This window comes from Leuciscus leuciscus (assembly GCF_965113295.1).
Source record: "Leuciscus leuciscus genome assembly, chromosome: 18".
NCBI lineage: Eukaryota > Metazoa > Chordata > Actinopteri > Cypriniformes > Leuciscidae > Leuciscus > Leuciscus leuciscus.
The window spans coordinates 11753146-11894619 of record NC_138742.1 but is presented as its reverse complement, the minus strand read 5'-3'; the positions used below and the strand labels follow the sequence as shown (position 1 = coordinate 11894619).

Genomic DNA, 141474 nt, shown 5'->3' with positions numbered 1-141474 from the left:
TCACCGGACATCACCAGCTTGAAAATCTCTAAATATCACTCAGTTACACTATATTAATTTATTCAGTCTCTTCATCTTTACAGTGATGCAACAGAATTCTGTGAAATGAAAGTGAAAGTTGGTCTGTGAATGACAGGGCGGGTTGGTCACAAGTCTTTCCGGTTTCTCCTCTTCACTGGTGTTCACTTCATGAACACTGAATTTTCCACAGAAATGTCCTTTTGTAGTACGGGTCATTTCAAACACAGTCACGCTAATATTTTAATATAGGAACATTTCAACATGCGGGTTTGACTCCGGCTGCCACGAATGTGACGTAAACATGATGGCAGTCATTCATGAAAGCAGAATGAATTTCTGTGAATCATTCCTAAAAACACTCTTTCATAAATGTTATATGAATATTTGTCAATTGTAGAACCGTAAAAACTATATAACAATAATTGACAATTTACATCAGAAGTAAAGCTTTTTACATACACTACAATTCAAATGTTTGGCGTCGGTACGTTTTTTTAAAATGTACTTTTTTTATTCACTTAGGACACATCAAAGTGGTTAAAAAAAGTTACAGTAAAATTTCTATTTCAAATAAAAATTGATTAATTAAAGAATCTTGATCAAAGAAATGTATTACAATTTCTACAAAAAGTATTAGGCAGCAACTGTTTTCAATATTGATAATAATAAGACATTTAATTTGAGCATCAAATGAGCATATTAGAATGATTTCTGAAGGATCATGTGACAATTTTTGATGCCAGAAAGTTTTTCTTTATTATTTCCACAAAAAAACATCTATCATCTGTCCGTGTTGCATGAATGAGGCCCAACAAGTATAGTATAAAGTCTATTTAAAAGTCTAACAAAGTTGTTTGAGGGATTGTGCTGCAGGGGTGTGGAATGTGTGTGGTTGTGTGTGTGTGTGTGTGTGTGTGTGTGTGTGTGTGTGTGTGTGTGGTGGTGGGGGGGGGGGGGGGGGGGGACCACATTTTTTGGTCCTCAAGAGGAAACCAGCTTATAAATCATCCTAATTATGTTTAAATGTCATGAATATGGATATGTAAAAAGGTAAAAAAAAGTTTTCTGTGATTAGGCTTAGGGTAGAATATAGAATATACAGTTCGTACAGTATAAAAATCATTATGTCTATGGAATGTTCCCTTAAAACATGAAAACCCAATGTGTGTGTGTGTGTGTGTGTGTGTGTGTGTGTACATGTTTTTCTATCCTGGTGGGGTCTTCAACCTGAATGCTCACTGACTCATGGGGACTCTTGTCACCGTGGGGACCTAAATTGAGGTTATAAATCATACAGAATGAGTTTTTTTGAAAATGTAAAAATGCAGAAAGTTTTTTGTAATGGGAAGGTTTAGTGGTAGGGTTAGAGTAAGGGTATAGAATGTACAGTTTGTACAGTATAAAAATCATTACGTCTATGGAGAGTCCCCACAAAGATAGCGAACCAGACGTGTGTGTGTGTGTGTGTGTTTTATTGTGTAGGACAATGCAGTCGGGGATTCCACAACACCTGTTCAAGTGTTATCACTTATTTTATAGTGGTACATTAAATGACAGCGCTGCTTCTATAAATATAGACACATACAAAAACAAACAGTCAACTCACACACATTCGTATGCATGCTATCAGGGAATATTCATGATATTAGACACAATAGCCCTTCATGAGGGGGTTTCCAGGTTATGTGTGTGTAGTTATAAGTATATGCTTTGAACTCACTATCCTTTTAACTAAGTTCTGCAAAGCATATATTAGAAATATGAGTGTATTTTTAGTACATTTTGTACTGTGAATGTGTTAAATACACTTAAATAAGGAATGGCTAAATGTTGCATGCACATACACAAACACGAGTACATCATACAAAAGAAAAGAAAAAAAGGAGAAGTAGTGTATATGTGTGCGATTTGTTAGTGGTTAGCGTAAGAGAGCTGGAGTACGAAATGAAAACAACTCGACAAGTCACTTCCCTATAGCTAAACACACACACACCTTCCACAATACCTCATTAATGTCATAGAAATATCCTCTTAGGACAGTTAGGGGAGGGATTTGGAAGTTTTTTCGTTTGGTGTTTTTGTGATTGGGTCAATACTGTGAAGGAGAGGCAGTCAGTGGTGGACAGTGCATGAAGATGGGTGGATGTGTGAAAAAGAGCGACAGGAGATGATTGGTGTTAAAAAATAATGCTGATGATGTTTAGAAGAAATGGAGAAGAGAAGCATGAGAGAGAGAGAGAGAGAGAGAAAAAGAGAGAAATTATGCTAACTGTAAAAATTAGAGGTTACTTCTTAAGATATTTGCACTGTGCCGAAACTACGATAAATATGTGATGGATGTGAAAAAAACAAGCAGACAGTTTAAATAAGTTTCTTTTTATTTAAGACATTTTTAGCACATCAATTCAAGAGGAGTATATTTATACTATCAGAATATGAAATAGTCAGAAATTAAATGTTCGTTATAATATACATATAAAATGATATTTAACTAATTAAAATATATGTATTATATATATTTTATCCTCAGAAATTAGATGCATGTATATGCAGAAGTAAAATTATATTTAACACATTATATATATATATATACACAAACACACATACATACAGTATATATACAGTATATATAGCCAATATCATATATAGACAGTATATGAAGAGTTCAGATGCGAAAGCCTCTAAGTGCCATCTGAAATTTGCTTCTAGAATGATCATTTTTATCAAGCTCGTATATTTAAGTTCAATAATTTCACTTAAATGGCAATGCAAATGACCTATTAATTGTCATTTAAGTGAAATTACTTAACTTCTACTCATTCTAGAAGAAAATTTCAGATGGCACTTAGAGGCTTTTGCATCTGAACTCTTCATATATACACATTATAAACAGCTAATATCATAGTTATATGCATGCTAATAAGCAACTAGTTAATAGTGAGAATTGCATACACATACATTTGATCAGTTGTTCTAAATTACAGAAAATAAACTTTAGTACGTGAAACAGAACAGCTGAACTCAGCACACTATCACATAACACATTTATGCAAATACACGCAACTCTGCAAGACAAAAGGTGGAAAATACGTTCCGAGTTCTTTCATATCCACCCTAAACCACATCGCTATTAAACTGGGAAGCCACCACTCTGTGTTCCCCTTCACACACAAATGTGTGCACACGCACACGCACACACACAAACACACACACATGGAGAGAGAGAGAGAGAGAGAAAGAGAGAGAGAGAGAGAGAGAGAGAGAGTGCGCTATAGGCATTATCAGAGCACAGCACTTGGGTAATGTGTCATCAGAAGCACTAGGGTTTCAGACAGACCTAAGCAAAGATAACAGTGACAGAAACCACAGACACACACACAGAGAGAAAGAGAGAGAAAGTGGATAGGATTGAAAAAAAGTAGAAGCACAGAAGGTCAGAAAGATAAGAAATGTTTGTTGTTTGTTGTTTGATGAATAGAAAGTGCAACACATCATTGAGAACTTTCTCCAAACTTGATACATACTTAACCCAACATATATAAACCCCAAATATCATATGGGTAATTAAAAATGATAACCCATTTGACTTTCTCCTGCAGAACAATAAATGAGTTTGTTTAACTTCAATTAAGTTCCCTGGTTGCCTTAACATTTTTAGTTCATTGAAATTAAAATTTTTAGTTTATTGGTTTAATAAATAGAAACTCAAAATATTATGTTATCTGAAACACATTAATAATCTAAGTTGATTTAACAAAAGATAAAAAGTTGTGATAACAAATCATGAATATTGAGTATGAATACAACCACAATGAATTTTCAAGCTTCAATAAGGTGTAAAAAATGTGGCCCATATGTCTTTTGCTGTATTCCAAATAATAAAATAGTTTAGCCTGAATGTTTGACAAAATGTTATTTTACTGTAAATCCCCTGCTGTGAACTATTGACTGTTGTGACCGATCATTGAGTCATTGAGCTAAACTTCACAAGTTGGACATAGTGAATTTGAATTTCATGAATTTGCAAAGAAGAGCGGTCATATGGGACACATTTATGCTACTTTTTTGGTTTGCTTTTGTGTCCTATTTGATGCTTAAAAGCTTCAGTCTCCATGCAACTATTTACCAGATGATTCTTCAAAAAATGTCCCTAAATAAATAAATAAATGGGAATAGAACATTTTTGGGTGAACGAATCGATCTAAAATGAAGACCAAAGTAAGCGTGTGATTCTTTCAACAGAATATATACATTTTTATTGCAGGATTATTCCTCTAAGTGGAATTGGAGGAGATTTTGGGTTACACTTTATTTTAAGGTGTGCGTGCTACAGTGTAATTATACATTTAAGTACCGGGTAATAATAATTAACTACATGTACTTACTATATGGTTAGGGTTAGGATTAGCATCATTTATAGTTATTACAGCAACTACATGTAACGTGTGGACACTGTAAAATAAGTGTTACCAAATTTTGTTGTAAATATACTATGTGGCCTTGCTAACTTCATAATCCTTTTATTGAATCTGTAGCATCGACTAATCCAAAAATCATCTTATCTTAAATTCAGTCTGTCTGTAAAGTTAAGTTCTGCTTTATACCATTTTTTATTAGGATCTTTGACAGCGAAACTGAAAAAATGTCATAATAAAAGTAAATAACATTAACAAATCAAATGTCACAATGGCTTTTCACTTTCCTTTCACACTTTCTTGCCATAGCAACCGGCAAGATCATAGGAAAGCTGAGACAGTTATGTTGAGCATATTTGAAGAATTGTCTCATTTTTCTAAAAACCGAGTCGTTACTAAAATACCTTACAAGCCGATAAGAAAGCAATAGAGGACGAAGAATGAGAGAAAATTACCCATGTCATCTTTAGCCGAGTCCATTACTGCGGCGATTTACCTTCATGTTTCATCCTTCAACATCCTCTCATACAAAGTCAGTAATCCATCTGAAAAACCACACTAACACACATTAAATCACATACAAGTGCTCAAATGATATTTGCTTCATACTCACTTTTTCCTTTGAAATTTCAACAAATTGCCTAAATACAATGCACACGCAAAGCTAAGTAAGAATGAGTAGATTGAGCCGACTCACAGTGTGATCGTTTGATCGGAATGGGGAAGAGGGAGCGAGGAGTTATGCAAAACACACATAGATTCACTGCCACTTTGCACAGCTGACTCATTACACTGCTTTCGGACACACGTTTGGTGCAAAGGTTACAGTTATGATGTTTAAGGGCAAAACAATTTTAAAAAGCACAACAATCCTTCGTATAAACACGTAAACCAATCCAGTCGCCTGCTTTTCAAAGTCAAGTCACAGTATTGGGAATCCACCGCAAATCCCACAACAAACTAATCTACTTCCTAAATTCTCCCCTAGCCTACATTTCATTAAAGGACTAATGGAAAGCCTCACAATATGCTTAATAAAATAGCTAAACAAGCCTACTGTACATTAAATAATCATCTAACATTTAAGTGACCAATCATGAGCTTGTAAACTTTTGAAAAAAAGTTTTAAAAGGTGCATTAAAAGCCCATGAGGCCAACACTAAAGTCATTGTAAGTCATTGCAAAGTGTGACCTTTGACATGGTGTTGTAGTGCAGTGCGATGATTATTATTATTTAATAATAATAAGTTATTTAAGCTGCGCAAATGGTTTACTCTTGCATGTAAAGCGAATCAGAATATTTTTTCCAAATAATATCACAACACACACATAATATTTGCCAAAATCACATACAGTATTATTGCTATAGTTGTTTTGTAAACAAGGGACCACAAAATCACACTTGAATATGCATGCAAAAGTCAACTATATAATGAAGACATTAACTTAAAAGTTAAGTGTGTATTAAGACAAAACATGTTGTCACATTTTTATTGGTGCATGTGTTGTAATTTTATACAACTGATTATTGATTATTGTTGTTCAGAACATTGGTTTGATATTGTAGCATTTTGCACTGCTAAGAATTTTATTACTCACATTTTTTGCCGAAAACCTATTAAATAACGTATTAATCGCAATGTTACAACTTACCCCATATGATGTAACAACATGCACTTCTATATAGTCAGGATTGTGAGTAATTTTTACTGGAGTAAAAAATGCCAATTACCCACAGTCTCCCATATTTCACAGCTTAGAGAAAGTAAAAAAGTGGATGTGATCTATGTGGCCAAACCATAAAAGCGTAGACTGTTCCTATTCAACATAAATAAATGTGGATGGTGAGACTGTCAGACTGGAGAAAGATATAAGGAAGTGAATTTTAAGCTTTACAAAATTTTTTTTTTTTAAACAAAGTAGATTCTTTGCCGAGGGCAAATGCAGGTACAAAATGGAAGCAACATCAAACATAATACACAACACAATCTGCTGTGTTTCACCACTTTGCAAATGCAAAATTTATTGAGACCTTTATTAGTTTATGACACATCTTGAAAGAAGTGGTTAGAAAGTACAGCCTGGTTTCAGGGGTTCCCTGCATGGCAGAAATCCACCACAAACTGCTTTGTCTTGCTGATTCAGCTGAAGTTTTCCTTGCACACAACACAAATTGCCCCACCAGTTCCTGTACCCTAAATCATCTCCATTGTTGATGCTGTCAACAATGGACAGGTCGTCTGAAAACATTTGGAGGGGAAGTCTGGCCCGTGCCACAAGGCAATTCACTAAACTTCTAAGGTGAATCATTAACATAGTCTTTCCCCCTACCACCCATTGGTAAGATAATATGTGATCCTGAAAAATTAAGTCCCAGAATACATCAACCTTGTGAGGTTAGGATAGTCAGGATGGTGGTAAAGCCACTGGAGAACATAAAACTGTGGAGCCAATAACAATTAAATTGAGATTGCAAATAATCAATCCATCCATCCATCCAATGAAAAAATAAATATGTAAATACTTACTACCATTCAAACGTTTATAGTCAGTGCTTTTTAAAATAATTTAACACTTTTATTCAGCAAGGAAGCATTAAATTAATCAAATGTGACAGTAAAGACATTTATGTTACAACATATTTCTTGATGACTAAATCAGCTTATTAGAATGATTTCTGAAGGATCATGTGACACTGAAGACTGGAGTAATGATGCTGAGAATCCACCACAGGAATACATTACATTTTAAAATCTTTTAAGTTATTTTAAATTATAATGATATTTAACAGTATTACTGTTTTTGATCAAATAAGTGACATCTTTTAAAAATTGTAAAAAAAAATTTTTACAATTCAAATGTCAATATCAGTATTTATCTTTTAGTTTTCTGTAGTGGACTTTTTGTGCTATGTGATTAAATAAAATGTTATTTTCCTGTTAATGGTTTTGACCCTGAACTATGTTTGAAATGATCATCAGGGAATAAACAGGCATAACTACTCAAAATTAAGTAATAATTTTTTATGTGGTACAAAACGTAAACTAAACTAATGCAGTTCATCCGTTGAATTCCACTTCCTGCCATTCCAATTCAACTTCCTGTGGGGCTAATTCAAATGATAATTTATGAACTGAAGTTCTTAAACTGAAACAAGACAAGAAATTCTAAGAAACAACTTAAATTCTAAATTATATAATTTTATACTATATGCACCTTTAACTTTAACTATTAGTCAGCATTCCTGAACTCCTACAGGACAATAATGAACACAGCGGTTCTGTCAGGACACATCAGTCGTGCAGAACATCCTGTCTGACAGACCAAAACACTCCCTGAACCACTGACACACCTTTCACACACACACACACACACACACACACACACACACACACACACACACACACACACACACACACACACACACACACACACACACACACACACACACACAAACAAACACAAACACACAAACTTTTCTAACCACGCCTTAATCTGCACACCCACACAGCCACATAAAAAAACAAAAACTTTTATTTGCTCTATTTTATTCCGCTTCCATTAATCTTTCTAACTTATTGATGAAGATCTCTAAGATCTCGTACAAACAAAAACTCTTCTAAGGAATGGATTTTTAGCAGAGTAAATATTTAACACAAGTGGAAGGGGAAACCCAGGCTATGACTTGACCCTATTAGCTTTTCATTATATAATATCAGCACGTTTGCATTAACATACAGGTATGTATTAGTGGCTTTGATGTATACTGACAGGTGAGTCATAAAGAACAGGTGCAGAGCCTTGAGACTAGATAAGAGCTTGTCAACCCCTCCCCCCTATGAACACACACACACACACACACACACACACACACACACACACACACACACATTCATGTAAACGTGCAGTAGTGGTGATACAAACAACGTCTGCCTGAACGCTTGGGGTGCTTACACAACAGGATGCCAGATTTTGATAAAGACAGGGTGGTGGGTGATGGAAAAGGGCATGCATCCCATAAACACGGGCTATTTCCAACATATACCAACTCAAAATTACTCAGCCATGCAACACACACACACACACACACACACACTTTAAATATTCAAAGGAGTTAAAAACAGTGTTGTTATCGTTAATGCTAAAACTATTAAAAATATATTTGTTCATTTAAATGAAGCTGGAATAAAATAAAAAAGTATTAGATGAAAAACTAAATGAAAATTAGACATGTCGCCTTAAAGGGGTCCTATTATGCCCTTTTATGAAGTCTTGATTTAGTTTTTGGGATGTTCTAGAATATTTTTTTGATGCTTGATTGTTCAAAAAACTATTACAGCGCCTCTCTCCCCAGTCTGTCCCGAACGCGACGTTTAGTTCCAGTTTCGATGAAGCCCCTCCTTCCGAAATACGAAATGTGCGGTGATTGGTTAGCTGGCCCAGTGTGTTGTGATTGGCAGCGCTTAGCAAGTGTTCGAGAAATGTTACGCCCCTTACCATAACCGTGAGTTTCACCTGCTCAGGTGTAAATATTAAGGATGGTGTCAATTTCAAACCAATTCAAGCCTGATTCAGACTTAAGAAAGTTAACAAACAAGAGAATCGTGCTGAACAGATTTCATGCACTGACTTTGCAAGCATGGATTTCACAGGATGTTTTAGAGTGGCATGTTTTTTTTGTGTAATTTTCCTATAAATGTTAGAAATGATCTTATACACCATTTAAAGGGATATTTTACCGCTGGAAAGATGAATGTGTATTTAAATTGGGTCATTTATGTAGTAGAAATGTGAAATTATTTTAGAAGTTGGTGCCTCCTAGACTGAGAAAAGCCAGAAAATTTATTTTTGGCTCATGTGGATGAAAGACAACAACTCCCAGAATGCACTTGCTTCCCTGCCCTACGAGGCCACTCCCAAGCCACGCCTACCGGTTACAGAGGGCAGTATCGGAAGAAATGATACAACTAGGCTACTAGTTGACTCGAAACTGAAAAGACGCCGTTTAATCGTGAGATCCCACTCCCTATGGGCGGGTTGAAAACATGCGGAACTAGCTCCTACTACTGGCTGTAGTCTCTAGCCTCTGGCCAAAAAAGCCTCCGATGACGCAAAATAAAGTTTTTTTTCCAGACACACAACACAGAAATCTCTCGTCTCAGGGGGACATGAGGGAGGGAAGCACGGTCATTTGAAAATACTACCAGGTTTCTACTGACACAAAGCTTAATGCTAATTGGTGAAGTATCCCTTTAATCATGATACTTGATACTTGAAAACTAATGGTAATACAAACAGTAATCGATCACAAAACCATGGTTAATTTTGCGAAGCAAAGCTTTGACCTTTGTTAACGTCGTAGCAACAACATAAAACTTAACTTTAAATAACTGGAACTGTAAATAATAAGACATACTTACAATTTGTGATCCACAAAATTGTCCCGACAAAGTGGGAACTGCTCCATTTCAGGAGAAGCTTTTTTTGTGTAGCCTGCATTGTAGGTTCTGGAAGCTGTTCTCTGTAAAATGTGCAGAACAGATCAACACTGGGGTTATAATGTTCATGAACTGTGTTTAAAATAATTTTTAACCACTAAGTTCATCAAGCCTTTTTTTGCGTTTTCTGTAGGCGCGGATGAGTAACATTGTGACTTCACAAAAAACGAGTTGTAGTCCAAACGAGTTATTTGTTGTAGTCCTTGGAAAGTGGATTCTGTTAAATACTAAAATATCCTCCTTTTGGAGTGGACTTTGTAACTTTGCAGATCTTTTCTATGCTCAAACAGCAACATTACACACTAACTGAGGTTGAAAAAGTGAAAAAGCATAATAATGGGATCCCTTTAATCGGGCAACTAACTGAAATAAGTTTAAAGGGGTCATCAGATGCAAAATTCACTTTTAAATGGTGTTTGCATATAAATGTGTCTTCGCAGTGTGTGGACACAACCACCATACAATGAAAAAAATCCATTCACTCCTTTTTTTTTTATCCTCAAAAAGTCTAAACACTCTCAATAATCAGGCCGTTTGGATTTTCTGAGCACTATGATGTCATAATGCTCATGCTCCGCCCACGACCACTGACGGACTGTCCCGTATTAGCATATTTCTGCCCTCATCCATTAGACACCTTCCATGGAAGAGAGGGGTGGGGTGAGCAGTTACTCATTATCATTTAAAGAGATATGCACCGAAACAGGTCACTGTGAACAAAGCTGTTTTTGAGGAGGTAAAAAGGGTGTTGTTTTACACAATCATTGAGGAATTTTAATCAATGTATGTTACAAACTTAACATGAACACCCTAAAGAATGATACCAACTTGTGGAAAATGGGCATTCGATGACCCCTTTAAGTATTACAATTATTAACTGAACACACTCCCAGAATGCATTGTGGTGAGCTCAGCGAAAAAGTAAATAGAGATAGTGGACAAGGTGACAAAAATGTTGATTATAATTTGACTTGCTGAAAAAAGTATTAATAAAAAGCATTTCAGTGTAATTAAAAATATTTGACATAATATTTGTGTATTTTTATGCTTATTTGAGTGTTGCGTTGTTAGTTTAGCAATGTGCTAATGGAAAACTCTATTGAAGTCAATGCAAAAGTTGCTGCCTATGCAGAGTGTTACAAACTAGTCACTTTATGAGGGCTCTTGATGATTAGGATGATGACTATGTAATAAATAGGCAGCTCCCTATGTTTTGGAACATGAGCTAAAGCTGGCAAATCTGAGAAAATGAGCAGATAAGAGAAGACAAAAGGCATATTTCAGTCACAAATATGCAACTCAAGTTCCTACCCATGCAAATACAAATATACACACATACACAAATGTGCAGACATGCACAGGCAATGAAGAGGAAGGAGTAGAAAGAAAGGACAGAGGAGAAAAGGAGGATGTAAAAGTAGTGCTATGTGATCCTTCTGGCAGAACCAGATTGGGATAAGTGTGAATCAGCACAGGCTCGGCTCGTCTCTGCCCCCTCACCCTCCCTTCACGCCCTGGACCTCTCCCCTGGGATCCGGGATCAGTCCAGACACGCTAACACACACAACACAACCCGGACACGCACGACTAACCTGTACTGTCACCCTGCTCCTCATTCACTTTAATCATATCAGAGTGAAAGATAAATATGTGAACATGTGTGACAAGTCGATAAAGGTTGTTTACAGCAAAGTGGAGTCACAGAGATGCTATTTTCTCAACAAATTAAGATTTAATAATTGTGATTTCATTAACTCAGTGGCAACAAAAGTGTGTCTAAAAAAAATTTAAAAATAAACTCACTTGTGCAAAATGAGCATCGTTACACATCAGTAATGTTCAGTGGAAAGGTCTTGAAAAATACAGGAAAAATGCTACAGGAAAAATATTTTAATTGGTTAATTGTGAGATACATTACGATTTACAGCGAAAAAACAATTGTAAACGGTTTAAAGAGATAGCTCACCAAAATTTTTTATAAATATATATAATTATAATTTTTTTAATATACAGGAATCCAGTATTTTTATGATTTTATGATCAGCCACAGCTACCAGTTTTTACCAAAAAAACAACAGGATATTTTTAGTGTTAACCAGGTACAGATGGGAGCGCCAGAACTTTAATATAGGGAAAACCACAGCTATTATGATCCAGTGGGAGTGTAGCAAGAAAAGAATAGGAGAAAAAGACATATGGTTAGCAAGAAAGTTGGATGGCAAAGCATTGTCAACAGAGCCTTCAGCCTGCCTGACACATGGAAGAGCCACAGGCCATGGCAATCCGACTTATAAAAGCTATACGTCAGTCTCCCGTGTCCTGGGAACCTAACCAGCTGGTTTAGCTCAGAGATATCTTTGCCTCCAGTACAAACAAGTACATCATGAAGGCTGCACTGATCCAGGAGAGATACAAGAGGAGGCACGACTGGATTTCTGTACCTGATGTACACCTCAGAACCACTGTCAGTGTTCTGTAACATAGACATATAACACAAACGTGGCAATGAGTCAGTGATTATTGGGAGAAACAATTATTAAAATATATAAGGTAAACAAGGTTAATAACTACCTACAGATGTTAATAGTATACTGACAGAGCTAAAATTCAATTTCTGCCAGTACAGACTCAAATTACTGACTTATTTTATTCTCGGTGACTATTAACAAACAGTGCCAAGATACTTAACAAATAGCAGATATCTAACATTCTGCCCACATGGCACTTCTTCAGACACCGTAAACACAGAGACCTATTCAAGCTGATATTCAAAATGACTCTTTACGCAACAGTTTAGCAAACACTCTTAGCAACCTGATAAGTATCCATGTAATACTTTGTCAGATTCATAGGAAAAAACTACATCTTGGATCCGGTTTCTATGATATCTAGACAATTAGAGGGGAACGTATTAAAGGAACAGTTCACTCAAAAATGTAACTTCTGTTACAATTGACCTTACTTTGTGTCGTTACAAACCTGTATGAGTTTATTTGGAAGATTTTTTTTAATCAGTCTTATCCATTGAATTACAATAAATTGGGACTGTGGCTTTCAAAAAAAAATTATTAAAATGCACCATTAAAACATATTTTTTAACATATTACTGACTGTAAAACATACTATACACTACCGTTCAAAAGTTTGGTGTCTGTAAGAAGTCTCTTATGCTCACCAAGGCTGCATTTATTTGATCAAAATGTGAAATATTGCCATTTCAAAAATAACTGTTTTATATTTTAACATTTTAAAATAAAATTATAAATGTATTTTAAGAATCATTTCTTATTATCAATGGTAAAAACAGTTGTGCTTAATATTTATATCTAAACCGTAATACTTTTTTTCAGGATTCTTTATAGGAATAGAAAGTTCAAACACACAACATTTATTTGAAACAGAAATCTTCTGTATTATTATAAATGTCTTTACTGTCATATTTGACCAGTTTAATGCAGCCCTTGCTGAACAAAAAAGTATTTCTTTCAACCAAAAATATATATTGCTGACTCCAAACTTCTAGACAGGAGTGTACATCATCTTATTAGGTTGAAATGGCCATAAATGGTTTTTCCATCACTGCAGTATCAAAAAATACGGTAACATGATACTTGGATAAATGGTTTATGTACTGTTAAGCTTCAATGTTCAACACCAGCACAGATAATATCTGTTTCAGCCAAGATAAATTAATTCCTTCAGGACAAACTGCTTGCAAATTAGACATTGGTTAGTGATTGATAGAATTGTTACTTAATGATTTATAGTGGCTAAACGGCACAGTACGGACAAATATTTGAACTTAGACTTTTCAGAGAGCATCTTACATTTGAATGTTTTCAGTTTATTTAAAGAAGAAAAAAAAGAGTGTGGTTTAACAAGGGAACAGAGACACGTGCCGGATAAATATCTGATAACACACAGACGCCCTCATTTACAGAGTCTTCCCTTAAATCCGAGTGGGACCCCCAGAGCCGCTAGTAAGGTCACGGCTGTTCTCGTGGGAAAATGCTGGACCGATACTCCCTCAGTCGGGACACAGAGCTGGAATCCTGTCAGGCCTGTTTCCACCTTCTCCCTACTCTCAGAGTTCCCAGCATGTCCAAACCCGCCTTGGTAAAGACTTGCCGAACGGGAAAAAAAATATGACCCATTTGACTTGGGGATATTTAGGCTTATTTTGGGCTTGTTTTGTCAGAAAAGTTCTTCTAATGGCTTATTAGGCCATTAACTGGCTGGAATTAGGAAGCCCTAGAGGATTTTTAAGAAGCTGAATTAAGATTACAAATCTTTCGAATATAGCAGAATCCCATTTGCTTTTATTGGGGTCACACTTCTGAATCAACCACGGGTTGCACAAAGGGTCAACTACTCCTAAAACACAGAACAGGACTATACATCCTGATATACATGGATTAGCCTGACCTCTTCCCCTCCACCTCTTTCACCACTTCTTCTTTCCTATAAATTCCAGAGATAGAGGAAAGTGGAGGCAAACAGGACAGACCGGATCCTTCTGATGTATAGTTCTGCCAGAGGACTGAGACGAGGATTCTCCATCATAACGTGGGAGGTTAATCACCTGCCTGAAGCCCTGGCAAGCAGGGTTTCGCCTGAAAAAAATGAAGTCATTTCCCCAAAAATTGTCAGTGTGCCATAGACAGGTTTTGCTGCTTACTTTCTCAATTCTACTATAAATATATAAATTAAATGCCATTTGTTTTTGGTATAATGTAATGCCATTCATACATTTTTAAGTGTCTTGGTTCCTCTGCATGTATTTTATATGAGCAGTAGTTGGTTGTTAGATCCAGCTTTCATATCATATTTATTTACTAGAAAGTATTAACTTGATGAGTCAAGGTGCTGAATTGCCCCATACAATTGTACAGAGTTTGAATGCCGTGGTAACACTTTACAGTAAGGTTTCATTTGTTAACATTATTTAACTACATTTCTTAATACAAACTAACAATGAACAATACATCTTAGTTAATGTTAAAATCAAAAGTTGTAAACAACAACGTCTGCTCTCGCATCAACAAAACACTCATGCTTTGCGGTGTTCTCGTTCATGCGCGTTGGATATTATATAAATATTTTGTAAATAAAGTGGTAAATTATGTGTATTTTTTCCGCAAACAAAGCACTCTTAATCACTAAAGCACTTCATAAAATTGAGGTTAAATCACTGGAGTCACATACTTTAATGATGTCTTTACTACCTTTCTGGGCCTTGAAAGTGGTAGTTGCATAGGCTGTCAATGGAGAGACCGAAAGCTCTCAGATTTCATTCAAAAGGTCTTCATTAGTGTTCTGAAGATGAACGAAAGTCTTACAGGTTTGGAACGACATGAGGGTGAGTAATTAATTAATTTTCATTTTTGGGTGAACTATCCCTTTAATTGCTAACATAAACGCTATATAAATCTACTGCTCATTGTTAGTTCAAGTTAGCTAAGGCAAATAAGTAAAAACAAATAAGACTTTATTCCCCGCTTTCACAGACAAGGCTTAAGCTTAGTCCCAGACTAATATGCATGTTTGCATATCATAAAATATGTCAGTGTCGTTGTTTTGTCTCAAAATGCACACCAGAAATGTTTTTGTTTTTTCTAAGGCACGTTTATAAAAGCTACTTAAAAGTCCTAATTGAACTATAGGCCTACTTCCTGGCTTAATGTGAATCCAGGCCTAATTTGCCTCAGCACCCTATTATGCTGTAACACTCTCTTTACCACTCTGAAAAACACCTGGCAATGTCTTGATGGCCTTCTAGACACACCTTGTCACGGGTCTCCTTATTTGCATAGCATTTGCAAGTCAAATTAAATTCTCTGGATGATATCAGGCCAGGGGTCTCAGCAGCCAGTTTTCCATACTCTGTCTGTCCCCTCAACCTCCCAGACACAACTACCCATAAAACATAGCCTCAAGCACGAAAACACACATCAGATTTACTAAGCAAAATTTTTATAATCCGTATCTCCAGAAAACACTACACACTAGTTAATGAACAATGAAATTATTAACTACACTAGGCCATTTGAAAACAGTTGGTTGTTTCAAACAGACATGATCGAATGTGTGTTTGGGTTTTACTTGATGAATACTTATAGATTATTATGTAGTTTAAACTCCTAGTCTGGATTCTCCACCACATATGAAAGATTAATATTAACAACCTAATTTCAATTAATAGTTCAACTGCAAGGTTGAAGTTCTAAAAAGAGAGTTTTAAAGTAAAAAAAAAAAAAAAAAGATTAAATATTGAAAGAAAAAGGTTTTTAAATAAAACTTCAACAGGTAACATGTTTTAAAAAGTTTTAAAAAAAGAAAAGAAAGACAAGACTAGAGAAATTTCAAAAGAAAGTTTACAAAGTACAAGTAAAAGATATCTGAAGATGTCTGAAGTTTAAAAAAAAAAACAGAAAAAGCTTTAAAATTTTGAAAAAGGTTTAAAAAAAAGTTTGAAAGGTCAATGTAGAATAAAAGTATAGAAAAAAACTCGAGGAGACAGAAAGATTGAAAAACAGGAAAAAAGTTTGAACAACATAATGAACAGTGGTACGTACTATGTGTTGGATTTTCACATTTGCAAAGAGCATAAGAAAGAAGGCAGAAATGTTCTTCCAAGGAATCTCTCAGTAAGAATTCTTGGGAAAGAACTGAGAACATAAGTCTCAAGAATGCTGTGGACCGCTGCACTCATGTGGCAGAGTGTCAACGTAATACTGTGTGTGTGTCCGTCTCATCGTTCACAACGCATGCATACTCGCCCTCCCTCTCTCTCAGCGTAACCCCCACACACACATACACAACTGGCAGACACATGACCACCTCCTTGACACACCCTTACTCGGGGTCCTCATTTGCATAGAGATTTGCAAGTCAAATGAGATTGCATATTCCCTGTGTCAGTCCAGGGTTAGACATCTCCAAGTTTATTTCACCAACACACACACACTTTCCATTCCAAACCCTTCAGTCTCACAAATTACTGAAACACATGCAAAAAACATACTCATAGTTCCAGACACAAAAACTGTAATACAGAAATTTTGTACAAATTATTGTTTTCAAACAGGTGTCTAACTAGCCACTGGTAACAAAAAATGAAAGACAGATAGTTCCACCATAAAACTCACACCATAGAATGCAACAGTGCCCGTCCATGTTTTTCATAAGTACTGTATTTTTCCCATTCATTTTTCCCATAGGGATTTTTAAAAAGTCTTTAAGCATTATAAGTCATGAACCAAACCAACCAGCTACAAGGTGAATCACTCACAACATTACAAACTTTGATATGAGGCAAAACAATATTGTAAAATCGGACAGAAGGTATAAGATTGTGTAATAATAAAAGGCTAATAATAGCCTACGTTTTATTTATATATCGCCTTTCAAAGACAATCTACAAAAATAGACAAGTAATATAGAGAATACAACAATGAGGACAAGCGTTCAAACAGTAAACATATAGCATGGCAGATAATAATTGAACTGAACAACTATTGAAAGAAGAAACAATCAGTTGCAAAAAAATGTGAATAAATGAGTTGGTCTGTAGTGATGAGAAAGCAGAGATTCTGGGGCAGCTTATTCCAGAGCTTAGAGCAAGACCCAGGCCAAATTTTGAGTTAAAGTGAATTTTTATTTGGTAAATGGGTATCTTCCGACTGGAAATAACACAAGAATGTGGGCAAAGACTGTAAGACATAGTGGGGGGTTTTTCTTTCATTTTGACAAAATGTTCCATGTCCAAAATTATTAATATCCTAGATCTTATTGCAAAATTCTAAGGAGATGCAATTTTCTGCCCCATTCTAAATGCTCCTGGTAACTTCTTGCATGTTCTAGAGCATTCTAATCAACTATAAACTATAAAAAATAATTTTTGGTATGTTTTAGCTTACCTCAAGGGCATCCAAGATGTAGGTGTCTTTTTTTCCGCAGTAGTTTCAATTTTGATATTTTTAGGTCAAACCGTTCTTGTCTGTCAGTCATATAATGCACAGAGTCCAAATTAAAACAATTCCCCGTCGTCCAAATTAAACAATTCCCCATCGTAAGTACACATTGATGGCCTAAGACACGAAACGAGCGGTTTGTGTGAGAAAATGAACAGTATTTATATCGTTTTTACCTCTTATACACAGCCACGTCCAAGTGATCTGATCTGACGTGTACGCAGACTGGTGCATAGATATATACACACTAGATGTCCCCGTCAGAGTTTCACACAGTAAAAAAATCTAAAAGGACGTTGAAGGAAGTCACAAGTGAACCCCTGCCCTGGCAAGACTGGTAGTGCAGGAGGCCACGAAGAATCCAAGGATCACCAGCAAAGCCATCCTGAATAATCTGAGTAAAGCTTGTACCAACATTTCAAGGCAGACACACCAGTGAACACTGCACAAGGCTGGTCTCCATGGGCACACCGACCAAGGAGGACTTCACTCCTTCAAGACAGGCACAGGAAAGCTTCTGATGTGGTCTGACAAGACAAAATTCAAGATGTTTGGACATAGGGATGTGGCTTTTATTTGGAGTAAAAAAGGAGAAGCATTCAACTATGAGAACACCATCCCCATGGTCAAGCATGGTAGGGGGAACATAATGCTGTGGAGAGAACTGAAGACCAGAGGGATGGCACGGAAGCCTTCCAACCTCAAGGACCTGGAGGTCGATGCAAAAGAGGACTGGTCCAAAATCCCGGTGGAAATGTGCAAAAAACTTGTCACCAATTATAAAAACCGGTTTTGACAGCTGTGATAAAAATAAATAAATAGGCTTTGTCATTGATTATGGGTATGAATTTTGGGCTTAACTATATTTATTTCATACAAACATTTAGGCACAGAGGCTGACTCCATTACATAATTTGCACGGTTTCCTGGGAATGGGTGGGTGTTAAAGAGTTTTCGGTGTGATTTGCTTGTTTCGATTCTCGGATTGGTGGATTTCTTTGCAAAATCTTTGGTGATATAGTTCGTTTCTCACCTGGATTTCCACTGTTAAACACAATTATTTTAAAAACAAGTTAAAGGAATGCGGGTTGATGGCTTCAACAAAAGCAAATACCATAATTGAACAACCGTGTAACACAGGAGGCCTGCCTCACAGTAGGCCTGTCTTCTTTAAAGGTTTATATCTTATCATTAAAAATCAATTCCCCATTGGAGAAAATGAATGGGATTTTTACTTCCGGAAATGGACTGTTGCACTCATATATTTAAGCATGTTAAAGGTAGGAATTCTCAATCAAACAATGTTTTGCTAGCATAATGTTTACACTTTCCAGGGTAAACAACTTAGAAATGTCTTACTTACATTTGTAATGATAAACTAGGATAGTTTAACTAGTACTTTATTATCGGAAAAAAATACAACTCACCTTTAATCTGTTATCTAAACATTATAGTTCAATGTAATGCCACACATTTATCATGAACCCATGAGAAACAAATACACTGAAACAAGAAATGTTTTCATAATCATGGTTATGATCATAATCATAACTTTTTAGTCATCACAGAAAGTCACTGTGAGTCAGTGTGTACTCACGGAAGGAGATTGTATTGCTTGTGACCTAATATTTGACTTTAATTAAACCCAAAATAATACAATTATTAAAGCAGACAGCTGAAAAGCAGACAAACTAGCTCAACTCAACCTACAGGTTCATCTTATTGAAACACCTTTTTTTTATTTATCATCTCTCTCCTTGTGTGGAAATCACACACACAACAGCTGACCCATGACACTTAGCTGTGTCTCTCGCTTTCTCTCTTTCTTACACACACACCTATTATGTTTATGATTGCTATAACAGCAGGTGATAGAGACAGGTGTGCTTTCATCTGTTTATACGGGCAAATAAAAAATACATGAGACTGTAAAAAAAAGCACAAAGTAGTATTTAAACACACACACACCTACTATCCACAAATAAAACTTGTGAATGTGTGTCAGGGCTAGATGTGCATATAGAGTTAGTATGAAAGTCTAAATAAAGTACAGAGTGGCGGAACGAAACAGAAAGAAAAGAAGAGCAGGAAGAGACAGAGTGACAGGAAGAAAGAAAGAAAGAGAGAGGGAAGAGAAAAGGAGAGAAAAAGAGATGGGGGCAGTGAAAAATTAACCCTTTCTTTCCCAGAATCATTGGCTTACTCATTTAAAAACTCAAATGACTCTCACTGGGAAAGTACCAGAAATGAGGTTACACACGCACATATGATGCTTATACAGCTCACGTTGTGAATGTTAAAATGAATTTAATTCTAGAGAAATTGAATTACCGTAGCCTTATCAAGTGTAGTCCTGACAAAGGTGCAAGTGCAAATGTGGTCACCAGTCACAAAAGGCCTCAAGGGGCTTTGTGTTGGGTGTAAATAGTGCTTGTGTAACATGCACACATACAAACAGATTATGTCCAATGACTTTAAACATGTCATTTGCACCTCCTGTTAAAACTTGCATGAAGTCTGAGCTCTTTAACAATGCAAGTCAAAGGTAACATGAAAACTAAAAATGGTTGGGTTGTTTTTTTAACCCAGTCTTCTGGGTTACTGGGTTCTTTCTGCCTGTTGGGTTATTTTCAAAGCGTTGGGTTAGTTTTGTGTGTAACCCATTGCTGGGTTACGTTATATTTCACTGACAGTAGAAATGATGCACTTCCTCACAAACTACACAGCCTGCTGGGTCATAGTAACTCACTGCTGGTTTGAAATGTAAAACTGGATCGGTTTGTTAACAGTCATTTTGTCTCCTGTCCTGAGAGAAAACGTCCTGCGGTGAACTCTGGGAATAACTTAAGGTTTGAATTGACTTGAATATATAAAAAAGAATTACTGTACACGCAAATTAATCTGTAGTTTCAGCGTTTTTAGTAAGTTTACCGTTTCTTAGGTTCGGCTGAACTGCAGACGAGATGCGGCCATATTGAACTATCATCTCCCGAGTGTAGCGATAACAGCAGCAGCGACACGTTTCAAGTAAGTTAGGCCTACAGACTAGGTTTAAAATCGGCAGCCACAGCCGTACTTACCGTGTGCACATCTTCGTTGATCATAATGGGGGCGATGGTCGTGTTTGACGGAAGGTGAGATGTCCGACAGAGGAAACAAAAACGAATATTTTTATATAAAGTGAATATTTTTCACTTTGCCAAAACGAATATTGTCATCTATGGAACTGAAGTATACAGTTCATACCGTGTTTTCTTCTTCCCACAGATGCCAGAAGCGCACTCGATCTATTGCTCCTGTCACTTCCTGTTTGAATGAATTTGCCATCAAATAAAACGATTTGATCTAGACTGTTCTTATGTTGTTTGTTTGATGTCCATTCATTCCCAAAATTGTTTATCAATTGTTTATCAATATAAATAATTAAAAATAATTTATATAAATTCACTAAATGATATTTGCTGCAATAAAAAAATGGAAATAATATCCATTTATGAGGTAAAATCACCCCATTATATTGGGTTAAACTTTTCTACCCAACTTGCTGGGTTACTTTAACCCAACATGTGTTCTGTCCAATTTTTACATAATGATGGGTTGCCAATTAAGTTGTTTTCAACCCAGCCATTTTTAAAAGTGAACCTTTGCTGCAAGAAAAACAAAATGGATATGATAACCATTTATGAGGTCAAATTTATTCAAAATTTGCTGACATTGGGTTAAACTGTGCAACCCAACTTGCTGGGTTACTTCAACCCATGCATGTGTTTTGTCCAATATTTACCCAGAGCTGGGTTGCCAATTGAGTTGTTTTTAGCCTAGCCATTTTTAGAGTGTAACTTTGTAACCTCAAAATTACTGTTGGTCTACAAATATAGTGATACAAATATTAATAATAAAAAGGCTTTTATCAAGGTCTGAGGTTCAAGTGCCTAGCAGTGTTGTAAATACCTTAATGTGACCCCTGACCTTTGTTTGTTTAGCTTCTTCTCAGTAACATGGCCTCCACATGTTTTTCAAACAAAAACAACTCTGGAGACACACACACACACACACACACACACACACACACACACACACACACACGTGTAGAAACCCTCCACAAGGAATTATTCTCCCAGGTAAATAGGTAAATGTTTAAAATATTGAACAAAGAGTGCGTCAGGTGACCAATCAAGCAGCCAATCACATTGCAGTGTTCCTTTAAATCTTTGGGTCGACTTTGCATTGCAAATGAGTTCATACAAGTATGCAAATTCAAAATGACATAGACTCATGAACTTTCGTGGCCTCACACCCTCGCTCTATTTTTTTCCCAGTCTTATCACATCTCTGCACTGTAGGTTTTTTTCCCCTCTCTCTTTCTTTGTAAACTAGCTATTTTCATCTGTTTCTGCAGGGTTACTTCTGATTAAACGATGGCGGCAATCCTTAAGCGCCCTCATGTGGTTCTTTAAATCATTTTTGTTCATGACGGTTGTCCTCGAGTACAGAACCTTTTTTATTATTATACATGCATTTAAGTGTTCATATTAAAATGGAATATACATTATGTACTTTTATTTGTACATTAAAAATCAATTAGCCTACTATTTACAGACTACGCAAGAGTATTTACATGAATAAAAACAGGGAAAATCTTACCACAAATGGTGATGCATCCAAAAACGTAACATCTAAAAATATACGTTGCATTAAATACTCAATGTAAAAAATAAAATAAAAACATTTAGCTAAATGCTATTGCTAATAATAAAAACTGCTGATGATTGCATGGAAGAGAAAGACTACAAATTCTGTAAGTGTAAAAATCTGTTTTTTATTCATTTTGTCAAGTTTTAGTAATACACTAATACATTTATGACCTCAAAATCATGATTAAAAGGTAACAACGCAACTCAATCTTGTACCATTTTGACAAAACTCAGTCACACTTTAGATTAGGGTCCAAATCTCACTATTAACTAACTATTTACTCTGACTTTTGCCTTAAACTCATAATTACTGCTTATTAATAGTTAGTAAGGTAGTTGTTAAGTTTAGGTATTGGGTAGGATTAGGAATGTAGAATAAGGTCATGCAAAATAAAGGCATTAATATGTGCTTTATAAGGACTAATAAACAGCCCGAAATCCTAGTAATAAGCATGCTAATAAGCAACTAGCTAATAGTGAAAATTGGACCATAAACTAAAGTGTTACCCAAAACTCAAATTTTTTAAAATAATAAAAAATGTCCCCAAATGCTTCAGCCATCTTACATTACTCAAATCCTTAGGAGGAAAGCAAAGAGCCGCCTACAAGATGCAACGGATGCACCAGGCCACAGGCAGGGTTATCATTTAAAAATCACAGGGCCTAGGAAAAACGAATTTCCTTTCTGGTAACATTGACTTTTTATTTGTGGTATTAACAACAATCATCATAATCCTTTTCCTGCCAAATTCTGTCAAACTTAACAACAAACAAACATGTGTTACGGAAACGTGGGGGCATTAAATTTAGTCCACAAGTTTCTCATTAGACCAGGTGCAGTTCTGAAGATAAACAAAAATAGAAAGCATATGCCAGATATAGCAGTGGGGGTGAGACTTTACACTACAATATTCCACTCTGAACACCCTCCTGTCAGGCTAACATCAAAACATGTCTGACGGAAGCAAAGGATCAATCACGATTTTCAGCGTGTAACCATTTCCTGTCTCGGTAGACCAGCATATCCTCTCCATGATAACCTTTAGTGATTGGAAGGATGTGGTTTACAGACACAACACGATGCAATTATTCCATCAAACAAGCATCCACCCACACGGTGCTTGAAAACAATAGTGTAAACACATACTGGTTTGAGGAAGTTGTTAGGTCAGGGTCAAAGGTACACACGGTGCACATTCAGTGTTTTTATACCAAAAAAATAATAATTTTGATATGCATGTGTTTTTTGCTTAACACTGATGTTAACCACCATCAGTGGTTTTAATGCATTTTTTCACTTAATGCCCTCTTTAAGTGTGTTATGTGCTAGGCTATGCCTTTGTCTTGAATATGATAGTACTTTCATAACAGTATATAATATATATATATAATCTGTTATGAAAGTACTATCATGGGGACCCCAAGAACACCATCCCTACAGTCAAGCACGGAGGTGGAAACATTATGCTCTGGTGCTGTTTCTCTGCTAAAGGTACAGGACGACTTCACCGTATTGAGGGGCTGATGGACGGGGCCATGTACCGTAAAATCTTGGACAAGAACCTCCTTCCTTCAGGCAGAACACTGAAGATGGTTCTTCCAGCATGACGATGACCCAAAACATACCGCCAAGGCAAAGCAGCAGTGGCTCAAGAAGCAGCACATTAAGGTCTTGGAGTGGCCTAGCAAGTCTCCGGACCTTAATCCTAAAGAAAATCTGTGGAGGGAGCTGAAACTTCGAGTTGCAAAGCAACAGCCAAGAAACCTTAAGGATTTAGAGAGGATCTGTAAAGAGGAGTGGACCAAAATCCCTCCTGAGGTGTGTGCAAACCTGGTGACCAACTACAAGAAACGTCTTACCTCTGTGCTTGCCAACAAAGGTTTCTCCACCGAGTTCTAAATGAGGTTTTACTTGGGGATCAAATACTTATTTCACTCTCTGAAATGCAAATCAATTTATAACCTACATGTGTTTTTTTCTGAATTTTTTTGCTTGATATTCTGTTTCTATCCGTTAAAATAAACCTACCATAAAAATTATTGACCCTTCATTTCTTTGTTAGTGGGCAAACTTACAAAATCAGCAGGGGATCAAATAAATATTTTCTCCACTGTATGTATATATATTAAATGTTTATTTATGAGCATTCCTAAATGAGATAAGTAATTAAAATTATTAAAATAAATTAAAAGATATTAAAATATGTACAGTTAGCCAATCATTATAACATCATAAACCCTTCCAGGGTGATACAAGACTCAGTCGGGTTTATTTTGCAATAATTAATGGCTGCCCGCTTACATTACACATCTTGCCTATTATTATCCTGTAACAATATTACAGTAATATTAGTACTCAAGTCCTCTGAGGTCATTTTCACTATAGTTGAAAACTGAGACGCAAATTAGTGCCAATTATATTATTTTGAAACAAGAGATTGCAAGTCCAAGGTTTGTATGGAAACTTATTTCTGCCTGGGAATAAAAAATAATAATTAAAAAGGTAATTGCAACTTTTTAATCTCACAATTCTGAGAAAAAAAGTCATAATTTAAACTTGCAATTGTGAGGAAAAAAAGCATACACAGATATTATAAAGACACAAGGAAAAATAAACATAACGTAACAAAAGTCAATTGTCAGCTGACTTTTCCCCCCCTCAGAACTGTGAGAAAAAGTCACAATTACCATTTTTATAATTTGTTCCCTTGCAGAAACATAGGTTTGATACAAGAGATGTGAAAACAATACCGATTTTAGTTACCTGGATGAGAGATGTACTTATTATATACAACGCTGCCATGGATAACGGTGAATATTAGGAAAAATCAGACAGCAGAATGGTGTGATTGACCAGTCAGAATCAAATATTCCAGAGACCTGTGTAATAAACTAGTTTATGTAATAACACACACTTGACGGGTGGAAGACAACACTTTGAAAGGCATCTAACTTGTTTATTGCTTCTGATAGTGATAATGCATAACAGTTTGTAGGAGAGGATGAAAATACAGCAGACACATGGATGAATGAATTATTAGCAAAATAGGTACCTTTTTTTTAAACTTAAAATATCACTGGTAAGTTGTTTTGAGAACTTTGCTTTGTCCAACAAGGCTTTAAATAAAATTTAAAAAAAGTATAAAAGAGGCGTTGCATAGATCAAACCATTTTTATATACTACATTTGTGGCTGAAAGAAACTGAGTTTTTAGCATCTCATGACATAATTACTACTATCCTGTATCAATACCTGATGAAGTCATTCAGAAGTCCTTTGTATATAATATTTACAAATAAACATAAGAATGTACAAAAATTACAATGCCTGCGTAAAAACTCAAATACATGCATAGTGTTTTCAGATGGAGGCCCATGTGATAAATTCAGAGAGAAAGGGGAAAAGGAAAAAACAGACCAGCATTGAAAAAAAATCTGTCCGTCACATCAGTCCATGACAACTTTGATTCTGGAAGACTTTAAGGTCAAAGGTCAAAGGTGAATGCGTCCCTGGCTGCGTCTGGTGTGATGGAGAATCTGTAAACCAATACGACACTAAAGTCACAACAGCACACAATGCATTATCATTAAACTGCATTCTCAACTACAGTTTACAGCAAAACGTCAAGGGTTCTGTCCAAGTATTGTGTAATAGTGCTACACCAACACAAATGTAGGAAAGATTTAGAAAATGGTGAAGAAAATCTCCTCATTTACAGAAGATCACCAGTGTTTCAGATAGATATACTAAGATATGAGCATTAAAGAGCTTAATTTAATCATTAGTGCTCATAAACTGCTATTAAAGTGATAGTTCACCCTAAAATGAAAATTATTTCATCATTTACCCACCCTCAAGTTGTTTCATACCTGTATGGATTCATTTCTTCTGCTGAACACAGAATACATTGACTTCCATAGTATGGAAAAAAATACTGTGGAAGTCAATGGGGCCCGTCAACTGTTTGGTTACCGACATTCTTCAAAATGCCTTTTGTGTTCAGCAGAAGATTCATTCAGGTTTGGAACAACTTGAGGGTGAGTAAATGATGACAGAATTTAAATTTTTGGGTGAACTCTCACTTTAATAGGAAATAATTTTTTTCATAATTAAACTTTTTATATTCTGCCAATCAATGCTGATGCGCCGGTTGCTGCACTGTGATGAAATGTTGCCCTCTGCTGGTCTAAGGGTCTGTAACCCTATTAAGTTTCTGGACAGACACACTTCCCCTAGTGGTTCAAATGAGACATTCCTATTATTACACTTAAAAATACAGCATCAATCCTGCTCCCTGCTAGTTTAGCATCAATTTCTCAGGTTGGGTAACTATGTTTTAGTTTTTTTCTGGCACTCAGAAACTCCAATCCCACCTCCACAAACCTGCAATAAATGTGCTCATCTATAATCTGAGGAGTTTATTACTCGGAAGCGACAGCAATGACTGCATGTACATGCACAACAACACACAGATGCAAGAAAGCCGCAGGTTCTCGTTGACAACAGCCGGTTTACAAGTGCTTCTCATTACAATTTTGGGAAGATGGTCGGCGCATACTGCTTTCCCAAATGCACACAATAAGGCTACGTTCACACTGCAGGGCTTAATGCTCAATTCCGATTTTTTGAAAAAATTCGATTTTTTTGCAAGGCCGTTCACATTTCCAATTAAATGCGACCTTTTGTGATCTCCTGTGTGAACGTGAAATTACCCAGAAGTGACCCGCATGCGCAGAAGAGTACTCAACGGTCAACGACGTCACTTGTTGTTTGTGGAAGTAGCTAAACTTTAACTGTGATTCTCTCTCACACACACACACACACACACACACACACACACACACACACACACGAGCAGCGACCGTTACACAAGAGCCAGACAGCAGCCGCTGACCTATCTAATATCAGATCCAGCACAAATAAGTTAACATAACGTATATATAATGGCCGTGGGCTTTTTTTTTTTTTTTTTTTTTTTTTAGTTAACGGGCTCGTCGAGGTCGACCCGTTCGGCAGATTTACCTCAGCTCGACGAATATCCAGTCCGTTTTCAAACCGACGACTACTTCAACGCAGGATTATGACGTTTTTCGCGTATCAATGACGTGCGGGTCGGATAAATGCGACCTGGCCGTTCAGACTGAAGTCGCATTTGAAAAGATCGGATATGTATCGGATTTGGGACCACATACCCAAGTGGCCTGGGTCGCATTTGAAAAGATCGGATCTGTGTCGTTCAGACTGTCATGAAAAGATCAGATACAGGTCGCATAGGGGCAAAAAAATCGGAATTGGGTCGTTTCAGCCTGCAGTGTGAACGTAGCCTAAGTGACCCAAACTCAGAGCAGATGCCGATATGAATTAGCATCTAGCAGCATTTACTGTGAACAGACTTGGTTTGAGCCATTGAAAACACTGGATCATGAGACGCTTGTGTGTAAAAGAACACAGTTCCGCGCTTCACTCTGAAACACACGCCAAATTTAATTAATTAAAGCGCAGCTTTTGCATTTCGTTTTTACCTTAAAGCGTTATTAACTTTTATCTCTCAAAAGCTGCGTTTAAGTGATTTACATGAACTTACAACTTGTCAAGTTATAAAGCATAATCGGTGTAAGATTGTGCACGTAAATGCATTCAATAGGTACAATGGCACTTTGGATGATACCTTGCGGTTTTATTAGTTGGCTTACACATGATTATATTCCGTCCATATTGTTAACTTGACAGACTGTGCGTTATGTTGACAAAACTGTACTACATGATGTAACAGCTAATGACGCCTTCTGACAAATATCTCATTTCATCCTCCCCCTGTACCACCAAATACTGTTTTATTTATCGAGTACTTAAACAGTCAAAATAACACACTGTACCACTGTCATCTGAAATAAAGGTTAGAGGAAAAGAGGAAGACCACCTACCCGGGGAGTGTCTGGACTGCTAAAAGGAGAGGGCTCAGCTGAGCGGTTCTCTTTACCAAACGAATCGTCTCTCTTTCTGTGTGCAAACTTCTTTTTCAGTGCTTCTGCGATGAGAGCTGCAGGGTCAGATGAACATGCTACGCCTTTACTCTTCCGACTCCTTACAGGAGTTCCACCTGGAGATCTACAAATACAAACCCACGTTCAGTACTGAGCTTCAAACTTAGACGTGAGGAGAGGCAGGGTTTCGAATTTAAAGGCGTTAGATTCATACCTCTCGACAGAACGCAGTTTGACCTGATTCAGGTCTCGCAGCACCTCTAACATGGAGGGCAAGGCAGCAGGCGCCGTACCCGCAGATGGATCACACTGTGCAAGCTTTTCCCTTTTTGCTGCCTGTCTTTGTCGAATCACCTCCGACACGGACCCCTCCGTGCAGATGGCCATAGCCGGAGGAGGAAGTGGGGGTGGTGGAGGTGGACAGACAGGAGTGGAAGTGAGGATAGGAATAGGTAGAGTAGAGCATGGAGTGCCAGGATCAGCTGGAAGAGCAGCACGGCCTGAGAGACACATGAGAAATGGATATAAAAAGGTATCAGGGTGATACAATAAAGGTTTTTTAAAATTTTTATAATTTTATTTAGTCCCTGACGTCCACTAATAATATTAATCAATTCATTCAGGCATGCAATTAGCTAAGGACAAAAAAAGAAGGAAAACATTTTCCCCATTCAATCCGACTATATAATAACAATATTATTATTATTATTAGAGGCAATATTTTTATTTTATTACAAGGTATCAAAGTGATGCATTAAAGGGGTTATATATCATACATTTGTCGTAATTTTCCTCTGCGTTCCACTAGTCAAGTGATTATTTGCTCCAAAAACAGTCAATTTTTAAACTCTCTCCCCCTTAATTATTTTTTGCTGTCCCTTTAAGAAACTTTAATTCATATGTGAAATGAATGAGCAATGGAGCTACTTCCATGGGATGCAAGATTTCTAAGGGGTTAAATGTAGTTTTAACTGCTCTATCCCAAAAAAATTATTTTTTGTAATACCTGAATGACATCGACACAGTCACAGATTCACATAATCAAGATCAGCCTGAAATGATTTTGTTTTTACTTGTTTTTGCCATAGAATTGCAAGTGCGACACCAGTAGACTTACAGTCTCCAAGTATTTAAATTAACAAATTATTTTAATAATCAAATTAATACAAAAATATTTTTTTAAACAATTACTATATTTATAAAACCAAAATAAAATAGACATTTTAATTAAATTATTATGAATAGATTTCAGAGCAACTTTCATGCTAAAATTAAAATGCTAAAAAGCAAAGGATACAAAAATCATATCTTTCTTTTTTTAACCCTTCCTTAACTATTGTTTTTATTGATGAACATAGTTCCTAAAACTTTTGGAATCACAAAATGAATTGTGGTTAATTAATTTGATTAATCAATATTCTTAGTTTCTGTTAATAAGCAGCTTTGTCATAATTACAGCAGACAAAACCGAAAATATCTATCCGGGGGTCCTTCGAATATTGTATTGGACCTTTGAGACACACAGCTAAGAACAGAACAGTCAAAATGTCCAACTTTGGACCCCCTTAAGCACTATAAACAGAAATAAAAATGACAATCTTATCTCAGTGAATTTGAGTTTGTGGCTAAAAATATGACTGGTAGCCACCACAGATAGCCTTTTTATTTTATGAGATTTTTGCATTTACAGAATCTCTAACAATCTGTCAGTCACAGCATTGGCATACAGCATACGGTACCTGCCGAAACTGTGACTATCATGGCGATCTGTGCTCGTAGTTTCTGCAGTTCCTCTTCCAGAGCGGAGATCTTCTGCAGGGCTTCTGGCCGGGTGTCCTGCTCCAGCACCCTGCCTCTCCTCTGAGCCGGGACAGACACGGACATCGAACGTTCACACCCCATTGCCGGAATCTCAAAACCTTGTTGTACACAGTGTTTCCTCAGAGGGATGGCAGTTCTGTTATAAACATGGAAAGGCATGATGACACTGAACTTTCTCCACAAAACAAAACTTACGGTATACACACTCTCGTGAAGATCAGAATCCATCAAGAAATCTCATAAGAGGCTAAACCAGTGGTCGGGAACCTATGGCTCCCACACCTGGCTCTTTGCTAAAATAACATGGCTCGCAAGGTCTCTCACCCTTTACCAACAAACAATCGATAAAAAAAATTAAGACACATCAACAGAGATCGGCTCTCTGCAGAAAGCAGCCAATTTTGGAAAAATGCATTAACCAAAAATGAAAAAATTATGGCTTTTGGTCAAAAAAGGTTCCCGACCCCTGGGATAAACTTATGCTCAGAACTAAATTTAGCACTCATACAGTGAGTATGTCAGGGAGCTATTAATAAACACCTTTGTGTTCATACAGCTGGTGATGTGTGACTACCTGAATTTAGTGTGGCAGTCTCCTTCATCCTCCACCAGCCAAAGCACATCCGCTAATGTAGGAATGGCTGGCGTTTCCACTGACACATCAATATACCCTTGTCTATTGAATGTTTGCAGAGGAATCTAGAAACATAGAATCAGAACTCATTAGTGAATGTGCACTTAAGTCCTTCAAAGCCTTTATCATGCGAAGAGACTATTAACAATTTATACCAAGTGAACACATGCATGTAATGTCCTGGCCTGTACCTATGCCTTATGCTTGTGTTACAAAATGAGCCAGTTATAAAATAATTATAATTTATGTTATGTTATATATTTTCTCCGATTTGCAAAAACAGTTTATTTAATTTTAATAACAGCTAAACAGCACCTTTGGGATACATAAATAAAAAACTATCAATTATAAGTTAAAGGTGTACTTGCTGCTGTATACACATGTTTATTGTTTTTTGCTTTCAACAAAATTAATGTCCATATCCATAAAATATAAATATGAGATGGAGGAAAAAAAGAGAGAGAAAAAAAAGATAAATTTAAGAAATTACAAAAGCACATAACAAAAATTCTAAAACTGAAATAAGGATGAAATATTAATAAATACAATATAAATAATACAAAAAAACTGATGCGAGTATAGATTATTTAATTATTTTTTTCTAAACGTTCTCAAAATAAGAAAAAATGTATTACTGATTGAATCTTTAAATACACATAACAGAACACACATTTCCTCAAAGACAGTAACGTTACCTGGAACCGCAGCCGTGGGTGAGGACAGAGAGGAAGGTTTGTCCCAATCATACGGACTATGCTGCGGTACTGTCCACAATGTGTACTGTCCCATACTGGAACCAACTACAACAACAGCGTTCAAGATGTAACGTTACTGTTAAAAAGCAGCATTTATAACTTACATTTAAAGAGCATGTAAAATCACGTTTATTGAGTTGCTTTTGCAAATACTAGTCACACTAAATGAATTATCATATTTACCATTTCAGGTGGCACTCCAAAATATTCCAGGACACATCTCAGCAGATCAACGATGTCTTCCAGCAGAGACATTGACAGTATCCCTGTGTTTTCCACGCTGGGTTTCTGCTGACAGATGAACCAACGGAACCAACACACACTGCAGCAAACTTCTCCACGTGACCTGAGGGATCAAATCAGCTGCATTCCATTCAATTCCATCAAAACGCCGTTAAAACGTTCGACGTTCGAAGAAATAACGAGGAAAAAACGAACGTCTAACTTATATGCAAAAGAAGCGTAATTAACTACAGCACTAATTACTTATCAGCATCATACACTATCCTACCACTGAGTGCGTCAGAACACAAGCGTATGTCAAACCTATACGTTAATCTGCGTGTTAATCTAATTAACACACCTATGCATTGTATTATTAATAAAATGGCGTTTATATTTACAAAGATACGCGTATTATTCACTTTACCTCTTCCCTGTATCACGCTTTCCGTGTAGGTAAACTCAAATAAAGCTCTTCGCTTGAGAGCGTTGTGATTGGTCCGGAGAGGCGGGTAAGAAACTGTAGCCAATCAGCTTGAACGATTTAGAAACGTCGTCAGCTCCTTTGACCAATCGTTTTGTTTGAACGAAGCAGTGGGAAGTTTTGTTTTGTGTGTGTGCGACTGTGCGCTGTTAAAAGTAACGGCAGTGGTGAGTACACTGTAATTTTATTGTTTCATAATCAGCATATTGCACAAAGTATGACATATAGGAAGGTTAAAATGGATAAAAATAGATTTTCTTTCAATTACAGAGATGTAAAGTTCCGCAAAACCTGAATCTGAATTCCAGCTATGTAACGTTAGCTATCATGCTAACAGACTAACGTTACTGTATAAGGAACTGATTGTCTCGGGGTTCTTAGTGTCTTCAGCTTTTGTGCTTTAAATACCTGTTTTCTGTTAACTCTTTTAATTCCACTTTTAGTGACAAAAATTACTTTTGAAAAGGACTTCAAATATGTATTTTACACATGGTTGAAAATGCAGAAAATACAATTGTGTCAGTGGTCACATGACCTAAGCTGTTGCCCCTTCTGAAAGATGTTTGTCACAAAAAAAAGGTTTAATACGCCCACAGCCACCATATTTAGTACATATGCTATGTAAAGGGTCTATTATTAATGTACTATTAAAATTGCTCAGTCTCATATAATTATGATCACAATACATAAAAATCTGTGCAAAAACAAAAAGATCTGTTTTGAATTAATGAAAGGATTGGATCAACTTTTAAAAGGCAATCTATGTTATCGGATGTTTTAAATGATTTGTCTTCATATCCCTTGGTGTTTCAGGTATCCACAAAAATGATGGACGCGTTATCAGTAGTCACACAGCTGCGGGACTTGGCATCAGAACCACAGAATCGGGAGCCGATTGTTCAGGACCAGGGTTGCCTTCCCGGGCTAGTGCTGTTTCTTGACCATAAAGACTCTAAAGTGCTTTTTGCCACCCTCCAGGTACACTGATTTGTCAATGCACAAAAACTTTGTTTATTAATGAGGATCCGATTATGCTTTTTTTTTACATTTTCAACTTTCTTTAGTGTGTTATGAGCATGAAAAAGGTCTGCAAAATTACAAAGACACTCCAAAGAGAGTTATTCTCTATATCAGTAAGTGTGGTTTCTGAACAGGACGTCACAATATCTCTCATTTAAACGATTCCCACCCAAGGGATACACAGAAAAGGGGATGAGTTGCATTAGTGGTAGGCTTGTTCGACTTGAACCAGCGCTGCACAGACCGACCGGTGAATGACATCAAAGTACCGCGAGAGCGAATAGAAAGTAGACGGCTCCTTTGCTTTTGAATTGCTCTCGCGGTACTTTGATGTTATAAACCGATCGGTCTGTGCAGCGCCGGTTCAAGTCGAACAAGCCTAATGTGTTGAAACTTGCAGTTATGGTAAGGGGTGTGACAACCAATCACAACACACTGGTCCAGCCGACCAATCAGAGCAAATTGTGCTTTTTGGAAGGTGGTACTTCATAGAGACCAGAACAAAACGTGCTGCAACAATAAAAAAATAATATTTTTTTAACATTCTAGCATAAAAACCCTATTCTTGTAGAGCCCAAAAGCAAAATCGAGAGGGTGTAATATGGCCTCTCTTAAAGTACTAACCTCTCTTGCGATGTCTCCTCAGACTTTGCGGTACCTGGCTGAAGCGCCCCGCAACATCAACACCATGAAAAATGAGCTTGGCATGATGGTGAGCCTGGAGACACTGATGGAGAGGTGATTTTATTTAATTTTTTTATTTACTGGTAGATTAAGTGATCTAAGATCTATTTTGAATATCCTGAAACTACCATAAAATCAAATTTGACTATAATTACTTTTCGTTGTATCACAATACATCAATTCTCCATATTCTTAAAATCTTGTTTTAATGATGTTTTATATCTTTTCCCCCCTTTTGTACTGTTTGAAGGACTGACATGACGACTGAAATTACAGACCTTGCAAAAGAGGTGTATGGAGTGTTGAGCGCTCAAACACAGAGACAGGCTTGTCACACTCCAGAGCGACAGAAGAGGAGCAACAAACCACAGTTCTTCATCAACAGCTCAAACAAGAAAGCAAAATCAGTGACCCTGCACATACAAGGCTTGGATGGGGCAGTATGTACTATATCTAGCTGTCACACATGCTCTTTGTTAATCGTACCTGGATCGTAAACTGTTTCTCTCTTATTTATGCACATTACTGGGTGAAATCACATGTGGTATTGTGTTGACAGGATCAGAGAGGTGTCTGTGAAGAAGCCCTTTTGAGGGTCAAAGGTGTAATCAGCTTCACATTCCAGATGGCGCTGAAGAGATGTACTGTACGCATCCGTGCTGACCTGCCCACCGAGGTACATATAGCTCAGGACATTATATTCTTCTTTCTGTGAGGAGAGAGTCAATTAATAAAAGCAACTTTGTTCTCATTATGTGCATGAAAAACTAATAAGCAAATGTCTTTTGTTCAGAGTCTGGCCACTGCTATTGCCGCCACAAAAGGGCTTTCAGTTAAACAGGTGGTGAAAAATGAAAATGGAGAAGAGGTGGGTTTTGCTGTTGCTTTTAAGTATGTACTTAAATATGTTTTATATTGAGAATGATGATCCATGGCTCAACAATATCCTGCTGCTAAACTGGTCGGGTCAAATTTTTACGTGTACATTTTTAAAATGTAATAAATAAATAAAAAATAGAAAAGATAATTAAATATTATATAGTTCATTATAAATGCTAATTATTATGTTAAAAAGTATTAAAATAAAAAAGATGAATAAATCATATGATTAATTATAAATGTTAAATAATAATTTGTGTATTATTAATGCAAATGTAATAAATAAATAAAAAATAGAAAAGATAATTAAATATTATATAGTTCATTATAAATGCTAATTATGTTAAAAAGTATTAAAATAAAAAAGATTAATAAATCATATGATTAATTATAAATGTTAAATAATAATTTGTATTAATGCAAATGTTAATTCATAATGTACATTTGCTTGTACATGTCAAACATTTCAATGATTGACATTTCATTGTCATCATTAAATTAGATATACATAATTAATATAAATAAACTTTTAATGTAAACTAATAAAATGTAATACAAATAAAAGTAATAGAAATGGATCAATTGTATTAAAAAAAATTTTTTTCAAAAGTTAAAACATAGTTTGTTAGATTTATTGGGTTGACTTGCTCATTTACAATAATAGCTGAAAGTTATACAGCTGTAATATAACTGCTATAAATTCATAAACACCCTTCCAGGAAAAGAGTGGAATACAGGGATTTGAACTAGCCACTATATTCTATATATATATATATATATATATATATATATATATATATATATATATATATATATATATATATATATATAAAATATTATAATTATTATTATGTTATTTATTATTTACATGGCTGTACTATGGTTACAGGTTCTCATTCCACTCAGCACCTCTGGCTCAAAGGTGGAAGAAAATTCCCAGCTGCCAGATTACCTTCCAGAGGACGAGAGTCCAGAGAAAGAGCTTGACCGCGCAGTGTCCCGCACTGGTGCTAAACAAGACACCAGTGGCAGCTGGCTGAACACAGCAGCCAGTTTCCTCACTAAAACCTTCTACTGGTAAAGCTTGAGTTTCACAGGCTTTTCCTGTCTGAGTTTGGACCTCGACATTTTTAAGGAAGATTGGCTTAGAAGAGCAACTCGCACCACTGTCAGAGCTTAAAGCACTAGGCAAGGTCGAGGAACTGACAAATGTGCTTCTACAAGCGACAAAAGGTTTCGTTCAGTTTGAGCACAAAGCATCAGCTTCCATCTGATGTATGAGACCTCAGCCACATCACAACTCGGTATGGAAAACTGTAGATGTTGAGGTCATGTTGTACATTTTATATATGTTAATGAAAACATGTCTTTCCTCCCTCTTAGGGATCAGAAATTTTCTGTTTCTGCTGTCAAGTTTGTCTGTATTTTCTGTCCACCTGATTTCTTGTAAATAGTCCCATTTTGGTGTGTTATAAGGGGGAAAGTATCTGTCCCAAGTCTCATCTAAAATGGAAACAATTGAAAAACAGATTAAATACATGTTTGATGCTGTTTTTGTGTAAAATAAAGGTTTGGAAGGAAAAGGTCTGTGCTGATTTTTCTGATGACTTGATTTAAAGTGTTCGCTCTCATGAAAATGGTGACTGAATACAGATGCCCACACCAAATAACAACCCGTCTTTCATTTATTTGTAATAAGATTGATTGATACAACCATAAAGTTTTACAGGATAAAGAATAAAAAAAATTCAAAATAAATGTTAAATATTCAGTCAAATGACACACACACACACTTATTAAAGCTACAGTCTATAATGACACCGGTATAACAACTGTACAGTTGAAATAGTGTGTTAATGACCTTAACAAAGCAAGGAGTTCTGAGCACAATTTGGTGATTCTTGTGAAAATAAATATAGATATTGACCATGTTAGACAGCAGTGCATCAGTCAACTTGTAACATTTGTGATTCGCACAAATATTTCAACTTATTAGTCTTATTTATAAAGGTTTTAACTTCCTTAGTTTTCTGAAACTCCTACTAATATCATAAATATCAATACTGTGTGTAGACAACATTTTATGAAACAATGCCAATTTCTGCTCAGTATTTCATACCAGCATATAATAGTGTAATATATATATACATGTATATATGAACAATATAAATAACGGATGTAAAAAATAATACATCTGAAAATGTCATATAAATGACTAATAATAATAAGTGCAGTCATCAGTGGTGAGCTATGGCAGTATTCTGTGGTCTGTGATACACACAGGTCTGAAGTTAATACAAGCTGAAAAAAAAAAAAAGATTTATTACATTCAACATCACACAAGCAAAGCTCAACAAATCCAAATGTATAGTTTGAGTATTTTGTATGACACACTGTAGCTGTTATGCTGGTTCAGGTGTTCATAAAGTCATAACTACTGCAAATAGCCTCCGTCACAAGGAACTGCTTACATGAGTTTCTCTAGATTACTGTCTGGATCGTCCAGTAGAACAGATAGCGGCCTCACGGCTGAATCTGTGAGATTGTTTTCACTCAGGTCCAGCTCTCTTAAAAGTGAGTGCTTAGGTTTCAGTGTAGAGGCTAACATAGTGCAACCTTCCCCTGTGATCCCACAGTTGGATAACCTATAGAAGTATTAGTAAGGTGTAAACAATATTATAGGCATAAATCATTAATCAAAGAAAACTGTAAAATACAATCTTCATGTATTTTAGAGAAAAATCACAATTATCTTCTATGAAAGAAACCTTTTGGATGTAGAGTTACCTCAAAGTGTCCAGCTGACAATGTGGACTTTCCAATCCAGCACAAAGGATTGTAATTCCCAGATCTTGTAGATTATTTACTCCCAAATTCAGATCTCTAAGACTCGAGGATTTTTCTACAAGAGTTGCAGCCAGTGAATCACAGCAGTCCACAGTTAAACCACACTGGCTCAAACTAGGGAAAACAATGATAGAGAGACGTTTTTTATCATTTAAAAAAAAATCATTATATCTAATTTTTTTTTAAAGTTTTTTATTAATACAATTGAATGTTTTCTGTTTAATAAAAAAAAAAAAAGAAAGAATAATAGGAATTTATTAATGTGATGGCAAAGCTGAATTTCCAGTCTTCCGTGTCACATGATTCTCCAAAAATCATTCTAATTTGCTGATTTGGTTTCAAGACTTTCAAAAAGTCTTGAAACCATATTTTTTTTCAGGATTTTTTATTTTTAATTTATTTAAGTTTCTTTTTTTTGTCACTTTTGATTAATATAATGCATCCTAATTGAATAAAAACATTCAGTTCTTTAAAAAAAAATCTTCATAATTATTATCTGATATATTAGAATATTATTGAGAGTATTTGTAGAAAACATACTCTAATTTCACAATGTTGCTGCTGTGATTCCTCAGGACAGGAGAAAGGAGCCTCATCCCTGCGTCTGTGAGCTCATTATTGCTCAGGTCCAGCTCCATCAGATGAGAGGGGTTTGAGTTTAGAGCAGCAGCGAGGACAGCACAACCTTCCTTTGTGACCCCACTGTCTCCTAAACTGTTATGAAAGACGTTTAATGTTAAAAGATTTACAATTCAACAGTCACAATTCAGCATCTAAACAAAGACCAACTGCAACTGACATCACAATCAGAAAAGCACACCTAAGACCAGTGTTGGGGAAAGTTACTTTTAAAAGTAATCAGTTACAATATTGTGTTACTCCCTTTAAAAAAGTAACTAATTACGTTATTTTTATGGAAAGTAATGCTCTATATGTTTTTCACCTGGCTGAGGCTTGTTCTCTTCCAGGCCTTTCAGGTGTTTTTTACTGAGAAGTTATTTTTTGCATGTGTTTAACGCGGTAATGCATTCAACAATGCATAATCTATATAACATACTCCTTGATTTTCTTTTAAAAAGACATATACCCCCAGTTTCATAGACAAGGCTTAAGTTTAGTCCCAGACTAAAACGCATTATTGAGCTGTATTAATTGAAAGCAACTTGCACTGATATCTTAAAATATGTCAGTGCCATTGTTTTGTCTCAAAATATACACCAGTAATATTTATTTTTCTAAGGCACATTTATAGAAGCTACCTAAATGTCCTAATTGAACTAAGGCCTAATCCTGGCTTAATCTAAGCCCTGTTTGTGAAACCGGGCATTGGAATATTGTTATATTCTGACCACTTAGAATATTGCCTGACCGCTTGATTTATATGAAAATATGTTTATCACCAAAAAAGTTGAAAGTAATGTTTTGTTACCTTTTTACAATTTGTCTGTTCATACAAGCAAATGAATTAAACTTACAAGTAATTTGCATGTGTAATTAATGTGTAAATTAATAAAGTAATGTATTACTTGTTACATCAAAAAATGAATCTGATTATGTAATGCACATTACTTGTAATGCGTACCCCAGTACTGAAATTATATGTACATCTACCTTGCAAGCACTAATAATGAAAGTCTCTGGGTTCTGCTCACCGTAACGTCTCCAGCCTACAGTTGGAGTTCTTCACTACTTCAGCAATTCTTGATACACCAAAATCCTTTATGTGGTTCTGTCTCAAGTCCAGCTCTCTCAGAGGACCCGGGTTAGAAACGAGGGCTGAGGCCAAATCAGCAACACCCACCTCTGTGATCTCACACAATGCCAACCTGAAAAGACAAGAATTGCTTAAAGTGTTCGCTGTGTGTAGGATTTAAGTGGAGATTTGAAACCCTTACCTCAAAATCTCTATTTTACAATGAGGGCTTCCAAGTCCATTTGAGAGCATTTTAACAGCTTCATCATATATTGCGTTGCCGCTCAGGTCTAAAGCTTTAAGGGTTGAGAAGCCGGACCTCAGAGCTGAAGCCAAAGACTGACAGGATTTCACAGTGAGCAAACCGTAACTTAGCCTATGGGTGGAAAAAATTGACATTTGAATTAGAGATTAATATTTATAATTGCACACCGCTCAAACATTTTGGGTCGGGAAGATTATTAAAATATTTTTTAAATAAGTCTCTTATTCTCACTAAGGCTGCAAATATTATTCTAATTTAATTAAATGTTTTCTATTTTAATATATTTTGAAATGTGATTTATTCCTATGATGCAAAGCTGAATTTTCAGCATCATTACTCCAGTCTTCAGTGTCACATGATCCTTCAGAAATCATTCTAATATGATTATTTACTGCTCAAAAAAACATTTATCATATTATTATTGTTGAAAACAGTCATGTTTAGTATTTTTACAAAATATGTATATTTCAGGATTCCTTGATGAACAGTAAGCATTTATTTGAAATGTATTTATTTTTGTACGTTTTGATCAATTTAATGCACCCATGCTAAATAAAAGTATTAATTTCTTTTTCTTTTTTTTTTTATCTTACCGACCTCAAACTTTTGAACAGTATATATGTATATGACAAAACATTTCATTAACAAAAAGTACCAAAGAGTTTCAAGTCGGGAAAGAGGATGTTGTGTTACAGCTGAAAGTTTCTCCACTCCATCATCTCCTGGGTTATTCCAGTGCAGGTCGAGCTCTCTTAAGTGAGATGGGTTGGACTGTAGAGCTGAGGCTATTGCAAAGATGCCTCCAGGTGTAACTCTGCAATCCTTGAGCCTATGAATAATGCAATGACATGTGATCAGAAGGACCAAACAAATTCTACATTTGGCATTGATGCCTTCCAATGAACTGAAGTGGGGTGAGGAAGGATGTTTACCTCAGTATCTCAAGTTTACAGTGCTGATGCTTCAGGTAATTGGCCAAGATCTTAATTCCTGATTCTCTCAGACTGTTTTCACTCAGGTCCAGCACCCTAAGGTTTGGGAGATTTGGGAGCAGTCCTGATTCCAGAACCGAGCAGCCGCGTGTGGTGATTCTGCAGTATGAGAGCCTGAGGAAACAGTAACACAAGTGGTAGTAAATATCAATTCACACAATATGAAATCATTGTTTTGAGGACATTACAAAATTATTCTGATGGGCCCAGACACTGCACTGATTTTTTAAACTGGAATTTATCAAGAATAGATTTATTCTAGCTGAGAGTAAACTCTTACTGGCAGCTGAAAACATTATTATATCATCCATAATATTTAATAAACAAAATATGTACAATACATTTCTGCTTGTCTGTGTTTGCGTGTTCCAGGCTGCACTGTACATTAGTGGTGGGGATTTTTGAGTCACTCTTTATGCAGATTACATTGATATGATACATTGAAGTGGCAACATGTGACTTGTCATTATGAGAAAGTCTGTAAAGAATTCAACCAACCGATTCGTTCTGAGTGAATCGTTGAATCACTCAATCAAATGATTGGTTAAAAAAAACGCTTCGTACCGTCAATATTATGTCTAAAATGCGATATTTAATTATAGTAATAATAACAACAATCATCATCATCATAATCATCATCATCTTTTAAGGTTTCATGTTTTCACATCACATTTAAATCTAATGTAATTCAAAACAAATGTTAATTAATAATTTTTTTAAACTTTTACTCAGCAAGGACACATTAAATTGACCAATATAAAGATCTTATATTGTCTTATATTATATTATCTTAAAGATCTGTTCTTTTGAACTTTCTATTCATCAAAGAATCCTGAAAAAAATGTATCAAGGTTTCCAAAAAACAGCATATTAGAATAATTTCTGAAGGATCATGTGACTGGAGTAATTAGGCTGAAAATTCAGCTTCACCATCACAGGAATACATCCCATTTTAAAATATATTAAAACAGAAAACAGGTTTTACATTTTAAATGTTACCTTTTTTTACTGTATTTGCTTTTCTGTACTTTTGTGTGGTAGTATGTATACACAATGTATCTTTACACACACTCACACACACACACACACACATGGCCAAGAGCTTTACCTCAGTTCCTGTAAATTGCACAGTGTGTTTTCCAGTCCGGCTGTGAGAAGCTCCAGTCCCTTGTCTCCAATGGAGTTATTGCACAGATCTAGCACTCGTACATTTGAAGAGCTGGAACCAACAGTGGAGGCAAGAGCTCTACAGCATCTCATAGTAAGTCCACAATTATCCAGTCTGGAAAATATAATGTAGATATATAACACTATTCACACTATTAGGATAACTTTTAAATATAAAACGTCAAAACATGAACTCACAGAGCTGATTCTGAAGCTTTGACAACTGGCAACAATCTGGTAAGGCCTTCGTCTGATCTGATGTACTTCTTCAAGTCAAACACATCCAGCTTCTCTTCTGATGTCAATAACACAAAAACTAGGGCAGACCACTGTGCAGGGGAGAGTTTAGAAAAATGCCCAGAGTTCAGGAAGCGCTGGACCTCCTTGACCAGAGAGAGTTCATTCACTTCATTGAGACAGTGGAACAGATTTATGGACTTTTCTGGCAAGGACGTCTCCTCTATCATCCTCTTGATATATTCAACTGTTTCCTCAATGCTCTGACAGGCTCTGCTACCAGATTGAGAGAGCAAGCCTTGTAAAAGGGTCAGATTGGACTCCAATGAAAGGCCGAGAAGGAAGCGGAGGAAAAGATCCAGGTGTCCATTCTCACTCTGTAGGGCCTTGTCAATGGCACACTTATGCAACTCAAACAAGGTGGCCTCTTGATGCACTTCATGATCAAGAATGTTGATGTGGTGGACCTTAAACATGACATACACATACATGGCTGCCAAAAACTCCTGAATGCTCAGATGGATGAAACAGTACACTTTGTTCTCAGTTATTGCAGACTCCTCCCTGAAGATCTGTGAGCAAACTCCTGAGTACACAACGGCTTCCTTCACATCAATCCCACAAGCCATCAGGTCTTCCTCATAGAATATCAGATTGCCCCTTTTTAGCTGTTGATAGGCTAGTTTACCCAGCTTTAAAATCATGTCTTCATCCTCCAGGCCTGGGTTGTAATCTTTAGTGTATCTCATGTTTTTCGCTTTGGTTTGCATCAGAAGAAAGTGTGTGTACATTTGAGTGAGAGTCTTGGGAATTTCTCCATCTTCCGCTTCATTGAACATTCTCTCTAGCACCGTAACGGAGAGCCAACAGAAGACTGGTATATGACACATGATGTACAGACTTCTTGACGACTTTAAGTGTGCAATGATACGGCCAGAGAGGTGTTCATCATTGATTTTCTTGTTGAGGTATTCTTCTTTTTGCGGGTCAGTAAACCCTCGAACTTCAGTCACCAGGTCGATATACCCAAGAGGGATTTGACTGGCTGCTGCTGGTCGAGATGTTATCCACAGGAGGGCATCAGGAAGCAGCGTGTTATTGATGAGATTGGTTAACAAAACGTCAATAGAGGCAGGCAGAGTTGGGTTATTCAACTTTGCGTTGTTCTGGAAATCCAAAGGAAAGCGGCATTCATCGAGACCGTCAAAGATAAAGAGAACTTTTTGCTTTTTGTGACCATCTCCAAAGCCTGTTTCCATTTTGAAGTGTTGGAGAAGCTCAATCAAGCTAAACTGTTTTGCTTTCATCAGGTTCAGCTCTCGAAACGGAAGTGGGTACACAAATTCGATATCCTGATTAGCTTTGCTCTCGGCCCAGTCCAGTATGAATTTCTGCACCGAGACCGTTTTCCCTATGCCTGCAACTCCCTTAGTCAGCACACATTTGATGGGTCTGTTCTTTTCAGGTGAGTGTTTAAAAATGTCATTGCATTTGACTTGAATGTCTACTGTGGTTTTTCTCCTCAACGCCATCTCAATCTGTCTCACTTCATGTTCTTTGTTGACATTCTCACTTTCCCCTTCAGTGATGTAAAGCTCTGTGAAGATGTCATTCAGGAATGTGGGATCTGATTGTTTGGACAGGTCATTGTGAATGCATTGAAATTTTAATTTCAGTCTTGATTTATAGTCTTGTTGGCACTCCATGGCTGAATTGGACTGTACTGTAGAGTCAGGAATATTGTTCTTGTGATACCTGTAAAAAATATCTTGACAATGAAATGACTGGACTCTCACGCAGAGAACATTACCGTCCAACAATTTGAGGTCGGTAAGATAATAAAAAATTTTTTTTAAAAAAACAACAACTATGAAATACTTGTGTTAATCAAAGACCTTCATACCTTCGTACTGAATAGAGAGGTTCCCTTTTCAGATCAATTGGATCCAGCATAGAACTGGTACTTTTTAAAGAAACATGGCTTGGCTGATTTCGTAAAACCATCCTTGAATGAGAGAAATTTTTGTAGAAATCTGTTTATTCAATCATTTATCTCATACATGATAAAAAAGACACTTTACCACACTTTTCTCACCATGGAGTCCCAGAATATGGAATGCTTAAATCCGTCAGATTCATTAAAAATTATTTTCACCGGTCCACACTTTTTCTTTAGTCAACTTCATGTTCAACGGTTCAACAGCTTACATCTGAAAAAATATATATATGTGATTTTTTTTTTTCTCTTCTGGGAAAATGGAACAAACATGGACATTTTAAGAACTATCACACAAGAACATTAAACAAGACATGCCTGGACACAATCAGGGAGTGATTGGTGAACAAACGCATGATACAAGAATTTCAAAATTTAAGACTGATATGATCAAAAGTGAGAGGAAAAAGATAAGAAAGAAAAAAACAGAATGTTGCAAGTTTATGTATCACAACCACTTATTTTAATAACCCATATGAACTTTTATTAAGAAATTCTGATAAATTCTAAGTATCAAGTATGTTCAAAAGAATATATGAAGTAATGTAGAGGACTTTCTCTTAATCTAGAAATGGTGTAATGTGAACATTTATGTTGCAATTTACAAAATGCAGCAAAAGAATGAGGAATCACTAAGTATAGATGGAGAAAGCAGTTCCGTGTTCGTGTGTGGTTTTGTTTGAAAAAAGTGGTTCTTTGTTTTGTTGGTTAAATTGTATACACCATTTTACAAGTAACCTCATGTCACACAACAGTATAGCCTTTTGTGCACATACACATAAGGATGTTTGATAAGTGCTGAGATTGTATTATTAATTCTTTTTAAGCACATTTCAAAATCTTGAGCATATATACTGTGTATATACGGTATATATATATATATATATATATATATATATATATATACATACATACATACATACATACATAATATATATGCATGTGCACTTGATGTCATGTGATATTGAGGACATCACATGCAGAAATCATCACCAGTGCTTAAAAAAGCATTGTTGCATCATCCATCCCTTACTCATAAAATGACATTAACAAAAAGTAGGGTGTTACATCCTGTTGGTCTCAAATTACCCTCAAATTTCTTTGGCTTGATCTGTTTCCTTGTATGTTTGAGTTTTGCTAATAAATATGCCACTGTGTAATTTAAGTTAAAAAATGATGACAACACCAGTAAACACATATTTTTTAACTGAATCACATGTCCAGTTAAAGTAAAAAAAAAAAAGTTTAAAAAGTCACTCCTTTTGCCAATATTGAGCATTTTTAATAAGTTGTTATTATTATTATTTTTATTACTACTACTACTACTGCTGCTACTACTACTCTATAGTGATGCTTATGGTATGGTGTCTGGACTGAGTAAAATACATAGGCTATTAGATAGAGAGATAAATTGAACATTTCCAGTAGGTTAGGATCTAATTATAAAAAAGCCAGAAATTAAAGATGAAAGTAGACAAGTAGGCTATTAAGATTTAAAAAGCATTCAAGCATGTACTAATCCACTGTAATGACAGTTTATTATAAAAAGCTAACTGTCAACCTTCATCGATTGTAAAGTTGAAATATAGGCTACCTTTTAAACGTTTTAAGTCTAATTTACGTATTTGTAAGAAACTATATGTGTACTTACGATCAAGCCGGTGTGTAGTGTAGCCCATGTCCAAATGTCTGCTTATACTACTTTCGCTTCAGTGATTTCACTCCTGTCAGTCAATGATCACATGGTCAAAAATGGGCGGGTTCTGCTTTAGATCATAATGGTTGAAGTACTTGCACTGTTGGTCTCTTCTTTCTTTCATAGTATATAATAGCGTTTTCCTGTCAAATGTTTACAAAAACGATAAAAAAAGAAAAGAAATTACATTAATTTTTTTTTTATATAAAATAAAAACAGAAAAATTCAACTATAACTCTTGTGTACCATGATTTTTTTCATATATATATATTTATTCAAGCTTTAAAAATTGAATTTAATAAAAATAACTTTTTGAAAAAGTTTCAGGCCTATTTTGCACCTGTGGAAAGTGTCAGCATTGTCTAAAATCAATCAATCACATAATAAAGTGATTTCCATTCCACAACCAATAATTTTTTTATTGTGTAGGCCAGTGAGTTCAATAGAATGGAAATTAATTTGATTTGAATATACTTCACTGACCCCAGAGTCAGACAGTCAACAAGAGTTTGTACTCCAGTCTGTCAGACTTTCCCCCCTGTTGTGATGTTGGACTCAATCAGAGCTGGAGTCCAGCCAAACACACACAAACACTGCAGAGCTGCTCCAAGAGGATGTGCGTATGTAGGCTATAGTCCTGAGAGCTTTATCAGAGTGCACTAACAACACGCTCCTGTGAATACCATGAAGACCAAGTCTCTCTGTGCGCCTCGGCTTGGCCTCTTTGAGGACACTGGTGGCAGATACAGGCGGCAGGTCGACAGCGACTCACCGGAGCAGAGCCTCGATCAGCCGGCGGAGAAGAGGCCCAGAGATCCGCGCTTCACTTTACTGTCGGAGAGATCTCCATACCAGCCCTTGGTGGAAGATGAAAGCCAACACAAACTAAAGGAGGAAAAGAAAGCGAAAAAGAAAGAAAAGTATAAAAAATACAAAAAGGTAGGATGAATAGTTCACTTGGTAACACTTGCACAATACTGTTCAAACTTTAAGGTCGTTACTTTTTGGTTTGTTTTTGAAGGAATACGCATTTCACCAAGGTTGTGGTGCTGAATATTTTTCTGGCAACTGATGCATTTAGCAGTTTTGATGATTAGCATTTTTAAAAGAACAGCATTTATTGGAATTTCAAATACAATTTAATGAGTGCTTGCTTGATAAAAGTATTATATACCATATACCTTTATTACATAAAATATACCATTTGAGTATAATATAGCTTGTGCCTCTCCCTAAATATCATAATAGATTTATATAGAATCTAATAATAGACTGAATTGGATCTAGATCTAACATAAGACTGACTAGGATGCAACTATGCATCTAATATTACTGCTACTATAAATAAAATACTAGTACGTAATCTAGCAATGACTAGTCTTTATTTCACTACTAACTACTACTACTACTACTACTACTACTACTAACTTTTCATTAGTATTTATTCACTATTATTACTATTGGGATACAGACAATCCCAAGTAAGGCCTACTTGTTAGTTATACTTTCTAATAGTGACAAGTATTCCAATAGTACTGGTAAATTAGAAAATGTTGCCATTGTATTCTTGTGGTTCAAATAACTATTCGATTCTGATTCTGATTTTTATTAGCAGTTGTTGATGTTAATTTTCTTATTATTTATGTATTATATTTATTTATTTACTTTTTATCTTGCAAAAACTTGAGGGAACTTGGATGAAATTGTTAACAATGGTTTTTTGTCCCTGTGTTATCCTGATTTAAAATCTCACAAAATCTACCACTGAGTTTCCAAATGACCAGTGTATTGGTCATGAGTGAGAGAAGTGACATTATTCAACAGAAAATGTATTATGAGTTATTCAGTAATGGTAAAAAATGTAATATTATTTTCCATATCGGGAATTTTGATTATGAAATCATGCACAGATAAAATTCTCACTTCAGGTAATGCTTTGTATATTATAGCCACAAAAAAGATTATATTTTTTTTAAAAAGCACATGACTTTTCTAGTGAATTTGCTGACCCTGTGTCAGACAAGGTCAAAGATCAACGGGTGACCTGTCTGGCATCTTAGACTGTTTCCTTATCAGACTTAGCCAATTTAAACTGCTGAGACTGAGTAAATGGAGTATCTTTAGTAAACACGGCATCTCACTGTAATCCACTTAAAATATATATCATCCCTGTTTTTTTTTCTTCAAAGCACCTTCACCAAAGTAGCTTATAGTAGTTTGGTGCTAATGGCCAACTTTCTCAACAACATAAAGTGAAATACAGGGCTCAACAATAAGTATTTTCTGTTGTTGGGCCAGTTGGGCCAGTATTTCAGGTTCATATGTGCCCTGGCAAAGGATGAGAGACAATTTACTTATGTTTTTAACATTAGCTTACATTCCATTCACTCAGTATTCGGTATATCTTTTTTTCCCATATCGATGATTTGAAAAACAACTAGGGCTAGTACATAGTCAGTCATTTGTTATTTTGGGAGGAAGGGGTCATTCAGATCACATGCAGTGATCCATTGTCATGCAGCAAATGTTTCCTCCCACAGGATAAAGCAGTGCATCCTGTTTCTGGCCTGTTGTCACACAGAGAGACCGTCACTAATGTAAAGACGCTAAGCTACATGCTGTTTACGGTTTAAAATGATAAAGCCTAGTGTTAATCCAGCTAAATTGTCTACTTGGAATTCCAGTATTTAAACCACTCAAAGTCTTAATTCCTATAATATTCCTGCTGGCACAGGCTAAACCTCCTGGATCTGTGAGTGAAAATAGTTATTTTCAAATGAATTGGATTGCGTTTTAATCCAATTGTTAAAATGATTTTGATTTGTTGCTTGGATTTACAAAAAGGCCAAAGCATTGTGAGCACTGTTTTCCTAGCAGTCAAATTATTTTGAGTTGAAATATTTTTTTATTTGGAATTTCACAAAATAAAATCCATTGTCCTTTTTAATATTTAAAATTGTTTTTATTCATTTTAATTTAAGTAAATTATTTATCCAAAAACTAAACTTACACAATTACATACAATAAAGGGAAAAAAATACACAAACTAAAATTGGAAAATAAAAAAGTAGCCTAATCATCACAGTGAAAAAAAAAAAGGGAACCAGCTCTTTTTATATCAATTTAGGGGATTTTTTCCCTTAGGTATTGCTTTTTGTCATGCAATAATTTTAGTATTAATTCCCTTGATTATGTAATTTATTGTTCATACAATAAACACACACACATTTATAATATTATTATTATTATTATAACATTTTATATGAATTATTATATAATATATAATATGAATATATTACATGTCATTTAATAAAGACAATATATTGGTTGACTAAGTTACAAATTCACAATGTGTGTTCTTTTCAACACTCTGCTTGTCTTACAGAACGTGGGGAAGGCTCTTCGCTACAGTTGGAAATGTCTGATGCTGGGTCTGCAGAACTTCACTGTGGGATACTCCACCCCTCTTTCTGCTGCTGCCACAATTGTTCCAGATTTCCACCCGGGAGGAGCCTGGGGTTGAGAGAGTCCGTGACCAGCATTTGTACTTTACTGTCAGGACCCAAAATCTTCTCATATGAAGCACTTAATGCTGCACATCCAGATGCTGATTTAAGAAAAATGACCCTACATCTGTCCTGGACATGCAGCTCAACCTCTCATGCTGTTAATCGTTATATATATCTTCTCTTTGGATTTGTGATAAAGTGATTTTCACATTGCAATTGAGATCTACAGCTGTAAGGAAGACATATATCTTTTTATACTCTGTTTTATTTGTGTATATTGAAAGAATTTATTCAATCATTTCTGTATCAAAGTGATGAAATATTATTGTTTATAGAACAAGTAAGCAACTAACATTTTGACTGAATCTGTAATTATTTGATGTATATGTGCTTGGATCACCTGATTATTTTATTTGCAACTCACTGTATAGATGTCAAATTAACAGGTGAAAGTGATTTAAACTATTTAAAGGAACAGATAGGCATGGTCATGCTCTCTAAGGGAGTTTAATGAGCTCTGTAATTAAATGTTTTGTTTCTTTTTGTCCATTTCATGGACAGAAAAAAAGAGGATTTGCTTGACATAGAGAGGAAATTGAAAGTTCTTAGAGAGGGAAGTATGATGAGTAAGTGTTTTTAAACTGTAATTAGGGCAAGAGCTTTAAAGACAAAGGATGGGATTATGAGGAACAGACAACAGGAAAAGACAATCTGGCGCCGGAGAGAGAAGCGGCTTTGCCATCACTTGTTTAATAGGGTTAGTGAAGCTGAGTGTCTTTCATGCTTGTAACACCTAAGTTAAATGAATAGAAAGAAATGTGATAATAATAAAAAAGGTAAATAAATAAAAATTCACTGGCGCAGTTTTGTCGATTTATTTCACATCACAGCAAAAACACGCGCATATAAAAATAAATAAATCAATAAAAATATTTTAAAAGAACATTTTTGACTTTACAGTTGATAGAAACAACTTGCAGTCATGTGTGATGGTGCGCCAGAAGCGCGTGGTCACTCCAGTGCAGCGGGTGACGCTGTTCAGCACTCAAGTCTCGTTGGTAACGTCACTCCAACCATCGAAGAAACGCGAGAAGACATCATGGCGGGATTAATGAAATCCGAAAGTGGCTGTAGAATCAAAACAGTGAGATTGAAAGTTATCTTGACTACTGTGCTATTTTCATTTCATTTTTCTCAAACCTCAGGTAAGCAATAGTTAGACACGCTTTAAGATACTATATCTTGATACATATTGTTTGTAAATTATTTAGGACAATTAGGAAAGCTAAACGTGTTGTTAGCGTACTAGGTAACGTTAACGTAACGTTATATCATTTGTTGATGTAACGTTAATTAGTTCGAGCTTTGCAAACAGATGTTTTAAAAGTAACGTTAACTTTATACGATAATGTAAGTTAGTTTGTTGTCTTTTTTTAATCATTTTTGTCGCAGCCAGATATTCAAGTTAAACCCTCACTTCACGGTATATTTGAGAAACACATTTTATTCTTTATAAATAAAATGTTCTTATTTCATCGTTTCATATTTAAAAATATGTATAAAATATGTGTATGTAAAATATGATTTAAACACACACACACACACACACATACATACATACATACATACATACATACATACATATATATATATATATATATATATATATATATATATATATATATATATATATATATATATATATGATTCACAAAAGTTATTACGCTGTCATTTTCATGCAGGTTCCACCCGTCCCATCATAGAAATTAAAGATGGACAAGAAATCAAAGCACAATCTGCACAACATTTTTGTTACTATAACTCCATCATACCTGGATGGAGGGAAACATGGACTAGAATACAGGTAAAAAAGACTTTTAACTATGACTTGTCAATGTGATCTGTAATGTTTGCATCAAAATTGAGAGCCCCTGCCCGTTATTTGATTGACAGGTGAGAGTGTGGAGCACTACAAAGCTGAAAGTGACGGTGGTTAATGATGAGCAGGACCTGCAGGAGCTTGAGCATTTCAGCATCTGGAAACTTGTGCAGTATTTTGTTCACGAACAGACCAATGAAACCACCGTGAGCATCAGTCTCTTTAGCAACAAGACCTGTTTCAGAGTGGACCCTTCAGACTCCCGTACATTATATACAGTACAACCTAGCCGACGTGAGTTGAAAAGGACTTGCATTAATGTATTAGAACGGCAAAAGTCCACATGGATAGGGAAACGTATTCCTATTGGTCCTGCAGATTATATTGCTTAAATGAAATCTTCATGCTCTCAAATAATCGGGGTTGTGTTATTGATTTGGAGATTGATATTGTTTCTCCTCCTGTAGATTTTGACATCTACCTGTTTTTGGTTTTTCTGGCTGGAGTGTTGCTGTTCTTTTTTGCAGACATTCTCAGCAGGTACTAAACTGACATTAATATAATTCAAAATGAAAATATTCTCTTTAGCCAGTTCTCCTTTTCCTGTATAGAGGCACAATTTAGGTTGTTACTTAGACATATTGTGTTTATAAGTCTCTGCTCACACCCGTTTCATCTGTCTTATAGGAGTCAAGTGTTCTACTACTCTGCTGGCATGAGCACAGGCATGATCGCGTCCCTCATCATCGTCATCTTCATCATCAGCCGTTTTTTACCCAAGGTAGGATTCCTCACATTCAATAAGCATCAGTACTAAACATCCTTCTCTCTACCGTCGAACACCTTGGTTGGCTTTGTGTGTAATCTTATTAAAGGGAAAGGGAACATTTTTAATTCCGTCATTTACTCACCCTCAAGTTATTCCTAAATGATTTCTTCTGCTGAACACAAAATAATTTTGTGTTCATTTTGGAGAATATGGGTAACCAAGCAGTTGATGACTTATGGAAAAAAAAGTACTATGGAAGTCAATGGGGTCCATCAACTGTTTGGTTACTGGCATTCTTCGAAATATAATCTTTTGTGTTTAGCAAGAAAGAAATTCACACTGGTTTGGAACAACTTGAGGTTGAGTAAATTATGACAGACCCTTATGGAGATTAAATGAAGACCCTTATGCTGCGTTCACACCGGACGCGAATAGTGCGTCAAATTCGCGTCTACCGCGTCTAGTTTGACGCTTGACCACATGTGTACATTCGCGTGTCAAGAGCGAGATTGACGCGCGTAAAAACAAAAGTTTGAAGCGACATTTACGCGCGTCAGAGGCGAAAGTTTAGAAACCCGTTGGCGGCCATCTTTTTTAGATGTTTATCGAGCATTAGCATTAGCATTAATCGAGAGAGTCACCGCTCGTATATGCTCTGGAGAGCAGAAACAGCTGCGTAGGGGACATCGTCGCTGTACTCGGGTCCACCAGACTCTCCGGAGGGTTTCAGGAGTTTCACAATTTTGTCCAGGACCTAGGTTTGGTGGACCTAACGGTGAGGACGCTGACGAGGACAGCGTAGGCCGTATAAGGCCTCGGCCTCGAGTGGTCGCTGCCTGACGAGCCCGCGCTCTACAGCCCGGCGCGAGGTTCACCCTCGCCCGCACCCACCTAATCTGTCATTTATTTTTGTTTTGATAATAAATGGAGCCAGCCTCCAAAAGTGAAACCTGTCCTGTGATTTTTTTTTTAGTTTGTATACACTAAATTGTATTTGTTGTCTTCACATTACATTAATAATGTTTCATATAGATATGGAATAAATTGCATTCAATACAAAATGAGTATCTCTCATATATTGAAATCGAGTTTTTATGTGAAAGATGTGCTTTGTTGTGCATTTTAGTCATATTACAAAATAATTTATTGAGGCCAAACATAAAATAACATTATAAACTGTCACTTCACCACGTGACAGCAGCAAGCAGCTGAAGCAGGCTCCTGATTGGTTAACGCGGCGCGAATTGACGCAGAAGTTCAGATTTTTCAACTCGGGCGGCAGACGCGAATTCGCGTCAAACACGAGAATGCACAAAAAGCACTACATAAAACATTCGCGCGTAACGCGCTTAACGCGCCAGACGCTCAATTCGCGCCATTCGCGCGAACTTGACGCGCGAATGAGGCGTATTCGCGTCTACCGCGCCGCGCTCTACGCCTCATTCGCGCCGCAGGAATTTTTTACGCGCGTAACGCGTCTTTGCATTGACTTAACATTGAAATCCCTCGCGCCTGACGCGCTATTCGCGTCCGGTGTGAACGCACCATTATGGTCTTCATTACCTTTCAACATGTTTGTTTCCTTGGCCTGTAGAAAAGCCCATTCTATGTGCTGGTGATGGGCGGATGGTCCTTTTCTCTCTACATCATCCAGCTGGTGTTTAGGAATCTCCAAATAATTCTTAAAGATCACTGGCATCTGGCTATCGGTAAGAGAGCCCCTTGAAAACGTGTTAATGTGCATAAAGTCCAACATAGAACATATACAATTTTTGTAATATGATATATTCATTGAGAAATAATGGCTGTAGATAAGACTTTTATACACCAGATTTGACTGGATTGTGAAAAGTGAGCTACTGTTTATTTTTTATTAAATAAATAATCATTATATTTGTATGTATTATTTGATTTGATTGAAATATTATGAAACGAACTTTATTTTGCAAATACTTGATTCATAAATTTGTATACTAGTCTTTAAAGTATATGGAGTGCTGACTGTTCTTTGTTTTATATATATTTAGGTTATGTCATTGTGGTCGGGTTCATCAGTTTTGCAGTCTGTTACCGCTATGGGCCTCTGGCGGAGGAGCGAAGTATCAACATCCTGTCCTGGACGCTGCAGATATTCGGCCTTCTGCTGGTGTACGCTGGGATTCAGGTCCAGCAAGTGGCTCTGGCCATCATGATAGCTGCGTTCTGCTCAAAGAACCTGGAGTACCCTTTTACCAAGGCCTTCATGCTTTATCAGTGAGCATATAACTTTAATAAAAGTTGTTCAAATACATTTTGAGCAATGTAGTTATTGTCTTCTTGCTGAATGAATGCTCTGAAGGAAGCTGAAGCCTAAGAAACTCGAGCCACGGCGTCTGCTGACGGAAGAGGAGTATCAGAGACAGTCGGAGTTGGAGACTCAGAAAGCTCTGGAGGAACTTAGGAAATACTGCAACAGTCCTGAGTTCAACACCTGGAAGACGGTCTCTAGGATCCAGTCTCCTAAGAGGTATGAGAAAATATTTAGAGAAACAAGTGTTAAAGCTACGCTATGTAACTTTTTGGCCCTCTAGTGGTTAAAAAGATGCACGCATCTTGTAAAAGGGAGAACACAAAAGTTCTCTAGCAAATGTGAATTTTCCCTCCCATCTTAAAAATGTTTTCCCATCGCTTTCAGGGATCCAAAATCCTATTATACATATACATAGTTCAGGCGTGAAACTGTGCTGATTGGCTCTTGCAACGCTGTGTCATCAGCCAGTCAGAAGTACTTCCTAATCCACATTAACCAGAAACTTCTGTATTTCCCTCCTCCTCCCTCCTTTACCACCTGTAAAAATCTGATAATGGGTTTCTACCATTTTCATAGCAGATCTCGTCCGCCAAAATCAAGCTTATGTTTCTTCCATGCCAATAAATGCTGGTTAAAATAATTCACTCAGAGAGTATTTAACACAGGGGTTTGAAACGGTAATGATTAATGACTTCAGAATATTGAAGGATAATGCTTAAGACCAAAAATGTTTATATAAAGAAAGAAAAATGTCCATTTTAATGTCATGTTGTCTAAAAAACCACACTTGCACTCAGGTTTGCAGACTTCATCGAAGGCTCTCCACATCTGCTGTCCAATGAGGTGTCAGTTCACACACAGGAGTACGGGTTGGGCGGATCCTTCTTCGAAGATGAGCTGTTCTCCACTGATGAGGAAGAACAGGAGGAGGAGGAGGGGTGGGAAACAGACGACGGTGTGAAGCCAGAGGCGCTATCTCCACGACTGAACAACACACGGGTGAAATGACCGATGAACAGTGTTGGAAAGTATTTAAATGTTTTAATCTGATCTGAGATCTGTAGCATTTACTGTATTTCTGTAGGTATCTGTTGGAGGTTTTCACTCCTGACTGCAAACACATGACTTCAGTCTCTGATGCATTCGTAACGGGTGATTAATGGTGAAAATGCCCTGGATGTTGTTTTCGTGGCTCGTGAGAAAGGCCAACAGTGATTTTCTTAAAAAGGATGTTTATTTGTCTTAAATCTTTGAGTTTAATTTCCGCAGAGATGTCCCGTGTGAGGAGGGAACTGTGAACACTGTGTTGTTACATGGACTCTATTTTATGATTTGTTTTGTTTTTAAGTTTATACTAAGGCCCAGGCACATGTGTATATCAATAAAAAAAGCAATACTAAAACAGCTGAACAGAAGAGGCACAAATGTTATACAGCTTTTTGTGGACATTGATTGGAGCTGTAAGTCTGTTCAAGGTCAAAGGATTATTTTTTTATGAAAAATAAAAACATAAAAATACATAGTCTTATTGCTTTACTTTGTAAACTAATAAATATGGTCAAATCTCACCGATATCAGAATTGTTGGTGGCGCTTTATTTTAAGGTGACGTAGTTGCACGTTATAACGTACTATAGTAATAACAGTATATTATGCATAATTACAAGTAACTCTATACTAAGTGCATTTAGTTAATTAATTTTACTCAGTGCTTACTAGAGTTAGTACAATGTAAATATGACACCTTAAAATACTGTAAGTCTTTGTTGTGACCACTTGGTGGCAGCATAAAACCAATAGAGCAGTGGTTCAAATCCCTGGTCACATTTGTATCTGCTCATTTTGTGTCTCCCTAATCAAACACACCTGATTCAACTCATCAGACTTCAAGACCTGTAGAGAGACATCCAAAATGTGTACAGTTGGAGGTAATCCAGGACCAGAGTTGGGAACCACTGGCTTTACATGGCAACATAGAGCTGTTCATCAGGTGTTTGGGTTGCTTGCACAGGTATCTCCATACACTTTTTAGAGCAAGGAAATCTAGCAGATGGATAGATGTAAAACAGATTTTATTTGAGCTAATGGATGTCACTGCTCCACTGCTCTACATGTTTCCTTAAATTTCTTAAAGGACAAGAAACTTTTAACATCACTTTTCGATTGCTTATCACTGCTATCGTCTGCAGATGTGGCCAAAAAAATATTCCCACCTTTGTATTTTTCTCTAATAATTTAACATGGTTAAAATTCAGCACCATTATTTTGTGCTTTTTAAACCAAAGAACCTAATATATTTTGGAACATACACTACCGTTCAACAGTTTGGGGTCAGTAAGATTTTTTTTAATGTTTTTAAAAGAAGTATCTTCTGCTCACCAAGGCTGCATTTATTTAATAAAAAACAATAAAAAAAAAAAACAGTAATATTGTGAAATATTATGACAATTTAAAATGACTGTTTTCTATTTTAATATATTTTAAACTGTAATTTATTCCTGTGATCAAAGCTGAATTTTCAGCATCATTACTCCAGTCTTCAGTGTCACATGATCCTTCAGAAATCATTCTAATATGATGATTTGATGCTCAAGAAACATTCATTATTATTATCAATGTTGAAAACAGTTGTGTACAAATTTTCTTCAAAATTCTTTGATGAATAGAAAGTTCAAAAGAACAGCATTTATTTAAAATAGAATATTTTCTAACATAATACATAAAACATATAACTTTTGATCAGTTTAACTTATCCTTGATGAATAAAAGTATTGATTTATTTTATTTATTTCCCCCAAAAATAAAATTTAAATTCTTACTGACCCCAAACTTTTGAACGGTAGTGTTTAATGTTACAAAAGCTTCAGATTTCAGATAAATGCTGTTCTTTTGAACTTTCTATTCATCATAGCATCATGAAATAAAAATGTAAATAACAGTTTTCAACATTGATAATAATCATAAATGTTTCTTGAGCATCAAATGCATCTTGCCGACAAAATGAATGGAGATTATTTCAGAATTCTAGGGTTTTCACAGGATATACTAAACCGAAAGAGGCCATTTAAATTATTTTTTTTTTTTTATCAAAAAAAAAAATCCAATATGACCGCAGACGACATCCAATTCCAGGCTATCAGGAGATGATGTCACTTCTCCATGGCCCCCACACCCCCGTAAGCGTGTAACAGGAACACATATCTCCTAATTTGGACCTGGTGTGCCACTTCTCTCCTGTCACCTATAACAGCACAAAGGCAACCAAGAGAAAAAGAAGAAAACAAAACACAGTAACAATCAGCAGCAGGTGCTTTTTTATACTCAATCTCTTGAACATCACTGTCCTGTCGAGCCCTTAGAGAGACAATGAGATGGGAGAAAAGTATTTGGTCACCCTTTATATTGGGTGTCTTTAACTAGTACTTACATTAAAAAATTGTTTGGTACAGCGTACTTATTGTGTTTATGTTGTATTGTAAAACGCTTCTGCTGCTATTGAGTTGGGTTATGGTTAGGGACAGGTTTTGTAGTATGGTTAGGTTTAAGGGTGAGTTAAGGCATGGGGTTTTCAAACGGGGTCCGGGGGCCACAAGGGAGTGACGGGGTCTGTGGAAATATCTAGAGAAAAAAAAAAAAAAAAAAAGATTAAGAAATAATAATTAAATCAATACATTTGTAAATTCTAGGGGTTTTAAATAATGTATAAATAAGTAAATCAATAAATTAGATTAAAATAAATAAAACATGATTTAAATATTATATATTATTAAAAAAAAATTCAATATTAGTTATTCATCTCTTAAATATATTGAATAAAATTAAATAACCAAACAAATAAATACTACATTTAACAGTATAGTGAGTATAAGAAAATATATAATAAAGTTACATTTTTAGAAATTAATTGATTTATAATATGAATTTTTCAGTGTATAAATTGGGTGTTTATAAAAGATTGATGCCTTTTAAATTTTAGGAAGTCCCTCACAGGAGGATAATCATATTGATTGAAAACGTTATGTAATATAAATACTTAATATAAAGTGGGACCAGATGTTTTAATGCTTTTGCAAATAAATGTTTTGAACGAAATATAATTTTCCTCCCATCTCATTGCTTGTCACTTCAGGGGCTTCATAAACACATATTGCACGTGTTCAACAGTTTTCTCTGCAACAAACAAACCTCTTAAAACATAATGTCCAGCAAAATAATTTCCCCTTTTATTTCAGCCAACTCATTTTCACTTTTCTTCTGTCTTGTTTTTATTATTGCTGACTCACTTCTACATTCCCTATCACTCCTCCAGTAAATGATAAAGTCACTCCACAGCACCAGTCAGCAGTCTGCTGTTTTACCACTGTTTTACGGCTGATCACCTCTGGGTCTTCTTTATACAAATGCTGTGGTTTGGCTGACCTTCATCGATCAGTGCAGGCCTTTCTTATAACAGGCTTTAGAACAGGAACACGAAGAAAGCAGAATTGAGGGGGGAACAGCAGAAGCATTGTCTCCTCAGTCACAGGCAGCACCTCACAGGAATCCCGCCTCAGCTTTTGGTTTTGAATCCCACCGACTTAGAACAGGCAAAATCTAAAGCTGAAGGCAAGAGATATTGACCGCAAACACATGACTTCAGTGCCACAAGAACCCGTCCTTGTTCTTCCTCTGCAGGTCATGCAAATGCTGTTTGCATTCCAGCGGTGACATCATCAGCGGTGGTCCCCGTCACCCGTGTCGCGTGTCACCAGCACAGGATTCCTCAGTATTCTAGTGCACTGAGCCAGAAGCCGATTTGCATGTGCTGTCGCGGTAAACAGACACAACGTGTTACCCTACGCTAGGCAAATCGGTGGTACAGGTGGGCCGAGGATACTATTCCCCTCCTACTACCTTTTCCTTGAAATGCAGTATCTTAGCGTCTGGGAGACACCTGAGCATGTAGGTGGGGATTCCCGCATTACTATCGGCTCATCGCAGTCGCTGGGCTTGCCCCGTGCGCCTGTAGGTGTGTGACATGTAAAACTCACGGATTTCCCCCGCTAAACCTTCACAACTTATCCAAATGCACAGATCCACAGTGTTGAACTTGTCGAGCTTCCTCGTGACTGATGCGCGCACCTTTTCCCTGTTCACCTGTGTGGTTTGTTGTTATCCAACAGGTCAGAAGAGAGGATTCCCACGTTAATCTGCATGTGGTTAGATTGATCCTATAGTATTACGATTGCTTCCTCGCAATAATGATGCAACTTCACGCCGTTCTGTCTGAGCATCAGACTTTAATGTTGTGCTCATTACATGCTTATCATATGTTGAATACACAACGGTGGCTAAGCAGTGAGGGCCATACTGCCACAAATGCAACTGTAAATGTTGTTTCCTTGAGTATAGATCGATGGTTGTGGCTGGTTGACCTGCATATCATACTTCATTAGCCCCCTGAGACTTTATATAGTAGTCCATAAATGATTTTATGACTGATAAGTTATCTTGTGCAAGTCATTTTAATTATACCAGTGCAACAAAATGACTGTCATGAACTCCATAAGCTTGTGTGAAACCTATTGATCATGTTCTCCAGCATGACTTGAAAATGATCCAAAATGCATATGGCAGCATCTGACCATTTGTACACATTTAGGAAAATGTAAAAAATGTAATATAATTTCTTCTTCATTTTACATTTTTTATTGTTTTTTGTTGTAAATTGTAAAAAAAAAAAAAAAAACTAAACCTTTCAGATTATTTCCAGCTTTAAATTAGAATTTGAATCCTTTATTTTCAATGTGGTCTCAGACTTTTGTTCCCCAATCTGCATACTTTCACTTTCGTATTGTGAACAAACATGATCCATGCAGACATGTATATGTTAAATATGATAATAATGTGTGTTTACCTTGGCATTTACTTCAAATTGGAATGTTTCATGAAATGATGAAATAAATAAATACAGAAAATCGAATATAACCAGTGCTCAGCAAAAAAAAAAGAAAAAAAAAAGCAATGAACTTTAAGTAAAACACTTCAAGGGAAACCAGTTTTTGCACAATCACACATTATCACAGATCTTTGTTTTGCATTTTTGGTGAAAATGAAATGATAAATGCAGCAACACAGTTCAGATTAAACTCAAAACAGATGTGTTTTCCTATTGATTCTAACATATCTTAATAACTGTAGTTACCCACGTTATATACTAGAACACTGACAAAAAACAATCTGAATATTATAATTCAGCACTATCATGTTTTGACTCCACAGTGGCAGAGCTTGTTGTGGGATTATGCAAAGGGATCCTTAACACAAGTAATATCAGCGGATGATAATTGGCACATTGTCTGTTGCAATGTAGTCAAAACGTCCTTAAACTTGATAAATCTAGAAAGTATTTTGATGAAAAGAAATTACAGACATAAGATTGGATTAAAAAAAACACACACCAAGATTGAGTAAACCTGAGCATGGAAGGCCTTCTTGTTTTTTAAATAATGTACTTGAGTCCAGTGCAGTTTTGTTTCCTTAAGTCCCTACGGCTTTGGACCAAGGAAGCATCATGTGGAGAATAAAGGAACTTCAGTCATCTCATCTCCATGACGCTACGTCCCCTCCATGAGTGGGCTGCAGTGTCATATCAGTATTTATTTATACCAAATAGACGAACTCCGTGAAACTGAGGCAACTTTGGAAGGAGGACGCTTAGTAGCGAGCCTGTGTTGACTAGGAAATGGGTGGTATCATATTTAGTGTAGAAGCTGGCCAAGATGTACCTATGAAAACAAAACAACAATTATTGTAAATATGATAATTAAATTGAACGATTATACTGTTAAAAATGTTATATAATTGAGAATGTAATAACATCATAAAAACGGAATTTCTTAATACATATAAAATGTTTTTATGTTGTATGTTTAACATTTATGTTTTATATATATCTGACTTGCTCCTCCAAAACACACTGAAGTGGCAATAGGGTAATAGGCAATTGGTTCAGGGTACAATATTTGAACCAATAGGTGCACATGAATGGTTCGGTAGTCCCTGGCAGTGAAGCACAGTAGGGAATGCCATGATATTGCAGCCCAAACCATCACTGATCCACCCTGTAACTCACGGATGTGGGAAAGACAGTGAAGGTGGACCCATCAGAGAGCAATACATGTTTCACATGGTCCACAGCCCAAGATTTACACTGTTGGCGCTAATGAAACCTACATTTGGCATTGGCACGAGTGACCAAAGGTTTGACTATTGCAGCCAATGAATATTAACTCAGTGGAGTTCCCGACAAAAGGGAAACAGGTGGAAACAGGTGAGTCGAGGTGTGCATTAAATTCTGCTGTGAGTTCGGTAGATGGGGTTTTATGTTTTTTGGATACGGGTTAGTACCCGGACATCCCTTTCAGACAGCTTCCTATTGCGTCAAAAGTTACTCCTGTTGGATGTGGTTTGTGGATGCCATAGCTCTCGATACACCACAAAGACTTGTTGTCCTGGTCACTGATATGTCTCCTATTATGTTGTGAGGATTGCAGTGGTTTATGTTCAGCTGTGCTATTGCTCTGCTAATTCAACCTTCACACTCTGCTCTACCAGGCATATATAGGTGTGAAACCTCCAATACTATATTGGCCAGTGTTTTAGTTTAATTGTCCAACTCCTGTATATACACTGCCTGGAGTCGCAAAACTGTAGAACTCATGGCTGTGTTTCATAGTGAAAGTAAGAGTATTTCCACATGCACAATGTGAAGGGTGCATTTCCACATGCACAGAGTGATGGGCGCATCAGGGTAAGAAGAGAGGCGCAGCAATCCAACTCTCCCATCATCAATACAAATCTTGGCGAGAAATTAATGCAACTCTGGACAGAAATAAATGATATGGCTTAAGCTTATCGAAACGATACAATGGCGAATGCATCCCGTAATCAAAGCAAAAGGTGGCCTGACGAAATATTAAGAGTCTGTGACCTTTTTTTGGCCAGGCAGTGCATGTGTGTGTGTGTATACATTACAGGTCAAAAGTTTGGAAACATAACTATTTTTAATATTTTTAAAAGAAGTCTCTTATGCTCATCAAGCCTGTATTTATTTGATCAAAAATACAGAAAACAAACAGTAATATTGTGAAATATTAATGCAATTTAAAATAATGCTTTTCTATTTTAATATACTTTAAAATATAATATATGATGCAAAGCTGAATTTTCATTAGCCATTACACCAGTCTTCAGCGTCTTCAGAAATAGTTCTAATATGCTGATTTAAAAAAAAAGAACAAAGTATTTTGTAACAATATACACTACCGTTCAAAAGTTTCCTGAAAAAACGAAACCTGAAAGCGAATGAATCCTGTATATATCACAGGTTCCAAAAAACTATTAAGCAACACAACTGTTCACAACATTGATAATAAATCAGCATATTAGAGTGATTTCTGAAGGATCATGTGACACTGAAGACTGGAGTAATGGCTGATAAATTCAGCTTTGCACCAAAGAAATAAATTATATTTTCAAAGTATATTAAAATAGAAAGTCATTATTTTAAATCATAATAATATTTCACAATATAAAAAAAAATTCTGTATTTTTGATCAAATAAATCCAGGTTTGATGAGCATAAGATAATTCTTATTAAACTTTGACCAGTACTGTATATACACACGGATGGATGGATGGATGGATGGATGGATGGATGGATGGATGGATGGATGGATGGATGGACGGATGATATGATTGCCAGTGTATATTCACCCATTTCTGTTTCGGTCAGTATTAAGAGAATTATGAATATCACTCACAGTACAATGGGTGAGATGGTAAGGAACTTCCTTGATGCTGTGAACTGGATGCCATAGTCCATCTGTTCCCAGTGAGTAAGCAAACGTGCTTTCCCTTGGTCTGGCGTCTCAAACGGTGTGCCTTTGACGGTGTGCAAAAACAGATACATCACCTAAATGGGAGAGAATTGCGTTAACAACAGACCACTAAACTTAGAATACAACTTCTACATATTTTCCATGACGTGGCTTTATTAATTCTACTAATTAAGTGATTTTTAAATGCTCACCAAGGCTGCATTTATTTGATCAAAATTACAGTACAAACTGTAATATTGTGAAATTCTGAAGGATAATGTGATACTGAAGACCATGGGAAAAAATTACATTTTAAAATATATATTTTTAATTGTAATAATATTTCACACTATTAGTGTTCTTATTTTGCATCAAGCAAATGCAGCCTCGGGAGAGCATAAGAGACTTTATTTCAAAATCTTGATTATTTCAAACAGACCAGGTTGTGTATGACATTGGTGAGCGTCCACACCACAGGCACACTGAGGAAAGGGATGCTGAGTAAGACTACATGCAGGGCAGTGGTGAGCAGCAGGTAGGCCAGCCAGATCCCCCGGCTGTTCATCACCCGTGTGTTTGGGTTCACCTCGCTGTGAGCAACGCCCACATTCATCCTGCAGTAAAACAACAGCAGTGATATGCTTCACTCAAACACCCAAAGCCATTAAAAAAACAAATAAGGATGCCCTTTAACAGGGTACACACTCTTTACAATGAATCACATGCGTTATCACGAAGACATTACAATAACTTCCCCGACGACAACCTGTTTGCGGTTTATTTAGGTGTGTATACCACGGACCGAGACTAGTGTGTACTTTGCGGGGTCTTAATGCGTAGTATGTACAACATCCATGATGATTTAACATCTGAACACTGTTAGCTATCCAGCTAATGGATTCAATAGTAGTACAATCGCTGCTGCTGATAAAAGCTGAAGAAAACCCGCCATGAAATATAGTGAGGTTTGAAGTTAAATTAAGCAAGCAATGAACACAGCACAAAATACAAGTTAAAGTACGTTAAAGTTTTGTAAATAAAGAGCTAATGTTGTCACATGAGAGCCACCCACCTTGCGAAGTAACCAGGAAATAGAGCGTCTGCGGCTAGGTTTCAAAACCTAGCGAGCTGCCTACGTAGACAGCATCCCACGCGCGTGTAGGGTGTAGGGCAGTGCGTGTGTGCGATGACTAGGTAAGCAGCGCACTGGGTGTTGAAACACAGCCTCTCTCCGCCCTCTGACATACTGTCTCATTGACAATGGGTATTTTATTTTATTTTATGTATGTATGTATGTATGTATTTCTTAAACTTCTGTTACCAGTGTTTCTTTTTTTGTTTGTTTAATTTCTCTCAGCCAGCTTGTTGGGAATGTGTAATTAATTATTTTATTTTAAGTTATTAGGGCCCGTGCACCCTATTGGAATTGCTCTGTCTATTCTTTATTCTTTTCTATAAATTAATTGAAATAACATTGTAATAATCTAATTAAAAATCTACATTATAGCTTATATTGCTTTATTTGTATAGCTTGTATGTTTTATTAAGTTTCAACAAGTACTGCTATTGTTGTTGTAGGTACATATAGGCTGTATTAAAAATATTTCATGAGAAGTTATCAGAGATATCTAGAGGTTAAGGTTCTCTGGTATTGGCAATAATCCTACTTCCTCTTCATATATACCCTGACCACAGGAAAATTTCGCACGTTTGCCATAATAATAAGAGTGACCGTATAGTTAAATATTTTAGAAGTGTAGTGTCAGAAAATGTCTGATGATGATGCTTGCACTCTATTATATTTGTAATTATTATTTTGCTGTAGACTACTATTTCTTTATTGTTTTTGCCTCTTGTGTCTTTCCTGTCAAAAAAAACAACAAACTGTATTATCTGGAAAAAGTCAATAACGTGTCCTCTGTCTTTGCTTGTCTTGTGTGTTTGTTGGTAAACCAAGTTCCCTTTTGTAACTATGACATCATCCTTATGGGACAATACACGCATTCCTGAGAGAGCTGAGTGGTGTCAGCATCTGAGTTTGGGACATATTTTGCAGGAAGCTTCATGCCACCATAAAGAGTAGCATGAATGTTTATGGAAATCACATCTTCCCTCTCCATTTACAGAGAGCTGTTGACTTCAGACTGGGAAATTTGACAGCATTAACTCTGTCATTTCCTTGTTGATTAGAGTTCTAGTACTAGTAAAAGTAATTAGCTTACATGTTAGTTCTTCAATGAATTTCTTTGTTCCCTTAAAGAACAATACGCAACAATGAAGACAACTTATGAATACAGAGTTCTGAAATACTTGTTCATATATTTATTAGATATAAATGACACACCTTCTTGGAAGTTACATAAAATCATCGTACAATAAATACAGAAATAAATAAGAACACAATAAATAGTTCTATAAATATATCAAATCATGTCACACATGAATTCTTAATGTTAATGCAACTTTGAGTTGTTATTAAATCTGTATTGTTATAACACAGGAGAACCTTTGTAGAAGCAGCAAAAGCTGTTTGAACATTTTGACCAACATGATCACTACTAACATGTAGGTTATACCTCTCTTTCTTTCCTCTCAATCTAACACTGTTTCATCTCAACCATAGGAGCTACTGGGGATGCCAGAAAAGAGAAGACGCGTGCAGATATGATAGAGAAGGAGTAGATCCTTTCCACACTGTCCCGGCACAGAGTGTTGTCGTACCAGTCTACCGCAGTCAAAGGAGCATCAACCACTGGTTCCTGGTCATCAAACAAGACAATAATGAAATTAAAAGGGTTTACTAGAGCAGTTGATAAAGCAACACATTTACATATGAAACTTTCCAGGAGGATAACAGATAAGGATGTGGGAATAACTTTTTGCCTCTTGTTCTATGAAACGTGGCAGGTGTGCGATACATCAGAAGGAAGTACATGAAACACTAGCAAAGATTTTGAATAAAAACACACATACCTCAAGCACCCGCAGAATCTCTCTGGTGACATCAGAGATGTTGTTGGCCTGCTCTCTCCATCCACTGCAAGCTAAATTCTTAAACACACCGTCCTTGTGAAAAATTCTGGTGTAGTTTTTCAGAGCCATAATAATTCGAGATTGACAAGTCTGAAAAGCAACAGACAGATTACAACATTTGATAAGCACACTCTCAGAACAAATTATACAAAAGCGGTACCCTTTAAAAAGGTTCCATGTACCATTTAGGTACTAATATGTACACATTTGGTACCAATATGTACCTTTAAGGCACTTTTTAGGTACAAATGTGTGCTTTTTGAAAGAGTACTGCCCCAGTGACAACTTTTGTAAAAAAAATTCTGAGTGCTACAACATGTGGAATCATTAATAGACCAATAAGAATGCATCTATATATAAATTATCCTGTTACCTCTTTGTTGTTTTGAAGGCTCCATGGATCACATGTGTCAGTTGGTCCTATAGACACTGGAGCGTCATCAATGATACTTGCAATTTTAGGAGACTCAACCTGCACAGAGCATACAATTGCTTTATTATAATCAACAACATAAGAAGGGTGTCTGAAACACTAAAGACTGAATTTAGAAATTAAGAAAAATGTAAAATATATGTATTCTTAAAGTAGGCATTCGTACCTTGTTGTATAAATTTCTCGCCATCTCAATGAGTTTGACAAACAGCTCTTTACACTCCTTGTATTGCACCTCACCAGCTGCGCGGACCGGGGCACCATTGGCTGAAAACGCCGATACCACAAAGCAAACTACAAACAATAATGTTGTATCCATAGTGGCAGAATGTCTTGTGCAGTCCTGTTAGAGTTATCCTAGAATTATCCTTCTGACACACGAGCTTTATATGTTTTGAGATAGCTGGTGAGTCACCAGGAGTTTCCCCGCGATCTGACAGGTATAGAGAGATTTAATTAAGTGCCTTTCAGGTTTCGCTTTCATTAAAAATATTGTTCCTCAAACACTATCCAAGATGCTCAACAAAATCGAGAAAACTTATTATTATTATTAAAATTTTATAAGTTATTAAAATAATAACTTAATAGCCCGATTTCATTACAGTGGAAGGCCAAAAAAAGAAAAGAAAAGAAATCCTGCTTGTGAATCGTATAATGACATAATTATGAGATTAAAAAAATCGAAATTTTGACATATCGAGTCATAATTATGACATTCTTAGTTATAATTCTGAGATTAAAAAGTATGACATAAAAATGTAGGCTATGGCATACGTAGTCATAATTGCCTACTAAATTTCAAAGAAAATAAATACAAATAAAATAAAATGATACATCCAACCAAGTTAAATTATGACATTCTATGACTTTGAATGTCATAATTTCGACTTTTTATGTCATAATTACGATTTACCAAAGCATGACTGTGATGGAATAAAATATGAAATGAGAGGGGGAAATGGAATTCAATGCTTTTGCGTTCTCTCAATTTATTTATTGATTATTGATTTCTTTTTTGCAGTTTTCTCACAACTTTTGCAATCCCTCGCAAAATATATGACTTCTCCAACAAAAACTTTGCGTTTCCCAAGAAACGTTGCGTTAGTTACCAAAGACTATTTTTATTTATTTATTTTCCTAGCGAATAAAAAGTGGGGATACATTTTGCGAGCGAAGGAAAAGTTTCTTGAAGAACACAAAACATGTGTGAGGTTGCCTAATAGGCTACGAAAGCATTGCAAAATATTTTTTTCTCCCATCTCATTCCTCAGTACCATGATAGTAATTTCTAGCGAGAAATGACATAAAAAGTGGAAAAGGTTAGTAAAAATGTACATTTACACATAAACTGACCACCTCCAACAACAACTTTCAGATGCCATCTTTATTTTATAGCTTAACTGTAACAGAATGTGGTATCAAAGGCAGTGAAGGATACATCTATGCTGCCTTCAAAAATTGATCAGATGAAGGTATCTCATGAGACAGGCAGTGAAGCTAACATTGGATTCGGACGTGCATTGATGCTTTACTACCAGAAGCAATTTAAGGCTTCAGATGCAGCCATACACAGACAGTCCAGTTTGCACTTGGTGTAAGCTTCCACATTGGATTTACATCCAGGAATTATGTATAATTTAGTACTTTGATTAATTTATATATATAACTATATATTCAAATGAAATGTAAAAACTCTGAATGTATATATATATAAATAGTTTTTTATTTCTCTGACAGAATCTTTTCCCCATGGTACTTCATGCTGATTGTGTGAGTTTGTGGAATTTTCTTGAAAACTTGACCTCTGATTGATATTCTTACAAATATTATGAGTCAACAGCTTCCTTTTTAATGTGAAATGCAAAGAATGTCCACTATCAGTAGATAAGCACACTTTGTGATGTACTAAAAAGAGGGCCATAACAAAAGCAATACGGGAAGTGTGATGATGTAATAATTTGTAAATGTAATGCACCCAATGCATACCATTGCATAGTAACATAACTAACAAATAATAACAAACTTGGCAGTAGCTCCTCCTGAATTTCTCATGTACTTCTGAACCAAGGTATTTTTGGAGTGCACCTCCATATTGCTGTTAAAAGTCACCATTACATTACCATTAACTTAGAAGTCAGTATTACTTAGTTACAGGAATTTTCTTCCACCTCAAGCACATAAGACATTCGTGAGAATTTGAGGTGGTAAATCTCTTCTGCAGATCTTCCCATTCACAAATGTTCCACCATTTTATTGACATTACGATGGAGCAGCACAATTCTCCTATTTAGACAATCGAAATGATAGAACTTCCAAAGCTGTAAACCTATAACCTCACTGTTCTTAGAATCCTGAATGAGATAGTTCCCCCATTTGAGAGTTTTTATTAGGCTATTAAAGGAAGTGAGACTATGTCCGCAAACCTAGCCTATAGCTTGTGCACAGAATGTCTTCTGTCCTGAAGATGGCACTCTGTTGTGGTATCATTTTTATAGATTTTCTGGTAATGTTTGTTCTGGCCCTACCTCAACTCACCACCGCACCGACCTCATTTCTCTCACTTTTATCATATTATTTGATTTTAGATGTCATGTTTTTTTTTAATAAGATGTCCTATGTCCTTTTTTTTTTTATTAAATTGTATTAACAAAAGCCTTGAAATAAATCTACTGAGTCTACTGAAACAAAACATGAGAGAGAGAGAGAGAGAGAGAGAGAGAGAGAGAGAGAGTGAGAGAGAGAGAATAATAATAATAAAAAAAATTTTTTTACTTTTCCATAGCGGAACATTTTCTGTTATTTGTTTATTTTTTTCAGAATCAAAACATATTTCATAGACAGGCAGACAGACAAAGTAATATTTTCATTTTAGCCACCGTTTTAGAGCCGATGATAATCCCGGATGCAGTTCGATCTCACCCGGAAGTGCGTGCTTGTTTTTGTTTTGACTGAAGGGAGTAGTGTGCACATGGATCCGAGGATAACTGTAGTCTAAAGGTATGATTTATCCTGTTAAATGTTCAAACTACACATTTTAAGGCCCTTCCCGTTACGCTGTCAAAAGGACTTTTTGCTATTTGAAATCTTGAGTGTAACGTTAGATGTCAGACGTTCCACGCAAAGAAAACAAATAACGTTGCTCTTTAATTCAGATGTTTAATGCACGCCCGATTTAAAACGATTTTCATATAACATTTGTCTTGTTTGTACTGCGGTAGGACACCGGAAAACTTTCGCAGACGGTAAAATAACGTCCCGTTTATTTACGTAGAGTCCAGAGCTGTCTACCTAGACTGCAATATTTGGTGTCATAGGCGTTTCACTCGGAATTGGAATGCGCTTATTGAACTCATGGTGCTCAAAAATGCTGTCTTGGTAGGCAGCTCACTGTAGGTTTTGAAAAGAAGCACATACGTCTCCACAACTGGGTCCATTATCTAAAAGGGTGCCTTTCCATTTTGAAAAGGTGATTTTAAAAAGTAAATGTATGTCAGCCTGCCTGACAGACATTTCTGGCTGGATGAAGGACCACCACCTTCAACTTAAGCTTGTGAAGACAGAGCTGCTTGTGTTGGCCAACCCAACACTACACCACAACTTCTCCATTCAGCTAGGTTCATCATCCATAACTCCATCAAGGTCAGCCAGGAACCTTGGAGTTGTGATTGATGATCAATTGAACTTCATTGACCACATTGCCCAGTGGCCTCTGTCCATCATGGCCTCCTAATCATTCCCATATACTAATTGGCTTCATCACTGTCTCCTCTCCACCAGTAAGCTGGTGTGTGGTGAGCGTTCTGGCGCAATATGGCTGCCGTCGCATCATCCAAGTGGATGCTGCACATTGGTGGTGGTTGAGGAGATCCCCCCTTCTATGTAAAGCGCTTTGAGTGCCGAGAAAAGCGCTATATAAATGTAATGAATTATTATTATTATTATTGCCAGAACTGCCCGGTCCTGCAGATTTGCTTTATACAACATTAGGAGGATCAGGCCCTTCCTATCAGAGCATGCTACACAACTCCTTGTCCAAGCGCTTGTTCTATCCAGACTTGACTATTGTAATGCTCTCCTGGCTGGTCTTCTAGCTTGCATTGTCAAACCTCTGCAACTGACCCAGAATTCTGCAGCTAGAGTGGTCTTTAACGAGCCGAAGAGAGCGCACGTCACTCCTCTCCTCACAAAATTGAACTGGTTGCCAGTTGCCGCTCGTAACTAACGTTTGCCTACTGAACAACCACTGGCTCTGCTCCCTTTTACCTAAACTCATTACTTAAGACTTACGTGCCATCCAGACGATCGCTCTGCAAGCGAACGTCGTCTTGTGGTGCCATCTCAAAGAGGCACACAATCTCTTTCTCGGACCTTTACCATGACTGTTCCCTGCTGGTGGAATGATCTGCCCAACTCAACCAGAACTGCTGAATCCGTGGCCATTTTCAAGAAACGGCTGAAGATGCATCTTTTTCGGCAACACTTGATCCATTAATACTAACACTTTCTCTTCTCTTCTATATCTATTTATAAAAATAAATAAAAGTACATGTACTGCGTTAGATTAAACTGAGAAGGGTCATAGCACTTGCATATTGTTGTCCTATTGTTAGTTTCACTGCTTTATTGTTCTCATTTGTAAGTCGCTTTGGATAAAAGCGTTTGCTAAATGAATGATCTATGTAAATAATTTCTTATAATTTTTTTTAGTTTTTATTTTAGCTATTACTAGCCTGACCAATTTCATGACACTAACAACCATTTTTTTAATGCTAATTAATATTAGTAAAATATTAAATAAATTGGTAAAATGTATATATACATTACAGGTCAAAAGTTTGGAAACATTACTTTTTTATATATTTTTGAAAGAAGTCTCTAATGCTTATCAAGGCTGTGTTTATTTGATCAAAAATACAGAAAAAAAACAGTAATATTGTGAAATATTATTACAACTTAAAATAATAGTTTTCTATTTGAATATACTTTAAAAAATAATTTATTCCTGTGATGCAAAGCTGAATTTTCAGGATCATTACTCCAGTCTTCAGTGTCACATGTGACGTCCAGTCTATCACATGATCCTTTAGAAATCATTCTAATATTCTGATTTATTATGAGTGTTGGAAACAGTTCTGCTGCCTAATATATTTGATGAATAAAAGGTTAAAAAGAACTGCATTTATTCAAAATAAAAAAATATTTTCTAATAATATAAATCTTCTTTACTATCACTTTTGATCAATTTAACACATCCTTGCTGAATAAAAGTATTGATTTATTTCAAAAAAAGAAAGAAAAAAAATTACTGACCCCAAATTACTGACCAGTAGTGTATATTGTTGTTACAAAAGATTTCTATTTTTAAAACATTTGCTTCTTTTTTATTTTTTTTTATTTTTTTTATTTTTTATTCATCAAAGTATCATAAAAAAGTATCACAGGTTATGAAAAAATATTAAGCAGCAGAACTGTTTCCAATTTTGATAATGAATATTAGAATGATTTCTAAAGGATCGTGTGATAGACTGGAGTAATGATCCTGAAAATTCAGCTTTGCATCACAGAAATAAATGATAATTTAAAGTATAATAAATTGAAAACCAATTATTTTAAATTGTAATTATATATCACAATATTTTAAAAAAAAAATCTGTATTTTTGATCAAATAAATGCAGGCTTGATGAGCAGAAGAAACTTCTTTCAAAAACATTAAAAATAGTTATGTTTCCAAACTTTTGACCTGTACTGTATATATATATATATATATATATATATATATAAAATAAATATGAGCACTAAAAAATGCAAGGGGTGAGTATGATTTTATTATTCTTGATAATTAAGAAGAAATTGGAAACATAGAGCTGGGAAACCGTAAAGCCATTTCATTAAGGAGGAGGATGAAAGTTAAATAAAAAGTTAATAGATTTTTTGTTGATGTATTAAGAACAATACCTTTAATAACACACACACACACACACACAAAAAAAGAGTTTTTTTTCATAAGGGACACAAAAGGCACCCTTGACCTCATTTTGCTGTCCCTCTAACCCAGCATCACCATCCTCATGATGAACTTCGAGGGTCTGGACCCGGGCTTGGGCGAATACGCGCCCGGCATGCACGGCAGCCTGGAGCCCGGCCTGGACTCTTCCCTGGACCCACGGCTCGACCCCGCGCTGATGCAGGGTGTGGAGCTGGACCCCGATGCGTTAGCCGTGCCGGTGTCCGACTCCGTGCACATAGTGGAGGGCATGTACTCGGAGCTGCACAGCGTGGCTGCTGAGGTCGGGATCCCCGTGACGGCCACACACTTCGACCTGCAGGAGGAGCTCCTGTGGATGGGGAACCACCGGGTGAAGTGACACATTATTACTGCATTTACGTCATTTACCGAAAAAACACACCAAGCGAGACAACAATGAGACAACAATGAGACTACATCCAACATAGAAAGTGTTTTCACCAAAAATTTTGCATGAATGGATAAATATTTCTATTGAAGTTGGGAAAGTTAAAGTTTAATCTCGCTCCAAAAATTCAGCTGTGCTTTTGATAGTGATCGAATGCAGTGTCTCTGATGTACTTCCACATTCAGATGATGTCATTTTATTCACAAGCCTGAGCCGCATTACTGACTTGGGTGTGTGTGTGGTTGTTCTTTCCTCTCTTTCATAACAGGGACATGCAAGTTCCTTCTTTGGTCCGACAATGGGCCGCTACTCCTCTTTCCAGGTACACATGACTGATGACATTCGCCACATCCAGAGTATGGACACGGGGGTGCTGTTTCTGACCAAAAACAACCTCAAATGCCTCACGCGAGGAGGTTTTATTATGTTTGATTTTCCGTGAGTTGCACACCTACAAACACTACATTTACATGTCCAGATAAGCACTGGTGTGAGTCATAAGTCCTCAAAATGGGGTCATACAGAAAATACTGTGAATACTGTAATAAATGGTTTAATTTGCTTGTGTATGCCTATGTGTGGGTGTTCATTCATTCATTTATTCATTTTGTTTTCAGAATGGAGGAGGGTGCAGACATGCACAGTTTGATTCTGAACGATAACAACACATTGTTAATGGGGGGTCTGCAGAACTATGTGGTAGAACTTGACCTCACCACAGTACAGGAAACACAAAAAGTAAGGTGATACAATACCACTTCGGTAATACTTTACAAGCTCTTCCTATTTTTATAAAGCATTTATAAATAAACTTTTTCAATAAAGAATAAAGATAAAACATAAAACTTTAAAAATATATATTTTATAGTTCATTTTTAAAATAATGTATATATATATATATATATATATATATATATATATATATATATATATGAAGAGTTCAGATGCAAAAGCCTCTAAGTGCCATCTGAAAATTTCTTCTAGAATGATCATTTTTATCAAGCTCGTATATTTAAATTCAATAATTTCACTTAAATGGCAATAAAGATTACCTATTAATTGTCATTTAAGTGAAATTACTGAACTTAAATATACAAGCGTGAAAAAAATATATCATTCTATGAGAAAATTTCAGATGGCACTTAGAGGCTTTTGCATCTGAACTCTTCATATATATATATAATTTGATATTTTATTGATTTTTTTATAGATCATTAAACAAATACAATCTCTAGAAAGCATATTTGCTTTGTTTCTTTTAGAAATAATGATACAAAATATATAAAAATAAATTTTTATATTTTATAGTTCAGCTTTGTTTATAACTTTGAGCAGAATGCTTTTTTATGAAGTTATTTCAGTTAAGGACATTTTTAATGAGATTATACCAGAAAAGGTTTTGAATTTTTTATCATATGTTAACTTAAAAAAATGTATTGTATAATATGACTTGCTGTTTATCTTTGTTCTGTTTTTATTGTTTTATTGTTATTTATATGATATTTGTGTTTTTGTAATTTAATTTTTGCCATGAAGATAGCTCTGATTGCTGACATGGCATTAAATAAAAAAAGATGATGATGATGATGTTTATAACTTTGTTAACTTTTATTGTTTTTTTTTATCTATGTTTATTTATTTAATTTAATTTAATTTATATTTATATTTATATTTATTTTTAATGGCATTCATTTCATTCTTTTCAATTTATAATATTTTGTATATTATAAAAAAAAAAAATTTTTTTTAGATTAATACATCTATGGATGTTTTCAAGACTCATTTTACAACATTTATGATTGGATGTTTCAGAGATCTTTTTCTAAAGTGTTCATTTCATTTCTACTGTCATTCTAGTTTACTGTTGAAGTGCCTGGAGTCGCCATCATGAGACAGTCCAATCGCTTCTTTTTTTGCGGTCACACATCCGGCAAGGTGAGTGAAGGAGTAAAACGAAAATGGATGTGGAACACACAGTTTCCTCCTTTCGCTTTTCCCACAGAAATAGAGAGATGTGGTGTGTGAAAAGTTTGCTGTTATCTCATGTTTCCCGTGCTGCCTAGACTTTAGCTATAAACACGGGTAGAATACATAGGGCTTTTTCTTTTTGTTCATTCATACATTCCTAAATTTCTCACATGCAGATCAGCTCAGACGATTTGGTAGTTGGAATTTTCAGCTTGTCCACAAAATTAAGTGGAAGAGCTTTATGTGCATGGATCGATCTGTCTCACCACAACAGTTTATGTGATCACATTGCAGTTCAATGAAAATATTTATTTCGTTAGTAACCACAGCTAATGTCATTTGCCAACATTTGTTTAAATATAGTTTTCTAAACAAAAATTTTCTACAAATTCTTGTAAGTTTTTTTTTTCTCCATGCAGTTTTATGAATGAAGTACATATTTGTATACAGCAATAAAACTAAAAGGTGACTAACCTAAAATCTTAATGCTGCAAATAAATTTAATTTGTTTCTGGTGTAGATTTATAGATAATGAACGATTCCTCCAACCATTATTGTTGAATGCATTCATCAATATGCATAACCTTAATTAACGGTATATGTAAGTATATATGGTATATAAGTATATGGTAAAAAAATATATAGTAATCAATGTTAAATTAATCTCCCCATTTTCATTTCTGAATTATTTGTCACAGGTGTCTCTGCGTGATGTACGTACATTTAAAATGGAGTATGAGTTTGACGCGTTCTCCGGGAGCCTGTCAGATTTCGACGTACACGGTAACCTGTTAGCGGCATGCGGTTTCTCGAGCCGTGGCCTGAATGGACTGTCATGTGACCGGTTCCTCATGGTGTATGACCTACGCATGATGAGGGCCATCAGCCCACTGCAGGTCCATGTGGACCCCGTTTTTCTCCGCTTTATCCCCACATACACCTCCCGTCTGGCTATCATTTCACAAACAGGTATGATGCACGTGTGTGTCTCAGAAGTTGGTATTTACCTAACTATTACCACTAAAAAGAAAACATTAAGTGGTTGCCACACCCCAGTCAACAGTCAACAGCCAACTGAAATGTTGTGGGACTTTAATTTGCAACTTGCAAATGATTTTCATCAACATATAGTGGTCTTCTTTGGGCTACCGTTGTTGTTCCCAGACTCATGTTGAATCTAGTTCTTTTTTTTTTATGAAGCTTGCTGATATTATATCTCCATTAGGTGCAGTTTTTCAGCATTTAAAAGTCCCACCTTGCTTTCATTTCCCTTTTGGTGGTGGTTGTCATGTTGTCCACATAGATTTTCAGTCACATTTTTGGGTCACATGAACTAATCCTGCTGAAGCAGCTCAACAGTGTCCCAGAAATGCATCGCAATGTCCTTGACTTGAAGACATTCTTACACAGCATAATGTGATGTATTTTCAAGTCGAAAAAGAACAATGTTGGCTGGAGTTAGATTTTTTATCCTTTAGGGTTTGGTTGAAATCAGAAAAAAAGGAAATAAAAGTTGTTGGAGAAGCAGAGTTCTTAAATAGTTTTTAAAGATTGCACAGAGGTAAAAAAAAAAAAGACAATTTGTAAGTATTTTGAAACTTTACAGGCCTCCAGACAATGTGCACACATTTTTTTTTGATAAATTAAAATGTATGTCCATGTGTGGTTTTGTTAGATATCATCTCGCTAGAGTTTGCTACTATATGAACTATATGCAGATATTTGTATTCAATTAAACTATACTGTATTTGAGAGCAAAATGAATTGGTTTGTAATTAAAAGATAAAAGATAATAGAAAAAATGAAAAGTCTTCTTTACAAAAACAAAGTCATTGATAACACTCTTTTACTTACTCTCTCACATACTGTACATATAGATGATGTGATGAATCTTAATCAGCATCAGTTAGATAAATATAATCTTTTTGAATGAGAAACATGGGAGGAACAGAATCTGATAGCGAGCAATTTAGCTGTTGACATTTTTTTTAATTTTTTTTATTGACTTAGAAGTTATTGATTCTGTGCGGTATGGGGATGGATCTTAATCAGTAACCAAACGCCTCTTACAAACGGGTTCTTTTTCATCTTAGTCAAAAAGATTCACACAAAAAACCCTTTGGTTTTTTTGGTTTTGAATCAGGTTCCAAATAGACTTACTGATTTGTGAGATTCATAAGTCACTTAGTGACCAATGAATCATTCAGAGTTGTTACAGAGTTTACAGCTGACTCCACTAAACGGCAAAGCCATTTTTCCATTATATCCGTTACTGTGATGAATTAATTAGTCTATTAACTTACTAGTTGTTCATATGACAATGTATGATTGAAGATATCTGTTTACAACAGAGTTTCGTAATTAATAATGGTATTCTAAAAAAAACAAAAAAATTTAATATTACACAAAAATATTATTGCTTATTATTTGTCACTGAGGTCCTGATGTGTGTGTGTGTCGCTGTAGGTCAGTGTCAGTTCTGCGAGCCCACCGGCCTGGCCAGTCTGGCTGATATCTTCCACGTCAACACAGGGGGGCAGCTGCTGATGAGCTTTGATGTGTCGTCCAGCAAACAGGCGCTCTCCTTTGGGGACTCTGGTGGCGGTGTGCACCTGTGGTCCAGCGCCCCAGAGGTGTCCTTCAACAGTTACTCCAGGGAGACAGAGTTAGCCCTGCCCTGCCTGGTGGACTCCTTGCCCCAGCTGGATTGGAACCATGAGCTGATGCCTCTGTGCCTTCTGCCAATGCCCCTTACCAGCACAGAGCCCCTGCTCTCTGATTGGCCCACCGCCCTTATCACGCCCAGCCCCAGGTATGACTGAGCCTCATTCTGCCTTATATATGCTAATGGTCACCAAGGCTGCATTTATTTGATCAAAATACAGTAAAAACATTCATTTCAATATTACAATTTAAATAATAGTTTTAATACAAATTTTTATTTATTCCTGTGATGGCAAAGCTGAATTTTCAGCATCATTACTCCAGTCTTCAGTGTCACATGATCCTTCAGAAATCATTCTAATATGCTGATTTGGTGCTTAAGAAACATTTTTGACTTTGGAAACAGTTGTGCCACTTGATATTTTTGTGGAAAACATGCAGATTTTTGTCATGATTCTGAACAACATGTATTTGAAATAGAAATATTTATATTACATTGTAAATTTCTTTACTGTCACTTTTAATCCATTTAATGTAGTTTAATGCATCCTTCTGACCCCAAACGCTTCAATGATAGTGCATATATAAATATTTTGTAAAGGATATAGTGCTTGAAGATCCATGAGAATAAGGTTATTGTTTATATATTTATTGTTATATTTATTATTTTATTATACATGTATTTATTTATATTTTGTGTATATCAAATATAAACTCTTAATTACACATTTACACACTTAAAAACATATTTTTAATCCAATTTTGTGGAAACATTGCCTGTTCAATCAAATTATAAGTAAAAAAAGAAGATAGAAATTGCTGCTGGGATTTCATTGGAAATTAAAGGTTGAACATACTTCATTGTGTTCTTTTGTATACTGCATGTTTTGGCAAATGTAGTAGGTCATCTTGGTATTCTATGCATACATTCAGTTTGCATACTGTGCACAATATGAATACTATTTTTTGCAGAATGTTGTATTGTATGATGGTATTTTGCAGTACACACATCCCCTGTATCCGAGTGTTATTGAGTAATACTGCCCCCTTCAGTATGTCTCATTCTAGGTCATGACCTTAAATCCTAGAACTGGATTTGTTGTGATATTCTTCAATTTGAGCAAAATGATATCTGGTATCTCACACTTTTTTTTTTTTTTTTGACACCAATTTTATTTATGTAGTTTATGAATATCAATTCCCTCCTCAAAAAATGAGATGTGTGGCGGTTTGTTGATGTTGATTCTTTTCACTGTGTCAGACGAGCCCCTGCGGTAGATGCAGAGATTCTCAGGACTATGAAGACTGTGGGCTTTATTGGATATGCCCCCAATCCTAGAACCCGTCCCAGAAACCAGGCAAGCATGTGCTCTTTTCAAACTTGTTTGAATCATCTAAAGATGGAAAAATGCTGAATTGAAATGTTTCAATGGTTTCAGCATCATTAAATGTGTAAACATGATTACTAAACAATTATTGAGTAATTAAAATGAATCAAGACAAACATTTTCCATATTTTGTAAGAGTTAAATAATATCTTACAGTATTGTAGCTGATCCAGTGTCTTTGGTATGTTATTTGACAATGTGTCAATCATTTCAGTTCAGTAATGCTGTATAACCAGTTATTTCTTTACACATTTTATCTCTGTTTTTCCCAGGTTCCTTATAAGATAAAAGACGTAGAACTTGAGTATGACAGCTATAATCAGGTCCCGGAGTCTCCTATTGGTCGAGATGAGGAGCCGCATCTTTACATGATTCCAAAGAAATACAGGAAGGTAGTGATGAGCCATTATTGTGCATAAACCAATGACTTTGGTGATGTTTTGTTCAAATAATTACATACCACTTGAGCTATTTTGTCCATTACAAATGTTTGCATGCAAATTCCTTTTAGATGAGATGATGTTATATATATTGTTTTTAGAACAAAAACTGAAGTCAAAGAAAGTTTGCTGCAGTTGAATAATAAAATATTAATAATTAATCACAATGCCCTATTGCGAGATCTGTATTGATTCTCATGTTGTTGTTCTGATTATGTGACTTATGTTTATGTCAGGTGACCATTAAATATTCCAAACTGGGACTGGAAGACTTTGATTTTAAGCACTATAACCGGACTCTGTTTGCTGGTCTGGAGCCTCACATACCCAATGCTTACTGTAACTGCATGATCCAGGTGAAAACACACACACACACACACACACTCTTTTACTGCAATATTATTATTATATTTATTAATAATTAAATATAACTAATAATCAATATACAAGTACATACATATTTTAAAGTAAATGCATACATATTTTATATATTATATGTTTTAGTTATATATTTAAGTTGAAATGCAATTTGAAGTTTGTCTGATGAATCTTAAAAAAAAAAAATCCCAATACGTCACATGCCGATTACTGTAAAAAGTCCTTGGGATTTTTTGTGCTCTCTAAGGAATTTTGTGAATGCATAACTTTCACTTTGGATGTATTGGCCCTCTAGAATTGTATTAATAGTTAACCCTGTGTGTGCTGTGACAGGTGCTGTACTTCCTGGAGCCAATCAGGTGCCTGGTACAGAATCACTTGTGTCAGAAGGAGTTCTGCCTGGCCTGTGAGCTGGGGTTCCTTTTTCACATGCTGGACTTGAGTAGAGGAGACCCCTGCCAGGTATACGATAGAGCTTGTCATCCAATCAGAGTTCATCACCAGCTTTGGTTGCATATCTATTCCATCAGAGCTGTCAGTCATGCATAACATATGCACATGCACAGAGCATTTGTTTTTTTTGTTTCCTTCACAGGCCAGTAATTTTCTCCGGGCTTTCCGGACAATTCCAGAGGCATCGGCGTTGGGTTTGATCCTGGCTGACTCTGATGAGCAGACAGGGAAAGCCCGTCTGGGACGTCTCATCCAGAGCTGGAACCGTTTTATTCTCGCACAGCTGCATCAGGAAACACTGGAGCAGGAAGGACCGCAGGCGTACAGAGGAGCCAGCAGCAGGTGTGGACTCCACAGTGGAGCTGCATCATTCATGAAACACAAGCCCCATCAATTCAATGCAACAGATCACACAACACTGAGTTAAAAACAATTTGTGTTTTGTGTCAATGGCAGTGCGCTGGGTTCCACAGGCGAGTCTGTGATTGGTCGGTTGTTTGGCTGTGAAGTGGAGAACAGCAGTTTGTGTCGCTGTGGAAAGGAGACGGTTCGCTCTTCTTTGACTCTGCTGTTTACCATGCACTACCCGGAGCACAGCTCTCAGGGTCAGAACCACCACACCACACTTTATATTCACACATCTATATAGACCAGCATGGGCATGAATTACAGATGTTTTGCTAGAGTTTTGAAAGGTTTTGTGGAGAGTGGTTTGATTTAGATTTTTTCTTGTTCTAGAAACTGAATTAATTAAATAATTGGATTGCTTTTTTAATTGGATGTGGACAGATAAGACGATAGAGGAATATGACTTCGCAGACATCCTGAAGAAGAGTATCTGTCTGGAACAGAGCACACAGGCCTGGTGTGAGAACTGTGAGAAATACCAGCCAACAGTAAGTCATTCCCTCTTTCTCTTACAAAATTTGATGAATGATTACAATGACTTCTGAAGGATCATGTGACACTGAAGTAATGAGAAATCAGCTTTGCCATCACAGGAATAAATTACATTTTAAAATATATTAAAATAGAAAACATTTATTTTAAATATTAATCAAATGTAACAGTATTACTGTTTTACTATATTATTGGTCAAATAATTGCAGCCTTGTATGTGCATAAGACACTCAAAAAAATTCTAAAATATTACCGAATGGCTGAGTGTATATGGCTAAATACTAAATGCATATCTTTTTTTAGGTGCAGACCAGGAACATTCGCTGTCTGCCTGATGTTCTGGTGATCAACTGTGAGGTGAACAGCGCTAAAGAGGCAGAGTTCTGGAAGGCACAGACTGAGGTCAGACCCATATCCCTTTCTGTTGCCAGAATATATAGTCATGTATTTACAGCCATAAATCTGCCCTTAAATGTTCTCTAATTCTTTACACGTCCGCTTGCGTCGTGAGTTAAAAATCCTTATCAGCAATGCAACAGCCTGTTCATTCAGCTGATCGGTGTATAATTGGTGTGAAAAACTCTAGGCACATTGATTTGTCTTGATTTTCCATTCATTCAGCAATGAATACTCTTTTTGTTTACAGTATGCGTTCAACAAAGCCCTGAAGAAAGAGGCTGCTGAACCTCACAAACCCAAAGAGCCTCTTCCGACAGAATGGTGTTTAGAGTAAGTGTGATGATTGGAGAAACGCATATATATATATATATATATGTATGTGTATATGTGTGTGTGTGTATATGTATATGTGATTTAAAAAAATTTTTTTTTAATGTTATTTCTGGTTTCATTTTTAGTCATTTCAATATGTGCATTTTAATAGTGTTTTTTTTTAAATAATACTATTTAAGTTGAATTATTTCCAATTATTTTATTAACTTAAATGCAACATTTCTAATTTTCGTTTAAATAAAGTTTTTCAACTAATGTTTATATTTTATTTCAGCTTTATTTCAATTAACAGAAATATTGAAATAGTTTTAGTTAATGATACTAACCCTGATACATATATATTCTAATGTGTGTGTCCACGTGTGCACGTGTTGTGTACAGGGAAGAGCTGTGCAATGTGGAGGGCTTGACATTTGACTCTCAGGCGGAGGACATGAGGCACGTGTGGATCCCTCTTAGTCTGAAGATGTGCATTAGTAAGTCTCAGGGCCTGGAGGTCAGCTGCCTGTCTGAGGGAGAAGAGGTGAGGAACGCCTTTTCACTCTTTCCAACAGATGAACTTCATTAAACATATCAAGGATTGTCAAACCTCAGACAGATGACATTGGAGTTTATTAAAAGAAAACTCTGCTCAACCAAATTGTGATTTATTTCTTCTCATAGCTGACTGAAAGTGCAGAGGCAGATGGGGCTTCTGTCTATGACTTGGTCGTCACTGTGTCTCATATCCAAGATGCTCGGACCGGAGGAAACCTGGTGGCACATATCAAAGTGGGCGAGACCTACCATCAGAGGAAAGAAGTGAGCAAAGTCTTTTAAGCACTTATAGATATTTGACATGATATGTTGGACATGAACTGAGTTTTCTGTGTCTTGCTTTCAGGGAGTAACACACCAGCAGTGGTATCTGTTCAATGATTTTCTGATTGAGCCGATTGACAAGGTAAAAGTACCAAACATCAGTCAAATTTACACTTTACACACCCCATGTAATGTATTAGTTCAGTAAAAACTGTTTTTTCATTTTGTTTCATTTTATGACACTGAATTGTTTCACGAAATATATCTCCATTAGGCTGAATCAGCACAGTTTGATGCGAACTGGAAGGTTCCGGCTGTACTTTACTACATCAAGAGGAACTACAACGCCAAGTATGATTTGCGAAGTATGTGATACTTTATCTGACTTTAAATACATCTTCTGTTTAAAAATGTATCAGTTATCTCACACTCACACACACACACACACAAAAAAAACCCCATTTTGCTTGCATTTTATTATAATTATGGAACATTTGTAATATACTTAGCAAGGATGCATTAAATCAATCAAAAGTGACAGTAAAGACTTATAATGTTACAAATATTTCTGTTTTAAATAAATGCTTTCTATTAATCAAAGAATCATGAAAGATAAAGTCAAGAATCCACAAAAATATTAAACAGCTCAACTGTTTTCAACATTGATAAAAATAATAAATGTTTCTTGAGCAGCAAATCAGTATATTAGAATGAATCTGAAGGATCATGTGACACTGAAGACTGGAGTAATGATTCTGAAAATACAGCTTTGAATCACAGGAATAAATTACAATTTAAAATGTATTCAAATAGAAAACATTTATTTTAATTTGTTATAATATTTCACAATGTCACACAATAATTCAACTGTATTTTTGACCAGCATTGGTGAATATAAGACACTTTCAAAAACATTAAAAAATCTTTCTCACCCCAAACTTTTGAACTGTACTATAGTGTAATCTTCTCACTAAATTGTTTTAATGTTAGCACTAAAAGGTTATGAAGTTTTCTTGCATTTTATTATGATTATAAACCTTTATAATACACATGTATGTAGTTTTTTTGTTGTTGTGACATTTGTTTTGCAGCTGTTTTGTTTTTGTATTGTTTTAATTATTCCTGCATCTACTCCCATTTCCTCATAGTTAAGAACCCTATTGAAGCCAGCGTCCTGCTGACGGAGGCCTCGTTGGCACGGAAACAGAGGAAGAGTCACGCCACCTTCATCCCCCTAATGATGAGCGAGATGCCGCAGGCTGGAGACCTTGTTGGATTAGACGCAGAGTTTGTCACACTCAATCAGGTCAGTAGGAAACACTAATATTCGGTAATTACTGAGAATTTTGTAAACATATTTTTTCCTACCCCAAATATTTAATGCTTTCGTGTGCTTGAACAGGAAGAGGCAGAACTGCGCAGTGACGGGACCAAGTCCACCATTAAGCCCAGCCAGATGTCTGTCGCTCGTATCACATGCGTGAGAGGCCAGGGTCCCAATGAGGGAGTGCCGTTCATTGATGACTACATATCTACACAGGAACAGGTCAAGACACTGTCAAAACATTCTAAGGACATGTACACGCTGTAAAGTTTCAGGAGTGACAACCGCAATTTAATATGGGAGTGAATCCCCTAAATTATCATTGTGTTTGTGTGTACTGAACACAACTCCTGAAACTGTGATGACATAAATAGTAATATTACAACAACAAAAGTCTCATTGGCTGCGTCCGAAATCACGTGCTCTCTTGAGTAGGTACTTATTTTGAATTAGTAATTACCTCACGACCACACAAAAAAAGTACATTCTATAGACCTTATGTAGCCCCGCCCCTTTTCAGCGCTGCGCTCGTTGTCTTTTGACTTCTGGTCTGTATTTTCACAGCGATTTTGCGTGTTTATTAATGAACGGCTCGTTTTAAAATCTTCCCGGTCGACTGACATTTGTTAAGTCATCTCCTTTAAACATTACAGTCCTCATGATAACTTTCGTTAACTTTACATTAAGTAAATCCACTTCAAAGCTAATTACTCCTGGACAGCAATGCCATAGAAATATACAGAGCGACCGCAAAAACGGAAGTTAAAAGACAATATTCTAAAGACGCCCTCGTTTCTCTGGCGCATAAGGTCTAAATAGTATGAGTGTATTTAGTAAGAGTGTTATCTGTACTTACTACATTCGCCATGTTGTCATTATCACGTGACCTAACAGCGTCAGTTACATCTCTTCACTGCCATTCATAAATCCTCTCCCGCGGCATCATGGGATAGTAAAGTGTCCGAAATCACTTCCGAAGCTCTCCGAGACAAGTATGTCATCCGGTGAATTATTTTTTTTTGCCTACTCTTTTATGAGTACTGTGAATTGACATACTTTTTTTTGCCTACTATATAGTAGGGAAGTTTGCGATTTCGTATGCAGCCGTTGTGTTTTGCAATTGAAACTGGACCACCCCCAACAGAGGTGTCGTGTTCGCAGAGCGCTCTCTTGCAGTGTTGCCATGTCCACTTATTATAAGTGTTAAGCTTGGCTCATAAAACGTTCAAGTTTATTGAGTTATTAAAGTGGGAAGGTGAGATCTTATTTTCAATATAAAGCATTTGGATTTATTTTCGGTTCATTATGAGCTTGTTTCTTGTTCAGTGTTTTTGTCCAGTCAAGGCCCATACCTCTTTCCCTGTGACTTTCTTGCACTGCACACATACAGAAGAGTAACATGTGTGCGTTTAAATACGGCAGTAACAACAACTGTCCAATTCGGTTCCGTACAAACTGCACATTTTTGTAAATGCGGTTGTCACTACCTGCATTTTTCTGGATTTAACTTGATTGTAGAATGCGGTTGTCATTCCTGTAAATTACTCAACTTTGTGTGTACAGAAAATGTTTAAGCACTAAAGGCTGATTTTTGCTACACACATGTGGCCAAAATGTAACTCGCATAATAGGGAAATTACCTTTGGAAATGATAAGGGCTTTTTAATGACCTCATAAAGTGAGAACCTCAGTTTTGTGCCTTATCAGGAGAGATCTGTTACCGTCATTATAACGGTCGTCATTTTTGAATAATTTAAGCGAAAGGTGAATCACTGTACTTGACTTGTGATTTCCATATTACTGTACGTTTGCTTTCGGTATTTTTGTCAAAAACTTGAAATCATGTTCAAAATGTTGGGAAAACACTTTCTGCTTCTTACTAGTTACTTTGCATGTACAGGTGGTGGACTACCTGACTCAGTACTCTGGTATCAAACCTGGAGACCTGGATGCAAAGATTTCCTCCAAACACTTGACTACTCTGAAGTCTACGTATCTTAAATTGCGATTTCTTATCGACACTGGCGTTCGCTTTGTCGGCCACGGCTTGCAGAAGGATTTTCGGGTCATTAACCTGATGGTGAGTTGAATTTGTGTAAGTTAATATTTTATTTAGTATGTGGAAAGTAAGTTTAAAATGGAAACCAATATTAAGCCCCTCCCATTTTGTAGGTTCCAAAAGACCAGGTGATTGACACCGTCTACCTCTTCCACATGCCTAGGAAACGTATGATATCTCTGCGTTTCCTGGCATGGTACTTTCTAGGTGGGTTTCTCGCATTAACTTTTCTTATCTCCTGACAATATGTCATTTTCCGTGAATCAGCGTTTTATGGCGTTTTGAATATTTGTTTAGATCTGAACATCCAGGGTGAAACTCATGATAGCATTGAAGATGCACGGACTGCCCTACAGTTGTACAGGAAGTACCTGGAGCTGAGTCATAACGGAGGAAAAGAGGAGTTCCGGAAGGTTCTCAAGGCTCTTTATGAGAAAGGACGCAAGCAAGACTGGAAAGTCCCAGACATTGACTCTGCAGACGGTCAAGGTAGCCCAAAAAGTACGAATCAATGACATGGCAGTGACATTATTTCACATAATATATATCATTGCTGATGTCTATATACAATAATTATTACATACATAATAGTATAATATTTTTAGAGGGTGGTAAACTGTTTAGAAGTAAATATTTTGCAATGCATTCACAGTTGACCAGTATGGGTTTATCAAATGCTAATACTGATATCTTGTGAGCTAATTTGCTAATATACTGTATAGATAATACAATGAAATACATTGAAATAATACAATGAAATGCACACTAATTTTATATCATATTTACTTACACGTCACATTATTCCTTATTTAAATCATTTCAGCCTAAGGCATACATGACAAAAATGGGCGAAGCCTGGTTGATTTGCATTAGTAGTGTGATAGATAGATTTATCTTTCGGTAGATTTTTATAACTGACACAATGAGGAGGTAAATCTTCTGTAAACCGCCCAAAAAGGCAGAATATTGACCAAATATTGGCCAGTTAATTAGCCTGGGAAATATTTTTTGTCTTATCGCTGCAGTGTAATTGCAAAAAACTGATATGTTTCCATTTAACCACATAACAAAGCATGTGCTTGTCTTTTTTAAAAACACATTTTTATGTGTGTACAAGTTTAACAAATGTTGTTAGATGGACTTCTGATGCTCTTTTCCCTCTGCAGGAACAGCCGTGTTTCCCTCGGTTATGGGTTTATGATTCGACTCTCCTGTTGGTTATATTCCTGCCAAACAGATGCCAGCTCACATCATTTCTTGTACAGCCTTTCAGTGTTCACCATCAACATGTCTTGAGGCAAAATTGCCACTGAATAAATATATTTCATGTCATTAGGTAGCAAATCTGAAATAAGGCATGTTATTCTGTGATATAAAAAGTCTGTTTTGCCCTTTAAAAATTGGGGAATCAAAAGAAATGTAAAAAAAATTCATCATGTCAGGATTTTCTCCACAGAATTGTGTATCCTGTATGTGTCTGTCAGGAAGAATATAAATAAGGGGGACAGCATTTTTTTTTTCCAGGACTGAGACTTTAAATTGTGAATTTAAAATGTATGAACCAAGTGTTGACTCCACGGTGGCCTTTTGCACCGAGTCAGAAACTTCACTAATATGAATTCACACAGAATATGGATTAAGCTCTCAATGGATTTACTGTTATTTTCTACTTTGTATCTATGATGTACATTTCCATAAAGTGGCAGCTGAATAAAGACTTTTGGGTAAATCTCCGAGTCCATCTGAGGGCTGATGTAGTTCTCAAAGTAAAAACCAAATGAAAATCTTATGTTATAGTTATGTTCTCAAAGACCATATACAAATGACACTTCAAACTATAAAATGCTATTCTATAAAAACACATAAAACAGCAATAGAGTGCAACAATAGAGTTAAAATTGTTTTGCCGGCCTGGTTAAGTCACAATAATGAATTTAAAAAAGTCATGGCAATTTATATAATTCATATACATTTTCTGGATATGTTCTACTCTCTAAAATACTCAACTGGCTGGATATCATTCTTGTGCTGTGTATATTATTCTCACAAGAAATACTGATTTAGGAGTCAATCATTCTCTTGATTTTGTCTCTCTCTTTTTAAATAAAGTAATATCTTTGATTTAGCAATCATTTATGTTTGGCAAACTTTTTGGGATGCACAGTACATGTTTCTGGTCTGGTTTTCATTTTTTAAACCTGCTTACTGATCATCTTCTTCAAGTACCATTAAAGTTTAGCACATTGTTCAATGTTGTTAACCAGAATTTAACTGCAATTTGCTTTGCTTCTGGGGAGATGTGAAGGATGTGAATATTTTTAGCCCTTGACACGGTATGTTCTGCACTCTTGCTCTTAACTAGAGTGCAACATGGCAACAATGATATATTATTTCTGTATTACTGACTGAAAAATGCATGCATAATCTATTCCTTACCGGCAAGAAACTCTGCGGTCTCAGTATAGTTTACAATAGAAACATTTATTTTCCTAGTCTATCCATATAATGTTCACAATGCCAACAAACAATCCATATTACTAAACAACATTTAGTATGATTTTTCAGTCTTCTATGCTTTATTATACATTATTTGCTTGATTATCATGTTTTTTTTTCTGTGTGTTGAAAAAAAAGATTGACAAACAAAATATTACAAAATTTAATATTCGCTTATTAAGGGCCATTAAGTACTCACAGGTATTAAGATGGTTGTTAGTAATTATATAATGGTAAAAACTAGATGTGAGGTGTGCATATGTATATGTGCATATATTTTTAAAAGAAAACATTATGCAATTGATGCAAGTAAAAATAATTGAAAATGTCAAGAAATATATTGTTTTTAAAAGCAAGTGTGATAGCTTTGTTTTATTTTGTTCAAGTAAAATAAATGCTATTATATGAATTTAATAGCATTTTTACAAATATTCTAAATGTGATTATGTCTGTTTAGTTTTCATTATCCACATTGAGAATATGAATATATAATTATCTACAATACAGTTGTCAACATTTGAAGTGGATCAAAAAAGTTGATCAAAGTTGTCCTAAGACTGTTCAAAATTAATGTATAACTTTGATGAAAGGTTTTGATCCACTTAAAATGTTGACTACTGTATAATACTTGGATTTATTCATAAAATAAATGATCACAATTCTTATAAATAAATAGTTTACACTGGCTGAGATTCTTCAATGAGCAATTACCGACTATAATAATATAACAATTTAAAGAACTTTCATAGACAAATAATGTCTCTTGTCCTGACTGCTTTTTCTTATACGTTCAGTTTCTTATGAGACATCCCGGATGCTATTGTTGCTCGTGGAAAATTATTTCATGATGGAAACTAAAACGCTCGATTGTGAAATGGAAACAATGTTAGAAAAAAACGTTAGACTCATTAGGCTACATATATTCAAAATAAAAACGAAATTGTGCTAAACGTTACCTCAAAACAATTCATAATGAATTTAAAATGGAGGGAAACGTTGATGTAAGTTTGTTATATTCGTTCCCGCTTGTAAAAGTTGTACTTAGTGCAACAAACCTTTGGACGTTGTAAATTAGTCGAATGATGATATATTAATTGTATGTTGTCAAATACAGTATTATTAATGATAATAATAAGATGGTAGCTATAAGTTAATTTTCAGAAACTTTAATTGTTCTTTATCTAGTTGCCTAAGTTGAACTAGGCTTGCTTACTGTTTTTGAAAATTGCTATTCTACGAAATTTAGATTTGTTTTTTAGTTTATTTATAGAATTCAAGGTAATGCCATGTGAGTGTTTGGGATATTTTAAATGGTGAAAAAATAAGAGTGAAATCCAACCCTGAAAGTTGGCCAAAGTGGCTGACGTCACGTTCCCACAATGCACGCGCCCATCAAACTCGAGCTCGAGCGCTCGCCGCCGCTGTGTGTTTAGAGGGAAAGAAACAGCAGGCCCGAAAAATAGACACATTATTGAAAACAAAAATAAAGTATCCACTGCGAACAGTTCTCGAGAATTCATCGAGATATGGCTGAGAAACGATTTTTTTTATTTGCACCCATGTGAGGTGGAGAATGGAGAGTGCATGTGAAACGCAACTTTTGCGGGGATCAAAAGTTTCTGGTGAGCACAATACTGTTTTTTATGCAAATGTTATGTGTGAATTTAGGACCGCGTGGACTGTTTGCATTGATGTCCGAATGTTTGAAACCCTCAGAGAGTTTCGTTGATAGTATTTTTAGACTTTTGAGAAGACAAATGTCTGTCATTTAGCCATTTAAGAGGTTTAAATGTTGCGTGCATGAGCAAACAACATTAGCTACGCGACTCTGTCTGTTTGTGTATTTAATGTATTTATTTGTAAAAATGTTTTAACATGATGGAAAACGTGAATGGATAGTCTGATTTGTGTTGCTCTTTATTACGGATCCTTTCGATTTGACCATTTAATCACAATGTTCCGCGGTTCTTGAGAGATTTTGCTGAGCGAAACGTGCCACGGGTTTCTGACCCCGAAACGTGTCAGGAGTAAATATACAAAAAGATGCCATTTAAATAAAAAATAAAAAAAAGATTTTTTTAAAGTTATTATAAAATAAGACAAAACTTTATATATGACTATAATAAATTTAGTGCAGTTAGTTTGATATTATTTTAAATTAATCAGATTTACCACAAACATGTCATTTGAAAATGTGTCATTGCATGAAACTGTGAAATGAAATGGGGAACAAAATGCTGTTACTATGTAATTAGCATATATAGCTACTTGATTGTAAGCCATTTGTGATTTTGGTAACCGTACAATAAGGTCTCATTTGTTGATACATTACCTAACAATGAGAAATATATTTTTACATAATTTATTAACTTTTGTTAATGTTAGTTAATAAAATTGCTCATGTTAGTCCACTGTGCATTAACTAATGTTAAAAGATACAACTTTTGATCCTAAAAATGTAATAGAAAATGTTGAGATTAATAAATGCTGTAGTATTCTTAGTGTATGTTAACTAATGTGGTTAACTAATGTTAACAAATTAAACCTTATTCTAAAGCGTTACTGCAATTTTAAATATTCAAAGCTGGTAGGCAAACATCTTTTTTTATTTTTTATTAATTATTGCATTATGGTAACTATACTCTCTATCTACATGAACAGTTTTGTTTGAGAGTTAATACATAGAAGCAGCACATTTTGTCCCAACTGAACTCTCAAGCACCTACATTTATAACATTAAAACTAAATCTGAATATTGAAATAAAATAGTGTGGATTTATGTGCACATTAAAAAATACTTGAAATGATTGCTTGAATGATGTCCATCCATTCTCTAAAAGGGAGGGAGTAATAGTGGACATGCATTATCCGGAGGTCTGTCAAGATAATGAATGTGCTTTTGTGAGAGTTGAAACAGGTAAACAAACCCTTTATAAATGTCACTAACCAATCATCATGACGTCCCTTCAGGGTGTTTTTAAGTTTCTTGTGTTGAAATCTGCTACCATTCAAAAGCAATTTGGTTCAAAGTCTGCACTGCATTGCCATCAAACACTTCAAGGTTTTGTTTAATTTGTATAAAAAATACAAAAGGTTTTATAAATAAATACAAAGTTATTTTATTGTTCAAATAAATCTCTAAAATGACACAAAAAGAGTAAATCAATTGCAAATCCTTTGTCTGTAATTGTTTTTTTGTTTTTTTTGACAGTGTTATTAAACGAAACAAATTATCTTCATGATTTGAAAATTTTTATAATTCTTTTTTACCAAATGAAAATATTCCAAATCAGAAATTCTCAAGTGGACCTTTTTACTTTTCAGAACTATTGTGTTCTCTAAATAATATTTGTTGAAAGGAGACTATAGAAATTGATGCATGTATGTGCTACAGGAATTTTAAAACAAATTGTGTATAGAAGCATATAAATGTTTTACAATTATATTGCATAAAAAACTTTTGTAACCTATATGACTTAAAATAGTTTTTGTTTGTATAATCTAACAACATTGTGGCTGTACACTACATATGTATTTTTGCTAGTTTACCCAAAAATGAAAATTCGATCATTTACTCATCGTTCTGTGGAACACAAAAGTTATTTTGAAGGATGTTGGTAATCAAACATTAACTTACATTGTGTGGACAATTTTTTCCCCAAAATGACTTATTTTATGTTCCACAGAAAAAATTCATACAGGTTTGGAACGACATAACGGTGAGTAAATTATGACAGAATTTTCATTTTTTTATAAACTATCCCTTTAATGAAGCACATAAATCCATTGTGGCTTTATTTGATTTAGATGCACATATGCATTATAGAACCTTATGGTAAAAAAAATGTAAATCCTCAACAGCTGCATCTTTGTGTTTGTGTGCAGAATTTTGAACATGCAAAAAAACCACCAAGAAAAATCACCTGTTGGAGCTTCTTCTCAGGTACTTGTGAAATGCTTTTGTCTTTAAAACAATGTATGACTGACTATTATTGTACTCTGTCTTTAACCTTCTATTATTGTGGTAACTGATCTTCTTTGGCTTTTCCCAGAGTGACATATGCCCTGAAAACTACACATATAAATGAGAAAATGTTCCATGGCAAAGACCAGCTGAACGGACACCTGCAGAACCACGACCCCAACAAGCAGGAACTGCAGTGTGAGGAATGTGGAAAGTGTTACAACACTCGCCTGGGTCTAAGACGCCACGTGGCCACACATGCCACCTCTGCCGGCGGTGACCTCACCTGTAAGGTCTGTCGTCAGGTGTTCGAGAGCATGCCGGCGTTACTCGAGCACCTGAGTACACACACTGGCCGGCCGCCCCCGGGGACTGTGGTTCGGGAAAGGAAGCATCAATGCGAGCGGTGCGGCCGACGCTTCTTCACTCGCAAAGATGTAAGGCGTCACGCAGTGGTGCACACCGGCCGGCGGGACTTCCTGTGCCCGCGTTGCGCCCAGCGATTCGGCCGTCGTGACCACCTCACCCGACACCTGAAGAAAAGCCACGCGCAAGAGTTGGAGACCCTGCCGGCGATGCCCATTAAGGAGGAGCCTAGTCCCACCATGTGCTCTGTCGGATCTCCGAAAGATGCCACAGAAGCGTTTTCCATGGCCATGTTCAACCCGCAAGGCTTCCCGAACGCATCTACCTCAGGGGTCAATCATCATCATCATCACACGATGGTGTCTGGCCCCCTGTCCAGCCCCATGGGTGTGGGCTGCTACCTCGAGCCAAACAAGCCTCCGCCGCAGCAGTACCAGCAGGCTCCCAGATATCAGCCGAGCTGCACTACCTCATTTCTAAAAACCGAGATGGAGAACTTCTTGACCGAACTCCAGTGCGGGCCTATGCCGCCGCAGGCCGCCGTGGCAACTGCTGTCTCCCGGCCAGGCGACCTCCTTCCCGAGGGTCTGGGAGCTCAGAGTGCCCATTTCACCCTCAGAAACTCGGCGTTCACCTCCGCCGAGCCGCCTACCACCTCCGCCAACATGGACCTTTCGCACCTGCTGGGCTTCCTGCCGTTCGGCCTGCCTCCCTACAGCACTCCCCTGGGATACTCCACCACCACCAGCGCCGTGTCCCAAAGCCCTACCTCTCAGTTCTCTGGGCCACTTACCTCATTTCAGCCACAGTCACTGCATGAGCCTCAGGCTTCAGGGCACTTAAACCAGCTCTCTGGTTTCTCACCAACTCTACCTCGATTCCATCAGGCCTTCCAGCAATGATGTTGCCTGTGTCCACTATGACCTGCCAGTCAAATGCAACAAATCTGTTGCGTCATTGCCAAGTAGCTTAAAGGTAATGAACTGGATACATTAAGTGGGTGCGAGGACTTCAAATGGATCCTGTAGAAATAGATGAGATGATCACTAGGATAGATGGAGTTTTGCTTTTAGAATAGTTTTAACTTTGTGGTTTTTCCTAGAGGGTCTTTTGAGTAACTGTTTTGTAGTGTTAAATGAACTCAAAAAATTCACGAAACTGAAAGTTAGCAAAAAAATACCTCAATATTTTTGTCACGAAGGAAAATAATGCTATTACAGTGTTCTCCGTTGTAAAACGAAGCACTTTTTTTTTTTATCAACGGCACTTCTGACTAAAGGTGTGGTCACATTTTTCGTTGCTCTGCGGATTTTTGCCAACGAAATACTGTCATTTAAATAGAAATCCACGTGGGGATTTCGCATGATGAGGGCGAATGACCAACATTGCCGCATTGATCAACAGAAAGCTGCTTGGTGTGACACTGACTTCTGTGAAAGCGGTGCTTCATACATCTGCACTATTGACAAATAAAATAGTTTTGCCTGTGAAATTTCGCAGAAAATTCACTAATGTGATCGCACCATAAGAGTCAAGTTGAACTGTGGCCGTAGATGTACCTCTCAGCTCACGGTCACACAACACAAAAAACCTACCTCTCTAAGCTGAACTCTTGTCATGAAAAGGATTCAACCATTTGACAAGAAATGAAGCAAATCCTCACGCCAATTGCGTGAAGAACATTATCTCGTTTTTTTTTTTTTTTTTTTAGAAAGCTCAATGGTTTTAGTTATGAAAACTTTAGAGTCAGGTGATTAATTAGCATTTAATTAATTAGCTTGTGTTGATTTTAGACTTTAGATAAAAGTTTTTAGGTGCTGTTGTGTTCACATCCTTAATGCTTATGAAAGGAATCACACTTATGTGCGGAGACTCGTCTCCTGTAAATCCCCATCTCTCTCTGTTCATTCCAGAGTATTTTGCAAGTGAAATGCAAAAAAAATAAAAAATTGTTTATTGGAATTGAAAATCATAATGACAAGTGAACAATTGTTTAAAATTAGCCCATCCTGACAAATTCCCAATATGGGAACTAAGTATAATATAAACTTTTTTTGTTGTTGTTTAGTAATAAACAAGAATTGATCATATATACGCCCTGCATATCGCTGTTAAAAGTATCTTGGGCAAATAATTGGTAATTACACAAATGATTCTCACACTACCAAGTTTTCCCGAATGTTTTGCCTGGATTCAGTATTTTCAGACAACTTAAGCTTAGCACAAACCCTGTTATTGCTGAAGCACTTCATGTATCTCTCCATGCAAAACCAGGAGCACTGTCAGGAGAAAAAAAGTGTTTTTTTTCATGTAAATTTGAATGGCATTTTAGCACTGCTTCACTGTCTATTCTTTTGGCTCAGTGTTATATGCACCAGTGACCTATAAGGTAACTGTTGGTATATGTTGTTGTCAACTCCATTTTGTTTATGCCATCTGAAGGGGGTGAATTCATTTCATGAGATCCTTTCTGTTCTTCCCATTTTGGGAAGTAAATCATCATTACAAATCATGCCAATTGCATTTCCTCCTTTGGCTGAACTGAAATGGAATTGACCTCAACTCAACTGTGATGTTTAGACTCAGACTAATCTACCTCAGTGAGATGCACACTGTGCACAGCTGTACTGTACCTTTAGTGAGAAATGTAAAGTTTCCATGGCTGTTTAGCTGGAGTAAACAGGTGTTTTACCTCTTTAAAATTCCAAGCATTGGCATTTTTGTGTTTCAAGGACTGTTTGTTTTCATAAACATTCTGAAAGCAAAAGTGAATGAGTGAGAGATGAAGGTGCATGCAGAAACAATGTTAAGGATGAATTAAAAAATAAAGCATCTTGTAGAACTTGAGTTTCTGGTGTGTTTCATTCATTATACTGTTGGTAAAACAAAGTTTTTAGCAAGCCCACTTGAGTATTTATGACATTTATATTTAGGTTATACCTAGGTGGCTTTTAAAATACATTTTAATTCGAAATGTAAACTACTATCATGATTTCATGGCATTGCAACAGGCTACTGAAACATTTTAAAGGCTTAATGATATATAAAAGATAAATACATAAAATTAGATGACAATGATTGTAAATACATTTATTTACAGTTTTATACATCTAGCGTTTCTATTTTTATTTTTTTATAACTGAACCACTATTTTATAAAATACAATACAACCGTATAAACATTTAACACTGTAATGTATACTATTAGAACTGCAAAAAAAAGAAACGCTGTACTATATTGTGTTCAATACTCAATTGTGCACTAGTATTGATAGTTCAGTTGTGAGTCCTCAGTTTTGTAAAACCAAGAAAGTTGTTCATTGTAAAAGTCAATCGGTTGTTCGTGACTTCACTTTTCCATACTTAATTCCCGCTCTTATATGTAAATCGAGAGAGAAATCGGTTACCAAATAAAACGAGAGAAAAGCAAATTCACTTTCAGGCAAATACAAGGGCAGCTAATTCTCAGGCAAACAGGAAGTGGAACAGATGTGAAGAAGGACCCTATTAATAATAACAAGCTGTCGAATACACCGGCGAAATATTTGAATTTAATTGATATATTCACACAATGAATGGCGCTTGTTTACTAAAGTAGCAGCTGATTTATACCTGTAGTCAGTTTGTGTCGTACGGCCGCTGTTTGTCGCCTGTCAGTTTCAGTCTGGCTTTGGCTGGACTGGCTTGAGATGGCAGACGAGGCTCTCTTTCAGTTCCTGCACAGTGAAATTATTCAGTATGTCAACAGTGCAGAAACTGGGGAATCGGTAAGAGCTGGAGATATACTGAAAACACTGTCACGTAGAATAGCGTATTAGAACTGAGTAAACCAAGCACAATAATAAACCAACTATTGTTGGAATGTTGCGTGTTGAAGTAATGTAGTGTACTTCTGTGCACAGGAGAATGGACGATGTGTTTCTAAACTTGAGAACATGGGGTTTCGTGTGGGACAAGGACTTATTGAGAGGTATCATAACAGATATTTACATCCTATTCATAATCCAATCAGATCATCTGATGACATCCTATAATCAGATCTTATGCTTAAGTGCAGTTCTTTTTTAATTTTGCACTAGAGCAGATTGTCACTTGAATATCCAGACTTTAACTCTGAACAAGTAAATAGGTTGTTTTAAATCAGTTCGCAGAAATGTAATAGACCGTTTCATTTGTAAAAAATATCATTTTTTTCTTGAGAAGATGTTTCTCAACAGCCATCATTTCTGTTTGCAGGTTTACTAAAGACACGCCACGTTTCAAAGATGAGCTTGATGTCATGAAGTTCATCTGCAAAGATTTTTGGACCAGTGTTTTTAAGAAGCAGATTGACAACCTGAGAACAAACCACCAGGTGTGTACAATATCATGGAAGTCCAGCTGTTTTTTTAAATTATTTTTTTTATAACAAAAACATAATTGTTATGTCAATTCCATATAGCATAGTGATTGTCTTTATTGAATAACATGACACAATTGTTTGTAGGGTATTTATGTGCTACAAGATAACAAGTTCCGTCTGCTGACCCAACTGTCTGCTGGCAAACAGTATCTGGAACATGCGCCGAAGGTATAAACATAAACAACATATTTTAAAGTGAAACTCCAGAATGAATATCTTTAACACATATCATTTATATATACAGTACCAGTCAAAAGTTTGGAAACGTTACTATTTTTAATGTTTTTGAAAGAAGTCTCTTATGCTCATCAAGCCTGCAGTTAAAAAACAAAAAAACAAACAAAAAAAAAAACAGTAAAATTATGAAATATTATTACAATTTAAAATAATGGTTCTCTTTTTTTAATATACTTTAAAATGTAATTTATTTTTGTGATGCAAAGCTGAATTTTCATCAGCAAGTACTCCAGTCTTTGGTGTCTTATGATCCTTCAGAAATCATTCTAATATGCTGATTTATGATCAATGTTGGAAACAGTTGTGCTGCTTAATATTTTTTTTATAACCTGAGATACTTTTTTCAGGATTATTTGATGAATAAAAAGTTAAAAAGAACTGTATTTATTTAGAATAGAAAGCTTTTGTAACAATATACACTACCGTTCAAAAGTTTGGGAACAATAACTTTTTTTTTTTTTAAGAAATTAATACTTTAATTCAACAAGGATGCGTTAAATTGATAAAAGGTGATGGTAACGATTTATATTGTTAGAAATGTTTTTATTTTGAATAAATGCTGTTTTAATGAATAAATGCTGTTAACGTTTTACTCATCAATGAATCCTGAAAAAAGTATTCCAAAAAAAGATATTAAACAGCACAACTGTTTCCATCATTGATAATAACTGAGTATCAAATCATCATATTAGAATGATTTCTGAAGGATCATAAGACACCAAAGACTGGAATACTTGCTGATGAAAATTCAGCTTTGCATCACAAAAATAAATTACATTTTAAAATATATTAAAAAAGAGAACCACTATTTTAAATTGTAATAATATTTCATAATATTACAGTTTTTTTGTTTGTTTGTTTTTTTAACTGCAGGCTTGATGAGCATAAGAGACTTCTTTCAAAAACATTCAAAATAGTAATGTTTCCAAACTTTTGACTGGTACTGTATATATAACATTAAAAATAGTAATGTTTCCAAACTTTTGACCGGTACTGTATATATTCTGTGTTATATATATTCTCATTTATTTATGTATACAGTTTTTAGCCTTCACCTGTGGACTGGTCCGAGGAGCACTTTCAAACCTTGGTGTGAAAAGTATAGTCACGGCGGAAGTGTCAGTCATGCCGGCCTGTAAGGAACAAATTATATGCAAAAAATATAATTAATAACTACTAGATTTATTGTACTTTTTCTTTTATGATATTACTCAATCTGTTACTGATCAGCAATGAAGTTATTTTTCCATCAAGCTCTAATTAATTGTTTCTTACTTGTCTCTCTCCATCTCTGCACCTTGTTTGTTCTTAGGTAAATTCCAGGTGATGATCCAGAAGATTTGATTCACTACAAAGGAGTGTATTGCTCATAACACATGCATCTGTTTTATTGCCTTGCCATTTTTTATTGCCTTGTCCATTTTATTGCTAATGTCACTATGATTATTTTTTATTTGCAGTATCTTGACAACTACTGGCATTAAAAGTGTTTTGGCATGCATCGTCAAGCCTTATTGTACTGTATTTTGTTAGTGTTTTGATAGTCATTATTCTTTGCCCAAATTCACTTTGTTTTGAAAATGTATTTGCACTGATAACATTAAAGCTGGAATCCTGGTATGAGTTTGTGGTTAATTTTTAGGAAATTAATAAATATTGGGAATTAACTGTAGGAAAATGTTTGATGTTAACAATAAGGATTAATTTGGTAACGTTAGTTAAATATATTAGTTAATATGAACTAACAATGAACAATCCTAGCATTTATTAATCTTAGTTCATGTTAATCTCAACATATACTAAAATATTTATGAGGCCAAATGTGTTTACAATGCATTGTGAACAAACACGAACATTTTTATTAACTAACATTAACAAAAGTTAATAAAATTGTGTAAAAATGTTGTTAGTTCGCGTTAGTTAATGCATTAGATCATGTGATCAATGTTTTTTAATAGCAAGTCATCACAAAAAGATCACTTTGTAAAACAGTAGAAGACTATAATCCGTAAGTAATAATCCCTATTTAAAACAATTACTGATATATTTAAAAACATTACAGTCGTTTTTTTAAATGTCCTTCGTTTATGCGGCTCAGCTAGTCACGTGGTTATTGCGTTCTAAACGTCACAAGCGCGGAGCTAATAGGAAATGAGACGCGAATCGTTAAGCACTCTGATTGGCTGGTTTGTAAAACCTAGTTCTAACGGCACCAACATTCAAACCAAGCATTCCCTTCGAGTTGTTTGTGACTGCAGGATACGAGCTGTCTGCTGTTTAAACATTGTACTATATTTTTCTTCAGCCTTTCAGGTTGCGATAGGGGACAGAGGCATTGATTTGAACTGTAAGTGTTTATATATTTTGATGGGTTGTGATATTTTATTTGACAAGACTGCTGCGTTTAAGTAAAGATTAACGTTAAATTGGTGTGGTCGTTTTGGGCAGTAATCGTAGATAGCCAAGCTTTTTATTGTTTGACGTAATAGAACGACTGAATTGAAAGTTTATTTCCTCGTTTTATTACTGCGATCTTAATCCATATGATTATATTATTTTATTTTTATTTTAACGTTACCATTTTTTCGTGCTAATGAATAATGCAAGATACAGACTTTTCTTTCATAAGAACTGATTTTCAAATGATAGTGTAAAATGCTAGTCTGTCATTTTAATATTACTTATAATATTGATACACTATAAAAATAAATATATCCTTAACTGGCCGATACTGCTGCTATCACAGGCTAGGCCTTTAGTCTGAGCTCGGCCATTAACTGCCATTTTGCGCCACTCTGCAGGAAATGCAGTTCCAGTGTACGTTACTTCATGTCCTTTTATGATTTATTTTATGTAAAATATTGTTATAGATGCAGTTTGACTGAAAATACGTGATTTTTACAGGAGATTCGCAGTGTGAATATGGAAGGGGGCTCTGCTGATGCATACACATGGGATGCCCCTTCTCATGTTATAGAGTCTATAGATGATTTTGTCCTGGACCCTCAGGATGATGCTGACCAGTGGTTTGGTAAGGCATTTTAAGTATATAATATACATATTTTTGTTCCCGTCATGAATTGTGATATACAGAAAATATTTTGTTAATTTTAGAAATGATCTTTCAAACAATATTATCCTGTAGTGTGACTTGCTGAACACCTTTTTCACTGTATTATTGTATATGCAGGCTTGGTATCTCCGCAATCTTAGGACTTTTATATGAAATATTTGTACTTTTCAGAATTTGTTACACAACAGGTCCACTGAAAGGACCTCATGAAATCTAAATGTTGACTAAACTGGTAAACATTTCTTGGTTCTGTTTTAATTTTAGAATTGAAGGCAGCTCCTAAAAGCGGTGCTGTGGAACAGCTCACCACCCCTTTACGGACTGCAAATCCTTTTGATGAAATCCATGATACTAACCGGCCCAAAGCTTTGGTACCTCCTATGGTTAAACAAGTTGAGATGACAAGCTCAGGTTGGAAAAAAACTGCGTTGTTCGCTTAGAAATCTCTCTTAAGTATGGAAGCTCGTTTCAATTTTGGAATAAATAAAGATAATAGTGACTTTTTTTATCGCATAATTCTGAAATTGTGAGATGGTCGCACTGACTTTTTTTATTCCATAGTGGAAACAAGCTTAGATACTTGAGGCCTGTTTACACCGAGAATAACTGAAAAAATGATTAATTTTATCCACATAAATACATGCCCGCGAGATGCATGTATAAATGCATGACAGTTAGTTTATTATAAGCGAGAATTGAAGTGTTTGTTGCCTGTCTTAAATGCTCACGGTCTTTAAAATCAGGTTGATTCTGATTGGCTGTCCATATTTTCATCAGCTGGAGAAAAAAAAAAAAAAATCTGAAAATGATTTTACCTATCATTATAGTAGTTGTGTTGTGCCCTATTCTCAGAATTGGAATGATTATTAAAACTTTATAGTTATTGTCCTTGGTGTGTACAGGCCTTTAGAAACCATTTGAAAAGGTGTTTTTGCATGTCTATTCTTAACATCTACTCTGCTTCAGATGTCACAGAAAGCTCCTCTTCAGAGGTCCCATCTAACATAGTCACATCATGGGGGAATAGCAGACCTACTACAGCTCCTGGCCAGGGCCAGAAAGCTGTTCCTGCTCAACCACGCAGGTAAAGAGAGATCTGCTTATTAGAGATGCACCAGTCGACCGGCCAGAAATCGGAACTGGCTGGTTTTTGCTTGCTTTCTTTTTTTGGGCGATCTCTATTCCGGACTTGCGCACAAACTGCATTGCGATCATTTACCTAAATGTAATTTATGTGGCAATATTGTGAAGTCTTTAAACAGGACGTTAACACAGGCCAGTGACACAACCTGCTGAAGACAGGTGCAAAGAGAAGAACAGTGATGTGCCAGCAGAGAAAATACTGTACCAGGCACAGCAAGCTCACAGTTTGCGATGCCTGAAATATTAAATTGTTTTTTATTTTATTAATGTAGCTCTAAAAGCAACTGTCTATCTTCAGAAAACTTTTAATGGCATTTTCTTACCTCTGTATAATGCCTATATCAGTGCCTATATAACTAGTCAATTTTTTTTTCTCACTCTCTTCTAACTCTAGCTATGTTTCCATCCATCTATTTTTATGCTCATAAATTCTAAAAATGCGCATTAAAATCGTATGCGGTCGTTTGAGTCGGATAAATTTATCTGATAAGTAAACGCGGGCCTAAACTACGATGGAAACACATTTACCGAGTAAATTCCTTGATGCGCATTTAAAAAAAAATAAAATCATGTGACTGCGATGGGACGACATGACCAGTGTACTGATCTCGTTTCACCGTATCTGAAAACCTGTTTGGGTTGTTCTCAAATGCCTGAGCAAAGTGTTGTCAAAATGGTTCGGTATAATTCACTCCCAGAACTCTTACATGACTGCATTCCCAAACAGCAGCAGCTGCCTCTGAAAGCAAGATAACGTGTTTATTGCGTTCCGTTTGCGTGCTCTGAGACGCAAGTAACTTATAACAGGAAAATTATTATATACACTGGCTTCTCCTACTTTTCTTAGTGATATTCAGCACCAGTTTATCAGCAAGTGAAGTTTTTGTTCTCTTCGACTCACTGGATTAAACGGTGAACTGGAACGGTGCTTTATTCGCAAATGATTTATGCAATATCACAATTTTGCACAAAAGTTAAATTCACAACTTTGAATGGAAACATGGCTACAATCAGTTTACCTTTCTTCCTGCAGAGTGTCTAAACGGCCAGTGGCAAGAAATGAAAATCCCACAGCCATTTCAACACCCCCTGTTGTTAAGAAAAGAAGGTATGTGTTCCTGGTCTTTGGATTCATTGATGTATATTACAGAGTGCTCAATTAGCCGCTTTGTCTTGCTGCGTAGAGTTGTACCAACTGCCACTGTGAGGACAGTTTTTGATCAGCGGCGAAGGTAAAACTAAGAGGGCACCTAGTGGGGATTTAGTAGACTTCACTGGTGAACTGGCTAGTAATGTGGGGTGTTACTTGAAAGTAACAATATTTAGTTATTTTACTGTTGTTTTATCTCCTCATAGAAGCTCAACATCCAGAACTGTGAGACGCAGTGGTGCTGGTGCAAGGAGCAGTGTCCGGCTGAGGAGCAAACCAGCAGTTGCCTCCCAGGCCTCAGATACTGCTTCTGCCTCCAACACTAAACAGTAAGTGAGAATCTTATTAGACTGCATACAGTTAGCAAAGTCAAACTACGTTACAGTTCAAAAGTTATTTTTGAGTTTTATTAAAATAAATGAATTATTTTATTTAGCAAGGATGCATTCATTTTTTTCCAATTGTTTACAAAAGATTCCTATTTCAAATTAATGCTGTTCTTTTGAACGTTCTATTAATCAAAGATCCTGAAAAACAAGTTTCCAACAAATTAAATTAAGCAGCACAACTTTTCAACATTTATTGTAAGATATGTTTCTTGAGAATTTCTGAAGGATCATTTGACACTGGATTAATGGCTACTGAATATTCAGCTTTGCCATCACAGGAATAAATCAGTTATACAGTTTTGTACATTTTATCTTTTTTTATTGGTAAGGAACTGGAACTCACCTTAATGTCTTGTCAAATGATGTATACAATCTTCAATGTTTTATATATATGCATGCATATGCATACATGCATATATATTTAAGTAAATAGTTAAACTCTATATGTTTTCCTTGAACTTCAGACAGAAAAGCACAGAGCAGCTGGAGATGGAGCGCATCGAGGCTCTGCAGAAAGAGGTGGCAGAACACCGTCGTAAGAACGAGGCCAGCTACAGGGCTGCCCTGGCAGGAAGTGAGTCACTGGCAAAACTTAATTAATCTACTATTTGTAATGAAATACTGCCTTTAAAAAAAAAAAATCGTCTTATTTTATTTGTTGTTCTGGTATCTTCTTAAAGGTCAGCCTCTTAAGAAGCAAGTGCTGTCCACCACCATTCCCAAAGAGTTCAACTTCCGCTCTGATAGCAGGCTGAAGAACCACACGGATGGAGGCACTGCAGATGACAACTCGTACAGGGAGATAAACTTCACCTCTCAGCTCCGCAAGCACCCATCTTCCCCTGTGAGTGCCATCTCTAGGATGGGTCTGGATGATATGTTGGATTAAGTTGCTTGATGATTTTAAGAAATTTGAATGATGTCGTCATTCTGTAGTTGAAGGCTCCAAAGGGAACAACCATTCCCAAACCCTTCAACCTCTCCAGAGGCAAGAGGAAGCATGATGAGGAAGGAGCCTATGTGTCAATGGCCCAGCAGATTGAGCAGTTCCAGAAACGTACACCCACCCGCTATCACCTGCGCAGTCGCCAGAGCCAGGAGAGAGGTGAGACCCTGTTTCTGGTGTCTTTGAATATTGTTAGCATTGCATTCTCATAACATTAAGTCATTCAATTTATTTCCTAAAATATGATCCTTAATTTCCCCTTTTGGCTAATTTTGCCTGTATTTATTTTGCAGGACCATCACCAGTGAAGACCGAGAAGCCAAAAATCACACACCCCAAAACGCCACAGCTAATGACTCGCCAGCGATATCGTCCCACTATGGTGAAAAGCTCTGCAGAGATTGAGGCTGAGGAAACAGAAAAACTGCAGCAGTAAGCTTTGCTCAGATGTTTTGCACATACTTTTGAGCTTCAATAATGCTTAATTTTAATGTGGTATGAGTAACCGGTTCAAACTTTCCTTCTGTCCCCTCAGGTTTAAGTTCAAAGCTCTAGAACTCAACAGAAAGATTCTGGAAGGAGCTCTAGTTCCCAAAAAGCCTGCTAGTAAAGGAGTCACCAAGTCTGAAGGCTTCCATTTGGAGATTGAGAAGCGACTTCAGGAGAGGCAGGCCAGTAGGAAGCCTGAGGAAAAAGAGGACCACACATTCCATCCCAGACCGATACCAACACGAATTCTGGAGGAAGTTGTGGTTGGTAACAATTCCTTCAACCCTCTTTTAAACATGATGTGCCAAATTAATGTCATTTTTATAGTTCTGTTGTTTTAATTCTTAAAGGGTGTCCCAGAGAAGAAAGTTCTACATCCAACCGTTCCAGAATCACCTGCGTTTGCTCTTAAAAACCGTGTGCGAATTGAAAAGAAAAAAGAAGAGGTACATTTTTAATAATGTATGTTTTATATAGAATATAATGAAACTGATATTTGAGTCTCAACTAATTTCTTTGCACCTCCAGGAAAAGCCTCCTGCTCCTATTAAGGCACTTGCTGTGCCCCACTTCCTGCCCTTTCAGCCCAAACCGCTGGTCAAGAGCCAAGTAGAAATGTGCCCTTTCTCATTTGAGGAACGTGAGCGTGAACGAAGGGTCATGAAGGAGAAGAAACTGGAGGAACTGAGACATGAAGAGGTATTTTATTTTTCTGGACCTGAAAGTGTCTTGACACCAAGAACCTTTATAATTTATATTGTGCCAAATCTTACAGGTGCCAAAGTTCAAGGCCCAACCCCTTCCTGACTTCCATGAAGTGCACCTCCCTGAGAAAAAGGTAGCAGAGCCCACCAAACCTGCTCCTTTCAAGCTGATGGTTGACGAACGAGGAACTGCAAAGGGAGAACGCTGGGAACAGATGGTAAGATTTTCGTTTGCCATTTCTTCTCCTCTTCCATTGCTGAATGTTATGTTCTTCTGGACCACACACATCCAATGTGTTGACTTAGCAGTTGTTTGCATACTTGCAACTAGCCAGTTGAAAATCACTTTAAATTTGTTGCCTCTGCTTTTAAGTGGCATTACAGTCTGTATTTTAACAGGTTCATTCCATTTTAAAATGTTTCCCCAGATGAAAGAGGAGTTGAAACGTCAGGCTGAATCAGCATGTTTTAAAGCACGGCCAAACAATGTAACTCACAAAGAGCCATTTGTTCCGAGGAAGGAGAATCGTTCAATCCTAGGTATGCTGTGTTTGTGGTGGATGGTTTTTGTGATCTTACCACTTAGTGTTGTACTGTCTCCAGTCTGAACTTCCCTTGGGCTTGTTGGTTCTGTGTATTTTGATATTGAAGTGCAGAGTTAACTCCAAAAAACACTCTTGCTTCCTTCCAACTTTCACTGCTGCATCACTGCTCTCACCTCTACCTGACTGCTTCACCTGGTCCTCTTTGTTCACATTTGGCACTTTCTTAAGCCAATACTACTAATTCTACAGTTCCGGAGGGCTTTCATTTGGCAACGGAGCGGAGAGCCATGGAACGCCTAGAGTTCGAAAAGGAGATGAGCGAGAAGGAGTCCCTGAAGGCTCGCATGGAAGAGGAGCGCGCTAGAGAACGAGAGGAGCAGGATAAGGAGGAGATTACAAGGCTACGTCAGGAGCAGGTAAGAGATTCCAGAATGAATTGTGCTAAATCACTTGTGTCCTTCCCTGTAGGATTGGAAATTCAAATCTTAAAGGGATGGTTCACCCAAAAATGAAAATTGTCACCATCAGAGTTATTCCAAACCTGAATTAGTTTCTTCTGTTGAACACAAAAGATATTTGAATGTTGGAAATCAAACAGTTGACGGTAGACATTGACTTCCATATGAAAACAAAATACTATGGAAGTTAATGGCTACCGTGAACCATCTGGTTACGAATATTCCTTAATATCTTGTTCAACTCATACAGGTTTGGAGCAACTTGAGGGTGCGTAAGTGATGACAACTTTTGCTTTTGGGTGAACTATCCATTTAAAGGGATAGTTCGGAGTAAAATCAATCTAGGGTCCTTTGCACCATGACCTCGAGCCCCCCAGAAGCCTTTTTCCCTTGGTCGAACATTATTAAAGTTAGAGCTTATTTTGAAATATCAGCCGAATGGCTTAGTGCAGGCGCTAACGGATCCACTAATAATGCCCAGAATGGTACCAAACTTCTACAGAAGTACAAATGGGTTCTGTAATCATAAAATGAGGCATTGGAAAGTTAAGTACATCAGGAGTTTATTTAAATAACACTTGCCTGATGGCTCATGCCACTGCTAACCCGGACGTCGACGTCACTTCGGGGGTTTGGGAAAAGCACATAAAGTCCTGGCAGAAAGCGATGCATAAGGATGTAGTGTAACGACGGCCAGTTCCAGGAATGCACTAATATTTTGTTGGTAGTATCAGTTTGCAACAATTATTAGTTAACACTTCGGAAAAAAATTATTCGTCATTACATTAAATCCTTATGCATCGCTTTCTGCCAGGACTTTAACGCGCTTTTCCCAATCCACTGAAGTGACGTCGACGGAAAAAAGGCTTCTGGGGGGGGTGTTTGGCTCGAGGTCATGGTGCAAAGGACCCTAGGTTGATTTTTCTCCGAACCATCCATTTAAATCATCTGACTTATTTGTGCTAATTAGTGGGGTTTTTTTGTAAAATTGTTTGACATTGAAAGTGACTATTTTTAATTGAATCCATTTTTCTTTTCAAAAGGTGCAAAAGGCCCAGCCAATAAGACGCTACAAGCCGATAGAGCTGAAAAAGAGTGACGTGTCCCTCACAGTGCCCCAATCTCCAAACTTTTCTGATCGTTTCCGCATGTAAATGCAGAACACAGTTACGTTGACTTAATTGTACATAGTTCTCTTATGTTTTGATATTGTTTTATATCACTCTTTGATGTCTTTGTGAACATTTAGAATAGTTTTTATCTCTGTGGCTGATGCATTAATCCTTTGTGGTCAAGTAAAACAATTTTACAGTTGGTTGTGATGCTTTCCCCAGCTAAATTTCTTAACTTTTCCTGTATATGCAGATTCATTTTTCTGTCCTTTTTTAACTTTTCTGTGTCTCACAATAAAGAGTCTTTAGTATACAAATGTTGTGTATGTGGTTAATGATTAGTGCCTCAACTCAAATAAAATGGTTTATTTGGTCCCAAAAATGACCACAGATGGGACAATTCTATAGAAATTAAAGGAATAGTTCACTTAATTAAAGTTATTTACTCACTCTCAAATTGTTCCAAACCTGTATGAATTTCAACATTAAGATATTTTGAAGAATGTCATTAACCAGACAGTTGATGAACCCTATTGACTTCCATAGTTGGAAAAAAAAAAATACTATGGAAGTCAGTGAGGTACATCAACTGGTTACCGACAATCTTCAAAATATCTTCCTTTTGTGTTTAGCAGAAGAAAGAAATTCATACAGGTTTTGGAATAATATGTAATTCATGTTAATTCAGTAAAGGGCACAGCTTTTATTGCATTAATGACATGACTGCCAGCATTGCATGGTTGAACGCTAGAGGTACGTGTCTCGCATTCGTTCAACTCGTGCATTGCTGTCTACTCTTTTTGTCTTTGAAAGACTTTGTGCCCCCTCCCCTGGGCCAGCTCTGCGTGCCTCTATTATCAGTTTACTGTTTGCGAGCCCCCCTTCTCTGGTCTGCCTATTTCTGGTGAGGTGGCCATGGAGCGGAGATAAAAGAGGAATCTGACAGACTGGCACTCTGTGAGCTTCCACAAAACGCCAGAGATCAATCTGTCCAAACACTTGGCGAAAAGCATATGTACTTTACGCTGGGCTTCTCATTCTGCACAAACATCTTTACAGGTGGGTGTAAAATATCTTTTGAGTGGTTGAAAAGCTATACTTTTTTTGTGCAATCTTTTGATTTATTTATCATTCTTGTGTAGTTTTTGTAACTCCATGGAATATTTCTACTTTTAAAAAGTTAATTTATCATACCAGAGGACAGAAAAATTGGTTTCCTATTTATGTTAGCTTGACGGTTTACTCCCATAAATATTTATATTAAGTAAAATTGGTAATATAAATTAATATTAACTTGATTTTTAGTTAAAATAATTACATATATAAAAATAAAAGCTCAAAAGTCCATGTTTTTTCTGTCAGCTATACATGCACAATGTCATTGTCCATAGGCTTTAATCTAGGCGTCTATGCTTATTTTACTAACCTGGTCTCTCAGTCTGGTCTTTTGGCTGGTTTTAAAGGGGTTTTGTTCTCTTCAGCTTACCATGCTGAGAGACCGTCTAGGACCAGCAAACCAAAATAGTCTAGTTTAGAGTTTATACTACAGTTAGGAGTAAAATCTGAAGGCCTAATTGCAAATTTGACCTCAAAAGTACTTTTTGCTTAATACCTGTATATTTGTCTCTCCCTCTAGCACAGCTTTAATTCCATGTCTGTCAAAGGCTCTATGAAATGCCCTGTGCCTCCGTCCAATCCCACAACCCTGGAGGCCAAGGTTGATGACTTGCGGTTTAAAGTGGAGCAGCTCCTTCAGAGCCCAGGGAAAAGTTGTCCCATGTGTGCGTCCTGCGTCCAGCACAACACACTGCAGGAGACTGTGACCAGCCAGCTGTCAGCTCAGACCAGACTCCTGGATTCTCTTGAAAGGAAAGTCTTGGAGATGAGAACAGCCTTGGAGGACCTGGCACGTGGTATGGGAATCAGAATGCAATGACATTTGGGTTTTCAAGTGTCTTGGTTTTAAAAAACTTTCTTTTTTTTACACTTTTCTGTTCTGTCTCTTAAATATGAAAGGTCTGGAGGACAGACAGTGTGAGAGAGTGTCTGTGCCTTTAGTGGCTCTACAGAGACGGAAATCCCTGCCTGTTCGAACCTCGGCGGTCAGTGGAAAGGACTAGAACCAGAATTGCTTATAAACTGTTACATTAACTCGTACAGTTATTGCATTAATCAACATGGCATAAATGACATTTACCATGTGCTTAATATCTGTTTGTAAACTTTTTCTTCCCCCCCCCCCTTTTTTTCTCTATTGACAGGAGGAAGTCTATGTTCGTTTAGACAAAGACCATAAAATGGTGCCCCATTCCTTTAATAAAACCTCAGAGAAAGGTACTATGATATTACACTATATATGCTGGGAGCGTGGCCATGCCATGGGATTGTCATGGTCAGTTTTGATGGACATAAATCTGAATGACGGGCTTGTTAGCGTGTTAACTATTTATGAACTACAGAATGACAGAACCACAAATCACCTGACTAAGGAAACAAACCATAATAGCTCTTTATGCCGATCGTCACATAAACAAACAGGAAAACTGGTCAGAAGCTGACGGTGATATCTATGGAATTAAGGCAAACAGAAAACCTTGCTAGTTTTTCATTGTTGCCATTTTATTCGATTCTAAATGTTCGTGAGAAGGAAAAAAGAAATGCGGTGGACATTGGTTATGCTAATCTTTTCTCGCTGCTTTAGTGAGTACCTTGAGTAAAATGGCTCTATTTAAACGAAGCACATACAAAAGACCTAAACGGGAAGCAATGCAACCTGTTTTTAAAAAACAGAAGAATGTTTCTCATAACCTCCCATTAAGTTTCAACTTAAACCTCCTATTAAAAGGTTATACCAAAAAACAATGATGATGGGGTTATGAGGTATACAATATTGTCAAATATTTGCTTTGAAATTTTAGATTTAAACTTAATTCTATGAATTAAATAGTTTTTTTTATATTAATTTGGGATATTTTGCAAAAAAGAAAGTGAGTTTGTAAGGCTTAAAGGGTTAGTTCACCCAAAAATGAAAATTATCCCCTAAATAACTTTACCCTCAAGCCAACCTAGGTAAATGATTTACTTCTTTCAGCCAAACACAATTGGAGTTATTAAAAAATAAAAATCCTGGCTCTTCCAAGCTTTATGGGAGTGAATAGTACCTGTAATTTTGAAGGCCAAAAAAGCGCATCCGTCCATCATAAAAGTAATTCATACGGCTCCAGGGGGTTAATAAAGGGACGTTTATTATGCGTTTGCGTTTTTGTGAGAAAAATATCCATATTTATAACTTTATAAACTTTAAGCACTGGCTTCTGGTAACGGCGGTACACTAATCTAGTTCCGGCGGAAGAGTGACCTCTGACCCGTTGTAGGAGTAGCTTAAGCCTCAGTGAGAGTTCAAACAAATAGGGCTGGGCAACAAACTCAAGCTCCTCCAACATTTCGCTTTAAAAAAAATTTGTTTTAGACTTCTAATTCATGACTGGTGTTTTGTTTTGCTCTATCCTCTGCGCATGCAGTTTTCTTGTCTCAGCAGGATGGATTCTGATTGGCTGTAAAAGTTTTTATCATTCATCAGTTGAGAATTTTTTTTCTGAAAGTGATTCAACGATATTGTTCCTCTAATTCATTATTGTAATGCTGTTATAGTTCTTTTATCTTTTATAATATATCATATATCGTTATCGTCCTTGGTGCAAACATGCCTTTATATTGTTTATTCTGTGTGTTTGTGCAGGTGTTTTGCTTGAAGTCATTGAAAACAATGGAACGAGAAGAGAAGAACATCAAGCTAGAAAAGATTCAACAGAGGTCAAAGTTCAACATGAACCTAAATGGCAAATCAAAGGAGAAAGAGAAATATCCACTGTACCCCCAAGATCGAACCTATCTCAGTGTCATGAGCAAACGAATAAGCTTCAAAATAAGAACCAGAATGACGTCCTGATACCCGTCATTGCTGCTTCAACGGTGATCCAGAGGACTTCTGGTATTGCTCCACCAAAATCAGAAGCCCAAGATGACGGGAAAGTGTCGATATTAAAAACTAAAGCACCAAAGATGACATCAGCATCTGTTCCTGTGACAACAGCTGTTTTGCCCAACACAATCAGACCGAAGCATCCTGAAACAGTGAATGTAACCCTACCGGATCATACCATACCAAAGATGACTGGACCGGTTGCTCCAGCAAGGCCTCCATGTACGGCTTCATTGGTACCCAACAACCCTCCCAAGCTGGCTTTAATGGAAGTCCCTACAGATTCAACACCAACCCAAAAAGTTCCCCAAACAAGTCTGGTTCTTCCTGCAGCAACTGCGCAGAGTTCGGGAAAATCATCAGTAAATACACCTACCACAAAAATGACAACATCACAAGATGCGACATTGTTTCCGCCAAGCCACAAACCACCAAAAACAGTGGGTTTGAATGTGACCACAGCAACAAAAGAGGCTTTCTCCCTTCGACAAGTGCACAGCTGCCCTAACTCTTTACAGAGGTAAAACCAGCAAGGGATGTATTGCTTGTCTGAAAATTTTAAATGCAATTTATCACTGTTGCAGCAGCTGATTGATATGTCACATAGTACTATAGTAATAACTATAAATTATGTATAATCACATGCAACTAAACCAAACCAAGTCCTAACCCTAATGTATGTACATGTAGTTACTTAATATTACTCAGTACTTAAATGTATAATTACACTGTAACAAAGACACCTTCAAATAAAGTGTAACCAATTTTTCATAAAAAGACATTAGGTTTTAAATGGTAAAACCACACACGATTGGTGTCAATGTTTTATGGAGACGGTCCATTGACAATTTTTATATTGTACAAACTGTATATTTTATCCCCTAAACTTAAACAACCCTCACAGAAAACTTTCTGCATTTTTACATTTTCCAAAAAAATCTTTAGTCTGTTAGTTATGATTTATAAGCTGTTTTCCCTCATAGGGACCAGAAATGTCCCCACAAGGTCAAAGATTTCTGGTATTGTGAGACTTGGAGACATTTTGTCCTCACAAAGTAGGGTTTACACACACAATACCTTTAAAAAGTTTGGGATCAGTTAGTTTAAAAAAAAAAAAAAGAAAGAAATTTATAATAAAAATATGACAGTATAGACATTTATAATGTTAATTTTTTTTTTTTTTTTTAAGCTGTTTAAACTTTCTAATCATCAAAGAATCCTGAAAAGTGAATCACAGTTTCCACAAAAATATACAGGTTTCAATATGGATAATAAAAAATGTTTCTTGAGCCCCAAATCAGCATATTAGAATGATTTCTAAAGGATCATGTGACACTGAAGTAATGATGCTGAAAATTCAGCTTTGCCAACACCAGGAACATTTTAAAATATATTGAAATAGAAATCCGTTTTTACAGCAATTTTAAACAAATATTTCACAAGAGACTTCTTTCAAAGACAATACTAAATATTACCCTACATTTTTGAGCATTAATATATATACATGTAAATATGTATATAAATATCAATGTTTTTCTTATGCAGATTACAGGTCGCTGGAGGAAAGGCAGATTTGGTCCACATGGTGAAGGCACCGCTGGCAAAGAAAGCGACTGAAGCAGTTGGAGCCGCAAACCACGTATCTGGTGGAATACAGATTAAAATAAGTCCAGCTACAGACAAGAATCCAGTACAGATGAAGAGCAATATTCCTTTAAAAACGTTTTTTAAAGTAATAGGTAAGTAACATTTATGTTTATTTTATTTAAAAAAAAATATTTATGATAAAAAACATCAAATAAATTTAAGTTAAAGGATATTCGTAATTGACAATGTCAGTAAACGTTTTCCTGAAGAGATCATCATAACCACAAAATGACAATTTCCAGTTGTGTAAATTTGTTTTCAAAGGTTAAGCTGACTGCAAAGCTAATATAGCCTGACCTTAGAAATCTGAAGTATCTGGAATATGATAATCCTTTGTCCCTGGCACATTATTGCCCTATTCTCTCCTGCAGCTGTTCCCACTCCAACCCAACATGAAGAGCATTATAGATCAGATATCAACACCATTAACATCTCATAGTGATCTCTGACACAAGATTCCCAATGAAGTAGACTGACTGAAAGATTGTTGTCTGAAAGAACACTTCTAATAGTGTCCTTCTGGCTCTTTTCAGATGATGTTTCACCTCAGCCTGCCCCTTTTCCTCACCGGTTTGTGTCGCTGAAGTCGAACCCTCCACCCTGTGATACCTTCAGTATCCACACCAGAGAAGTGCTGGGAGGGTGAGCTGAAAGCTAGCATTTCTGCTACAGTAACTGCTACGGAGTTATTCTACACTTATTTCACTTAAGTTATTTTATTAGCAAAATATTGTCGTAGTAACCAGTCATCCTAATCTTTAACCATCACATTAAATTGTCAGCGGTCGTTTTGGCAAGGTGCACAAATGTACCGAGATTAAGACAGGGATGAGGCTTGCTGCTAAAATCATCAACACAAGAAATTCCAGAGAAAGGGTAAGTTGACCAGATCTGTGCTGTGCATGTTTTAATAATTCACAATATTTCTGACAGAATTTGCACATTAATTAGTGCACTAAAAAGTGCCATCTCATAGTCTGCATGTTGCTTTCAAACTAGTATTTTGCCACTACCAAAATTATTTTTTTTACCAACATAATTGATTCCTGTGATAAATTTTCAGCATCATTACTCCAGTCTTCAGTGTCACATGATCCTTCAGAAATCATTCTAATATGCTGATTTTCTGCTCAAGAAACATTTCTTATCAATGTTGAAAACAGTTACTTAATATTTTTGTGGAAACTGTGATACTTATTTTTTTTTAACTTATTTTTTTTATTCTCTGATGAATACAATATCAGAAAGACTTTGTCAATTTTGATCAATTTAATGCATCCTTGATAAATAAAAGGATTAAATTCTTTTAAAAAATCGTAACTTAATATTTTGAGTGGTATAGTGTACATAATATATTGTCTCTAGATGTATCAACAGATTTCCATTTATATAAACTGAATTTAGATTAGCAAAAGCACATATTTTCAGCTGTTCCAAATTAGCAAACATATTCTTCCACTTGAAAATGTCTCTTCTAGTCTTGCTGAGTCCTGAAATGTTCATATTCTGGATCTGTATTATTAATTATGCTTTATTTACCTGACACTAGATACCTTCTTTAGCAGATAACAGCTAACAGATAATAACACAAGGAACAAAAACACTTTTTCAATTAGAAAATAACTTGATAGCAAATATCTAAAGGTTGTTTCTGTTTTGCAGGACATGGCACTGAATGAGATGACGGTCATGAACCAGCTCAGTCACCCTAACATCCTCCAACTTTATGAAGCCTTTGAGGTCAAGAATCAAGTTGTGCTGATTTTGGAGTTGTAAGTAGACCCAGATCTCAACTTATTAAGCAATAAAATACAAGGAGCTAAAGCGCAACATGTGAAGGATGAAATCATAGAGATGGTCCTGTCTCTTCTTTTTTTATTCAGTGTTGAGGGAGGCGAGTTGTTCGAGAGAATTGTGGATGAAAGCTGTCCACTGACTGAGGTGGATGCCATGGTGTTCGTGAAACAGATCTGTGAGGGTGTCCAGTACATGCACCAAATGTATGTACTTCACCTGGACCTCAAGGTAAGAGATGAAGCAAAAAGGAGTAAAGTTGTTCAGTCAGATTTAGACTAGTGATTTTGTTTGGTTTTCTGTGAGGGTTCAATAGGATTATAGCATAAGCCTTTATGGTAACTGCTATTGTAGAGATGGGTGGCAAAGGGAAATGTGAGTCATAAATAGACTTCGCTTGTCTGCACCACGGATAAATTTAAGACGAGACTTGTCTTTTCTGCGTCATGGAGAAATGTAAGGCAACTTTTGCTCTTATAGTCTACTCCATGATTCCAAAACTGCATGTAATAAGAAAGACAATAAAATTGTAATTTACAAAAGTTTACAAAAATAATTTAATACAAATGTAAGGTTTTTTTTACTTTTTTTTTTTTTACATATGGGGGGCCATTTGTGATGCTAAATTTAGTTTAATAACTAATAAAAATGTAATTGAGAAATTGTAATTATGAAATGTTTAAAAACAACTATTTGATCATTGATAGTCATTTAAGTGACTTAAATTGCAAACAGCCATGACCAGTGACAACTTTTGTAACATTTGATTGACAGCAGATTGGGTGCCACCTCCTGGCTCAACTGGAAATTGAGAAATTGATAACTAAAAATAACAGACTTAAATTAGAATTAAAGTGCATTTAAACTAGAATTAAAAAGAATATAAAAAATAAAAAAATTTAATTTTATCATCATTTCTAAAATGTCCTTTTAGTTCTTTTATAAAGTGTTTATTATTATTATTATTATCAAACTGTAGCCTCTTTTATTTGCTTTTATGTATTAAAAATTATTTATGGATTTCTTAAACTGATGTATCAATATTTCATATGATAACTGAGGGTGGCCTCATATTTACAGCTTTCATTCATAGTTTCTTTTCTTTGACATCCTGAAAACAGTTTATCACTTCTTTTTTCTAAGCCGGAGAACATCCTCCTTGTTAATCACTCTAGCCATCAGGTGAAAATCATTGACTTTGGACTAGCAAGGAGGTATGATTTATACTTTTACACTACTATTGTATTGTGCTTGTCCATTGTTCAGATCAAGATTAGTGTTGTCATCAGCCATTTTGGCATATGACATTTGCCTTACATACTTTTCCAATGACCAATGTGTATTTCTGAATGTGTTGATCCTCTGAGACTTCAAATAATACAGCCAAGGCTTACTTTTATGGTTTAAGTGACTCTTCTCCTTATCCTCCTTCAGATATAAACCACGAGAGAAGCTCAAAGTTTCATTCGGAACGCCTGAATTTTTAGCTCCGGAGGTGGTGAACTTCGATTTTGTCTCCTTCCCTACAGATATGTGGACTTTGGGAGTCGTCACATATATGCTGTAAATCACAATAAGCTGTGTGCATTAACATACACCATAATTAAATTTAATTTTGAACAATCTTCTACATTTGAATTTAAAATCACCATAACACTGCAAAAGACTCAAACAGGCCTTGATTACAAACATTAAAATTAGTTTCATAGATTGGCTAACAGTGCCAAAGCATCAAACAAGGCAGTAAATGAGCATCCAGGGTCACTGCTTCTAATTAAAGCAATACTGGTGTTATGGTGTATTATGGGTAGTCTCCAAAACAGAAAAAGGAACTTGTGCAACCCTTTTAGCTTCATGTTAACTGAACTGTTAAACTGAAGAAACAATAAAAATCACAATCAATTTCTGTTGTTCTAGCTTAAGTGGCCTCTCTCCTTTTCTGGGGGATGATGATGGACAGACCCTCAACAATGTGCTTCTGGGCAACTGGTAGGCCACTATTATATTATTTCTATACAAAACACAACATTAGCTACTCACAAAGAAAAATATATTTACAAGTCATACCCCCGGTTTCACAGACAAGGCTTAAGCCTAATCCCAGACTAAAATAAAAATGTTTGAGAGCTGTTTTAACTGAAAGCAACTTGCACTGATATCTTAGAATATATCAGTGTCATTGTTTTGTCTCAAAATGCACACCAGTAATATTTTTTTATAAGGCATGTTTATAAAAGCTACTTAAATGCCTTTAATGAACTTAGGCCTAATCCTGGCTTAATCTAAGCCCTGGCTGTGAAACCAGGCCGTACATTTTATGGAGCCCAGAACATGACGTGAAAAACAATGATGTAGGTATATCTCGAACATGAATACAAATTGTAAAACAACACCCTCTGTTGGATGTGTGTAGGTACTTCGATGAGGATGCGTTTGAGCATGTGTCTGCTGAGGCTCGGGACTTCGTCTCCAACCTGCTTATCAGAGAAAGAAGGTGACATTTAAAATACACTTACAAGTACACTTAGTCCAAAAACTTGTAATTGTATTCCGACAGCTTCCGAGTGACTTGGAATGATTTACAGAATGTCCGAGCTGCTCATTTCCATACAATGAAAGCGTACAGTGACTAATTGCATTCAAGCTCCAAAAGGGATGCAAAAGAACCATAAAAATCACACACAATAAAAGTAACATTTCATACAATCTGTGTTATATATTCCAAGTTCATCTGAAGATGTCTCTTCTTTTATTTTTTTATTTTTTTATTTTTTTACAGTGGTCGTATGAGTGCGACACAGAGTCTCAAACACCCATGGCTCAACAACATCAGTGAGAAAGCCAAGAGCAGCAACATCGTGCTCAAGTCACAGGTTCTCCTCAAGAAGTATATGGCCAGGCGGCTGTGGAAGGTGAAACGCTGATGAAATATTATGATTTACCACTTTAAAGGGATAGTTCACTTTAAAATTAAATTTTGGTATGTTTTAGCTTACCTCAAGGGCATCCAAGATGTAGGTGTCTTTTTTTCCGCAGTAGTTTCAATTTTGATATTTTTAGGTCAAACCGTTCTTGTCTGTCAGTCATATAATGCAGGTCGATGGTCACTGTCTCAAAGAGCATGCACAGAGTCCAAATTAAAACAATTCCCCGTCGTCCACATTAAACAATGGGCTTTATGCACAGCTACACTACTTCCTGAACTTCAGCCAGCTCTTTGTTTCCTGTCTGTCATTATTGGACAAACTGATTAATCCAGGTGTGCCTGACCTCAGTAACAATAATCAGGCACACCTGGATTAATCAGTTTGTCCAATAATGACAGACAGGAAACAAAGAGCTGGCTGAAGTTCAGGAAGTAGTGTAGCTGTGCATAAAGCCCATTCCCCATCGTAAGTACACGTTGATGGCCTAAGACACGAAACGAGCGGTTTGTGTGAGAAACGAACAGTATTTATATCGTTTTTACCTCTTGTACACAGCCATGTCCATATACACTAGATGTCGCCTTGGCTACGGTTTCGTTCCAATGAACTGCCGTAGCCAAGGCGACTTCTATTGTATATATCTATACCCGCCCGCGCTCTCAGATCACTTGGACGTGGCTGTGTACAAGAGGTAAAAACGATATAAATACTGTTCGTTTTCTCACACAAACCGCTCGTTTCATGTCTTAGGCCATCAATGTGTACTTACGATGGGGAATTGTTTAATTTGGACGACGGGGAATTGTTTTAATTTGGACTCTGTGCATGCTCTTTGAGACAGTGACCATCGACCTGCATTATATGACTGACAGACAAGAACGGTTTGACCTAAAAATATCAAAATTGAAACTACTGCGGAAAAAAAGACACCTACATCTTGGATGCCCTTGAGGTAAGCTAAAACATACCAAAAATTTATTTCAAAGTGAACTATCCCTTTAAGACTGTTTTAAGATACTAAATACTTTTTCCATTTCTCCTCCTTCCTCTTCCACTTCACTCCTTTGTACAGAAAAACTACATAGCCATTGCTGCGGCCAATAGGTTTAAGAAGATCGGAAGTTCAGGTTCCCTGACAGCGCTTGAATTCTGAGAGTATCCTGTGCTCACTATGTGTGCTTTTATAATATGCAGATCATGTCTTTGTATTGCTGTGCTGCATTGCCATCCATCCACCATTCATATCTGAACACTCACTGGCTGCCAATATAATCATTTAATTGCTTTAGTAAAACACACCAATCTGTAACATGCATTAAAATGTGTAAACAAAATACATATTTTTCTTGTATTTCCTTTCTGCATCATATTATTTAACACTGATGTTTATCAATGATTCAATAATTTATCACTTTTGTCTTTTCCAAAATGTAATTCTGATTAAATAAGCATGTGGATGGAATGATATTCATATTTTGAAAGGTATTTTATTTATTTACCTTTATTTTTCCAGGAAGTCTCATATAGATAGTAGAGGAATACCAGTGGTGTGATCATTAAATTAGTTTCGTCCAAAACTATGAGGGAATACTGATGGCCTTAGTCATATTTTAAGAAGTTTTTAAGAGGACGTGTAAGCTCATGAACAGGAAATATAAACGGGAAGTTCAAAACGCTGCTATCACCACCACCACCACATTCACATTAATACAATGCAGAAGAACCTATTTTTGAAATGTGCAAAATATTTGTCAATGTTTGTCTGATTAAACTAATAAAATGCTCTTTTCTTTTCCTTGCCATCTACATAAAGGAATATTATGGGTTAAATAAGCACTGTCATGCCCATTCAAAATGCACATATGCTGCTCAGATTTTGAATGCAACTTCACAAAAAGAAAATCATTTTCAATTTTTTCAACTATTTGAATTAACAATTTTTCAAATAACAATTCAATGATGCAACTATTATTCAAATAGTTAGTCATTACTCATTCATTTATAATTAATCATCAACACCGACATTGGGGAATGTGTTGTAAAAAAAAAAAAAAAGGAAAATAAAAGTCACAAATGGTATCTTAAAAGAGAACTTGCGCAGATATTCAGAATTTCCCTGGAATTAAAATTGCACCATTGATGATGTCATCCACATGACTGCTAGGTAATAATTCAGTGTAAATGATGCTGATTTTAACTGACTCAAGCTGTGTCTCAATCCGAGGGCTGCATCCTCCAGAGGTCAGAGGATGTCTCATTTCAGGACAGGAACCATTATAAAATTGACCGTTATTCCATTTGAAGAATAGATTGTTGTAATTTCTTAATGACTTTGGAATGTCGTGGTGAGTTTACTGAAATGAAGCAGCCTCATTGATATACGGCCGACAAATGCGACAAATTCTGCAGAGCTGTTTTATAGCTGAATTGAACTCATTTCATAATGGATGTACTCAGATATTGAATCAAAAAGAATCAACACTGAACTGATTTTAACCGAATAATGACTGTTGTCTTTTCAGAGCTGCTTTACAGCAGAATTGAATTCTGTTTGCATCATTGAATCGTTATTTTCCTGTTTATCACTTTTTATCATTTTTATTGTAAAAAGCACCATATAAATAAAGGGGTCATTTCTGGGATAAGGTAATGTTCAAACTAGAATTAAATTTCTAAATATCCCACATCATCAGGCACATATCAAACCTTTTTTTCAGGTATTTTTCCCGTATTTTAAACCCCTTTTATTCTCAACCCCGAAACGGACAAAAATGGAATTGTTTAAAAAAAGATTTTACTCAAAACTAACATGTACCTACTGCTCATGTGTCCCTCACAACAATTTTCATATACTAATTTTCATATACTTAACATGTCAGGTGGTAATCAGCAAGTAATGCCTTCATTTTTAATTGTCTTCCCGATTTTTTCCCAAAAAGAATAGTGTGATGGAGTTGAAGACTGTAAGAGGTGAGACGGGAGACATTGCTTGACGATGTTTAAGTGTATACATCACATCAATTATTCTATTTAGAACAGTTGTCATGGTTTTGGAAAGTATATCTTTACTGAAACCATGACTATATTATATATTTTTTATTAAAAATATTAATAAATGAAGTGAAAAATTCAACCCTGTCACAAGTTTACAACCCTGAAACAATGAAAAATTTGCGAATGATAGAAATTATTTTATGATAAAACACTATTTTAAAAGACATTATTTTATGATAAAAATGATTTAATTGCAATAATTATTGCAAAAATGATTTTCATTCATTATAATAGACATACAGTGGGGAGAACCAGTATTTGATACACTGCCGATTTTGCAGCTTTTCCCACTTACAAAGCATGTAGAAGTCTGTAATATGTATCATAGGTACTCTTCAACTGTGAGTGACGGAATCTAAAACAAAAATCCAGAAAATCACATTGTATGATTTTTCAGTAATTAATTTGCATTTTATTGCATGACATAAGTATTTGATACATCAGAAAAGCAGAACTTAATATTTGGTACAGAAACCTTTGTTTGCAATTACAGAGATCATACGTTTCCTGTAGTTCTTGACCAGGTTTGCACACACTGCAGCAGGGATTTTTGGCCCACTCCTCCATACAGACCTTCTCCAGATCCTTCAGGTTTCGGGGCTGTCGCTGGGCAATACGGACTTTCAGCTCCCTTCAAAGATTTTCTATTGGGTTCAGGTCTGGAGACTGGCTAGTCCACTCCAGAACCTTGAGATGATTCTTACAGAGCCACTCCTTAGTTGCCCTGGCTGTGTGTTTCGGGTCGTTGCCATGCTGGAAGACCCAGCCACGACCCATCTTCAATGCTCTTACTGAGGTTGTTGGCCAAGATCCCGCGATACATGGCCCCATCCATCCTCCCCTCAATACGGTGCAGTCGTCCTGTCCCTTTGCAGAAAAGCATCCCCAAAGAATTATGTTTCCACCTCCATGCTTCACGGTTGGGATGGTGTTCTTGGGGTTGTACTCATCGTTCTTCTTCCTCCAAACACGGCGAGTGGAGTTTAGACCAAAAAGCTCTATTTTTGTCTCATCAGACCACATGACCTTCTCCCATTCCTCCTCTGGATCATCCAGATGGTCATTGGCAAACTTCAGACGGGCCTGGACATGCGCTGGCTTGAGCAGGGGGACCTTGTGTGTGCTGCAGGATTTTAATCCATGATGGCGTAGTGTGTTACTAATGGTTTTCTTTGAGACTGTGGTCCCAGCTCTCTTCAGGTCATTGACCAGGTCCTGCCGTGTAGTTCTGGGCTGATCCCTCACCTTCCTCATGATCATTGATGCCCCACGAGGTGAGATCTTGCATGGTGCCCCAGACCAAGGGAGACTGACCGTCATCTTGAACTTCTTCCATTTTCTAATAACTGCGCCAATAGTTGTTGCCTTCTCACCAAGCTGCTTGCCTATTGTCCTGTAGCCCATCCCAGCCTTGTGCAGGTCTACAATTTTATCCCTGATGTCCTTACACAGCTCTCTGGTCTTGGCCATTGTGGAGAGGTTGGAGTCTGTGTGATTGAGTGTGTGGACAGGTGTCTTTTATACAGGTAACGAGTTCAAACAGGTCCAGTTAATACAGGTAATGAGTGGAGAACAGGAGGGCTTCTTAAAGAAAAACTAACAGGTCTGTGAGAGCCGGAATTCTTACTGGTTGGTAGGTGATCAAATACTTATGTCATGCAATAAAATGCAAATTAATTATTTAAAAATCATACAATGTGATTTTCTAGATTTTTGTTTTAGATTCCGTCTCTCACAGTTGAAGTGTACCTATGATAAAAATTACAGACCTCTACATGCTTTGTAAGTAGGAAAACCTGCAAAATCGGCAGTGTATCAAATACTTGTTCTCCCCTCTGTACCAGCTTTTAATTTTGGTGAACCACCACTTTAAAAAGTATGGGGGACTGAAATAATTACCGAATCCCAGGAATGACCCAAAGGTGACTGTATTTGACTTAACTGAGAGAGAAACACTAATCTAATTAAACCTGAAAGTCTTCTACATTTGTTAGGATATGTAAAAACTCTTAAAAACAATGGCTCTGATTAAACTGAATGAAGAATTCCCTTTCCATTACAGCACAGATAAGATTGGCTTCCTTCAAATGATTGTAGTACATTTCATCAATTCCAGTCATCTGTTAAACTGATTTGATCTGGCCATGACAATGTCACAATAAAATGATATCACACTGGGTGTGAATGTGTAACGAGAAAGATGAAGCTAAATGGCTTCTAATCTCTCCTGGTGCCTTCAATATGTCAAATGATATTTACAAAACTGTAATAAAATGATAGATTGACTTTAGTTATCATAACGACTATAACTCTTTCTTAACACATTTATTAGTGGTATGGACTTGTTAGGGTTTTATATTTGATATCAAAATCATATGATGTGATATCTTTAATTTGTTATGTTTAGCTTTTCTTTTCTTTTTTTTGTCTCAGTGGTTTTGGACTTACCTGGTTACATTTACTTTTTTATCCTTCCATTGCTGGCATTGGCTGCTCACATGGTGGTGCTCATGAAAGGCTATTTTCATGATCATATTATGTGATTACATAATTTCTTATAAGTACAGTCTCGTCTTTATGAGTAAGACTTTTAATTTCGTTAAACAACAACAACAACAACAACTGAGTAAAATGTGACGCTTGAATTGTTGTTGATAACATCTGTCAACCATTATATACCATTTTAAGTGTTTATATATCTGACTGATTATATCTACATGATTTTCTTTACTAAGTTCAGCCTCATGCAGAGTAAGGGGTGGGGTGCAGTTAAAGGAGGGATCACATTTACACAGCGCACACATCGACTTGTCTCATATCCGTGAACTGTTGCTTCTTGCTTGGATAGAAAGCATCCAATTTTCAGTATACAGGTTTCCTGTACGCTAGACTGAACATTTTAACCAGAGGTAAGCGATCTCTCACCGATTAACGATATTTTCTCGGCAGGCGCGAGACACCTTCTGATTTTAAAATTAACGGAATTTTTTCAAGTAACTTTGTCTTGAGACTAAAGCGAAGGCCACATTTTTTCTTCGTTTGGGAAAACTTTGTTTGGGTTTCTTGTTTTCTTAAGTAATTAGTTTTGACTGGAAATCCTCGAAATTACACGCGGGGTGTAATTTAGTTAACCAAATGAATGGCCATATTGTTTCCTGTTCTTCGCGAGAAAGCTTCTTATGTCGTAGACTGAATTTTAACGCTCGTCTTTTCTGAGAGAGCGAGGCTCTAAAACTCTTCAAAACTTCAGACATATTGGTGGGTTTCTTTGTATCGAAGTTGAAAAGAATAAGGCGTTTGTATAACGCACGAGGAGGGGATTATCAAAACAAGAAATACCTAAGTATTTTGTCAGCAAGACGTGTCGTCATCATCATCATCATAAACATTTATTTATTTACAACTGGTTTACTGACGCAGTTAAATATAATGTAGGCATTTGAAAGCACATAAAAAAAAAAAAACTATATTTAAAACATGGAACTAAACTCTGACTGTTAATCTCGTGACCGCAGTCAGATGACGTTAAAACAGGTTACGCTTTCTCACGGTTTAACTTTGTTCCTTGTTACTGAAGAAGACGTGTCAATAGTTATATCATTTCTCACCAAATTAATATTCTGTTCGCTTGGCTAAAGAGAATGAGGACTATTACATTAGGCTACACACTGCTTTGACTCCAAAACCCATATTTTACCTACATTTATTTTGATTACGGGTATTTTTCGTTGTATCAAATTTCGTTGTATACCATGCAATGACAATAAAGGTAAAACTAAACTAAATAAACTTATTTTGTCTCCAAAAGCGTACATTGAGCATCTTTTACAGAAGAAGCTTTGAAATTTCCAATTTCTTAAAATACAGTAAAAAACACAATGTATGGTGATTTTGCATTTAGAATTCTTTTGTTTGTCTCTTGAGTTACTGTCTTGTAATACTTTGTCCTATAAGAACTGTCATCATACACTGAGACATTGGGTGCATCTCAATCAGCTCTCTAGTTCACTATGGGCACTGATTAGGGAGGCTGTCTCAATCTCAAAATCTCTCCCTAAAAAAATCCCACAATGCACCGCAAAAACATTGTTACATTTCTGAAGTGTGAAACAACACATCAGCCAACTCAATAAATATAATGACACGCGATAGAAGATTTTGAAAAGACAAACCACTTTTTTATTATATGTCCGCATAAATACACATCACTAGACCGGTAGCGAACACGTCTAGTTAACATTTATAATTAATATTCGCCTGAAATGTAAGGATATGTATCAAAACAATGTGTTTAAACAGCATAAAAATAATATAAAAAACATACAGGTTTTTGTGCCTGTTGTTGATTAATACCAGCGGTGCAGTCTACACCGTTGCACGTTGATGATGTACGAAGTCATGTCGCTGGAAATTGAGTAATCGCTGTCCCAATGTGAGCCAGGGTCCTTACTCTTACCAGTGCCCGGATTCGTGTACACGATATACTGATTGATGAGCTAGGGAGCTAATTGATACACACCCGTTGTATTTTAGTCGTGTGGTTAAGTATAACATGTCCACCCTGGAAACTCTTGGGGGAAAGAATATAACTTTTTAAAAAGGATATAGTCATCTGTACTGTTTTCTTTTTCAATCACAGCTTAATAATATCAACATGAAATATGGACATTTCAATTAAATGGTATAGAAGGATAAAGTTCTACATGGGCACTTTTTATTTTTTTTTAATGGGAATCGTTGTTGTTTTTTCCAGAATTTTTTTTATTAATGAGAAATTGATTTTTATATGGAAATAAAACAAAAAAAAATCTGGATTTTTTTGTCACTCAGTTTTTAAAATAGTAAGAATATAAGATTAAAAGAATTTAAACTTGACCGGGATGACATGAAAACTTAAACATCAAAGTTTCAATGGCCAAAAAACACTAAATTGTCAAAATGACCCTTATATTGTTTATACTTTATTTCTTCTTTACATATTCTGGCCTTTTGACACTGTTTTAGTTTATTACTTTGATGGTTTGTTTCAATTGCTTGAAAAGGATATTTAACTTTCCACGATATACAGTTAAATATTAGCCTCATTTAGCTTGTGTCAGAAAACTGACCTATATTGTTCCAGCATGTTTTAACCTTGCGGGTATAAAGGGCAGTTGGTGTGGTTGTAGGTACTTTTGTTTATGTGTTTTTACTTTCACTTTATTTTCAGGACTTTTATGAAAAGCGCCATGGCTGTAGACGGAGGAGCAAAATGTGTCAAATACCTGCTATTTTTCTTTAATTTCATCTTCTGGGTGAGTAACAACTAATGTCTGGATTATTAATGTCATATTTCGCATTAGCTAGGGCATGTGCCATAACTGACCATTTCCCTGATTTGTCGTTGACTTTATTGTGAAAGATTTAGACCAAAACCTTCTTTCCTAACACTTCCTTTTTACAATTCATGCTTGCGTCACCTTCACTTTAGTTTAGCTACTGTGAGAGGCTTTGACATAAAAGGAGAAACAAAATAGACTTTTTTTTTTTCTCTACTTCCCAAATAGGTCTTATGGTAAATGCATGAATCACCTCACAAAGTTTTAAGGGGTTCTAGTAACTAATGACGCTCACTTTTAACAGTCAAAGAGTTCAGGGGGCCTCCACAGGGGGAGTTCAGTTTCCTCTTATGGTGACTAAGACATTTCCCAGCAATCAGGAAAACGTGTTTCCTGGCTATGCCACATGACTGGAAAACCGTCAGTTTGTGTTGACATGTAGATCAAATTATGAACATGGGTTTACTCAGAGAGTGGATAAACCTTCTTGTTGGCACATTGCATGTAGCCTGGCTAACGTCAGACCACATCTCATTGAGACGTGGTCTGGGAACCATATGTTAATTTTCTCGTATTTGAGGCGTGGTTTACGAATGCCCAGAGTCGTTTATTTGGCGCTACGAATGTCTATCAAATTCACCTGTACGTAGCTCATAGCCAATCGTTTCAATTATTCCAGATGAAGCATGTAGAGCGGCAGAAATTCGACGAGGAAGAAGACGAAATAAACTTGCGTTCTAAACTACTTAGAACACTATCTAAGGCTGCATCGAAAGGTAACTTCGCGTCTGATGCCATGTTGGATCCATAGATATAAACAAACTGCTTCGGTGTGTCGCATAAATGTCGTCATCGTCTTGCTGCTCCCTCCCCGTTCTGTGATTGGATCCCTTTTTGAGGGGAAAATCTGGTCCATGGTGTCCAGACTGCCTAGCAGCGTGAATAAAATCGCACCGCGCTCAAGGCAGCATGGGGAAACCCAGGCTACATTGCATGCTTAAAGGGAATGGAAATATTGTGGTGAACTCAAAATAAACTACACTGATGCACATTGTTTATAATTTCATCAAATTAATGTGTCCCAACTTGTGCAAAGACACAATGCAGCCATTTAAAGGTATGAAATTAAAATGTGCATAATGCAAAAATGTTTGTTTTTGTATTAGAGTGTTTATGACTGTCCTTTAGCAGTTAGCTGATAATGTAGGCTTCCTTTTAGGTAATGGAAACATAGCACTTCATCCAAGCAAGTTTGTTTGATCACACAAAGCACTGCTTGTTTCACATACTCATCTTGTGCTGTTGGTGTTGACATTGTTTGGTGTCTAAGCGTTCCCTGGTGTAAGCGTGCACACCACACACTCTGTTTACAATGTAACCTGAGCATTAAGTGGAATGTTTCCTGAAAAAAAAGAAAAAAAAGATTCTTGCATGTGCAGCGCTCTGTCCTTCAAATTGACAACATAGCTGCAGCTGCTAATGGCCTTTACTTGTTTGAGTTGACAGCTTGTTTCTCAAATATAGCTCACTTCGCACCTACACAATCTATGCTTCCTGTGATCACACACAATCATGCTGACTTTGGACAGCTTCAATTTTCTAAACAACATTTAAGCTTTTTAAGATGGTCTGAGATGAAAGATGAACTGACTTACCGTATATACTTTTTCCAATGACTGGAGAAGATTTTAAACACTGACTGTGAACACCAACTGAACGCAACTGTCTCTGACTCGGCGCGTTTGGGCATTATCAGTCATGTATTAAATTACATTCATAATCGGCCTTACAGTTGTTAAGTATGTCCCTGGCTTAACCCTTGTGTTATGTTGCGGGTCAATTTGACCCATTTAGATTTTATAGTTGCTGGAAATACTGGTTAACCTATGTTTTTTTTTTTTGATATTTTGTGACTTTTTCTCATTTATCATCATGAACATGCATGCAGAGTTTCAACATGCTGGTGTTTGACATATACAAACAAAATTACTGTTCCTTTCGTGATGTTCGCGGGTCAATTTGACCCGCATATTTTAACGCTCTAAGGCAACTGTACGGACCCAAAATAATAACATTTCTCGGTTATACTTTGTTTTTGTTTTTTTTACTACCTTATGAAGCTAAAAAATTAGGTTTTCCACACTTATTTCAATACAGAAAAATATTTTGTCAGCCACAGATGGTAAAAATTACCTATCATTTATTTTTTCAAGCTACCTGAAATAATATTAAAAAAAAATTTCTTGATATTTTGTGACTTTTTTGCATTTATCTTCATGAACATGCATGCAAAGTTTCAACATGCTGGTGTTTTTTGTTTTTTTTTGACATATACAAACAAAATTACTATTACGTTTGTGATGTTCGCAGGTCAATTTGACCCCCATAGGCTATTCAAAAGCAACTGTACAGACACAACATAAAAACATTTATTTTATGTATCAACTGGGCATCAACTCCAGTTCTAAAGTGTATCTAAAAGTGCTCTAACCCAAACCAAACACTTGAAAAAGCTAAATCATGGTGTTCAGAGTTAATTGCAAATTACAAATGAAAATCTTTGACAGACGCAGATAGTAAAATAAGCTCTCATTTATATATTCAAGATATCTGAAATATCTTGAGACTTCGACATAGACTGCAGGAAAAATTAGCTCAGATTAATTGATTAATTGTTCAGTTATGATGTTCTAAGCAAAAAAACAAAACAAAAAAAAGTTTAAAAAAAATGTATATTCAAATATATATAAATATAATGTATATTTAAATTTTGTCAAAGCAAAACATGGTTAAAAAACATTTTCATTAAATCATATCTTCAGATATATATTTTTTTGGAATATTTGACAAATGTTGATATTAAAAGTTTACAGTTTGTACCTGAATCTTTGTTGTTTTTCATAGTGTGATTTTTGAGGAATTGTATTGAATCCAATGCGGGTCAATTTGACCCGGACCATAAGGGGAGTGCACAGAATTCCAACATAACACAAGGGTTAAGGTGAGGGTATTAGTTATCTGGATGTGTATGTTAGTGGATGCATATGATTAATTCTATTTTATTATATTATATATTACAGCATTATGTATATTATTAAGGGAATTAGTTATTTAGGAATGTTGATGTTCTGAGCAGTTTCTGGAATTCTTAAGTTTTAGATTTCATTTACTCACAAATTGTTAAACAGCTGAAAATCACTAATGAAGGGAATTAGGGAATTTCACCTTTAATAATTAAAAAAATGTAAATGAATTGTGTACCACAAAAATAGCTTTCATTATGGTATTCAATGAACATCAAAATAATGCTGTGAAAATGTCCACAATCATAAAGAAGCAATAGGAAATTTTACCCACAAGTTTTACAGAGGTTGTGCGGGAAGAACACAGATGTGTACAGTACTATTCAGACGGGTTTGAAAACAGTATGTGTGAAGCGAATATACTTAACTTTCCCAGGGAAAATTTGTTCCATCTGGAAATTACTTTTCTACATGGAGACTTTCAACTGTGCTTATAGACAGCAATTGAAACACATTTCACATGTTTCGTACTGTTTTTTTAAAATAATTAAACAATTTAAGTAAACGTCTTTTGAACTACATTTACATTGGATGGATTTCCTGATACAAACCAGACATGCAACCTTTAACAATTCCAGTGACTTACAGAGAATTACAGTTGTGTTTGCTTTCTGAACTAGAAAAGAAAATTGTGCAGGTTTGTGCTGGGAAGTTGGTATTCAAATGTCTCTCGTATATATTTTTCAGTGAGAGATTGTAAAGTTCAGCCTCAGTCATGTGATTGATCTTCCTATTTACGATGGCATCATGTGATGTGACTTCTCCATACGAGTTTCAACATTCATCTGTGACGCATTCAGTCAAGTAATGCCAAAGGCTAGCCGGAATATGGTTGGAAACCGCTCCTTATTTAGGACATTGTCATGTGTTTCTTTGTAATAATAGACACTCCTGGCAATTTCACTACATATCTTTATTTCATTCAGCAAATGAAACAGGATTCCTCCTGCTATTGTTTCCTCTTTGTCTATACCATGCAGGTGCCTACCTGCTGCCACTTATTACCCTCAAATATTTACACTGGTGTTGCTTTGTATGTTTAGCCGGACCAGTGTAGTCATTAAAGTTGTTCTGGGTTGTTGACTAGCCGTGACGCCCATATATTCTACATTTGTACAGCTGACACATACATATTACTAAACATCCTTTACACTTTCTCAGTGGTGCAGTTCAGTACTAATTTACTTGGAATATTTACACAGTACGCTATCTGTGTGATGATGGCACGTCATTTTCTGATTGCTGACAAACTTTACATAGCTTGATGAATAGATATTGCGAGCCAGCGTCATTGGCAAAGGAGTGTACCGAAGGTTTCAAAGAATCTCATGGTTCTAATAACTTTCCCACACCTAATTACAACTCACTTTTTAAATGTAATTTCTCTCTTTAATGCTCACCAACATCCTGAAGTGAAATTTAGGGTTAGGCAACAGAATAATGCAATTTTACACAAGGTACCTAGTTGATAAAACTATTAATTAGTACTTATTCTAAATGCAAAGATTGCAAAAAATGCTAGTGGTTCCCAACCCTGGTCCTGGAGTGTCCCCAGCACTGCATCTTTTAGATGCCTCGTTAGTAAAGACTCCAAGCAGAGATGCGGTGCCTTCATAAATCCTCTCCCGTTGCATCATGGGATGGTAAAGTGTCCATCGAATGCGCACTTCAGAATCTCGAGGGAAGTAGCAGGTCATCCGGGTACTTTTTGATACTGTAACGTAGGTTAGTAGCCTATTCGATTTCGAATGCAGCGATGGTCTTATTATTGGGAGATACGAGGGTCCGTGGCTCTACCATTGAAGAAAGCGTAACGGCCAACTTGGATCATGTGTGCCTTAAAGGGATATTTCACCGCTGGAAAGATGAATGTGTATTTAAATTGGGTCATTTATGTAGTAGAAATGTGAAATTATTTTAGTGCCTTCTATACTGAGAAAGTGTGAATGTATTTTTGGCTCATGTGGATGAAAGACTACAACTCCCAGAATGCACTTGCTTCGCTGCCCTACGAGGCCACACTCCCAAGCCACGCCTACCGGTTACAGAGGGCAGTATCGGAAGAAATGATACAACTAGGCTACTAGTTGACTCGAAACTGAAAAGACGCCGTTTTATCATGAGATCCCACCCCCTATGGGCGGGTTGAAAACATGCGGAACGAGCTCCAACTACTGGCTGTAGTCTCTAGCCTCTGGCCAAAAAAGCGTGACGATTTTTGCGTCCTCTGAGTTTTTTTTCCTGACACACAATACAGAAATCTCTCGTCTCAGGGGGACATGAGACCTGAAGTCAGGTCAACTTTATGATAATGAGCTATGACGCGGTTCGGCGGCAACCAATCGGAATGTAGAAGTCCTCCGCTTGAGAGGATTCCAAAGAACGCAGTCAAGTAATTCGATCTACGTCAGAGCGTCCCCGCATCTTTCTACGCCGTCGTTGGCAGGGCGGCGAGAGCGAATAAGAGATTAGGGAACCATTGAATAGGCCATCAGAATTGGTCATTTTAATAATTGGATAATTTGAGAATGCAAATACATGGTATGTCTTCTGTTCACTGTTTTTCACACTGACTTTTCTACTCTCTCCCTGTCTCTCATCCCCAGCTGTGTGGCCTGGCCTTAATAGTTGTGGGGACATTGGTCCGTGTTTCATACATCAACACGGCCATCCTCAAAGAATACTCTGGCTCTCCTCTAGTGGTGATAATAGTGGGAGTCGCTATCTTCTTCATCGCATTCTTTGGCTGCTGTGGCGCCTGGAAGGAGAATCAGTGCATGGTCACCTTGGTAAGGATATGTGACAAATATTTGTGTTCTAGTGCATGGATTGATATTTTATTTACAGTGATTCTAGTAGATGTGAACTAGTCATTGTTCAGACTTTTTCGCTAAGATAAAGGAAATGGTCTACTGGGTAGGGTTGCTTCAGCCATTTGTAAGGTCTTGTTTGCACCATTTATTCTTAATGCTCAGCTAGTAGGTGTAAGCTCTTCATAAACAAATGCTTAGTCACAGAGTATGACATGACATTTACCTTTATTGATTATCCAATTAAAAAATGTAAATAGGAGGTCATGCACTTCAGTTTTAACTTGTTAGGTTTGTTTTGATCTAATTTACCTCATGTGGGACCAACAACTCTGTAATAAATGTTGTAATCTCATTTGAATGGATATATATGCATGCACCCCCCCCCCCCCCCCCCCATTTTTCCAGATTTGATCAAAAGTATTAACAAAATTTTTTAATTTAATATAAATATTTCCAATTTGTCTATTATTATTATTTATTGTGATCTATTACTGATTTTATTATTTCCATATTTTATTGTATAATACATTTAAATATGTAAAGATAATAAAGATTCAGGAAGTACATTTTAAAATAATCAGGAGCAATAAATAAAACTAACAATAGATAATACTAATGCAATAAATACTAGTAATGTGCAAATTGACAAATGTTTATTTTATTATTAAAATCTGGCATGCATTGCGGTAGTGAAAATTAAAATTTTCATGGAACTGGAACCAATGATGACAAATAAATGTATAGGGGTGTATATGTCAACTACTGAAATATTAAGTTTATATGTGGGGTTATGTTTTAAATAAGTTTAGTGGTGCAGCACTCTAATATGTAGTATTGCCCAAGTAATTTAGTACACATATAAACAACATCTAGACTAAATTTCCAATAAGTTGCTGCTGATGCTTTTGTTTAAATGCTGACTGCTGTAAAACTGCTGTATGTCTGTTAAAGGAACACTCCACTGTTTTTTCATATTAAACTATGTTATTCCCTTAAGCGATAGAGTGCACGCACTGAGACGATAGAGGTATGTATCAACTCATCTTAGTTTAGGGAATAACATAGTTTAAAATGAAAAAACGGTGGAGTGTTCCTTTAATGCTGTTGACATGGTCAACACATCGCTAACAGGTTAAACCAGATTTCTTCTTACACAACACTTAATTTGAAGAATAGATATGTATCTGCATATTTGACTGAAATGGAAAACAACCCAACACTGACCAGCTCTCAATAAAATCATTCAATTCTTTAAGATGTAATTTCTTAACTTGTCATTCCTCACTTTTATCATTCACCTCTCCTCTCTTTGTTTTCTCCTAGTTTGCTGTTCTTCTCTCCCTCATCATCATCATTGAAATTGGAGCCGCCATCGCTGGATATGTCCTCCGTGCGAAAGTGAGTACTCTTCTAATTCCTACTTTATTGCTATCAACCTGTTTTCCAGTACCATTTGGCTCCTAATAATCTCTGTTTTTCTGCAGCTGCCTGATGTTGTGGATAAAGGTCTCAAGCTCATGATCGCAGAATACAACAACACACAAGATGACCGTGACGCCGTCGATACTATGCAGAAGGGGGTCGGTAAAACCAAATCTATCACGTTTCGGAAAGTCCAAAAAGCCTGCTTGTCTGAACAAGGCCTGTGATCCTGCTCTGATTTCCATTTTCATGTGAATGACGCGTGTCTCGAGTCTCTCCAGCCTTGTTTGCTTATGCCATCTGTTAATTTTAAACTGACATCCTGCTTCCTCTTGTGCCGTCATGTGGCTAAACTTCAGCTCAGACCCTGTATGTATACTTGCTCTACATTTTTGAATGGGTTTTAGTTCAGTGAATCATTCTGCTGGATCATGTGCTCTCTTTAGGTGATCTCTGCTTTTGAAGGGAAATGTATTAATGGATTAACTCTATGTAAAATGATGTGTTTATTTGTTTCTGTGTTTTAAATTAATTTAGGGCTGTCAAATAGATTAAAATAATTACGTTTTGCCATTAAAACAATCAGCTCTTTTTTTATATACACACACCAGACAGAGTGTATTTTAATTTGACTGAATATGAATGTATGTCTTTCCTATAGCTCAAGTGCTGCGGAGGAAACTCCTCTGATGATTGGGTGAACTTCAGCGCCACTCACTTATCGGTCCCAGACTCCTGCTGTATAAATGTCACCAAGGGCTGTGGTATTGGAGCTATTCACGATGGCAAAAAAATCTACACGGATGTAAGAAACTTTCTTTATTATTGAAATAGTACACTAGGTTTTGGCTACTTGATTCTTCTGTACTGTGGCATTTTCACAAAGTCTATAAACATTAAAAACAATTCTTTTTTTATAACGTTCAAAATGTTTGGACAGAACATGTGAGACACTAGAGACTAAGACTTTGTGTTTGTTTAATACAGGGATGTAAACCCGCTTTGGAGAAATTTCTAAAGGATAAAACTCTGTGGTTTGCTGTGGGAGCTCTGGTCGTTGCGTTTGTGCAGGTGAGACCTGCAATATTGTTTTACCTGTTGTCTGCACACAAGAACCTCAGTGCAAACTCCCCTTCTTCGTACACTGATAATTTTTTTTGTTTTTTGTAGATCACGGGGCTTGTGCTGGCCTGCATTCTGATGCGAGCCATCCGCAGCGGCTATGAGGTCATGTGATCACGTCCAGTCACTTAAAGCTCTTAGAGACTTTTCAGTTTTTTTTGTTTTTTTTAACCATTATATAAATGCAAATTATTTTCCCTCTTGCTGTGTAAGTTGACAATACACATTTTCACTGAGAGTGAAATATATCTTTTTCTATGACTAATCCAGTATATTAGTCTCCTGTTAAGTCTGATTTATTCTTAAGAATTCTGTCTTTACTACCATGTTGATATTCCTTTGGGTTACAGGACTACAATGGATTACTGAAATGCCAAATTTTATACATTTACAGAACATTGTCAAATAAAAGAATGAAATGTTCTAAACAAGTTTGTCCTATTTAAGTTCATTTTGTTATATTTGAGTTACTAATATTTGTCACTACTGTAGTTTCTGAATCAATGCTAGGTTGATAAGGGATGCAAACAGAGACCATTAAGTTTGAAGTCTTTTAATAGAAGTTCTGATATTTTCACGTTGCGTTGACTATGTACTATCATACTTTTCAGTGACATGTTAACACTGAACCAAACAGCATTCTATTTATATATAAAATACAAAATAATGCAACACATTTGGCAACATAAAAAGATAACAGCATGTATTGCACCGTGTTTATAGCTGTGTTCTTAAGTAAAAAGGCACCTGTTAAAAGGCTGAATAAGATCATTTTAGAATCTGACAAAACATAACTTTAATGCTTTGACCAAACAGCCCAGTGCACACAGCAAACAACTTCTTATTGGATAGAACAAATAACAAGGTGCAATAATCTTTGTGTAATTTTGGGATCTCAAAAATAAATATTAACATAAACTTAATTAAAATGAGTATATGCAGCATTATAGAACTTAGCTTAATATATTAAAGAATACACTTTATCTCCAGTATCCAGGCTTTGTAAACCTCTTTCCAGTTTTAACATCGGATGTAAACCATAAAAACTGGGTTGCTTTACATATTAAACATCCCAATAGTGATTAGTTTGTCTTACTAATACACCAGAAAAATGAACAAGATAGGTGATACTTGTCCTTGGTTCAGTGCTGATTTTTAACGTATACAAAATGCCACAAAACAATTCACAAATGATTGTGCTCCACGAACAACTATATTTAGAATGAATGTCTGAAGACCAATGAGCTTTAATTCCAAATGGATGCATTTGGCACATGTTCAGTGTGCTTTTTGTAGCGTGATCTCAGTGTATTGTTTTGCAGTGTATTGTCACCCTGTCTCTATGGAAGAAAAATGAATGAACTTATTCCACAAATTCCAGAATCTCAATTGGGATCTTTCAATGACAATCTCTCTCCTGTCTGTTCCTCACTCAAGTAAACCAAATCTCCAGAAAACAAATTTAGAGCACAGCACAACATTTAAAATGGAATTATTCAGAAACATAAAATTCCCTTGATTACAAAAGTAACATAACTAAGCCAAAGGACTGGTACAATAAAGCTTGTGTTGCGCTGCTTTAATTTGCATACAAGATTCTTTTGTTCCCATGTTGCATTTTGGGTGTGGTGGTGGAGTCATCTGCTTCCTCTCGAGGTCAGTGACGTGGGTGTTTAGGGTAGTTTACAGTGAGCAGTACCATACAGTGCAGATAGAGGGAGGTCTCTGACTCTGGTCAAACAGGAAGGAAACGCAATGCCACAATGAATGTGCGACACAATTGTCATGTCAATAGTTTCAAAAGCAAAACAGTGGTTTACTCTGTAATATTTCTCATGCCATTTAACAAAAACTCATAATGACCCATTAAAAATATGATTCATTCATCACACTGCATTGCATTGTGGGATACAGTATCCAGGGAAATGCACTGTGTTGTAAACTAGACATTTTGTCAAATGGTTATTGCATACAGCAAATTTACATAGTGCACAATATACACACACTGCATTAATGGTAATGTCGGAATTACCGTAATTACGAGATTCAGATTTGTAAAGTGTTCCCCAAATTGTACCACCTGACCACTGAAAAAGTCACATGGAACCATTCCAAATGGCGGTGGCTTCAGCAGAAAAATTTAGTTTAGTAGTTAAGTCAATTTCTGTTTAATAATTCCTTTAACTGACTATTGATAATGTCTTACAAATGCCAGATTAATCTAAAAATAATTGAAAAACATACAATACAGTTTGATGTAGCTAGAACAGAGTTAGATAACTAACTTAAACATTTAATGTTTATTAAATAAGCATTTGCATAACAACTGTTACTTGTTTTATTGTGGTTTTGTCTGTACTCGAATTATACATTCATTTTGTGTGGTGTTAACATAGAAACAATAATCTGAGGATGTGAGCCGCTAGTTAAACGTTGAACGCAATATAATATATATATGAACGCAATATAAGCGTAGTATGCTAGCACTCTCTTGTGAACATAGCTTTGATTTCATGGCTTATGTACCTTTGAGGTGTGTTGAGAACTGCAACCACTGTGTGAGCCATTCCCGGCACTGTGCGGGACTCAGAAGCTCTGGATTCAGCCCTCTCACGTAACATGCCTAGGAGACGTGACGTAAAAGTGACACATTATCCTTCAAAAATCACAAAATAAAGGCTGCTGACAGAATGTAATGGGCAAAATAAGGAGCGACCTCTGACCTCTCTGAGCTCTGTGTCGTTTAACTGATGCAAGCCTAATTGAACAATGCTGCGGTCAAGCTGCATGAGCTCTAAGGCATGGCTGTTCAAGCGTCGACCAATCCAGAAGCCTGGGAGGCGGGGCGTCAGGAACAGCAATGGACAGAGGTTTCTCTGCAAATATATGTATATGTTCGCATTTAGCAGACTCGTCTTTGTCAATTTGTCAAAGAGACAATGTAATATTCAGTCAGATTTATTAGACAACTAGATTAGGAAGCAAGCTAGAAAAGTTTTTTTTGTTTTTGTTTACATTTTAAAGACATTTTTAAGTCATGATGAAACGGAAGTAGTGACAGAGCTTTTCTTCCATTATGTGGCGTAACGTTACATCTAAGTGTAACGGATTATCGAAAAAAGGTAGGGACTAGGTTCTATGCATCGTTGTTGATTGGATTTTGAGATTTGCACTGAAGGCAGATGAACGTAAGCTAGCAGAGGAGGGGTTTAAGTGGACTAAGGGTACATGATGTACTAAAAACGGAAAAGTTTCCTTTGCATTTTAAATTTTTTTGCGTACAGACAACAACGTTGTCAAAAGTTCACCCAGAGCCGCAAAAAAACGACAAACAACCCTGTATTAAGCATGACAGGACAGTATTTGTCGATGTTGCCTTGTAAAGAAACACTTCGCGCCAATAGACTGAACACATAATATGCATTCGCATGACGTCACCGTTTTCACAAATTCATGTTTTTATAGTTTACATGGAGACGATAATGGTATTGTTTTTAAAAACGTGCATTTTCAGGCCCCAAGAACACCATTGTTGTGTAATTGAACGGCCAAACGCGTAAAAAGTTTTCCGTTTTTAGTTGAAAATGAGTCGTCTAAACGCCCCCTAAAGGACTGGAGAGGTCCTGCAAATGTCACCAGAGAGAAGTCTTTCGTTTTCACCTGAAGGTCCAGTTGACTAGATGAATGAAACATGCACAGATGAATTGTTCACAAAAAGATTTATAACATACATTTAGAAAATAGATTTTAAACAAGTAACAAACTTTCAAAATGCAATTCATTGTGCAGCTGGCTAATTATTTGGAGCTCACCATCTGATCTGCATACATTTTCTTGATACCTAAGGGAGGTCCGGAGAACAATGTTCTCACTGCATGGACATCAGACACTACAGGATGGACTCCATGTCGCACCTGCAGACACATATTTATATTTATTAAAAAGTCAACATCTGAATAAAACAACTCAAAAAGGCTATAATTATACACATGAGTAATATCATGAATTAGTTCAGGCTACCTTACTGCAGAGCTCCATGAGGCGGCTTTTAAGTCGGCTGTCTTGGACAGAAGTGGATGTGCTCTCCAGCCCCTTTACTATAGGCCAGTGGTGCTGTGCCCTCTGGGAGTGGTACACCCTCTGAAACTCCACCAGCTGCTGTGGGGTCCAGAAGTGCCGGATCAGAAGCTGGCGAGGATAGAAGTACCTAGAGGGCAGAATTGTGGAGGAAAACAGAAGCAAAACAACACCCTCCATTCAATATGGCTGTACAACAATAATAAAAACCACTGTTATTATTATTCAAAATAATTTTATTTCATTATTATTCAAATTAAAAAAATTAAATCAATAAAGAAATATTACACTGCAATAATACTATCAAATAAAAAGCAGAATATTTAATAATAATTATTATAATAATAAACATTACTATTACAAATATTTTTCTTTTCTTATTAAAATTTTAAACATTAAACAAATCAATAAAGAAATATTACTATTGCAATAATACTGTAAAATAAAGAGCAGAATATTTTATAATTATAACAACAAACTATTTTTATTATTATAATATTTAATTATTACATTTTAAAAATTAAATCAATAAAAATACTATTGCGATGCTATTGTACTGTAACATTAAAAGCGTATTTATTAATGATAATTTATTTATTTTAAAACACATCCATTTTTCCCTTGGATTTACACTCTTCACATCCCTGAGGATGAACGGATTATTGAATCAATGAATGGAAGAGTGACAGATAATAAAGCAAACATTTAATACTCAATATTCATCAATCAGTATCAAAGATACAGAAATACTTCATAATTGCAAAAAAAACACAGAATAATCAGCAGTGTAGCATGATAAACACTCACATAAGGATAAAGACCAGATAGTTGGCAAAAGGAGGTATTGATATGATGACCAAGGGAATGGCTTTGATTAAGTCCCTGCGGACCTGAAAGCAACACACAAAAAATGACATTTTAATAAAACTTATGACAGCAATATATCCCGTAAATGTCTGCTTCAGTTCTTCAACCCACCTGCCTGAGTTTCTCCAAATCACGGTAAGACACATTCTGGTGCTCTACGCTGTCACTGAACATGCGAGTCATGATTCTTCTCACTTCTTGAGCATCTTGAAACAGGAGCCGGAACCCTTTATACAAAAACACAAAACCTATATCATAACACATCTTCTGGAGATGGTCTGAGGTTTAATAATCCAGTACTAATTTTAAAATACCTTTCATAAAAGTGTGATAGAGAGCATAAAAGCGTGGAAAGCGCCGCTGCAAGAATCTCTCATACTTCTCATTGACCCACTTCAGCCTGGACACAATGCTTTGACCAATCCCACGTCTTGCTTGTGAAGGTGAGTAGTGTCTAACAAACCACAAACTAGACAGACAGGCAGACAGAAATAAATATAAATAAATAGATAGATAATAAAAGATGATGTGTTGCTGTCACAACAGGGCAGGGCATGTACTGTATTTCCTGATTAACCCAATGCATTTTATTCTATTTCTACAAAAACTAAAGGGAGAATAGACAATGAGAAATACTTAATGTTGTCTAGTACTATTTATCATATTCAGACTCATTTTATAACGACTAATCTATATGCAAACTATCCTAGCTAAGGGAATATGCCTTCAAATGATCGATGCCTATAAATGATCATTTATATGAACTTATTATAAATAGTACCTGGATTTTGTGGAAGCCAATCTAGGTGTGCAAAGACTTGCTTTGACCCCGACAGGTTGTTTTCCATACAGTAAGATCACAGAAGCCCCGCGGCATACCCATCTACAGGACAGCGCCATCTTGGACTGAGCAGCTGACAGTTCTACGTAGGCGTGTCTTCAGAGAATGGAATGCGGGCGCGGCACTGTGATTGGCTGCTGCAATTACCACATAAACAGTAACCAATGCGCACAACGTTTTTTTTTTTTTGGCGTTGACCGCAGTATTTGTGTGATAGGAGTCTTTATTTCAAAACTGATGATGAGCAAAAAAGTACAAGCACAATAATGAGGTTTATCACTTATAACACATACCCTAATGATAACCAGTATCTTTATTACAGATTAATGAGGTAATACTTTTCGGCTGAAACCTCATGGCGTGTTTAAGACTTTTAAAAAAGAACTCACCACACTCAAAAAAAAAAAAATCTCCCATTTGTAGTCATCTAATTTAACTTAATATAATATTTTAATTGTTTTATTGTATTTTATATAAACCCGTTTAGGTATATTTTTTGTTTGTTTCATGTCTGAATTTGGAAATACAGTATTGACTATAGTACATCATTATGAGAGTAATACAATAATGACGAAACAAATGAAGGCTTTTAAATAGAGCATTTCAATTTAGAGTTTAGGGACTGTTCGTTTTTTATTTTATTTAAGGGGCTACCGGAGGAGTTTTGAGATCTATTGTCAAAATAGACTTGACCCTCCCTTCCCCAGCAATACATTTTTCTATGACCCTCCAAAATGATTGTGAATAAAGGCATGACCCTCCCCGATAATTTGATTACTTTAC

General features: G+C 36.2%; 14 protein-coding genes across 26 annotated transcripts; 9 read left to right on the top strand and 5 right to left on the bottom strand.

Moving 5' to 3' along the window:
- Positions 1-23125: 23125 nt before the first annotated feature.
- mtfr2 (mitochondrial fission regulator 2) lies at positions 23126-32566 on the bottom strand. The gene is made up of 8 exons (XM_082144606.1): positions 32445-32566; positions 31979-32141; positions 31736-31840; positions 30981-31105; positions 30325-30542; positions 28800-29085; positions 28526-28709; positions 23126-26137 (listed from the first exon to the last, which is right to left on the bottom strand). Exons 2-8 carry the CDS (start codon positions 32048-32050, stop codon positions 26093-26095), a joined length of 1035 nt encoding a protein of 344 aa, XP_082000732.1. The 5' UTR covers positions 32051-32141; positions 32445-32566; the 3' UTR covers positions 23126-26092.
- Positions 32548-36667, top strand: armc1l (armadillo repeat containing 1, like). Of its 2 annotated transcripts, none has more exons than XM_082144607.1 (7): positions 32548-32668; positions 33315-33479; positions 34168-34259; positions 34456-34645; positions 34765-34881; positions 34999-35073; positions 35974-36667. In XM_082144607.1, exons 2-7 carry the CDS (start codon positions 33327-33329, stop codon positions 36163-36165), a joined length of 819 nt encoding a protein of 272 aa, XP_082000733.1. In that variant the 5' UTR covers positions 32548-32668; positions 33315-33326; the 3' UTR covers positions 36166-36667. The 2 variants fall into 2 exon arrangements, with proteins under 2 accessions (XP_082000733.1, XP_082000734.1); XM_082144608.1 differs by having other exon boundaries at positions 32621-32679.
- An 84-nt stretch (positions 36668-36751) lies between these two features.
- On the bottom strand, positions 36752-46017 carry nlrp12l (NLR family pyrin domain containing 12-like). The gene is made up of 13 exons (XM_082144593.1): positions 45933-46017; positions 44381-44495; positions 44189-44290; positions 42247-44040; positions 41990-42163; positions 40822-40995; positions 40545-40718; positions 39827-40000; positions 39584-39757; positions 38472-38645; positions 37872-38045; positions 37556-37729; positions 36752-37385 (listed from the first exon to the last, which is right to left on the bottom strand). Exons 2-13 carry the CDS (start codon positions 44422-44424, stop codon positions 37376-37378), a joined length of 3342 nt encoding a protein of 1113 aa, XP_082000719.1. The 5' UTR covers positions 44425-44495; positions 45933-46017; the 3' UTR covers positions 36752-37375.
- Positions 46018-46540: 523 nt separating this feature from the next.
- On the top strand, positions 46541-50346 carry LOC309480190 (uncharacterized protein). Its single transcript, XM_082144590.1, has 2 exons — positions 46541-46916; positions 49363-50346. Exons 1-2 carry the CDS (start codon positions 46662-46664, stop codon positions 49498-49500), a joined length of 393 nt encoding a protein of 130 aa, XP_082000716.1. The 5' UTR covers positions 46541-46661; the 3' UTR covers positions 49501-50346.
- A 199-nt stretch (positions 50347-50545) lies between these two features.
- Positions 50546-55944, top strand: nemp1 (nuclear envelope integral membrane protein 1). 2 transcript variants are annotated; one of them, XM_082144588.1, is made up of 10 exons: positions 50546-50691; positions 51229-51350; positions 51440-51659; positions 51833-51905; positions 52053-52146; positions 53729-53843; positions 54162-54387; positions 54473-54640; positions 55222-55423; positions 55509-55944. In XM_082144588.1, exons 1-10 carry the CDS (start codon positions 50586-50588, stop codon positions 55533-55535), a joined length of 1353 nt encoding a protein of 450 aa, XP_082000714.1. In that variant the 5' UTR covers positions 50546-50585; the 3' UTR covers positions 55536-55944. The 2 variants fall into 2 exon arrangements, with proteins under 2 accessions (XP_082000714.1, XP_082000715.1); XM_082144589.1 differs by having other exon boundaries at positions 55222-55944.
- Positions 55945-60136: 4192 nt separating this feature from the next.
- On the bottom strand, positions 60137-64454 carry ormdl2 (ORMDL sphingolipid biosynthesis regulator 2). Its single transcript, XM_082144528.1, has 4 exons — positions 64357-64454; positions 63724-63898; positions 63228-63379; positions 60137-61190 (listed from the first exon to the last, which is right to left on the bottom strand). Exons 2-4 carry the CDS (start codon positions 63895-63897, stop codon positions 61055-61057), a joined length of 462 nt encoding a protein of 153 aa, XP_082000654.1. The 5' UTR covers position 63898; positions 64357-64454; the 3' UTR covers positions 60137-61054.
- Positions 64455-65637: 1183 nt separating this feature from the next.
- Positions 65638-67157, bottom strand: LOC309481296 (uncharacterized protein). Its single transcript, XM_082146163.1, has 4 exons — positions 66917-67157; positions 66691-66789; positions 66258-66407; positions 65638-66043 (listed from the first exon to the last, which is right to left on the bottom strand). Exons 1-4 carry the CDS (start codon positions 67067-67069, stop codon positions 65882-65884), a joined length of 564 nt encoding a protein of 187 aa, XP_082002289.1. The 5' UTR covers positions 67070-67157; the 3' UTR covers positions 65638-65881.
- Positions 67158-69639: 2482 nt separating this feature from the next.
- On the top strand, positions 69640-88000 carry pan2 (poly(A) specific ribonuclease subunit PAN2). Of its 2 annotated transcripts, none has more exons than XM_082144592.1 (26): positions 69640-69747; positions 72807-73107; positions 73433-73602; positions 73782-73902; positions 75022-75099; positions 75831-76101; positions 77599-77944; positions 79058-79154; positions 79457-79576; positions 79861-79980; positions 80336-80464; positions 80598-80797; positions 80912-81060; positions 81245-81351; positions 81659-81757; positions 82002-82084; positions 82469-82610; positions 82751-82888; positions 82971-83030; positions 83163-83253; positions 84037-84194; positions 84291-84434; positions 86113-86292; positions 86385-86478; positions 86569-86760; positions 87438-88000. In XM_082144592.1, exons 2-26 carry the CDS (start codon positions 72820-72822, stop codon positions 87470-87472), a joined length of 3612 nt encoding a protein of 1203 aa, XP_082000718.1. In that variant the 5' UTR covers positions 69640-69747; positions 72807-72819; the 3' UTR covers positions 87473-88000. The 2 variants fall into 2 exon arrangements, with proteins under 2 accessions (XP_082000718.1, XP_082000717.1); XM_082144591.1 differs by having other exon boundaries at positions 86569-86772.
- A 1967-nt stretch (positions 88001-89967) lies between these two features.
- Positions 89968-95944, top strand: plagx (pleiomorphic adenoma gene X). 7 transcript variants are annotated; one of them, XM_082146070.1, is made up of 5 exons: positions 89968-90389; positions 91608-91684; positions 92454-92486; positions 92653-92710; positions 92820-95944. In XM_082146070.1, exon 5 carries the CDS (start codon positions 92860-92862, stop codon positions 93997-93999), a length of 1140 nt encoding a protein of 379 aa, XP_082002196.1. In that variant the 5' UTR covers positions 89968-90389; positions 91608-91684; positions 92454-92486; positions 92653-92710; positions 92820-92859; the 3' UTR covers positions 94000-95944. The 7 variants fall into 7 exon arrangements, with proteins under 7 accessions (XP_082002196.1, XP_082002198.1, XP_082002199.1 ...); XM_082146072.1 differs by lacking the exon at positions 91608-91684; XM_082146073.1 differs by lacking the exon at positions 92454-92486.
- A 624-nt stretch (positions 95945-96568) lies between these two features.
- On the top strand, positions 96569-99355 carry trappc6b (trafficking protein particle complex subunit 6B). The gene is made up of 6 exons (XM_082145364.1): positions 96569-96863; positions 96999-97066; positions 97333-97450; positions 97583-97666; positions 98777-98870; positions 99048-99355. Exons 1-6 carry the CDS (start codon positions 96786-96788, stop codon positions 99077-99079), a joined length of 474 nt encoding a protein of 157 aa, XP_082001490.1. The 5' UTR covers positions 96569-96785; the 3' UTR covers positions 99080-99355.
- A 574-nt stretch (positions 99356-99929) lies between these two features.
- Positions 99930-108061, top strand: tpx2 (TPX2 microtubule nucleation factor). 2 transcript variants are annotated; one of them, XM_082145363.1, is made up of 17 exons: positions 99930-100082; positions 100640-100766; positions 101073-101219; positions 101775-101892; positions 102985-103059; positions 103308-103430; positions 103955-104064; positions 104171-104334; positions 104427-104595; positions 104730-104868; positions 104972-105188; positions 105276-105371; positions 105454-105624; positions 105701-105847; positions 106058-106169; positions 106424-106590; positions 107676-108061. In XM_082145363.1, the coding sequence occupies exons 2-17, from the start codon at positions 100658-100660 to the stop codon at positions 107784-107786; spliced, it is 2175 nt and encodes a 724-aa protein (XP_082001489.1). In that variant the 5' UTR covers positions 99930-100082; positions 100640-100657; the 3' UTR covers positions 107787-108061. The 2 variants fall into 2 exon arrangements, with proteins under 2 accessions (XP_082001489.1, XP_082001488.1); XM_082145362.1 differs by having other exon boundaries at positions 106403-106590.
- Positions 108062-108192: 131 nt separating this feature from the next.
- mylk2 (myosin light chain kinase 2) lies at positions 108193-119814 on the top strand. 2 transcript variants are annotated; one of them, XM_082145361.1, is made up of 16 exons: positions 108193-108803; positions 109386-109657; positions 109761-109846; positions 110006-110078; positions 111484-112246; positions 113272-113465; positions 113907-114015; positions 114156-114249; positions 115036-115145; positions 115257-115398; positions 116311-116381; positions 116602-116730; positions 117085-117156; positions 117581-117661; positions 117947-118079; positions 119167-119814. In XM_082145361.1, the coding sequence occupies exons 2-16, from the start codon at positions 109396-109398 to the stop codon at positions 119245-119247; spliced, it is 2400 nt and encodes a 799-aa protein (XP_082001487.1). In that variant the 5' UTR covers positions 108193-108803; positions 109386-109395; the 3' UTR covers positions 119248-119814. The 2 variants fall into 2 exon arrangements, with proteins under 2 accessions (XP_082001487.1, XP_082001486.1); XM_082145360.1 differs by having other exon boundaries at positions 109381-109657.
- Positions 119815-123908: 4094 nt separating this feature from the next.
- On the top strand, positions 123909-135337 carry cd63 (CD63 molecule). The gene is made up of 8 exons (XM_082144728.1): positions 123909-124057; positions 126358-126442; positions 132156-132338; positions 133686-133760; positions 133847-133942; positions 134446-134589; positions 134772-134855; positions 134955-135337. The coding sequence occupies exons 2-8, from the start codon at positions 126365-126367 to the stop codon at positions 135018-135020; spliced, it is 726 nt and encodes a 241-aa protein (XP_082000854.1). The 5' UTR covers positions 123909-124057; positions 126358-126364; the 3' UTR covers positions 135021-135337.
- Positions 135338-135443: 106 nt separating this feature from the next.
- Positions 135444-140890, bottom strand: letmd1 (LETM1 domain containing 1). 2 transcript variants are annotated; one of them, XM_082144727.1, is made up of 9 exons: positions 140632-140890; positions 140165-140319; positions 139962-140077; positions 139791-139873; positions 138927-139113; positions 138719-138820; positions 137630-137782; positions 137433-137529; positions 135444-136637 (listed from the first exon to the last, which is right to left on the bottom strand). In XM_082144727.1, exons 1-9 carry the CDS (start codon positions 140748-140750, stop codon positions 136564-136566), a joined length of 1086 nt encoding a protein of 361 aa, XP_082000853.1. In that variant the 5' UTR covers positions 140751-140890; the 3' UTR covers positions 135444-136563. The 2 variants fall into 2 exon arrangements, with proteins under 2 accessions (XP_082000853.1, XP_082000852.1); XM_082144726.1 differs by having other exon boundaries at positions 140165-140322; positions 140632-140886.
- Positions 140891-141474: the final 584 nt, after the last annotated feature.

Excerpts from the sequence above, each read along its gene's own strand:
- ormdl2 (XM_082144528.1), bottom strand. The coding sequence starts at position 63,897 with ATGAATGTGGGCGTTGCTCACAGCGAGGTGAACCCAAACACACGGGTG. Across the intron at positions 63,380-63,723 it reads CCAATGTCATACACAACCTG|GTGATGTATCTGTTTTTGCA; the intron begins GTCTGTTTGAAA and ends TCTCCCATTTAG. Across the intron at positions 61,191-63,227 it reads ACCATCTCACCCATTGTACT|GTACATCTTGGCCAGCTTCT; the intron begins GTGAGTGATATT and ends TTGTTTTCATAG.
- mylk2 (XM_082145361.1), top strand. The coding sequence starts at position 109,396 with ATGTCTGTCAAAGGCTCTATGAAATGCCCTGTGCCTCCGTCCAATCCC. Across the intron at positions 114,250-115,035 it reads CAAGAAATTCCAGAGAAAGG|GACATGGCACTGAATGAGAT; the intron begins GTAAGTTGACCA and ends TCTGTTTTGCAG. Across the intron at positions 117,157-117,580 it reads AATGTGCTTCTGGGCAACTG|GTACTTCGATGAGGATGCGT; the intron begins GTAGGCCACTAT and ends GGATGTGTGTAG.
- trappc6b (XM_082145364.1), top strand. The coding sequence starts at position 96,786 with ATGGCAGACGAGGCTCTCTTTCAGTTCCTGCACAGTGAAATTATTCAG. Across the intron at positions 97,451-97,582 it reads ACCTGAGAACAAACCACCAG|GGTATTTATGTGCTACAAGA; the intron begins GTGTGTACAATA and ends AATTGTTTGTAG. Across the intron at positions 98,871-99,047 it reads AGTGTCAGTCATGCCGGCCT|GTAAATTCCAGGTGATGATC; the intron begins GTAAGGAACAAA and ends GTTTGTTCTTAG.
- LOC309481296 (XM_082146163.1), bottom strand. The coding sequence starts at position 67,069 with ATGGATACAACATTATTGTTTGTAGTTTGCTTTGTGGTATCGGCGTTT. Across the intron at positions 66,790-66,916 it reads CGAGAAATTTATACAACAAG|GTTGAGTCTCCTAAAATTGC; the intron begins GTACGAATGCCT and ends TGCTCTGTGCAG. Across the intron at positions 66,408-66,690 it reads GCCTTCAAAACAACAAAGAG|ACTTGTCAATCTCGAATTAT; the intron begins GTAACAGGATAA and ends GTTGCTTTTCAG.
- armc1l (XM_082144607.1), top strand. The coding sequence starts at position 33,327 with ATGATGGACGCGTTATCAGTAGTCACACAGCTGCGGGACTTGGCATCA. Across the intron at positions 34,882-34,998 it reads GTGCTGACCTGCCCACCGAG|AGTCTGGCCACTGCTATTGC; the intron begins GTACATATAGCT and ends TCTTTTGTTCAG. Across the intron at positions 35,074-35,973 it reads AAAATGAAAATGGAGAAGAG|GTTCTCATTCCACTCAGCAC; the intron begins GTGGGTTTTGCT and ends CTATGGTTACAG.
- mtfr2 (XM_082144606.1), bottom strand. The coding sequence starts at position 32,050 with ATGTCTCTGCTGGAAGACATCGTTGATCTGCTGAGATGTGTCCTGGAA. Across the intron at positions 31,106-31,735 it reads ACCCACGGCTGCGGTTCCAG|ATTCCTCTGCAAACATTCAA; the intron begins GTAACGTTACTG and ends CTATGTTTCTAG. Across the intron at positions 26,138-28,525 it reads GCAGTCCAGACACTCCCCGG|ATTCTCCATCACACCAGACG; the intron begins GTAGGTGGTCTT and ends ATTGGTTTACAG.
- tpx2 (XM_082145362.1), top strand. The coding sequence starts at position 100,658 with ATGGAAGGGGGCTCTGCTGATGCATACACATGGGATGCCCCTTCTCAT. Across the intron at positions 101,220-101,774 it reads AGTTGAGATGACAAGCTCAG|ATGTCACAGAAAGCTCCTCT; the intron begins GTTGGAAAAAAA and ends ACTCTGCTTCAG. Across the intron at positions 104,869-104,971 it reads GAAACAGAAAAACTGCAGCA|GTTTAAGTTCAAAGCTCTAG; the intron begins GTAAGCTTTGCT and ends CTGTCCCCTCAG.
- letmd1 (XM_082144726.1), bottom strand. The coding sequence starts at position 140,750 with ATGGCGCTGTCCTGTAGATGGGTATGCCGCGGGGCTTCTGTGATCTTA. Across the intron at positions 139,874-139,961 it reads ATTTGGAGAAACTCAGGCAG|GTCCGCAGGGACTTAATCAA; the intron begins GTGGGTTGAAGA and ends TGTTGCTTTCAG. Across the intron at positions 138,821-138,926 it reads TCATGGAGCTCTGCAGTAAG|GTGCGACATGGAGTCCATCC; the intron begins GTAGCCTGAACT and ends ATGTGTCTGCAG.
- cd63 (XM_082144728.1), top strand. The coding sequence starts at position 126,365 with ATGAAAAGCGCCATGGCTGTAGACGGAGGAGCAAAATGTGTCAAATAC. Across the intron at positions 134,590-134,771 it reads GCAAAAAAATCTACACGGAT|GGATGTAAACCCGCTTTGGA; the intron begins GTAAGAAACTTT and ends TGTTTAATACAG. Across the intron at positions 134,856-134,954 it reads TGGTCGTTGCGTTTGTGCAG|ATCACGGGGCTTGTGCTGGC; the intron begins GTGAGACCTGCA and ends TGTTTTTTGTAG.
- LOC309480190 (XM_082144590.1), top strand. The coding sequence starts at position 46,662 with ATGAAGACCAAGTCTCTCTGTGCGCCTCGGCTTGGCCTCTTTGAGGAC. Across the intron at positions 46,917-49,362 it reads AGTATAAAAAATACAAAAAG|AACGTGGGGAAGGCTCTTCG; the intron begins GTAGGATGAATA and ends CTTGTCTTACAG.
- nlrp12l (XM_082144593.1), bottom strand. The coding sequence starts at position 44,424 with ATGAATCTGACGGATTTAAGCATTCCATATTCTGGGACTCCATG. Across the intron at positions 44,041-44,188 it reads CCTCTCTATTCAGTACGAAG|GTATCACAAGAACAATATTC; the intron begins GTATGAAGGTCT and ends TATTTTTTACAG. Across the intron at positions 40,001-40,544 it reads TCCCGACTTGAAACTCTTTG|GCTAAGTTACGGTTTGCTCA; the intron begins GTACTTTTTGTT and ends TTCCACCCATAG.
- nemp1 (XM_082144588.1), top strand. The coding sequence starts at position 50,586 with ATGGCGGGATTAATGAAATCCGAAAGTGGCTGTAGAATCAAAACAGTG. Across the intron at positions 51,351-51,439 it reads AAACATGGACTAGAATACAG|GTGAGAGTGTGGAGCACTAC; the intron begins GTAAAAAAGACT and ends TTTGATTGACAG. Across the intron at positions 51,660-51,832 it reads TACAGTACAACCTAGCCGAC|ATTTTGACATCTACCTGTTT; the intron begins GTGAGTTGAAAA and ends CTCCTCCTGTAG.
- plagx (XM_082146071.1), top strand. The coding sequence starts at position 92,860 with ATGTTCCATGGCAAAGACCAGCTGAACGGACACCTGCAGAACCACGAC.
- pan2 (XM_082144591.1), top strand. The coding sequence starts at position 72,820 with ATGATGAACTTCGAGGGTCTGGACCCGGGCTTGGGCGAATACGCGCCC. Across the intron at positions 73,603-73,781 it reads TTTATTATGTTTGATTTTCC|AATGGAGGAGGGTGCAGACA; the intron begins GTGAGTTGCACA and ends TTTTGTTTTCAG. Across the intron at positions 86,293-86,384 it reads TTCGGGTCATTAACCTGATG|GTTCCAAAAGACCAGGTGAT; the intron begins GTGAGTTGAATT and ends CCCATTTTGTAG.